Here is a 144,179-nt window from a genome sequence, read left to right as displayed (position 1 = left end):
CTTAAAGGAGAACTAAATGCTAAAAATTAATATGGCGAAAAATACCATATTTTATATACTGAACTTATCTTACCAGCCTAAAGTTTAATCTCCTCAATAGCAGCAATGACCCAGGACTTCAAACCTGACACAGGGGGTCACCATTTTGGAAAGTGCATGCGACGCTCTGAGCAGCTGTTGAGAAGCTAAGCTTAGGGGTTGCCAAAAAGTATCAAGCAGAAAATGAGGTTGGCCTACAATATAAGCTGATGCTACAGGGCTGATTATTCAATTCTGATGCTAATTGCACTGGTTTTTGTGTTCCATGTAGTAATTATCTGTATTAATTATTAATCAGCCTTATATTGTGACATTTATATTCTATGTGTACTGTATATTTTGAGTCAGTCCCTAAGCTCAGTAAGTGACAGCAGCACAGAACATGTGCAGATGGGGAGCTACTGGGGCATCTTTGGAAGCACAGATCTTCCCTGCTAAAAGACTGTGGTTGCTTTGAGCTAGCACAGAAGCCCAAACATAATCTACAACATTCCTAGCCTACTTATGTAGGTAAGCTTTAGTTCTCTTTTAATAAAGTGAATCAATTCCGGGTAATTTCAGGATGAACTGGTAGAAGTCCACTAGCATGCCTATTGGTAGACTGGCATCTCCGCCTAAAGTGGGTAGAGTCATTCCAATTCCTTGGGTGTTTGGGTCCTTGATGATCTAAGCACAAATTTAAAGGGGAACTATTGCAAAAATGAATATAAGCTTCATTATACTGAAATAGGAAGTTTTCTAAATATAATCAATTAAAAATTCTAAACCATTTCTGAAATATTCAAGTTACTCTTCACGACCTCTCTCAGCATCTGCCTCAGATGCTGACAGAGGGATAATGAAGATAAACGTGATTATTTCAGAAACAGTAAAGACTTTTTAAATGATTGTATTTAGAAAGCTTTTTATTCCAGTATGATCACGATAGTGGAACTGGTGCAAAAGTTGGGTATAAAGTCTTGAGAAGTGGTCAGGTCTCTCTCTCAATTGGCTTGGGTGAAACAACCTGATAATGGTAGCTCTCCCCAGGCTAATTCCATAGCTCTCCAGTACACTCCAGTAACAGACTGAAATAGTGTGAATAATTCATGCCTTTCCTCTGGAACCTAAACAACTGCTGCTCCTTAGGGCCACTGTTTCTCTGAGTCACAGCAAATAGCCAGCTGGGACCTGCCTGATAATTGGCTACAGTTTTAGGAAACATGCATGGAATCCCATCGTCTGCACTGGACTGAGGGGAATCAAGGACTTAAAAGGCAAGTGAGACACTGAATTGTATAATGTCAGGTACCATTGCTGTGCAACGTCCTGGCTTATTTCTCTTGAGCCATGACAAGCTGTTATGAAGGCAGAGGGAATTTTGCTGCAAGGAAATAAATATACTGCTCACTCATCAAATACTGTTTGGCCATTTAGTGCTCTGTGGCACAAGTCTGGGAATGTCTTACCTAATCTGGTGCAACGGTGGCATGCAGGCTTCTTTATTAAGTGATTGCTTAAATAGTTGCTTGAAATTTCCATATAAAAAACACAATGTGGGAGTCAACCTGAGGAAATGGGCAACAACACTTAAAAAACAATATGTAATATTACTAATATCAGTAATATTAATATTTAGACAAGTCTAAATGGACTCCATCATCATTACCACCAAAACTGTACATGCAAGTAATGCAAGCAATGTAAACTAGCAGCTCCATCATGTATGTCCAACTACAGAAAACACTTCTTGTCATATGCAAAAACATTACATGAGGGCTAATGATTCTGACTTCAAGGGGAGAGCATGCACAACTGAATATGCAGTTTAGTCTTTTAGAGGGGTGCTGTACTCCAACTAGTACAGAAATGGTCAAGGATAAAAGTTATATGGGTTAGAAGTGGCTAACATGGGAAGCCACAGAGATACTGATAGCCCTGCTAAGTGATAAGAGAGGCCATTATTAAGCGCTGTTTGTCCATAATCCTGGCATACAATGTTGCCTGCTACACTGTTTTTGTATTCTCCTATGCTGGGCAGCACCAGGCTAGAAGTGCCCCTTGGGAGGAACAGCTCTGGAATTGTTGATATTGTGATTTGTATTTTAATAGTGTAACCTGTACCCATGCCCTCCTAGAAAATCCTAAATGCATTTTTTAAGGGGTTGTTTGATATACAGTACAGAGTAGCACATTTATTTTTATTTAACAAGCTGCTGGAAATTATGTTCTAATTTTATTCTGTTCTCAAATAAAATTCCAGGTGTGAAAACACTGGCAAATATTTCCAGGAACTTTGAAACTCCAATACATGTGGAGTCTTTGTGAATGGGCCCTCACAATCTGTCATTATTTCTAACTTAGTACTACACTCTCTCCACTAAATCTGTTTGATGGACACTACTGTATCATGGAGGGGCAAAATATGGTAAACTCATACCCAAAAAACATACATACTTTAAACATAAAGGGGGTTGTGCAATAGAAGCCTTTTATTACATAACCCCCAAAGAGTGGTGCCAGCACCTGTGATGCATGATTGCAGTCAGTTGCACCTATAGAAGGAACTCCACAAACGCCCCATGAGGTTCTCCAAAGAAATCTGGGATAGGCTGCTGGCAAATTCTTTGTATATGGGTGTTTTCCATAACTGAACATGATGGGGGTCCATTATCAAAAATGTGAAACAAATTTAAACTTGGGCAGTAACCCATGGCAAGCAATCCCATTTTTGCTTTCAACTGCAAATGTTTATAAACGAGCTCATCACTGATGAGTTGTGTTAGTTTTCTGTGTTAGTGCATCTGACCATGAAAAAAAAAAAATTCTACAGTAGTATACACTTTTTTTTTTAAAATCTTGTGTGTATGTGTGTGTGTGCATCTAGGAGTGTTTTGTTCCCTCTCCTTCCTTTATTGCATTTGTGCAACAATATATGTTTGGTCCTTGCGAAGTAGATAATTAGATTACCAGAGCACAAATAATCCCCCTGTATAATGGTCTCCTGCTAACAAAACAATCAAAGCAAAGGGTGAAAGGTCGGGACTTGTAAACTGGTAATCTTATTATCTACCTTGCAAGGTCCAAACATGGAGTAGCTTTAAAGAGACATATAATGTAAACTACAAGAATTTGTCAGGGCATTCAACTCTTTTAGATATAGAAGGAATGTTCTTTAAGGAACAGTTCAGTGTAAAAATATAAACTGGGTAAATAGATAGGCTGTGCAAAAAAATAAAACAATGTTTCTAATATAGTTATCAAAAATATATAAAGGCTGGAGTAACTGGATGTCTAACATAACAGAACACTACTCCCTGCTTTTCAGCGCTTTTCTAACTCTTAAAATGGGCCACATGGGACATAACTGTTCAGTGTTGAGTGAGCAATTGATCCTTAGCATGCAGGTCACATTAGTTATGACCCATGTGCGCCCCCCTCAAGCCACCGATTGGTTGCTGCCCGGAATCCAATCAGTGGAAACCAAGAGAGCTGCAAAGCAGTAAGTAGTGTTCTGGCTATTATGTTACACATCCAGTCACTCCAGCCTTTATACATTACATTTTTGGCAACTAACTATATTAGAAACATTTTTATTTTGCACAACTTTTTCTATTTAACCAGTTTTTATTTTTTTACTGAACAAATCATTTAAAACGTGTTTCTGGTTGCTTTATTGAAAATTTCTACAAAAACCCCGCTAGCTCCACCCATCCGTTACACTTCCTGATGGCTGAATTGTCTGGCTGTACAGGGGAGCCAGCGGCACTCAGCCAACTGCACTGTAGGACAGGAATCAGCAGCTAGGCTGACCTGATACGGAACTGAAGCCTGTCTTTGTGTGACTGCATGCAGTGGCGTAACTAGATATTACCAAAATGTTTAGAGGTTGACTTGTTTCTCCAATATTTATTGAAATTGTATATGAATTAGGGCCTCATGGGGCCCCTATACCTCCTGGGCCCCTCTATAGTTACGCCCCTGACTGCATGGCTGTAATTGGCTGCCCCCCCCCCCACTGTGCTTCTGGCAGGGACCATTAGGACACGCCCACCCCTCATTTGAAACATGGACAGTGACTAGAGAACATCTATGGGGAGCCCAAATAATGGGGGCATTTACAGCCAAAAGTAAAACCAGCACCATATAATATACATTATTGTCCTATTTATCCTATATATCACTTTTAAGTTTCCCTGTTTGCCCTCTTGCGCTTATAACAAAAAAAACCCAGTTTTTTTGTGATTAAAAATCCATACATGTCCTGATTTGATTTGATTGGGTACTTTGTTTAGCACAATCCCTATTTAGTAAACTCCTGTTGAACATGGGGGTACTGCTTTGTACCGCTAACATAAAATACAAAACATCTATAAAAATGTTAAGCAAAAACAAAAAAAAAAAGCACAAGCAAACATGAGACAGAAGCTATCCCAGTGGCTGCCAATGTAAACTGAATGACAAATAATGAATAAAGCTGGACACAAATGTCCTGATTATGATTGGGTAGTATGGTTAATTTCTACCATACCATCCAAAGCATCAGGACATGTATGTCAACTTGAGGGTGAGTTTTGTGATATGTCCAAACGATAAATTTTATCTACTGATACACCTTGTTGGCAGGTGCAGGGGACACGTCAGATGAGGTGCTGAGATGCTGCACCATTTAACTGCCAGTTACATTCAGTCACTCAGGCCGTCTGCCCAAACAAAAGGAAGAGCAAAGTTTGGACTTTTGAGTTAAATATATTAAGGACTAGAGAAGAGGACAGTTGACAAGGAGCTGTATAATTGACTGTATAGATTATTATTGAATAGAAGAAATCAATCTGATGCCTCTATATAGATTTCTTATGAAATCAAGGCCTAGTTACGTGGGCGACAAATGAGTAGAAAACCATTCCATTTGTCATACAAGCAACTTATGTGCAAGTTAATATGGTGTGACAACAACAAAACATTCTATACGATCATCAGATATGAATTTGTCACAACTGTAGTCAAGTAAATCAAGCTTTGGCATGGGTAAAGACCGTCATTTGGACTTTCCTTGCGTCAGAAGGTAAAGTGCAGCATACCATACAATCAATATTAAAGAGACATGGTCATCAATTTATGCAATGTGCAACTAATGCATCTAGGGCCACACCCAGGGTCAAGCAACCAGAGATTCACTTAAAGACTGCTTCTAGAGAAGTGGGGGCCTTGCTATATAACATGTGGTGATTTTCTCCCTAGGCTGAAAATGCAGACTTATATCTGCAGGAGCTGCTGGCTCTGTTGAAGCAAATATACCCTTTAGAGGTGATGCCGAAAGGGGTTTCCCTCCCTCTTTACTGAAGGTGCTGACATCAGTGTGGGTAAAGGCCCTTAGATATAAGAAGTAATGACAAGGTGCTGTCTACCCAAGCTCTTCCCTTCGGTCCAACACTGCACAATACCTGGCAAGGAAAATAATTAAATATGTGGGTCAGCTGTAACAACCAGGCATTTAAAGGGGTTGTTCACCTTTAAATGAACTTTTAGTATGATGTAGAGAGTGATATTCTGAGACAATTCGCAATTGGTTTTCATTTTTCATAATTTGCAGTACAGCTCTCCAGTTTCAAATTATTCAAATGCTGCAATTTCAGCAATCTAGTTGCTAGGGTCCATATTATACCAATTGCAACCATGCATTTGAATAATAGACTGGAATATGAATAGGAGAGGCCTGAATAGAAAGATTAATAAAAAGTAACGATAACACTACATGGGTAGCCTTACAGAGCATTTGTTTTTAGATGGGAGTCAGAAGAAAAAGGCAGATTTTTTAAAAACTATAAAAAATAAATAATGAACATCAATTGAAAAGTTGCTTAGAATTAGCCATTCTATAACATGATAAAGATAATTTAAAGGTGAACCACCCCTTTAAATGCTTTTTCACCCTGGCAGCAGAATACAACCTCTAACATCTATCTTTAACATCTGACTGTCAAAATCTACTTCCATACTTAATAAAGAGCTTTAAATTAGATAATTTATAAAGAATTCTTTATGTATTCTCGACCTGCCCTCAACATAGCATGGTTCAGGAAAAATGTGACAAAATTTGTTCAGGCCAAACATAAATCCCAAGAGGCAGGTCTCTTAACAGATAGCAGAAACTTCTACTAAGACTTCCTAGATGTCACTGCATTACCATTTAATTGTGTAGCCAAAGCATGGGGGTGGACATCGGGTTCCCCATTCTGGTGCACAAACAAGATCCTGAGATGATGCAAGGCTTGTCTTAATAACAGTGTCCACAAAATGGCTCATGTCTGCTTGCTGTAATTATAATTTCCCAGAATGAAACAAGATTCAAATAATTCATATTGTGCAATTAAAGTTCATTTTGCATGACTGTGATAAAATAGGATTTTGAATATTTTTTTTGGGTGACGGGTCCCCTTTAAGCTATGAAAACAATAGTATTGTATTGTAAATTGTCCACTGCAATACCCTAAAGCATTTAAAAACTCCTCCTCTGCAAACTAGAGCAGAACTTATATGAGCAGAGGTTGACCAGACAAATTCAAGAGAATATTGGACCTATGGACAGCTGATCCCCAAGAAACGGATTAAAGAGTAGCAATATATCCATATCTTTTTATCAAAATTCCTTGTTCAGATGGACCATATACCCTCCCTGCCTTTACCTTTCTTTTCTGAGAACGAGAGGGAATTTAGAATATGGAGTAAAGTGAAAGAGGAATAATATTGGGGTTAAAAACTTTTACATTTACAAAAGCCTTACTCCATTGCATAAATTCAATGGTTTTATAAGCTTTGGAGTTTGACATTCATTCATTTTCTCCATACAAACAATGCCAAGCTGAAGAAATGTTTATGTTCTGTTTTTTTTTTTTGTGTTATTAATTCAATTTCTGGCATTAACAACATGAGATTTAAACTTGTGAATTTATGATACAGAAACCAGATGATTGTCTGGCATGGACAAGCATTCTGCTCCAATTTAATACCAAATTCATCTTAACACCACTTTGGTGAATCCCCTCCCCCAGTCTTATTTCTTCTACTTATTAAACCTCAACATCAAACAGAATTATACACTGTATTTTAATTAACAATTAAAATGACGACTGTATTTAGGCTAAAAAACCCCCCCCCCCACAAATGACAGCTCGGAAAAATCTTAGCTGATTCTCATCTTAGTTTGTGAAAGCTGATAAAATTACCACCAATATTTGTGAGAGATTTTTGCATCAGACTAAAGCTGGCCATAGATGTTGAGATTTTTAAAAGATTAGATCCTCATCGTGAGACCACTATTTTCTCAGAACGATCTTACGAATTGTTCCGAATCAACTAAAAAGACCAATTTGCCAGGAAAACAAAGGGTAGCTGCCTGCTTGGCCCTGCAAACATACAGATAGATTGCACTGGGACCAACAAAGATTTTTTGACCTGGCCGATCAATTTCCTGACAGATTTCGGCCGAAAAATCGTAAGATGTACGATCGTTCGAATTCCACTAACCGCACGATAATTTCGAAGGATTGGTCGGACTTCCCTAAAATCGGTCGTTCAGCAAGCGTCTATGGGGTGCTTTAGGAAAACATTCTGTAGCAGAAATAATTCTGCTTTCTACAGAATATAAGCATTAGCTACCCAGCATAGCATTCAGCATTGTATACCTTTCTACAAAATCTACGCTGTTTAATTAATTGTGGGGCAGACATTTATCTGACCAATGTTGAGCCACTGAATGATAAGCCTCCAAAAAGTAGCATCATCCCACATATTTAATAACCACAAATAAGTTTGATTTTCATTTGGCTTTATTAGTTTAGTCAGTCACAATACATGACAGCCATTGCTATTCCAGGTCTTCCCACCCCTCAATTCCCCTGGCCCCAAGTCTTGGCATGTATTGGCCTAGAGCGTGAGCAAACTACTACCACCACCACCAAGGCTCTGTAATAAAAGGCAAGAAGTTTAGCACTGCAGTACACCCACTAATGCACTTGTGAGAAACCCTTTGTGGCTGTAAACTTACAGGGCCCAAGCTAAAAACAAACTTTATATAGCCTTCTTATAGCGCCAAAACTAGAATTGTCTACAGGGACACAGGGCCTTTATCTTACTCTCGGTTCCAACGAATTTAGGCCCTCTAACTCCATGTTCTTTGGCTTTCTTTTTATATAACAGTCGTGCTGTTTATCACGGCAGGGGCACTGCATCCATTACACTGGAATACTGTTAATATCTGCATATACTTGTCATGTGTATACAAACAGCACACACGTGAAGCCAGTTTTCAAGCTGTTTCACTTTATTTTAGCCGTTTGCAATTTTTATTTCAGAAGTATTCATTAGGGTAAGTACTCCAAAAGCTGCTCTAATAATACAGTTGAATAGTATGCTCCCTAGATAAAATGGACATTATGGTGGACAAGTTACTTTCAGATCTAGTGTTGCTATACAGCTTTTGTCACTACAAGCCAAGTCTCACTGGACAGAGTGGGAAAAAGACAATGCAGCTGTACCCTATAGTAGGAATAAAAATTGTGTTCATCACAGCTTAATACAACTGGAACCAGAATGCATTAGTACAGTGTGCAAAAGCTAGTGCATATCCCTCTTACATTTGCCAATAAACCACCTACATATCTGTAACAGCACCACTGCTTATTAGCTTTATAGACTCCACTGCATAAAGCAGACAAATCATCTAGTTACACCTGCTGAAGTCCCTTCTATCAAGCAACAGTGGTACACTATTTGTACAGAGGATGTGAATGCATTGCATTAACCCCAGAGGTTACCAGCTCTTCATGGTCTAAAGTTATGAAAATCATGCACCTGGGTGTCTCTTGACCATTTCACACTACATATATTGAGCTGTGTGCACAGCAAAGCCACTGTATCAATAAACTGGGACTAATCAAAATATGGGTCAAATGAGCAGTTTTGTGGTGTAGTAAGTCAAAATTTAAGTGTATGAAGGCAAATCACCGACTAGGCTTTAACAGGTTAATACCTAGGATTCACACTTTTATTCCTCAAAACAAGTTCATTTTACAGCTAGAATATACTGTACTGGTTTGTGCATGCAAAAAAGGTTTATGTGCAGTGCCTACAACCTTAAAAAAAATATCACAGAAGTCAAAAGCATAGATTGATGCAAACATTAAGTGATATTCAGACACATCGCAAAAAAAAACCGAAGCATTCGGAAGAACTAAACATGGCTATTTACAGCATAATCTCTGCCGATGGTGTAACAGTTATCTGCACATACTGCAGCATCAGAAACCTGCCCATCAGCAAAAAATGTACACACGAGAACAGCCTTCTCTAAGATTACAACCAAGGTATCAATGCTAAATAAAGTGAAGATATAGAAGGAGGAAGACAACATTACAGATACAACTAGGTAGTATCTTCAGCTAGCGAAACCAAATAAAACTGTACATGGATGAATAAATTAGTTTTACAACAAAAAAATTACAATGGTCTTTTATTGAAAAAAAAAAAAAAACCCCTAGAATTTACAACTTGGAATGGACATTGACATTTCTTGAACAGCCATGTTGATCGTTGTGCTGAAGTCCTATATAGGTATAGGTTACTCTGCCGGCTCCAAGTCAGGTACAGAAGATTTTAAAACGAGTCCAAACAAAATGCTCTGCTTGGTGAAGGATTCTTAATTTTGTGAACGGTAACAGCCTGACACCCGTTTCACTTTAGTGCAATGCAAACAATGTTAAACCAATATTAGAACAGACATGCCATCCAGAGTTAAGATATTGGGAGCACACCAAGTACAAAAGAACCCTTCAACGATCAGGGGCTTTCCTCACAATTTGCATCCTTCAGCCATTTTGCTGCATACCATTCTGAGGTATAAACCAATTTTAAAGTAAACCAGCTATGACAATTTAAACTACAAATTGAAACACACTCCACCAAAGATAGTGGGGGTTGAGTTGTTTTTTTTTTTTGTTTTTTTTTATCTGTTTTAAATACAAAGATCTGACTGTGCTCAATTGTCAAGCTGCATGCATGTAAAACTGGCCAGCCCAAACAGTGGAGTAATCATTAGCAAATGGAACGTAAGGAGTCCACTAAGTGCTTCCTTGTTGTTTAAGGTAGTACAAGTATTTATATACTGTAAAACTGATGTTTAGACTGATTCTTTTGGGAACAGGACCACCAACCATTACATGCAGATTTTTGTGGACATAAGGTATTTCTTGACATTCAGTTTTGCTATACAGAAACAGAATGAGTAAATGAACATTTTTGCAAGAGGTAAGTAAAAGATTCAATTTGATTCTTCTAGAGGGGAAAAAGGTGAGGAGACTTCATTTTGCAGTCATCATCTGTACGAATTCTAGGGGAAAACACAAAACATTTAAGAAACAATGGAGAAAAAAAAAAAGTGTCAGAGCATCATTTAAGCACTCCAATAGATTGTGACATTTCAGTCAGGGTTACCATCATGGTGTAACTAGCGGAATTAACGGACTACATGTTACATCTTACCCGTGTTAGGTGGCTTGGTACAGCCCCATGAATTAGTGATGTGCAGGTCAGCAATTTGTACCCTAACCCATCACACACACCCAACCTGCTGCTCTGCTTCCCTTTAATATACCTATACCTGCGCCTGTCTGATGTTAGAGGGGGAGGGAGTCTATAAGTAGACGCTGCTGGAAGCAGAAGTGTCCAGCACATCACTATTGTGAGTACAATATACATGGAAAATAATTGTTACTCTTGGTAAACTGGTGTTGTTGAGGGCCTTTGTGACCCTTAAACCATTCTAATAATTTTCATGTTTAAGGCAGGATTCCACATTGTAATAAACAATTGTGTTTAAGTCTTATTCCACAGCACTGTAAAAAAACTCATCTCATGCTTCCCTGTGAGCTTATACCATGAACAAAGGCCAATAAAGAACAACAGCATGAGCAAGATGTGGGCAGAAGGGAGACAGGCCACAAAGGAAAAGGGGGGGTAAAAAAAAAAAAAGCCTGGGGAGAGCATGGATGGCGTTACATGGTCAGATTTGGTCAAGCAGTTTTGACAAACTCCTCAAGTGTCTGGGCATGTATATTCGTTTCCTTTCAGACCACCCTGCAAAAACAAATCTGCTGATACACTTGTCAGAGTGTGCCATTATTAGAAGAGAGTGAAGAGAAACTTCCGCTCTTCAGGTTTCCCTGAATAATCTATTTGTATGGCAAGTCATGTAAAGGTGTATATGGGCCCTTTCAAATAAACGCTCACTGAGGATAATCCAATAAGCGTTTGACATCCTGCAATCAAAAGCAGAAAGGGGTTATATATCAAATTTGCCAGGTCTAGTAATGGAGAGTAAGCAACCCGCAGATTTTTACCCAGATACTATTTCAAAGCCAACATTTATTGGTTGCCACACTAATGTGCAAGTGGTTTCTTCAATGCAATTTATAATCAGGATAATAATGGAGATACTATTTACGAGCAGATGCTGCAGCAGTCCAGTTCTCAAAAACAATTCAGCACATTTTTAAGACTGACCAAAACTAATTGCTGACTTGCTGCTTTTTACATGTAGGTCAGTAAATCAATACCAATGTGTTTACAAAAAGTAGCCAAGACTTTCTTGATGTACAGAGAAACAAAGGTAGGCGATATTAAAGGAAAGTTACCTTCGTAGTTGACTTGGCCATCACCATCTATATCTGCTTCCCTGATCATTTCATCTACTTCTTCATCTGTTAATTTTTCTCCTAGATTAGTCATTACATGGCGGAGCTCTGCTGCACTTATGTAACCATTGCCATCCTAAATACAAGAAATAAAACGACAATGTTAACAAAAAAAATGGCATTACATTAATCATTACACTTCACATGATCTTATGAGACTCAATTCAAAATGACCATTTATTGGTCAAAATAAAGCCAAAGAGTTAGCTTACTAAGTAGTCATTTAGGTTCTATGAAGTACATGGATCTTGTGAGTTGACTAGCTGAAGAGCTTGGCACAACTGCCATACACATCACTGCCATACAAGAGCTTATCTATAATTACATAATAGATATGCCAAGTTGAAATTTTATTAAATAGCAGAGCCTTTTTTCTGCATGCTTAAAAACTATACCTTGTCAAAGACTCTGAATGCCTCACGAATTTCCTCCTCACTATCTGTATCTTTCATTTTTCTTGCCATCATGGTAAGGAATTCTGGAAAGTCAATTGTTCCATTGCCTGAAAAAGGAAAGAGTGTCACAATGCAAACACTACCTGGTGAGTAAAGTAGGCTTTGAAGCTAGAAAGATATAAAACTTTCCTTACGGGATCATTTAGGAGATTCCCATTTAATGTAGGTTTGGTGGGGGCAAAGTGCTCAGAGTTGCTTAGGATAGTAATTGCCATTGGGACAATTAAATAAAAACTAAAGCCCAAAAGAATTAGTACTGCATCTTATCCTTATCTTTCCTGCTTCTGTAGAACTACACAGAGGCTACTGCAATCTTTAAAGGAGAAGGAAAGGCTAAAATTAAGTAAGCTTTATCAGAAAGGTCTATAATAAATACACCAGTTAACCCTCTAAGTAATGCCCTCTGTCAAAAGAAACAGCATTTCTTTCCTTCTATAGTGTATACATGGGCTTCTGTATCAGACTTCCCATTTTCAACATAAACCTCCAGTGTTAGAGCATGCTCAAGTTGCTCCTCTTCCCCTCTCTGCTGTAATCTGAGCCCAGAAATATGAGTGAGCAGCGAGAGACAAACAGAGCCGTTTACTCTGGTATGTTAAATCATTCTAAAGAATAAAGTGTTATAGCTTGCACTTTTGTGACTAATCTATTGGCAATAAACTGCTTCAGTAGCTTTCCTTCTACTATAAGCGAACGCCACATTAAAAAGATGGCCAAACAAGGCTCGAGGGTTGGGCAGCTTCTGAGGACAGATGTAATAGGGCTACTGAAACTTTTAGTTTTGTAACTCTTGTTTTAAGAGAACTAAAGTGAAGTTAGAGAGCTTCTGACAAACCAGTATATTCCATGGGAATAACTAAATGAATTGCTTATCCTGTTTCTTGTTAACTTTTAGCTCCAAGCTGGCTTAATTGTAGGTAAAAACTTTGATTTTAGTAGATGTAGTAAAGCAAACAGAGGGCTATTCATAAAGAGTGTTTCAGCCATTCAATAACTCAAGAGCACATGATGTTAATTTCTTTGAAATGGTTTATATTATCTTGAAGAATTTCCAAAGCTTACCATCAGCATCTACTTCATTGATCATATCTTGAAGCTCAGCCTCTGTTGGGTTCTGACCAAGAGATCGCATAACTGTCCCAAGTTCTTTAGTTGTGATGGTACCATCACCATCTTTGTCAAACAATGAGAAAGCCTCCTTAAATTCTGTTAGGAAGAAAAGTTATATTATGAGAATTAAGCTCAAACTAGTTTTCCAGCACAGAAACCTGCACAATAATGATATTTATCCACTCAGTTACTACTTTAGATGCATGTAGCAAAAACAGTTGCCATTTTATTTGTAAGTTATTTTATAAATTACACCCTGCAACACTATTAGGCAGCAAACAAACAAAATTAATGCCTTTTGGGGATTAACATTGTACTGTACAAACTAATATTTTGAGAGAGGACAAAAAAAATCACTGTTTTGCATACAATGGCAAATTCTGGACAGTTACTGAATGGCTCACACTGGCTAAAATTTCAAAGTGCCATATGTGTGCGAATTGTATATGGACCTTATATTGCGAGTTGCACTGGAGAAGAAAATTATGTAAATGCTGTATAGCCTTCTAAAGTGCTGCAGAATGTCAGTGCTACATACATGAAGGTTAATAAGTTAATACAGATGGCATTAGTATACATAATTGAAGCAGAAAACTGCCACACAAGTAACAAGGATGCGTGTAAACTCTTGAAAAGAAATACAGCAATTGCTACAAATACTATCATGACAATATAGTGCCATAAACCTAAATCATCTCTATAAGGCAATAAACATTCAATAAATAGTAGCCCTAAGCATTGGAGTAACTGAATAAGCATGCACAGCTAAAAATGGTTCTAGGGGCAAGTACATGTATGGGACAAGTTATTCAGAATGCTCAGGACCTGGGATTTTATGTAATAAGTGGCATTTCTGGGATTTTATGGAGAAGGGGTATTTCTGTAATTTGGATTATCATACCTAGTCTACAAAAAAAGCATTCAAGCATAAATTAACCCCAATAGGATTGCTTTGCCATCAACAACGATTCATTATAACTTAGTTAGGATCAAATACAAGGTACAGTAGTTCAAGAAGGGAAGTCATTTTAAAGCATTTCATTATTTGATTAAAATGGAGTCTACTGAAGATGGCCTTCCTGTAATTTGGAGCTTTGAGGATAATGGGTTTCCAGATAACTGATCCCATACCTGTAGTTACTAAAAACTACAAATAGTCTGGAAGAGCGCCTACTTACCAGCAATCTGTTCTTCTGTCAGTTGATCAGCCTATGAAGTCAAAACACAGCAATATTAATTTGCTAATAAGCCCAATTAGAGCAGGATGCTAGAGTATCTGCAGATAAAGTTTCATTTTAATTCATCCTACTTTACTTTTTCAGAAAAGACATGAACCCATAGCAGTTTATCTAGATGCATAGGTAAAATATATGTATGTAAAATGCAATGGTGACTTAAAATATCCTTTTTACATTATTCACTATAGAATGCATGTTATAAACAAAGTGTGGTTTACTTTTTGAACACTGCAGCTCTCGCTAGGAATGACATAGGAAACAAACAAAAAGAATCCCATTTCATCTATGAAGTATAGCAAACCTGACATACAAGGTTTAACAGGCCAAAACCACAAGCTTTAGTATATACATGCTGTTCAACAGGCTGAAGTACACTTCACCTCCTGATGTATAAACAAAATAACCTTTATTTGATATGAAGGGTTTAGAATTTGCACCTTTTTTGTGGCATAAAGAGAAGAGTCAACAGCACTGGTGCATAAGCATTCCAAATACAATATTTGCATATTAACTGAAAGCATGGGCAGAATATACAACTAGTATGCTTGGGGATAACTGCTAAACAGTTTAAAGAATGTGACATATCCACACCTAGCAGTTCCAGCTTTGTAAAATGCTGCTGCCTTAAGGCATCTCCGCCCAAAAACGAATATAATGAAAGTAAATATACTAGGTAATTTTCCAGCTTTAAAATAAATATTTGCAGTAGTATGAAATCCATTTGTAAACACTAAAAATGGAGACCAATACTGCTTATAACTGCACTTACAAATTTGTAAAGTTGTTCAGAATTACGTATTTATCATTACACAAAACACATTGGATAAAGATTGCCTTCAAAGTAGTGACCATTACACATTTGCAAAAGCTAGTGTGGCAACAATAACAACCCTCATTTGCTTAACAGCATTATTATTGCTCATTTTAGTGTCAGAGCACAATATTTTTAACTTTGGCTAATATATTGTTGACTTACTACAAGTTCCCAAGAGGATGACGCAAGAGTTACAACCCAAGCAGGTGTAGGAAGGTCTGCTCCAACTGCAGACATGGCATTCACTAGAAACCAGGCATTGATATTTACTATACTGCAATTCTACTGGAAGGCCTAAAAGACATATGGATTGCAGAAAAGCCACTCTACTTAAGCAATGTCTTAATTGTTAACAAAAGTCAATAGTAAAGCCATCTAAATCTTCTATATGGATAGAGTATATTCTGATGCCTACACAATGTGGGTTAGATATAACCACAGGGTTAAGATTTCCACATATCCCAAGGCATAATAAAGAATACTTCATTTCTCAACATTTCCATATAAAGAAAGAGCAAAAAACATCTGTGTAGCATCTCCCAATCAAATAAAAAGCACAGCAATTGATCGGCACTGCTTTAATAGCCGTTAATTGTGGCCAAATTATTGGGCAGTGGCCAAAGTTAAGCAACACTGCCACATTCTTCACCAGGCAAATGAAATAAAACCATAAACTAACACGGTTCACTTTAAGAAGGTTGAAAGGCAAAGCGGCAGCCCACTAGCCGATCTACGCAACTCACCAGTCAAATTGGGGAGCAGCCAACAAACTGGGCAAGTACAGGTGACAGGGCAGCAAGGACAGACATTTAGGGTTTCCCCTTGAGCACAAACTTTAATGAAACCCCTTTATTTGTGGCAACAAGTTAAAGAGTGGGGTGTTAAACACATGTGCAGATAGGCTGAGGCGCATCTTATTTGGATTGTACAGTCTCTAATCTGAGTGTATGCAGCAAGACCCAATTGTAAGCACTTGTAGAGTCAGGACAAGCAGAATTCCCCAAACAATTCCTTCCTGCGCCCTTGTTTTTTTTACGCAAACAAAACAGTGAGTGACACGTGATAAGACACCGGGTGACAGACTGTGTGGGGGATGAATGTGTCGGTAGAGAGACCCAAAGCAGTAGTCGTACATAGAGAAAGTCAGTTAGGGCGTTCCCTCGGGCATGAGCCATTACTGAAGCATTCAGACACGCCTTGGCGAATATACTGGCACACAAGGAAGCAGCCCACCACACAACTTTAATGGCTACAGTCCCCAGGATGACGTCTATTCTTATATGAACAAAGACTGGAAAGCGGCCCCAGCGTGCAGCTCCTACCTCACTACTACACAAACAGCCAGCCCTAAACCACACAAACGCCCTGCAGGGTGACGGCGCCCAACCCAAGGGATCTCCACCCTGCAGGGTGTCGGCCGCAAAGAAGGGAGGGGGCGCACAGCGTGAACGCGCGTCAAACAGCACGCTACTCCTGGAAGGCGCGGAGATGACAGCCGGTGACGCGCCTCTTCCCTGCCCGAGAACGGAGAGGCTTACCAGTAACAGAAGGCTCCTGCGCCCTACCGCAGCCCTTCACTGCCTGTTTTACCGCATACGAGCTCTAAATACCTAGAATATAACTGTACAGCCTGTGTCCCAAAGCAATAAGACGTTGCAGCACATACATAGTAAAGCATGACATTCTTTGCTAAAAATGAGTCGTATCCTCTTTATCCACATGCAAAGGTCGGATAAACCAGGTCACAGCAGTGTAAATACACCTCCGGTACCTACCATGGCGGTCTCGGGATGAGGTTTACTCCTGGTATTTCCACAAAGCAGCTAAAGCCAATCTGACCAACTCACGCAACTCTACAGAGTGCTAGAGGTGCGAGTGAAAGCCTCTCCCCTTTATAAGCACGTATCCCTCCGCCATCGGCCACACACTGCCCGAGATCCGGCCGGTACTGCAGCTGCTGAACACGCCCATCACCTGCATAGCCACACCCACAAGTGCAATTACAATACAGCGCGTCTGCTATGCACATGTTCGCGCCCCTTATCAACTGAGCCGCTCATATGTTACACTGCGGGCAGAGGCTGCACCCTGTTCTGGCTCCTTAGGGAGTGAGAGTGGATTGTAGGGTCCTAACACCGGGAATGATTCGAATCTCAATGGCTGCTGCTGTTGTAAAAGCGGAGCTGACCGTAGTGCCTTTATTACGTCATTAAAAAGAGCCCTAAAATGGCGAAAGCGATGCATAGTGATAATGTAGTTGCAAGTTATCCGTAAGGCTTTTTACGTCTTAACTACAAAGGAAGGAGCGAGATTTTAGCCGTGAATTACCCGAAACGTAGACCGACCTCCTCTCAGCTACACGTATATAGATTGCAAAGAAATGTGATAAAGGGACTTTTGTTGCCAGATGTGTTACTTTTACCGGCAAGCGGCCTACTTTCCGCACATGCCAGTTCTTTTCCTGTAGGCGCACAATGAGTTGACCTTATGAGGTTGGCAAATAGCAAGCGCACTCCCCATACAATTCACCAGCAGCGTCTGACTACACCCCCGGGAAATGCCTCTCTGCTGCTGCTGCTGCTGCGGGTGGATGACGTTTTCTAAGCAATTTGGTGCAGGGAGAGGCTGCAGAAAGTTTGGGAATGGGGTGGAGCAGTATAAAGGACAAGTTGCAGAACCTAAACATGTTACAGATATCTGGTTTATTTGTCCCAGGGAGGGAGCATTCTAGCTCTGTTGCGTCTCTTATTTATTACTGCTGTAATACTGATTGTTTTCACACACTTGGCAAAATTCGTGGGAAATAAATAAAGGGTCCCTTGCACTGCAACTTTTGCACTCTGCAAAGCCCTAAATAGATTTTTGCTTCCAGCCACACCATTTTACAGTCCTGTAGTTGTAAAAGGATATCCTAGCAGTCCTATTCTCTATAACGTGTGCTAATGTTTTCATTTCTCTATATTAGACACAAAAATATTTACCAGCTTACACACCCTGGCTCTCCAAAACGTGTATTGCCCGGTGCCCGGCCGTGAGGGCTTCGGAAACCCCACAAACTTCCAGCACGAATAATTCCACCGGCACACAGGTCTTTAGTTGCAAGCAGGGATAACCCTTGCTAAATTTTTATTTGCGTGATGCATCACGCAAATAAAAATTTAGCAAGGGTTATCCCTGCTTGCAACTAAAGACCTGTGTGCCGGTGGAATTATTCGTGCTGTTCATTTCTCTATATACAATTGACACCAAGGAAACCCCTGCAGGTGCAGCTCAACAGCAAAAACTAGCGAAGACTAGAGAAGACAATTAGGAGTAAAACTTCAGACACAAATGAAAAATTACAGATTTGGGCTGAATTACACAAGGATAAACGTATCATGGTTTCTTGTTTGTGTACTTCGACACCAAACAGTGTATTTCAATGAGAAAGCAAGTTCATCCAATATTTTGTCAGATTCCAAGAGTCATGTCTTGCAGAATGGTGAGATATTATAACGTTTATCAGCAACAGTTGTCATCTGCAACTATGTTTGACTGTAGGATGCTGTCTGTTAATGCTAGGATATCCAGCAAAGTCTCTGTATACTTCCATCCCTAAGACATTCCATTATTCTCCACCAAAACCTAAACATGCACACCCTTGAACAGGTATCACGTTTAGGAAAGGAGAGGATGGATGTCATTAATTGGTATCATCTAGAATTTCATCTGTGTGGGTGCTATGTTACATGTTATAACTGTCTCATTGTGTTCTTAAATGCAATTATACATTGGTGTTAAGTTATACTGGTGAAAGATGCTCTTATTAATATTAATCACACTAAAAGAGAACTCGAGTAGACCTTTGGATGGGATGGTGGTGGGGCAGCATGCATTCAAACGTCTAGATTAATAAATCAATATTTATGGATGGTTTAATTTGGCCTGTTTTGGATAAATATTATTTAAGACTTTATTTGCCCTGCCACTACTCCCTTAATAATCAGGATGTAAAGCCAAATTATTTTCTAGAAGTATTTAGCATATGCTTTGGGATGGGTCACATAAATGACAAATACGAATGGCAGTTTTTACTTTCTGAGTTATGTCTTATCGGATGAGGCATTTTCTGCAGCTATCTTTCACTTTTCCTCTAGTACTGTGAGTTAGCTTACAAATGCAGTGACATTTACAAAATATCTGGGTCAGTAAGAACCAAATACCAGTCACTTTATTTCTTGATTGCTCTTCATTTTTGCTGGTTGGGCTTGTTAAGTGCCAATAACCTATAAAACATATTCACTCTATTAGTATTGTTTAAACAAGGTAGCTTGTTTTGTAGATGCAGTTAATTTAAAGTTACCAAATATCAATGTGAACCCTTTGACATATTTAAAATACTGTACAGATTAATAAAAGGACAACACAGCAATTATCAGTACATACAGTATTAATTAGTTTAGTACTTCAACGTGCAATTATTAGGCGTATTGCCTTTGAAACAAAAGAAGGTTGTTAGTGTAATAAAACAATTTTAAAACCGATCAGTTGATGAATTCATCTGTAACCTAAGGATTCATGCTTAATATATAGCTTCTCTATATTCAGTTTTACACAGGGTATTATACCTGGAGGAAGTCCCTAATTATGGTTAATAGTCTTTGTTCTACTTTTTTCTTTAACAAAGAATTACTTAAAATTATTTCTTGTAATTTCAGCAATTGATGAATTCACAGAGACACATTTATTCAAATTATTTATAAACCACAGATTACAGTGACATAAAGCTGCGCGAGCAGCTCTCAAGTAATTTAGCCATTGGGGAGAATCTATTACATATGATATGTAGAAAAAGGATTATTTTAATGCTTTTTATTTTCAGTACAAAGGACTTATATCTAAGACTTGCAACTTTAATAAATAGGTAAATGTATTCTCACACAAAGTACAGTGCTGGGTAATCCATCCCTTGTTAATACGCACTCTTACTTAACAGAAATAACAGTCACTCTACACAAGCCAAAATCAAAATATAATCATAAGAAAATCTGTAGTTCAGCTAGAACTTTATTTAGAAAAACCACACTCAGTGGTGCTTGCTCTTGCTTTGGTTTAGAGACCTGATGAAAGGCTTGTTACAGTCCTCACTATGTTGTTTGTAATGTGTGAGATGGCTGCCCATATTAAACAATGGTGGAATGAGCTTTTATTTTTAGGTTTATCACAAGATTATTTTTAATAATTAATAGTTTTCTATGTGAAGTGACAAACAAAATGCTGTAGTACAAGATTTAACTTAATTTCATAGTTGAAAGTTTTCAAAATGCACTAGATCAGTGATCCCCAACCAGTAGCTTGTGAGCAATATGTTGCTCTCCAACCACTTGGATGTTGCTCCCAGTGGCCTCAAAGCAGGAGCTTATTTTTGAATTCCAGGCTTGGAGGCAAGTTTTGGTTTTATAAAAACTTTTACTTCTGAATGTTGCTCAAAGGTTCAAAAGGTTGGGGATCTCTGCACTAGATAATCTATTAATCAGCAAAACAATAGATCAGCAAAACATGATTCAAATGAATGGATACCTTCGCTAAAAATGAGCACTTGACAAGCAAGAATGTAAAGAACACATAAATAACATAAACATGTTATGAAATTGTTTATTTTTTGCTGTGGGTGTGATACAGCCATAAACACAAAAGCCCAGCTCCATCTTAAAAAGCCCAATACAAAAGCAAAGCTCCAGCTTAGCTGATGGCATAGCGAGCAAGCTATAATCTTCTAAATGGTTAATATTGACACAGAAAACAAACTTCACACACCTTAATGCCAAACCCTTACCCACGCTATTACTAGTTAACTCTTTAAATAGGGACAAGGCCTGGCACAACCTGCAAAGCAGCTAACCTCTAGAGTCTAGATCAACAACTAGGATATGGATGGATGCACTCTGCCTTTTCACAGGCCAAAAAAATATAGTTTTTATTCATCTACAGAACAATCCACATCTCAAAGTATCTACATATTTGTAACAATCTTTTCCCCTACTACCAATGCTAATGGCTTTAAATAAAGATGCATAAGGAAACATAATTAGAATTTTATTGGGAATGCCATTTTCAATAATTCACAATTTTGAAATATAGTAGCAGATTCTTCAGTTACATTGTTAGTATTAAAATGCTTTTGTTCAGTTGAAGTTTTACAAGTAGTTTATTTGAGATGATCCTCATGGGTACCTCAGTTTATACCAGAGGGCATATTCAAAAACAATGACAGAGGAGTTGGTGGTTATAGAGAGGTTACGAAAAGGATGTCCATGGGGAGGTTTTTAAATGTTAAATTAAGTTTGCTACAAACAGGCCTGGACTGACCATCTGCTGTAGGGGCTGGTGTAATACTCCATAGTGACTCTTTATATATTTGGCAGGTGGACAGCTATTTGGGCCTCTATATACATGAAATGTCAGGGCCATTCTAAATCTCAGTCTGGACTACAAATCTAGCCATCCAGCAGTCAACCAATCAGCAGGTATCATCTACTGGCTAGGCTACCTGTTTATTAGCAAATATTTTATTTGTCACTTCTGCGTTGTTGTCATCCCCCCTCCCACTCCCCCAGCAGGGGGGCAGTGACCCATGGTCCTAAATCCCATTTAAAAGTTGTTAAATAAATGCATGTTCCTCAATGTTTAACAGCCAGATACACAGTCATTCTAATTTTGTTTTTTTTCTTCATAAGCTGTGGGTCTCCTGCTTCCCCAAAATATCTTCCAGTTTACACAAAGATTTTTTGTGGCTTATATAGGTGTGTGTCCCAGCACGTAGCAAACATGAGACAATGTACTTCACATGTTAGACTTTAGTTGGCCAATGTGACTCCAAAACTGTCACACATTTTGGTTTATGAATGAAGTTTTTCACTGAGAATCACAGTAATCAATTTGTCATTACTGTTGATATCTGCTTTCTATTTACTTTACCTGAAATGCACAGTCTCTTGTAGAAAAATGTGCTGGTAGGCAGCTGTTTGTGTGTTCCAAGTAAAACCCACCAACTGTCAGAAGCAATTGCCATAAACATAGTGCATTTCCCATAGATGTGGCTGTCAGCGGGGACAGGAATTTTTCTTGCCATGGTTCTCTGCAAAAAGTCCAAAATGTGTGCTCGGCCAGGTTACTACTTTGCAGTTAGCTGAGTGGGAGGCCCATCTTTTACCATTGCAATCTGGTAGGCAGGCTTCTGGTACATTGCTAATGACACCCCTAGAAGAATCATAGTGACATAGCAAAGTAGCTGAGCAACTAAAATCTGCGTATGACCGCATGTGACGAAATTACACAGGCTGCATTTTACATGCAACACCAAGATCAGACCTTTAGCTTGTATGCTTCCTTGTACCTTACCCCATCAAAGACAATGTGTGATATTTACATCCTTATGTCTGTATTCAGTTACAGTGTCATTTTACCATAAAAGCTTGCAAGTTTATGATTAAGAAAAGCAGTACTACTACTTAAATGATCAGTATTACATATAATAAATGCATTGTTAATTTGATGAGTCATAATAATGTTATTTAATTTAAAATATAAGCATGTATTCATATTGTTCATCTGAATGATTTAATGATGCCTTGCAAGGAACACTCTGGATTCACACGGATGCTCTTTATTCGTTTCTAACTGTAAGGGGTTTCTTTCTATCACACACATTTAGGCAACAGCAAGCAACTCACACTTGCCCTGCAATACCCGCACCTTTCAGTACATAGACACAGCAGCTAAGTAGGACTGCTTTACATTGGGACTACATTTCAGCGCGGAAGGTTACACAACTGGAATACTCGTTACACCGCACACAAGCTCGTTGCTTAGTTGGCGCTGTGAGGTCTTCGTATAGATTATGTGTGGAGTGTGGTGATTGGTCATTGGGACCCTGCAATGCTTTCCCGGAAGAGCTGAACGCTGCTATTGGTTGCGCTGTACCTGCAATGCGTCAAGTGCTGATGGTGGCAGCAGGCTGTGTAAGGAACTGTGTGCTGGAGGCCAACGCAATTGTTGGTTGGTTTTTATTATTGAATGGGTTTATTACTTTGCCACTGAGGGCTGACGGGTGTTTTTTTTCCACTGGGTCTATAGCTGCTTTGCTGTTAAGACGGGTGACCGGATGGTCTACTGACTTTACAAGTATCGCTGACAATCTTCCATTGCAACAGAGCACAGCTCAGTTAAACTCGCACACAAATATATTCGGCATCGTGAAAACGGCGCGTGTAGTGACTCCAACAGATGTTGGGTCCGAGCATTACGATATGTCCTGTATCTTACAATAAAACAGCGGCTTAGCAATGCAGGGGCTTATTCATTCCCATTAGCGAGCTGCTCCATGGGATATAATGGGCAGAGAAATTACACACATTCATTAGGAGTAAAGACAAACAGCTCATGAGTTTATGACAGCGCTAGCTGATTAAAGCTGGACATAGATGCAAAGATCCGATCGTTCTAATCCTCGAACGATCAGACTTCCCCCATCTCCCGACCTGCCACTAACCATTCAGATCAAATAAAGTAGTAAAAGAACAGATGAGCTAATGTTCTGCCCGTGACAGCAATCCTACGATAGTTATGTCCGACAAAGCAGGTGACAGTCTCCCACTGAAAATCGTCCGATCGGCAATACATAAAGAGATGTTACCCGCAGCCGACAGAAATCTTTTAACCTGTCCGATCGACCAAACGACCGATCTCCATGGGACAAAAAATTTATACACAAATAAACAACGTCCTTGTGTATTCATTCATATAGTTTGCAGCGCTTTACATTTAGTTGAAACAGCTCATCATTGTACAATAAATGAAAAAAGAAAGGCAAAACAATTGCATTAAATATGTTCACACATGAGTTGGAAACAAGTATGTCACCACCAAAAGAAGTTAAGTTCCCTTTTACTTTGCAAAATACAATTATTAAATATTACTATTAGCCACTATATCAAAGGTTACTTGATTTGTAGATCTGAAATTAGCCATGGCAAGTTAGCAAAATGTATCCCAAGGGTCTTCCTGGATTTGACATTTTGCATTCATCTCCAGTTACATCTGGACATAACATTTGCCATTTTCTTAAATTGTAGACAGAACAAAATGGCAGTTATACTTTAGTTATTAAACACAGCTTGATATTGCATTAAGCTGTGGAAATATTTTTTTCTCCAGGAGTCGCACAAAAGAATCACCCATGTGCCGTAGAAAAAACTTTTTTTCTATAGCAATTTTGCCAACTTGTTTTAATAGCCTGTCTATAATATGGCATAATCCACGTTAAATAAGTAAATAATCCTGCATTTACAGGAAAGACCCTTCTTACAAAGCGATTCGTTAAGCAAACAGGAATTTAGAAAAAACAGTGAGCTAAGGGAATTTTCCTATTGTATGCTTGGTAATACATTTCACATGGAAAAAACATCTAGTTCACAGCCATTCTTGTTTGTATGCTGGGGGTTGGCAGGCATGCATCAGATAACAATCAAATCCCACAGAGGGATTACACACAATGTTTCCTCTATCTAAAATGTCAATAGTCCTTCTTTTTAAACTCGTTTTGTAATGTAAAGAAAGATCCATTTATTGAGAACTTTCCTTTTCACAAAATTCCACTCCAACATAAAGTTAAGAAGTGACTTGGAAACTTAAGGGCAGTGTGATAAGGTTACAGTCATTACTCACCAATCCTATTGTAGGTATAAAGCTGGCCATAGATGTTGAGATTTTTAAAAGATCCGATCATCATCGTGAGACCACGATTATCTCGGAACGATTGTTCGAATTGTCCATCAACTAAAAAGACCAATTTGCTAGGAAAACAAAGGGGAGCTGCCTGCTTGGCCCTGCAAACATAGATAGATTGCACTGGGACCGACAAAGATTTTTTAACCTGGCCGATCAATTTCCTGACAGATGTCGGCCGAAAAATCGTAAGATGTTCGATCGTTCAAATCCCACTAACCGCACGATAATTTCGAAGGATTGGTCGGACTTCACTAAAATCGGTCGTTCGGCAAGAGAAATCTTTGCATCTATGGGGATCTTAAGAGTACAGGAGTATTGTAGGTATCACATTACCTTTCACAACTTATATCCCAATGCCAAGCACAGGTATTTGCAATTCTTCCAAACTTTCATTAGAAACACATGCTGGCACATCTCATGCTGGCGTTCTGCACAATTATAAAGCAACTAATCCTCACACATTATGTGTCATGAGCAAATCATATCCATATATAGAGCAAAGCCTATAATTAAAGATTCTGTGATGTATGGTGTTGATAATTTTTAAGGGAATATGAACAGACACTGAAAAAAACATTAAACTGTCTGTAATATTATATCTAGGCTAAGCCCCAGTATGTGGAAGTATCAGAGCCTAACCTCCTCTGTAACTGACTGTCATGCTGCCAACTGTGGTTTGCTAGTTCCCATTCCCTGGTGTGGTGGTACAGGATGGCAAGAGACCCCAGTGATTACTAGAACCTTCCAATTTTAATGACCTGGGTTTGGAGGATTACAAAGATCTCACTAACAATGGGAAGGGGAGCCTTATTACTATCTTCTGCAGGGTCGGACTGGGCCGGTGGGAAACCAGGAAAATATCCAGTGGGCCCCCCCGGTCAAGACCTACTCCCCCAGCTGCCTCAGAAAAGAAAGTTAACGCCGCGGCTTCTGCGTCTTTTGAGCTCGCGTGGAAGGCGTGTTTATGGAGACTGGCAGGGGGCTGGAGTTCAGGAGGGGGCCCCGGGACTGCCGGGATAGGGCCCTGGGACTGCCGGGAGGGGGGGCCCTGTGACAGCAGCCCTGGTGGGCCACAGACCCTCCAGTCCGATCCTGATCTTCTGCCAAACTGGTGTCTAGACTCTATGAGAACTTGTTACTACGTGGGCCCAAACCATTCCGCTCAGCGTTTGACTGGTGGGTCACCAGAATCCCTGTACTGACACAAGATGAGTGGGAGGAGGCAATGGACCACACATACAATTTCCTAGTCTCAGCTAGAGACAAGTTAGTGGCATACAAAACCTACCACCATCTCTATGCCATGAGTACTGATTGAGTACTACCTGTAGGGTTGCCAACTTTTCTGGTAAAAAATACCAGCCTTCCTATATATTTATCTTTTTTCCCTATTGATAACATTGGGATCAGCTATCATTTTTACCGGCCAGGCCGGTAAAATACCGGGCAGGTGTCAACCCTGCTGATGTGATACCATGGGCATATGCACGGCTACACTATTGTATACATCTGTTCTATGCAAGAAAAATGATTGCTACAAGCTGGATGTTTGCATCCCTGTCTCCATCAAAGCCTGGTTCCAGATGGTAAATACAGTGGCCCCCTCTACAAACTTACATATGAGAGTAGAGGATCAACTGATAAATTTGACAAGGTATGGGGTAGGGATGCACCGAATCCACTATTTTGGATTCAGCCGAACCCACAAAGCCTTCACGAGAGAATCGGGCGAATACCAATACGAATCCTAATTTGCATATGCAAATTAGGGGTGGGAAGGGGGAAACTATTTTTACTTGACAAAAAGTCACCAGATTTCCATCCCGCCCCTAATTTGCATATGCAAATAAGGATTCAGATTTGGTTTGGCCAGGCAGAAGGATTCGGTCGAATCCGAATCCTGCTGAAAAAGGCTAAATCTTTGGTGTGATATACACCCAGAGGTCCTCCAACCACCGGATCCCTAAAATTGCCCTCCCTATACTACTGGCTAGCCCATAATGATTAAGGAAAAGAGTATTTCCTGATTTTTTTAATGTTGTAAGTTTAACCTGATAAACTGAATATAAACTAGAATCTCATGTTTTGACTTATTTAATGCCCGGTATAACTGCCTTTGTCAACATTGATGACCTGATAAATAGAGTTCTGTAATCTTATGTTGTTTTAAAACAAAATTAAAAATATGTAACCTAAAAAAATGATATAAATGATTTTATATAGCTGCATGATGTGACTGTCCATATCTAAACCCATTTACTAATGTTGGGAATGGGGGCAAAGTGAAAGTACAGAAAAAACTGTGAGTTCAGGTCGGGAGTACAAGGGCCTGCAGTTTCCAGATGAATACTGTGCTTCCTGTATCCAGGAGCTCTGTGTTCATGAGGGGGTGGGCTGGGGGAGGCACATAAAGTAGTTGCCCCTATCCTGCCCGCTAACTTCAAATTAAATTCAGGTCGGGTGCAGAGTGCATGCCCTTGGTGCAAGTGCTCAGTGAATGAGCACTAAGGGGTGTGATTTTGTCCCCCTCTGTCCAGGGCATTGTTAAATGATACTCCTGAGTTGACATCAGCAATTACATCTGCATTATATATAGACGAACATAAACATACACATGTATCCCTGGAGAGTGGCTTGAGTAAGCAAGGATGTACAGGATGGCCAGCAATATTAATGAGAAAGAAATACATCTGACAATGTATCAGTTTCATCAGAAAGCGAAGGAGAAAACCAGGCTTAGAAAACAGGAATGGGTATATAGCTATTTGTTTGTGAACTAGCTTCAAATTGTTTTAATGTAAATTGAAAAGGCTTCTGGAGAATGCAAGAGCAGATAAGAGGCTGAACATATGGAATTAGAGATTAAAAAAAGTATTGTAGCCTTTATTGTTGTTAATGAGTTTGGTGTAGTAATGATATTTTGCTGTAGACAAAGCAAACAAGATTTATAATGTAGCAGTGATTTACTGTGCAATTTGTTCAGTTATTTGCTGAGCACAAAAGTGAGGCTATGGATGGTGCATGCACTGGCTTTAAACCAAGGACAGCGATAAGAAGATTAGTACATTCAAACCTTAGAATCACAATAACAGAATAGGATGTAGAGGTTAGCATTCAGAGAAAAGGCGATGGCACCCTTCATGGTTAGTGTTGTGGGTGTTCACAGCAGAGTAGGAGGAATGGTTTAATGGTAGACTGTGAAGGTTCTGGTAATGACAAGGTCTAACAAGAAAACATGATAAATATGATAAGAAATGGAATATAGCCCAGTGTAGATCATTACATTATTACATCATGACAACTGAAATCATTAAAACAAATGGCAGGATCATCTATAGAAGAATACAGGAAGTCAATATTTAGTCATAATTTAGTTGAAGTGGAGGTGGAAGATGTACTAGCAAAAGGCATATGGCCACTCCTATAAATTATAGAGGGTAATTTACTTGTACATCGTATACCTCAAAAAATTAGAAAGAGAAGGTGGGATACGTTTGCCTGAGAGAAGATTGATTTGATTAATGGCAAGCTTGCTACACTGAGCCCATACATTTCAAAGTAAATAAGCTAAGGGAGAAGGATACTATGGGGTAGATTTGTAATCAGGTTTGGGGGATATGAAGGAAAAAAAACAGAATTGAGTTCACTCATGAACCCTCTCGTGTTTTAGATACCTTTTTTTTAATCAGCAAGTGGGATTTTTTTCTACCCTAAATGTGGTTTTTTAAAAAAATAAAAAAGCTTGCTACCTAAAACCTGGCAAGAAAAAACCCATAATAATCCTAGTAACCAATGCCTGATGCAAGTGTTGCACCTATTAACACCAATCATTAAATATACCTACACTCAAACATGCAATTTTTGCACTAGTTGTTCCAAGCACCATTGTGTCCATCCTGCCCTTCCTGCGGAATCATATGCAAGTGCGCCTATTGATACTGGGGAATCCTAGAGCTACCTCAAAATTGAACCTGGCAGTAATTCCTGAGTTGCCACAGCGGTTTGTATCAGTAGGTAGGGATCAAATGTTAAAGGAATTGTAATGCTGCATGCCAGAATTGAAATCAACTATAAAAATATTATCTAGAATTCATGGAAAAGTCATGCAGAATTGTGTTTGTATTTTTGTTTTGATGCATCTGGCACAGTTGTGGGAGATTCAGCTCAGACTGTGGCCTCAATGATGCTGGGATTCTGGAAAAAAACTGCAATTTACACACTGCTATGTTTTTGTGGGGTTCGCCTTTAAGTCAATGTTATAGAATGGCCAATTCTATTTTCTATATTTTTATAGGTTTTTAATTATTTGCCTTCTTCTGACACTTTCCAGCTTTCAGCTGGAAAGAGTCAGAACTGACCCAATCTGTAAAGATACACATTTATTGTTATTGCTACTTTTGATTAGTAATCTTTCTATTTATGTTTTCTTTTATTCATATTCCATTCTCTTATTCAAATCAAAGCATATGTGCTAGGGTAATTTCCAACTATAGTAACCAGATTGCTGAAATTACAAACTGCAGAGTTGCCGAAGAAAAAGCTAAATAACTCAAAACCACAAAAACACTAGCATCCACAATTGTGTCAGGGGTGGCAATTGCACTGGAATTATGTACATATCATCTTTGCAACGTTGAAACATATATACTTTTGTACCAAGGCTCTGCTTGTTTTGCTACAGTCATGTGAATTCTTTGGAGTTTTGTTTATCATTGGCTGAGCTTTCAAAGTAGCAACTTCCTTTTAATAAATAACATGCCTTATGGAAACAGTAGTATTTCAGCAGTGACAAAAAGTTTATTGGATTAACAGAAAATATGGAATATGCATCATAACAAAATTAGACAGGTGCATAAATTTGGGCACCCCAATAGAGATATTACATCAATACTTAGTTGAGCCTTGAGTGTCTGGATTCTGGATGGCGGTATTTTTGACCATTTGTCCATACAAAATCTCTTCAGTTCAGTTAAATTTGATGGATGCTGAGCATGGACAGCCTGCTTCAAATCATCCCATAGACTTTCGATGATATTCAAGTTGGGGGACAGTGACGGGCATTCCAGAATATTGTACTTGGAATATCCAACAGTTTGCGTAACTTCAACTTTGTGACTGATTCTTGAACATTATCCTGAAGAATTTGTTGATATTGGGTTGAATTCATCCAACCCTCTACTTTAACAAGGGTCCCAGTCCCTGAACTAGCCACACAGCCCCACAGCATGATGGAACCTCCACCAAATTTGACAGTAGGTAGCAGGTGTTTTTCTTGGAATGCGGTGTTCTTCTTCCACCATTCAAAGCGCTTTTTATTATGACCAAATAACTACATTTTTGTCTCATTAGTCCAAAGCACTTTGTTCCAAAATGGCTGTGGCTTGTCTAAATGAGCTTTTGCATACAACAAGCGACTCTGTTTGTGGCGTGAGTGCAGAAAGGGTTTCTTTCTCATCACCCTGCCATACAGATGTTCTTTGTGCAAATTGTGGTGAATTGTAGACCGATGTATAGATACACAATCTGCAGCAAGATGTTCTTGCAGATCTTTGGAGGTGATCTTTGGGTTGTCTGTAACCATTCTCACAATCCTCCACATATGCCGCTTCAATTTCTTGGCGTGCCAGACCTGGGTTTTACAGCAACTGTGCCTGTGGTCTTCCATTTCCAGATTACATTCCTTACAGTCGAAACTGACATTAAACCTCTGAAATAGCTTTTTGTAGCCTTCCCCTAAATCATGATACTGAGCAATCTTTGTTTTCAGATATTTTGAGAGTTGCTTTGAGGATCCCATGCTGTCACTCTTCAGAGGAGAGTCAAACAGAAGCACAACTTGCAATTGGCCACCTTAAATACCATTTCTCATGATTGGACACACCTGTCTATGAAGTTCATGGCTTATTGAGCTAATCCAACCAATTTGGTGTTGCCAGTAATCAGTATTGCGCAGTTACATGCATTCAAATTAGCAAAATTACAAGGGTACCCAAATTTCTGCACAGCCAGTTTTTACATTTGATTTAATTTCATACAAATGAATGCTGCTTCACTAAAATCTTTGTTCAGAAAACACCCCAGTGTTCCTGAGAAATGAAAGACATTCCACTGTTATGTTTTTGGTTGAGAGTGGAGTAAATTATTATGCAGGCTGAGAAGGGTTCCCAAACTTTTTCATATTCCTAATCAGTCCCTTACCTATTCATATTCCAGTCTCTCATTCAAACCACTGCCTGGTTGCTAGGGTAAATAAGAACCTAGAGACCAGATGAGCTGCTGAAAAAAAAGCTAAATAACTGTCTACATCATACTTAAAGCTAATTTAAAGAACTACCCCTTTTATAACAAACCTTACAAAATAATTGACATTTTTCCATTCAGCAAATGGAATATAGCTACTTTAGTATATTTCTTTACTTTTGTAGTTTTATGTTCTGAATATTTTTAGCACTGCACATGCCATCATGCCAGATTCTGTTAAATCCATTTCTCCAGCATCATTATATTTTTTTTAGGTTTTAATATGCATTGTATTCATTTATTTTCTCTATAATTGCACATGCTGTAATTAACTCCTTCACTGGCCCTGTAAATTTGACCTCACAACTGTGAGTTCTTAAAGGGGTTGTTCCACTTTCAGCACTGGGAATGGGATTTAAAATAGGCCCAAAATAGACACAGAGGCCCAAACAACCCCCCAACAGCCCATTTAGTAGTCACTGTCATATTAAAAGTGGTATTTGCTGCCAGTTGGGGCCTGGGTATCTCCTTCTCCCTGTCCCCGCCCAAAACAATAGTATCATGCTCCCTAGCTCAGCAGTGCTTTTCTCCATGGATTGTGTCACATATCTAACTAGGCAGAGGGGTACTGTGGATAGATCACCTGAAAGCCACGTGCTTCATGCAAGTAAGGTAAAACTTCACCCTTTGTTTAATATCCTTAAAGAGCTACACAGGAGCATAATATGTTAATGTAGGCAATAAGTAGTAAGCTTTATTGTGGCCTGCACTCCCTAACTGGATGAGGAGCAAGTTAGGGTGCTTAATGCAGATATCACATAGGTTTGTTTTGGAAAGCAGCACCCTTCTTTAGGCCAAGGCACAAGTGCACCCTGTCATGCACTTAGTAAATTGCCCCCTTTACATAATGCTATATTAATGTCAAAATGTTTCAATGGGAGTTTTTTCTTATGGCGACTTTTTGGTCCAAATGCACTAAAGTCAATGGGAGTTTTTTCTTATGGCGACTTTTTGGTCCAAATGCATTAAAGTCAATAGGCTTTTTGTCTTATGGCGACTTTTTGGTTCAAATGCATTAAAGTCAATGGGATTTTTGTCTTATGGCGACTTTTTGGTTCAAATGCATTAAAGTCTATGGGCTTTTTGTCTTATGGCGACTTTTTGGTCGAGATGCATTAAAGTCAATGGGCTTTTTGTCTTATGGTGACTTTTTGGTCCAAATGAATCAAAGTCAATGGGCTTTTTGTTTCTTATGGATGACTTCTTGTCTCAGCATAATTTTTGTCTTGGCAACTTTTTTGTTGTGGCAAATTTTTGCAGCAGTTTCGCCGAAACATTTGCAGATGGCGAAATGCAGATGAGTATCTATGGCTGGGCAAAACATTTGCTCATCTCTGATCCTGATACCAACAGGAATTTGTTTTTTTGTAATCTCTTTTATTTTTCAAAATTAGATGCATAGACAGATAATAACGCAAATATCATTTTCAGTACAGAACATTTCAACTGGTTCACATCAGTACAACTTCATGCAGTATAACATACATCAAAAGTATTGTCTCACTCAAGGTTGTAGAAACACATTCCATGGGGCCCAAATTTCTGTATGTTTCTCCACCCTGTCTGCTAATAAAGCCGTTAAATACAACAGATTCTGCGTCTGGGTAATTTTTTCAATTACGGTATGAACATCTATAGTGTGCTGTAGCCAGTGTTTCGCTAAATTGGTTCGTGCGGCAGCTAAGATTTGACCCATCAAGGTATTCTGGAGCTTCGTGAGGACTTTGGATGGGCAGGCTAAAAGAGTCGTAGTGGCCTCAGGGACTATACGCGTATGAAAGACTCGCTCAAGTAAGCTATAAACCTCAGCCCAATATTGCTTTGCCACAGATATGTAGATAATCCCCAACTGCTGTACAGCCCCTGAAGCAAGAATCGGGAGTGGAAGGATCAAAGCAGTTTCCTTGCCGGAGTGAGGTGCCAACGCATCAGTACTTTATATGTAGATTCTTTAATGGAAGTATTAGGGGATATTTTGGAAACAGTATTCCAGATTAGTGACCATTCTTGTTGAGATATAGAACGCCCCAAATCTGTCTCCCAATCTAGCATATATTTAAGGGGCTTTTCCACATCTGTGGAGACTAAATGTTTATATAGTAAAGAAATAGTACCTTGCAGTTTCCCAGCTCGTTGAGAGCAGGTTTCCAACAGAGTTGGAGGTCTAGACTTGAAGGAGGAGTCAACAGAACGAATGAAGTGCAGTAACTGTGAATATCTATAAGTTTCGCTCTCTGGCATAGATTTTACAAATTGTAAATACTGAAATGATTTAATACCCATAGTCAGTAACATATCTTGTATCCTATTGATGCCATTTGCTTTCCACCATTGAAACGCCGGAGTAGCATAGCCGGGGAGAAAAAGCAGATTATTGTGTAACGGAGTGAGGATACTATGAGATCCGGCCGACCAACAGGAATTTGAACCCAAACTAGGACGACGGGTCAAGGGGATAAATACTATTTTCCTTTTTAAGACTAGAGGAATTTATTTTTTATTTGAACATAAGCAAATCATGCAAAACATTTTAAATCCAGTTTCATTTCTGGATAATGGCATGTGTACACTGGCAGCAAGAATAAACAACACATTTAAAAGGACATATCTTTGCCGCTTGTTACTATGCCCTCTGATTTGGCCTTTGTCAGCAGCTCTCCAAGCACTATGCCAATGATGCTAGAAATAAATTTTATGATAATGTGTGTTACTTGCTGTAACCCTAGGCTGATTGCTTACATCATGTTGACATATCCAGTACACTCAAATAGCATCACTGACACCTAGTGTTAAAAAATAATTATTACCAAAATATTTACTGTGACAGCTATAGCTCTGAGGGGTATATTTATGTAGATGTGTAAAATGATTTACACACTCTGTAAAAATGTCATGTTTAAAAAGGTTCTATAAAGGCTAACTGTGCTATTTATAAAAGTATATAATATGTTTGTACCAAAGTTTACACCATCATTTTTTGTTTACATCAGAATGTTACATTACATATATGCCCAATATTTATTACTCATTATTATTATTATTATTGTATTAATCACAAAGTTCTCTTGCATAAGATATTAGTGATCGGATGATGAAAATACCATTTAAATTAAAAACATTTGCAGTTGTACAGGTATGCAAACTGTTATTCAGAACAAACTGGTATTGGAACCTGGGGTTTTCTGGATATTGTCTCTCCATACCTTAATATAAAATATTTAAATATTAAACAAACCCAATGGGATATATTTGCCTCCAAAGGATGAATTATATCACAGTTAGGAACAAGTACAAGGTACTGTTTTATTATTACAGAGAAAAATTAAATCATTTTTAAAAATGTGAATAATTTTGTTAAATGGAGTCTATGGGAAACAAGCTTCCTGTAATTCTGGATAACGAGTTTTCAGATAATGGATCCTAGACCTGTACTAAACTGATAATGCTGTCTATAGAGACTCATTCAGCTGAGGCAAACAATATGACAATTCTCACCCAGTAACGTAACTAGAGGGGGGCGGGCCCTGGTGCGGGACATGCAGCCGCACCCCCCGTCCTCCACTCCCCCTCTGTACGTGATTTTCGAATCAATGGTGCGCGAGCTGCCCGGGTGCCCTGACGGGGTGCGGGCCCTGGCCCAATTGTACCTCCTGCTCCCCTGGTAGTTCCACCACTGTTCTCACCCCTATATACAGGCAAAGAAGCAATGTTCTAGCCACATAATAAGCTTGTAAATGTCAAATGCCCCAGGTATCTACTGACTGCCTAGAGGTTACAGATTTTTAAAAAAATTATTAAAAACTATATTATATTTTGACAGATTCTAGGCACAGTGGGTGATTTACAAGTAAATTATTAACAAGTGCAAGTTTTGAACAGTCTGCTACAAATGAGAAAATTAAAGCAAAGACCTACTGTAATTGGGTGCTACTGGCCATTGCATTTGTGCAGTTTAGAACCTATGTTTGTAAATGATGGTTGTCACAAGACTTTGGATTTCTTTACGCTCTCAAGTGTAGATGAGAAGCAAAATAACATTTACATGTGGGCATTGTATTAATATGTTGGCTGTGTTGCCTAGAAAAGTAAAGAGATGTGTAGATTTCTGGTGCATCATATTGTCTGCAGAAATTTGTTTGGCAGAGAAAGGGGCGCACTCTCAGCCAAGTATTTCAGTGGAAGCTGAGAGCAGAGATTCTAATGTGATAAAAAAGGGGTGGGCTCCCACACTCTCTACTTGTGTCTAAGAAGAACAGACATTGCTCTTTCCTGACTGTGAGTAGAGAAGATGCTGCTGTTCTCTGGATGAGAGATGCTGCTTCTTGCGTGGTTGTAGTTGTGTGGGTGGATAGTGTTACCTAAAGAGTGGAGCCCTTGGACTAACTATGTCCTGATCTGAAAGTGCACTCTTAGCTGAATATGACATGAAATGGTACTGTGCTTTTTGGGATTGTTTTCTGTGCCTTTAGGTGGTATTGTACAGTGAGGGAAGGTACACCAAAAATAAGGTAGGGCTCAGACAAGCAGAATTTATTTTTTCAATATGGCTAATGTGGCCTGTCAAAGGTGTCTGACAAAAACCTGTAAGCAGAATGTGTGCTGCTCAACTTCAAATAAACAGAGTACAAAGTGCTGTTTTATGGCAATGTTGCTGTCTCCATCTATTCTATGATAAAAATCCAGCTTGCCTATCAGTACAAAAGCTTGTCTTCCAACAATATTTTTAATAAGGTCAATTTTCAGCCTGCTCAAACTTATTGAATTTTTCAATTAATTGCTTGAATGTCAGTCAACTTTTTAGTGAAATAAAAGTTAAGACCCTTCACTTCCACCACTCCATCACTCTTATCTCTGCAATGCACTGCTTTTCCCTCTGTATCATAAGAGAAATAGTGTAACCTACTAATATTAATATCTGTTGAGCACCCTGCTCCACAGCTCCCACAGAACTGGCAAGAGCTGAACAAAAATGTTCTCATATTTTACAAAAGGGTATGCATTATTCTTTATCATACACAAATATAAGTAAGTCATGTGACACATCATATCACTAAGCATCATTTATAATGATATAATTTACAGGCTATTAATGGCTTTTGTATTCTATATAAATATACAGTTAGTAAATGTGGCTATTGATTTCCTTTACAGGTACATACAATAAAGGGCAGATTTATCAAAATGTGAGTTTAGATTTTAATAACTAAAAACTCACCTACGTTCTATTTATTCATATGGGATTTTTAGAAGCATATTTATGAATGGGTGAACGTTAGAACTCACGATTTGATGAATACGCTCCCAAAAATCGCATAGGAATGAATAGAAAGTAGGTGAGTTTTATATTCTAACTATTTTTTTTAGATATTCAATTGTATGTAAAATACATTTCTTGCCTGATTCATAAAGAGCAAGTCCTGTGAACACTAACTGTTGACATTGCCACACCTAGCAAATTGTAATGGTAAAACAGCACTTTGGGAATACAGGTGTGCAACTGTGGGATGCTTTTTTTTATAATGTTAATTCATATATTATTATTTTATTCATTTATTTATATGCGTGAACGGTACTTTCTTAGAAGTTTGCTCTTCAAGACTGAATTCATTTACTTAAACTTGCATATGTACTGAGTATATATTTACGATTTACAATTGTATTCATAATAGCGTAGGAACAATTTGTGCTGAATCTTCAGGCAACTAAGTGAAAGGTTTTGTAGTATATTTCCAGAATCGAATGTTGTGTAATTCAACAATAGCTTTCCTTTTATTTACACATGCGTTTATTATGCTCTTGTACTCATTGTGTGAATAGACCTACACACCCAACACACATTTCCTAGGTTGGTTGCCAAGTGCAAGCAAAACTTACTCCAAGGTATATACCGTACTTACTGAGACACAGGAATGCAAACACAGACAAGCGATTACAACCATTTACTCAACATAATACAGAATAGCAACATACAAATATATTTTATAGTACAGGTCTTGGATTTATTATCTGGAATGCTTGGCACCTGGGGGGAGGGGGCCCAAATAAGGGAACTTTCTGTAATTTGTACCACCATAGCCTGCTAAAGTCTGCTAAAAAATAACAAAATTAAAACATTAACCCTGTAAGTGCCAGCAGAATTTAGCATTCCTTCGTACTTAGTGCCAGATATTTTTTGAACATTTTGTGCTCATTTTAGGGGCATTTCCAGGGGGGATTTTTAGTGTACCTAGGAAAACTATACAATGTTTTCTTGAGGGAAACTTAAGCTTGCTAAATCTGAGTTTTTGTGAATTTCCACTACTAGAACAAGATTTAGAGCTTTGTAAATTTAAATTTTTCAGGATATAAGGATTTATTATTTTATGCACAAAAATTCAACTGGTTTGGAAAGCCTCAAGTGTCTCGAATGTGTCAATACCAGATATGTATAGTTTTATGGAAATTTCTGACTTCTATTTCTGACTTCTATAGATCAAAAATACCCAGCAGTAAATTACCAAATTTTCAAAGCACTACAGCACAATATAGCATACTTTAGATTCTTTAGAAGTGAAAAAATCCTGGAACAGTAGGTTTACCCCAGAAAACCATATATTTTTAAAAAAGTACACATTCTGCCAAATCCAAAATGGGTAACCATGGGGTATATTTATCAAAGAGTGAAGTTAGAGATCTCCACAGTCCGCAGAGTGAAATATTGCCTCTCTCCATTCATTTCTATGGGATTTTTAAAGGCGTATTTATCAAAGGGTTATAGTGAAAGTTCACCATTTGATAAATACACCTTTCAAAATCCCATAGAAATCAATGGAGAGAGGAGGTATTTCACTCTGCGGACTGTGGAGATCTCTAACTTCACTCTTTGTTAAATCCACCCCCATGTCTTTATCCTCCTAATTACAAATCAAAACTTTTCTGAACTTTGCAGTTTCAATAAAAATGTATGAAAATTCTTAAAATCTCCCATACAGCATTAGCTAACAACAGAAAACATCCTAAATATGAGTGCCAGAGGGCACTGAACAGTTTGATACCCATTTTGCATAGGTTTACAAAGTTTCTGGCATTTAGGGACGCCAAAATTAAGCATACAAATTGTCTTGGAGGTCACTTCAGCTACTGAAAAAATCAACAAACTGAACAGTTTGATGCCCAATATGACATTTTGGCTGCAATCTAAGAACCTGGTATGTGTATTATGTGCCATAAGACCCCCTAACAGTACAGAGACCCTAGAAAACCATATCTTTTCAGAAAGTACACATTCTGATGAATACAAAATGGGCAAATATGTCTTTCTACTGCAAACTACCAAACTGCAAAACTATGCTAAATGCATAGGTTTTTATGAAATTTCTGAAACTTGTCACAAAGCTTGAATTTTGCCACATTATATACTCCACATTTTGCAATGTACCAACAAAAAAAATCCTAAATATTAATGGCAGGGGTCTACTAAACACTTTGATGCCCAACCAAATATAATAGTGCATATGAACATTTTTGCGTCGGACACTCTGGCTGCTGCAATATAAGCACCTGGTGTGTGTATTATGTGCTATAAGACGCCTAACAGTACGAATACCCTAGAAAACCATATATTTTACAAAGTAAACATTCTAACAAATACAAAATGGGTAAATACATTTTCTATGGCAAACTACTAAACTGCAAAGCTATGCTAAACTTAGTGATTTTTATGAAATTTCTGAAACTTGTCCCAAAGTTTGCATTTAACCCCATTGTTTGCCCCACATTTTGCAACATACCAACAAAAACATTCTAAAGATGAACAGTTTGATGCCCAATATGTATAGATTTACCAAACTATGCGGCGCACAGAGACACCCAAATGTACATATAGAGGTCAAAATTTCCATGGGCAGAAACAAGTAACAAAGAACAGTGTGGAATGCAATAAAATCAGTAAAATCCTTTTTCCCAGACAATTTATGACTGTGTACCAATTAGTCTCTTCCAGACAGCAGGTCTGAATGCTCTTCTTCAAAGGTTGACGTTTTTTTTCTAGGGTTAGTCAATGAAGATATAGTTATATAGTTTGTTCTGAAAACATGATTGTCTTGCCTTTAAAGCCCAAAAACTTTTTTCTATGTAACCTACAGCTTAGAGTCCAAGCATGTATGTTCCTTTACATCTGAAGCACATTGATATATGATTGATTAATGCAGTGCATATTTGTGATCCAGTCTTAATGAAAAATATTCATGAGCTGGAGTGGGTGCAGAGACTGATGATGGTTGATCCCAATGTTATTAATAGGGAAAAAAGATAAATATATAAGAAGGCTGGTATTTTTTTCCAAAAAACTTGGCAACCCTAGCAGAGACATGCAACTGGTAAATGGGGTGGATGATTTAAACTATGCAAGAAGACTGTCAAGGTTGGGATTGCTTTCTCTGAATAAAAGGCCCTTGTGTGGGGAAATGATTACAAGTACATAATATCACTTTATAGACAGATGGTGAGGGATCTTCCTTCCCCATAGAAAAGATCAACCCACGAGAGGTCACCTCTTTAGACTAGAGGAACAGGACTAGATTGGTCTGTATAAGTGTGTGCATACATGTGTACTGTGATTCATTTGCATAGCTTCAACTTGTTGCACTTAAATTGATACCGACACTAAAAATGTTCTTTTCAAAATATTAATCTACATTAAAAGTTACCTATAAGTCGTTGATTGTTTTTTTTGCTGATAGTTCTGCTTTTGTAAGTAATTGTTATTTGAAGTTCCTGAACCTGACTGATTTTCCAGCTTGACTGTCCCATCTCAGCCTGTCAGTTTCTAATGCTAACCAACTACTGCTGCACAAATATGGCAGCCCCATACAGGAACAGGGTAGTAAGAAAGGTAATGTAAAAAGCATCAGGCAAATACTTTTATGGCAAAATTATAACATAATATACAAAAAGGGGGGACCAGGGAATGTGCATTAAAACGTAGCACTTCCATTATACTTAAATATACTTTAACTTAGCCTTTTGAGTGCTCCCACAACCCCCCCCCTTTTTGTTTATAAAATTATACATACCTCCCAACTGTCCTGTTATTAGAGGGACGGTCCCTCATTCGTACTGTAAAGTCCCGTTTTTCTCTGCACTGAACAGCCAGAAAAAGAAACAAATTGGCTTTTGGCAGAGAGCCCAGAACAGCTACAGCAACAGATAAGATACTTTTGTTACAATTTCAAGATAAGCAAATGAGTAACAATAAGTAATAATTGTAACAATATAAGATAACAGGTCCCTTGGGAAAAGTTCAGCTTAAAGGAGAAGGAAACCCCCAGGGCGCTAAACCCCTCCCCCCCTCCCCTGTGCTGCCCCCCCTCCCTCCTCCCCCCTGGCCTACCTGTCCCCCTGGGCAAATGCCCCTAACTTTTTACTCACCCCTCTGCGCAGGTCCTGTCCACGGAGTACGCAGTCGCCATCTTCTCCCACGCGCGTCTTCTTCCTGCTCTGATCGGCGTTTTCTGGCGCATGCGCAGTAGGAACAGGTACCGGTACGGCTCTACTGCGCATGCGCCGATGAAATCGGAAAACTTCGTGACATTCGGCGCATGCGCAGTAGAGCCGTACCGGTACCTGTTCCTACTGCGCATGCGCCAGAAAACGCCGATCAGAGCAGGAAGAAGACGCGCGTGGGAGAAGATGGCGACTGCGTACTCCGTGGACAGGACCTGCGCAGAGGGGTGAGTAAAAAGTTAGGGGCATTTGCCCAGGGGGACAGGTAGGCCAGGGGGGAGGAGGGAGGGGGGGCAGCACAGGGGAGGGGGGGAGGGGTTTAGCGCCCTGGGGGTTTCCTTCTCCTTTAAAGAGCAATTCACCTTCATTAACAAAACTGTAATAACTGAAAAAAACACAGACATATGTTCAAACTATCCTAACCTGCCAAATTTGGTAAAATGAACATGGTAATTATGGGGTGTGGCCACAAAAATGGCCATGGTCAACAAAAATTTGCCACGCTGCGTGCGGCAACTTTTTTGTCCCTCTTTTTATTTCCAAAACGTTGGGAGGTATGTTATAAATAGCATTCAAAGACAATGTCTGATGTCAGTATCTCTTTAACTTTGTTACACTCAATACCCCATTACCAGGTAATTGGTAGGACCCACCACAGAAGGGGGCCCCAATTAATCACCTTGCAAAGTGCAAATTGGTCTTATTTGGTCAGTGGCCCTCCAAAGTCAACCATCATCAAACATATAACAAAGTAAACAATAAAGTTATCCAAAGACAGTTATATACAATAAAGGCAACCCCAACAAGTGGTAAACATTTGTGACTTATGGAGTGTGTGCCACTTACATGGCGAGCTCGTGTCTGTTACACGGAACTCACCGGCGCGACGAGAAAACTACATTTCCCAGAGCACTTTGAGCCCGGCGCACAGCCAAGATGTCGAAAGGTTTGTCGGGAAAAACGTCATTCGAGTGCGACGCATTTGTTGACAGGTTGAGAAGCAATGGCACTGTTTCCAGCCTTTGCAGACTCTAGTTCTAGTGAGAAACATCCAACACGCCAAGGTAATTGTATATTCAGTACCTACTCGAACTGTGTCCCCAGTATATATCGTAACAGCCATTTGCATTAATATCTTACTTACATATAATTTAACATGAGGGAAGTGTAGTCCGTTTAATAACCATGACAAACAAGATCAGCTTTGAATCATTATTGTATAATAAAGGAGTCGATGTATGTTTATATAATCAGTAGTGCATTATACAAGAATCTTTATAGTGTCCATACACTGAAGCTGCATATATTGTAGGTAACATTTCCATTGTTACAGTGGTAGCTGTCACACTGCTGCTTGCCTTGACTTTTTTTCTGTATTTCTCAGCTGAATATCACACATAAAATAGTACACAACATACCTGTTAGAAGTAGGTCTATGGTTCCAAGGAGGCGTTCGTAATTAGGCGGACTAACAAATCATGATTTACCTTCCAGCACTCCGCATAGTTTGCCTTGCCTCATCTAGAAGATTAGATGAAAAAATCTAAATATAATTTAAAAGGTAATTGATGTTAAATCCAGATGCAACTATACATTTAAAGTATGGCGGGGACTGGATTTACTAAATAGTTACCATTGTCCCAAATAAATGTGGACAGTCACTGGTTGCACACATACATTTTGGCTCATGTAACCTAACCTGTTTGGTTTGTTTGTAAAAGATGTAAAAGGGCAATATTAATTTATATATAAAAAATATATTTCAGTTTGATAAGATCTGTTGCTCAAATATTAATTTTGGGGGTTAAGTTATCGTTTAAAGGGGTTGTTCATCTTTGAGCTAACTTTTAGTATGATGTAGAAAGTGATATTCTGAGACAATTTGCAATTGGTCTTCATGTTTTATTATTTGTGGGTTTTGAGCTTTTTATTCAGCAGCTCTCCAGTTTGCAATTTTGGAAATTGGGTTGCTAGTGTGCAAATTACCCTAGCAAACATGCCTTGATCTGAATAAAAACTGTAATATGAATGGGAGAGGGGCTGCATAGAAAGATGACTAATACAAAATAGTAATAACAATACATTCGTAGCTTGTAGCATTTGTTTTTAGATGGGGTCAGTGACCCCCATTCAAAAGCTGGCAAGGATCAGCAGAAGGAAATAATTCAAAAACTATACAAAATAAATAATAATGTGTGAAAAATAGGTCACATTTTAGGTAATATTTATGCAGAAATATTAAAAAGGGTTCACATACTTTAAATTGTACGTGTGATCTTCTAGGTAACACCCTGTCACTGTAGTGTTTCAGTCTGGCAGCTGAAGACTATGTGACATGAGAAGGTGAAAAATTTAATGTAAAGCAGATGTGTGAAAAACAAGAATGTGCCAGTGTATTATACTCTTTTTTTTTTTCTTGTCAATAAATTTTTATTGTTTTTCAAAAAGAAAAAGAGACATCGTTTGTTACAGACCAAGGAATATCAGAGTGCATTAGAAATGTATAGTATATAGCATGGGGCAATACAGAAGATGCAGATGGAACGTGTATCACATTGAAGCATGTCGTATGTAACAATTGACCAATATGTTCAACATACAAACCAAACTAAAATCATACAAAGTAAGTAACAATATGAAAAAAAAAAAAATACAAAAAATACAAAAAAAGAGAAAAAGAGAAAATAACTGAAGTAAGAAGGTGGTTTACGTCAACATCCTATCATTTCCATTGGTATTGTAACAGAACAACTGTACATAATATCTGGACGGTCAGAGTGTCAGCAAATGAGGTGGGAGAATCCCACCATACCTGTAGTCTATCCAGGGTTGCCAGATTTTCAGAAACATGGGAACTCTGTCCAGAGCGATACCGGTTAACTTTTCGTTTACCATTATCCAGTCTAATTTGGGTTTTAGCAGGTTAAAATTTATTTGCGGAGACTTCCAAGATCTCGCCAGGACCAGCCTAGCAGCCAAGAATATGTTGTTAATAAGTTTCCTTTCCGCTGTTGTAACATTTTGTGGCGGGGATCCCATTAACGCCTCATAGGGATCTTTCAATAAATTCACATTCAGAACACCGAAAATTAGATTATACACCCTAATCCAATACCTGATCGCCCGAGGGCAATTCCACCTAATTTACTCCATTGTTTATCAGTTAGAGATCTCCCCAGTTCTTTTTCCCATGACTGAATATATCTCGTGTCAAGTAAGGAAGTAGGGTAGTTGATATACCTGTACATAGAGGAGATCGCTTTCAAGGGGGCAACTCCATCCGTACACCATTTCTCAAAAAGGTCTTACTTGGGGCCTCAGGTAGATGTTGTCTCCAATGTTCAGCAACAAAATGTAAGAGCTGGTTCGCCCGAAAATACTCTGAATCTGGGAGGGTATACCGTTCTCTTAAATAGTCAAAGGTAGCAGGGCCCCTAACGGTGAGCAGGTCTTTTACTCGTAGAAGATTATGGTCACTCCACCACTGAAATGAGCGGCTTTGGATACCCGGGGTAAATTGAGGATTACAGAAAAGTGGTCTAATGGGGGAGTGGGCTGAGGATAACGAGTAGGTAGGTGAGTTCGTATCCCAAAGTTTAAATTAATTTAACACCCAATACCGTTATGTGTTTGGCACTCCACTGAAACTCAAAGTTGAGGGTTAACAATTTGGTTAAGTCCTTAGGTAGATTTATATTCAGGGCCTCAGTTTTGGCATGATTCAAGGTAAGGCCAGAGATATTCCCAAATTTATTCAAGACATTATATAAATTGGGAAGCGATGTAAGTGGGCGGGTCAGAAACAGTGTCACATCATCTGCGAACATACTGAGTTTATGATGGTGGGTGTTATCTTTGAAACCTGTAATATCGGGGTTGTTTCTAATAGCTAAGGCTAGAGGTTCAAGCACCAAATCAAAGAGCAAAGGAGAGAGCGGACACCCCTGTCTTGTCCCCCTCTCAATATTGAATGGGGAAGAGGAATACGGTCCAATATGTACCTTTGCCATTGGATGGTATTATATTCTTTTAAATATAGAAGGAATGTGCTTAAAAAAAAGTAGTGTTTTGGGTTGATATTTTTAAAATTTTTGCAAAAACCCTACTAATCCTGCCCATCTGTTCCACTTCCTGCTGCCCTCTTTCCAAGACCGTGTGGGGGAGCCAGCGGCACTCAGCACAATGGTTCTGATGGAACTGAAGCCTGTCTTTGATTGTGTGAATGCAGGCCTGTGATTGGTTATCCCCTCCTACAGTGCCTGTAGCAGGGACCGTTAGGCCGTTTATATGAAACACATACAGGGACAGTATCAGATCTATAGAGATCTTAAATAAATGGGCAAATTTTAAAGCTAACCATGGGTATTGGGCTGGCCCCCACACCACTAGTTTTTAGTTATGCTGTGTGTCTTTAAATAAACATTTATATCAGAAAAACAGTTAAAAATAGAAATAGTTGAAAAAAATAATTATTTCCAGTGTCTGAAAACAACTGAACTGAAAAAAAATATTTGAAAGGTTAACAATCCCTTTTAAAAACAACTTTTTTTTTAAGGTCACATGAGCTTATGTTTATTGATTATTGTTTGCCTTTTTTAATCTACAGAGTTGGACTGGCTGAGCAACAAGAGCTTCTGCACAGAAGATGCCCTATCACTACATCAGCGCACTTTACAGTCTGCACTCTCTCCTCAGCCTGCATCCCACTCACCCAGGTATCTTGCACCACAGGCATGTTAATCTTTCTTACTTCCCTCTAGAGGAAGCATGCGTAATAAAGAAGGTCAGGACACAAATTAGAATATTAAAGGGGTTGTTCATCTGATTAGATAACTTTTAGTATGATGTAGAGACTGATTATGAGACAATTTGTAATTTGTTTTAATTTTTATTATTGAAGGTTTTTGAGTTATTTAGCTTTTTATTCTTCAGCTCTTTAATTTGCATCTTAAGCAATCTGGTAACTAGGGTCCAAATTACCCTAGCAACCATGCATTGATTTGAATAAGAGACTGAAAATGAATAGGAGAGGCCCTGAATAGAAGGATCAGTAATAAAAAGTAACAATACCAATACATCTGTAGCCTTACAGAGCATTTGTTTTTTTATGAGGGAGTCAGCGACGCCCATTTGAAAGCTGCAAAAGAGTCCGAAGAAAAAGGCAGATAACTATAAAACATAAATAATGAAAAACAATTGAAAAGTTGCTTTGAATTGGCCATTCTATAACATAATAAAAGTTAACTTAAAGGTGAACCACACCTTTAATATTATGCTATAAATAAAATATTACTGCTTAAATGAGACAAAAATATATCAACATGACCTATAGGTAACTTTTAATGCAGATTCATATTTTGAAAATTACATTTTAGTGTCAGTATCACTTTATAGTGTTGCTGGTGTCAGCTGGCTGTTTGTCTGTTGTCTCAAATACATAAATGTGCTGGTCTAGTTGATTTTAATATGTAATATTGTGTACTTGTGAAATTATTATTGTTCGATAGGCAGAACTATTATCTCACAGGTAATTTAATTTTACAAAGGTGAAGCAGGGGTGGTGCAATATATATCTATATATATATATATATATACAGTATATATATATATATATATATATATATATATATATATATATATATATATATATATATATATACACATACACAGTATATAGGTGTACTGTATATGTTTTACACCACCAATGGGGTACATGGTCTGGATAGATTTTTTTTTTTTTAAAAAAATGTTCTACGCTGCAAATATCTTTCATGAGTGTACCAGAAGCAGGAAATATGATGTCACCAAACGTTGGAAATGTGTTCTTATCTGTACCTCAGTACTGTTTCCTTCAATGATTAGATAAGATTTTTTTGTTGTAATGTGAACACTGACATTCTTTTGAAAGCACTTTGTGTCAGGCATTGTGTCTATGCTAGTACTCTTCCTTGTATGCAGGGAACCAGAGATCTGTATGAATTAACCAGATAATACAGAACAATTAAAAGTTATGGCCTCTTATATCAAGCTACAACTCTTGACTTTGGGACAGCCATTTTTCTTGACCATGTTTATTAGACTGAGACCTACTTTGCTTGAGAGACTTATATTCAAAACTAAGGTAATTTGAATGGATTCTTTAGGGGCAGTGGCTGACTGGAAGATTTGTCACCTGCGATAAAAATGCAGGACTGCGGGTGACAAATCTCCCTAACATGCTTCTCCATTGGAAATAACTGAAATCGCTGGCGGTAAAATGCATCGCTTTGTTCTTCCGAAGTTGCCTTAAATTGCCTCGGGAGAAAACTTTGTTTAGCCTCCAGAGATATTAGTAATTTCTAATGTAGAGGCGGTTTTGGGAGATTTGTCCCCCACAGTCATGCATAAATAATCGCAGGTGACAAATCTGTAATATATCTCCTCATACATGATAAGTAAAACCAATAATATATTGCGTTATTTAGCTTTTTTTCAGCAGCTCTCTAATTTGAAGTTTCAGCAGTTCTGATTGCTAGGGTCCAAATTACCCTAGCAAACATGCATTGATTTGAATAAGAGAGTGGCATATGAATAGGTGAGGGACTAAATAGAAAGATTAGTAATAACATGTAGCCTTACAGAGCATTTGTTTTTTAGATGGGGTCAGTGACCCCTGTTTGAAAACTGGAAAGGTTTAGAAGAAGGTGGCAAATAATGAAAAAAACTAAATAAAATATATAATGAAGACTAATTGAAAAGTTGCTTAGAAATGGCTGTTTTATAACATACTAAAAGTTACTGTAAGGTGAACCACCCCTTTAAACAATGATCATTTTAACAGCAATGTTTGCAAAAACATGTAACCCATATTGTGATTGTCAGACCTAGTTGTCAAGACCAGGGCTGAACTGGAGGCCTTTGGGATGTAGGTGTCCCTTCAAGTGATTGTTACTGCCCACAGTCTGTTCAAAGGCTGTATACACTCATTAATACTACATAATAATTTTATAATATTAAGTTTTATTATGAATAACCCAGCCCTTAACCATGTTATATAAGAAATAACTGGCCCACTATATTTAAAGAAGAAATAAACATTAAAATGATGGGGGTGGCGACATGCTGGCCACCCATTGAGTGATATAAGATATAACTGGCCCACTACATTTAAAGGAGAAGTAGATATTATAAAGCTGGGGTGGTGCCAACGTGTTGAGGACCATTGAGTCAGAACGTTATGGCTGTAACCAGTTTGCATCCTCCATAAAAACTGTACTAGTCTGGGGTACTTTCATAAAGAGCACCACTCCACCACTTGTATGCAATTGGCCAATTATCTCCTATGCCCAACTGGACAGACACATGCCCGGTACATTAAATTTAGGGAAAGTGTTCTACTGAAAATGTGCTTGCCAAGTAGGCACAGGGGATTCATGGGAAATTGGATACATCCAGGCAGTCTTTTTCAAGAAAGTACTCTGTGGTGGTGCAAAGTTTATGGAATGCAAGGTTTGCAGTTTGATTCACTGGGGAGGTAATATTTCCACTCCCTAGTGTTTAACCTTTACTAGTTCTTATAAAAATCTGAATAGCACTGGTATAGACAATATAGTATTGCAGTGTCAATTTCAGTATTCTTGCAACATGAAGAGATATCCAAGAGAAAATTGAGAGCACTTGTTTGTACTTTATAAATTTAGTTGAAGGAAAACTTTGAAACAAAAACAGATAAGCATATTACCAAAATGTTTTTCCTGCTGTTCCGGTGCTGTCCTACATTTGAACTGGAAATTATGAGAAAATATTAATTTGCTCTCTAGCAGGAGTCCGTTACAGCCAGGGTTGTCAGAGGAAAGTGGAACAGATTCTCGGTCAACAAAGAAGAAGAAAAAGAAGAAAAAAAAGAAACAGAAAAAAAAGCACAAGAAAAAGAGGGATTATGAGGAGGATGAAGAAGGGAATACAAGTGACTCTGACTCAAGTCCTGAGATAAGGGAATCTACAGCCACTGAAAGGGAAGCAAGGTATATCTCAAAATTGTTGTGTTTGGAGTATTTCAGTGCTCTGGCAGTCAGGTGGCCATGGGATGTGTTACATTTGTGGTAGAGCACTAGTGCAGAATAAACAGACTGCTTTAGATACATTTTGCTTACTTTTACATGTGGAACAGGCATGACATCCGTGCTACCCAGTGATCTACCATGAATGTAGCCTCCTCTGAAGACACAGAGGGCTAAGAATGCTGGTGCACAGGTACTGTTTACTGACTCTCAGGGCCGGATTCACATAGAGGCCACCCCTAGGCCCACTGTTGTTCATCGCCCCATTCCCTCCCCATTATTTGCTTGATTTTCATCATCTGGACCGAAGCTATAGGGATTGGAGCACAGGAGATTAAAAAACTATTGTATCTCCTACTCATTCCCAATGTTTCAGAACCAATGTGGGTGTGGTTGGGCAGCATGCCGCCCCCCTAAAATCGTGCCGCCCTAGGCCTGGGCCTTGGTGGCCTCTCCACAAATCCGGGCCTGCTGACTCAGTGGCAGAAAGCTTATAAAATTCAGTGGAGATGGATATTTACAGTAGAAATGCAAGGTGATTTCTTCTGACCAAAACCAAAATGATTTTGTTGAGATTATATTTTTGCATTTATTTGTGTATGTTATGTACATTTTTATTTGTAATGTTTAAGAAATTTAGAAAAGTTTGGTGGATTTGGGAGAAATTCTAGTAAGCTTTTCAAAAAAAAAAAAATATGCTGGCATTTCTTTGGAAGTGTCTGTGGTTAATTTGTTTTTTCCACAGTCTGCACCAGCATCAGTAAGATAAATATTCCTTATCCCTGTTTTGGGTTTCTTGACTTGTACAAATTCCTCCTCCTTCAATATCTCTCTGTTTCTTTGCCAGGCAGGACACTTGTGTTGTGCTCCCTGGCCGTGGTATATGGCTAGATGAAGCACAGTCTGTGACAGAGGAGACATTTCGAATTGATAAGAAATCTGACCCTGCCAACTGGGAATATAAGTCACTGTACCGAGGAGACATAGCACGGTGAGTTATTCTGCGCTGGGCACTGAAGCCTGAAAGTCATTCCAGGCACTCAGTAAAGAAGACTTTTCTTTTTTCAAACTTTCCAAACCCAGAAGATTATGTTCATGAGAGGAATTGTAGCCCTAGATAAATTCACCTGAATTCAACTAGGTGGTATTAGATATGTAAACCTTTTATGTTTATTTTATGCCCTTGCAGAACGACATAATGTAAACAGAAAGGGTTTTGCTGCCAAACAGCAGGTCAAAATACCTAAAAAAAAATTATATTTTGCTTTTGCCATCATTCAGGTAATGATACATGGACACTGCTTGCCACCAGCTTTGCCATTGGTGAGTGGCAGTGCTAACCTATTGGGTGGGCTCTTATGGTTGTGCTTGCTAGCCTCTAATCAGTTTATAGACAAAATACATTTTTTAATTGGCATGCCACAGTTTAAAAAGCAGACTTTATCACAAAGAAACTAACTGTGCCCTCATTGATTGAATTTTTCATGTTATAAAAAAAAAAGCTGTTAAAACACAGAAATAGTCTTTTCACAAACTGATATGAGTTACCTTATAAGATCAATATACTTATATAGTATAGTGATTGAACTTTCAAATCAATGTGTTTTCCTTTCTACCATACCTTTTCACTTTCTGACTAAGGGCATCCCTTTATATATGCCTTTAGCCAGAATTCCTGTAATATATATTTCTTCTTAAGCACTGAAAGAGCACTTGGTACACAGAATTTAGCAAATTACTCCAAACACCATTTATAGTAAATGTATAATTTCCCTTTAAATTATTACCATGTAAAATATATTCCTGCTTTGCTACTGTTTTTTCAGCTACAAACGTAAAGGAAATTCCTGTCTTGGCATTAACCCAAAGAAGCAGCAAATTATTTGGCAGGATACATTATCTAAGAAGAAACAGCCTCAGAGGAAAATTGAGCGCTATTTTACCAAGAGCACAGTGCAGCTTCTCAGAGCCAAAGCAGATTTTGTGTCTTGTAAAGAAAGTGCAAGTCGGAATGCAGGGGACTTTATTCCCGTCTTGGATCCTGATATGGATGGTGTTGTTTCCTCCAGTGGCCCCATTAGTTGGGTGAATCCTTTGGGAGTTTATGATTCTTCTACAGCTCTGTGGTTGGAAGGAAAAGGGGGCCCAGAATATGAAACCATACAGCCAGTACCCCGGGACAACAATATTTTAGCAAAGGTGGAGGATTATAATAAGCGGCTCAGAGAATGTCCGAGCGATATCCAGCTATGGATGGAGTTTGTCTCTTTCCAGGTGCTTTGATCATAGCCATTCATAATATCTTAAAATGCTAAGTATGTTTCAGCACAGGAAAACACTTCATTTCTTATTACAATAGGGGTATTGTTTGAAATCTCTGCACCCTACATTGTGAAGTACAGGATTGACATTCAGCATCTTATTGATGTTTAACTTTTCTTTATTATATCATTTTAGGCATCTGGTTAAAGTATGGCTTTATGATGATTAAATAATGACCCAGTTCTATTAATGAAGATCTGAGTGACTAATGCCACACAGTCTGCAAATCCATTTGTTACATTGCTATTAGAGTTTATTATTTAGCATGACAGCACTTAACTGTATAGTGATCTTGGCTTGTTTTTTTACATTCTCTAAAGGATGAGCTGGTGAAGCAGCCTAGCATGTATTCTACTAGCAAAGGAGAGCTTGAAAGCCATCGGACATCTGTGAAGTTGCTACTGGAAAAGAAACTAGCCATACTAGAGAGATCCATTGAGAGTAATCTGGGCAGCACTGAATTGAAGCTTGCAAAGCTAAAACTGTGTGAGGAATTCTGGGAGGCACCTGCTCTTCTGAAGGAATGGCAGAAACTGATCTTCTTGTACCCAAATGACTCGCAGCTGTGGCAGAAATACCTACTCTTCTGCCAGGGGCAGTTTAGCACTTTCTCTGTGTCCAAGATGAATGGTGTTTATGGCAAATGCCTAAGCACCCTGGCAGCAGTTCAGGATGGCAGTATGCTTTCCCACAATGCTCTGCCAGACACAGATCGCCAAATGTATGGTAAGTGTGCTATAAAAGTGTTCTCTCCACCCTACCTACTAAATTAAAAGACAGTTATTGTGTAACCTTATCAAGATCCATACGATGAGAGTATCTTTATACTTAGGTATTTTTCACCCCTTAGTGAAAAAAGTCCCTCTGTCTGTCCAGCAGATCATTTATATCGGGCAACATCAAATTCAATGGAGTAACTATGTGCATCTAGTTGCATGCTTTCATAAGGAAGTATGGGTTTGTAGTACAACAAGCATTGTAAAAAAAAAATTTTAAACTAACAATTTATATTTATATGTGGGAAGCTTTAAAATGATGTTTATGTATGGGTACTTGGCATCTGCATAATTTCACTGCAGTAAAACCAGAGATCCAAGGACATTTGTTTGCGTGTTTCAGAGGGAGTTTCTCATTGTCCAAATGTGTGCTTCCTTGTTTGCAAATCTTCAAACAAAAATTGTGCCACCTAGTGGCATGAAATCTCATAAATGAGAGAATATTGTGGAACAAATATTTTTAGCTTAAAACATTTTTCCTTACATATATTATATTTCTGGTCCTTATTGGATTTATTATATTTTTCAAGCTGTGGCCTCTTATAATTTTAGAGAAATCCCAATATATTTATGTCCAAAAGAGTATCCTAAGAAATGCACAACATAGCAATGGTTTATTATAAAAAAAAAAACAATTGGATTTTCAAATGTAATATTAGAGGTTAATGGCAGAGAATGTGTGACTTCCATTGTATTTCATAGACCTCATTTGGCTTTGAAAATGCCTATGTATTTCATAGACCTCATTTGGCTTTGAAAATGCCTATGTGAGGAATAGGGGCGCAGACACACAGGGACATTCACATAAGCAGTAGTATACATACACGTTAGGAATCCATTTTCTTCTTGCAACTTTTCTATTTAACAGCAGAACTTAAAAGTGCTAACTATAGAGTGGATGTAATAACTATAATCACCACTATACTGAGGAAATAGATTTAATGGTTCCTCATTTTCTATTAGTGGCCATGTGTAAAGACAAAGACCATTGTAGGAGAAGACATTAGCAAACATATCTAGCCTTTGAAAGAAACCGAAAAAGGTTCCTAATATTATGCATTAAAGATAAGTTCTGACTTTTAGTTCTTCTTTTGATCACATTGTGTGCACCCCTCATTTTGGGCTACACTGATATATCCTATTTTTTTCTGCTCAATAAAGATTTTATTGAACTGACATACATAATAAAGTTGTTTAATTAAGTGATAAGAACTTATATATGAGTTTTCAAAAAAATGACTGTAAATCCCCTAAGAAAATAATAAATTAACACCCAGTGTGTCTCTCAATGCATTAGATGTAAAGTGACACATGCAAACTTTGGTTTTAATTAAGTACCATGTATTTGTAAGGGTTTTACTTTGGACTGCCTGGAAAGTAAGACACATAACAGTATGGTATTTTGGCAATTCTGTTAATACTGTCACATTTTATTCAGAGAGCTTTATTGTAAATTCTGGGTCCACAGTGCAAGGCTTCAGCATATTCTCAATGATATGGATGAATTCTTATCTTCACACTGTCCCTTCTAGTGGACTTTAGGGCTTCATGCATGTTTACTATATATCGGTCTTAGAAAGGAATATTTGTTATTTTCATTTGTTATTATTAAAAGAAAACATTGTTAGTGACTTATGGAGTCCAAAAATTTTGAAGATATTTCATTATCATTGTTTTTCTTTTTGCAGCCTGTAAAAGTGTTTCTCTTTCTCTGCCCAACAGATATTTTCCTGCAACAGTGCCAGTTTTTACGCCAGGCTGGACACACCGAGAAAGCAATATCTTTGTTCCAGGCCCTGACAGACTTCACATTTTATAAACCGGACACTGTTAAGCACATGACAACCAAAGAGCAGGTTTGTGCAAAAATAGCAAATATTGAACATTTTCAATGGTAGATAACAATTGCATTGGGCCCTGCAGTCATTCCAACAATCCTTTGTCTTCCTGCTAAAAATCAAGTCTTTCACTCGTCTTCATGACAGGTTACTGAGGAGGGGAAAGTTCACCTTTGAACTGCTTGCACTGTCTTACTGGGTGTACCATATGCAGTTTTGCCCCATAAAGGAATGGAATATGTAAGATGTCTTGAAGAATGTATGATCTCTCCTAGAGTGTTGTTGGACCCATGGATGCGAGACTTGTTTCTAATACAAAACATCCATGGGTCCAAAGACGACTTACAAAACACTCCTATTGTGTTTAATTAATGTTTATATGATATTTTAGTTGACTTAAGGTATGAAGATCCCAATTCTGGAAAGACCCCTTATGCAGAAAACGCCTGTTGCTGTCCCATATCTGTAGTGCATTTGAGGCCTTATAACAAGTGATGTACAAAGTGGATATACTGTTACATTGACAGAAAATAATATGTGAAATTCTGATTGTGAGCTAATTGCACAGTTAAAAATATTAATGTGCAGATTTGCTCACATTTGCAACAAAGTGGATCTTTTTACTTTGGGAAGAGTCTTTTTAGGGCAGAACCTCTAATATGCAGTCTGCCTGATCTGATCTGCAGCTAGTAGGGATGTTGTATGTATTATTTGTCTTATAAAATGCTTAAATATGCATAAATAAAATAATTCTCATCTATTGTTTATCTATTATTTTATTGTAAACTGTGTAATACCAAACCAAAACAAAATAGTTGGACTTAACCCCTTGATAACTGTTGATCAATCAGCATATGGTATCACACTGCCGGCACAATTAAAAAACAAAAAACAAAAAAAAAACAACCCATAAAACTTAAGGCACTGCATGTTTTTTAAAGGGGCCCCTTATTAAAGATACACATTGCACAGGTACAAATTAACAGTAAAGTGTTGTATGCATTAATAAGTATATATACTGTAATACATAATTGCAATGTGGAATGAATCATCCCTTTTGTGAAATCAATATCTTTTATTTAAACACATTTTCAACATTTCGGTCCTTATTAGGACCTTTTTCAAGGATAACATCTAATGTGCAAATAAACTATAGTCTAAACAATACAAAAAGGTGCTAAAAATGACCTCATAGTGTTAGTGAATTGTGACCAATTAGATTCCATTTCATTTACATGTAATTAATTAGTGCATATATTTTAAAAAGTCTCTTTAAAACATTTTTAAAACATTCTTAAAAAGTGCAATCTACCGTGTCACCAGTGGGTGTCCCCATCAACTCATTAAAATCTGTTTGTATTTCATCCTGCAAGATACAGTATATAAAAAAAATACAATGTTACAATGCAATATATAGATACATAATATATACCGGTACTGAATGTTTCAATTTGCCAACATCCTTTTACATTTTCTATTTACATATGTTACTTTTGTTCAATGTACTACTTTAACTGGATGATAAAAGGACACATTTCTTCAATTTATAGATATTTAAATTATGAAACAATTATATGCCACTTGCCCATGTAGACCCTTGGGTGCTACACAGTCTAATTCGTGAATCCAGAAGGCATCTCTCCTTAATAGCTCATTTTCAATATCTCCACCTCTATGTTGAGGTTTAACCAAATCAATAGGCATACATCTAAATGCCGAAGCGTCACGTTTGTATGCAGCCCAGTGTTTCGCCACTGTGTTCGTAATTTCGTAAAAGTGTTTGTAATTTCAAAAAATCTAAATCTAAAAATTGTGCTATTTTATTTTTAGGTCTTTGCAGCATTTCTTCCTAATGTTCTAAAATCATTTCACATTTTGTTCTTTCTCTAGGTTGACTTTTTTGAGCCTTTTTGGGACAGTGGGGAACCTCGTTTTGGTGAGAAAGGAGCAAAGGGATGGAGCTCCTGGATGCGTCAACAGGAGAGAGGGGGCTGGGTCACCATTAACAACTTGGGTAATGAAGCCATAGGCATTTCAAAAGATAAGGGCTGTATTTATTGTCTGCTGCAGTATTTCTGTGTGATAAATCTGCAACTGCTTCTCCAATAATTTGACTTAAGTAAGTACATTATGTGAAGATATTTTTTAGACCTGTGAATGCAGGTCTTTTTGGATGGATGTAGATTACTGCTGACTCTACATCCAGGCATAGGAAATGTTTGTTATATACAGATATGGGACCTGTTATTCAGAACTCGGGACCAGGTGTTTTCTGGATAAGGGATCTTTCCATAATTTGGATCTTCATACTTTAAGTCTACTAAAAATCATGTAAACATTAAATAAACCTGATAAACTGGTTTTGCTTCCAGTAAGAAGTAATTATATCTCAGTTTGGATCAAGTATAATGTACTGTTTTATTATTACAAAGAAAAAGGAAATACATTTGAAAATTTCAAGTGTGTGTGTGTGTGTGTGTGTGTGTGTGTGTGTGTGTGTGTGTGTGTGTGTGTAAACTAATCTGTTGTAGAGGCTAACGTTTTTTATTTATCTAGTGGGGGATGATGAAGATGAAGCAGATGAAGAGTTCAACATAAAAGACAAAACCTGCCCCAGATACAAGATTTGGCTGGACATTGAATACTCACGGGAAGCCAGACACTGGTTGCCATGGCATCCAGACCCAACGAAAAAGCAGACAGAGGACGACTGTGAGGACCCAGAAAGGCAGGTAAGAAGGTGTAGAGCAGGTATGTTTGGCTATTAAGTGCCAGCTGGTTTCCTGATTTAACATAAAGAGTGAGGCTGCAGTTTGGATATTGCCAAGAAGTTAAAGGGCATGTAAAGGCAAAAATATAAAATCCCATTTTTACTTTCTTTAATGAAAAAGAAATCTATCTCCAATATACTTTAATTAAAAGATGTCTACAGTTTTTATCATAAACCTGACTGTATGCAGTGCAATTCCCCCTTCTTTTACTGCTGTTGATAGGAATTGTCAGATGGTCCCCAACTGCTGTGCAGGTAAACGATCATACTTTCAAATGGCAGGGGGAGCCCCCCCACCTTACTTCCCAGAACTCGAGCAGCATTGTTGGATTTCCTGTAGAGATTTGTATCCAGAGACGCAGCGCAGTCTCTATATTATGATTATTAATCAGTCTTGCTGTATTGGCTTCTATGGCAGATATTATTTGACTTGTGCTGTTTTGATCATTTATGATGATCCCTAAGCTTAACCTCCCAACTGAAGCCCAGACCACACTGAGCATGTGCGAGTCTTGATATTGCAGAAATGTCTAACAAAGTTACAAGATGACAGCCCCCTGCGCCAACTTTGAAAGCATTAATCATTTGTCTTATTAGGCTGCTGGTGCAGTAAGTTCAAGTTTATATTTAGTATACATAATACAGCATTTCTAACATTATTCTATTTTAGACTTTAGTTGCCCTTTAAACCACCTTTTTTCCCTGATATTTTTAATGCTTTAAAACCATTGAAGAAAGAAAAATTTGACCCTGCTTCCTATGCAAATCCATAGTGAATGTGAGTTTCATGGTTGTAGCCTGCTTCTCACATCCTCTCTTTTCTTGTGTTTTGCAGGTGCTCTTTGATGACATTGGTCCATCAATGTTCAAGATTGACAGCCCTCAACTGCAGTTCCAACTGTTACAGTCTTTCCTGCACTTTGTGGGGGTCCCCTGTGGGGCACACCTTTCCTTATACTGCTTTTATCTTTTTCTTGACGAGACCTCCATCTTTGATCATGTTTCTCCATATGAAAGGCTGCTTACTTCATTTGAAATCCCTCTGTCTGGAATCGGAACAGTTGGTCATTTAGACACAATAAGCAGAAGCAGACAGCAAATAGGACACTTTAAAGAAGGTGAAACCTTCATACAAAACATCTTCCAGTCAGCTCTGTCACTTTTACAAGGAGAAGAGAAAAGGAAGCTCTCTGTCTGGTGGCTTCGGTATGAAATTTCGAAGGTATATTCAACTTCCTACCTTCAACATAGTATCAAGCAGATAGAGTATCAATTAATATGTTTTTTTTAATTGTTTGGTATCTTGTCTGGGAAAAATAATAGAAGAACGTTTTCTAATACATAAAAACACCAATTGGAAAAGTAACTTTTACAGATAATGGATAAATACAGTCTGCATTATTAAGAGGGGACATATAATGAAATCCATAAATAGCAATAATACAAGCCATTTTGCTTAAAAAAAAAAGAACCGTTGACAAATACTTTTTTTTAAATAAATGTTTTTTTAATGATTAAAAATCAAATTGTGTCATTTCAGCAGATATACTTTTCCTCAGCATCTCATCTAAAATGAGTAATGGAGAAATCTGAAAAAGTGCTATCAGGAGTCTTAGTTTCTAATTGAAAGCCCAAGCTCTAATAACATGCTCTAAATCCCTGTAAACTATGTGAAGCAGAATGCATAACATTTGCATTCACAAATGTGGATTATTTTTGTTTATTATTGCCTTGTGGGGAAAAAAGTTACTTTTTACAATTGCTGTAAATGGCTTGTATATATATATGTTATATCATTATCACTGTGCCTTTTATAATAACTTTTTAGCATTGAAGGGATGTCTAATTTTCTGGCCTTCACTGGCTGATAAACAATGCGTGGGTGTAACAACAACCATTGGAAACTGGGTGTTTCTACATATAAAGAATTCAACAAGGTGCAGCCTTTATGACAAAAGTTCATGAGAAAAACACTTAATTTGTCATTTTGTCTCCAGGTTGTTTGGTGGCTGCAAGCAAAAAACAAGAAAAAGTTGAAATCTCAGGGCAAGAGGAGTAAGCGATTGGCAAAGGGTCTACTAAAGGAATCATCTAACAGAAACAGTCTGGCACTCTGGAAAGAATATGCCCTACTGGAATGGCTTCTGGGCAATATTGATGATGCCCGAAAGGTGTTTGATACAGCCATAAGCTTAGCAGGAAGCAAAGGGTTAAAGGACCAGGAATTATGCAGTCTGTGCCTGCTGTATTCAGAACTGGAAGGGAAGATACTGGACAATCCAGAGCAAAATGCAGGGTCCCGTGCTGTTCATATACTAACCAGCCTTACAGAAAGCTCCCCTTACATCCCCTATAGTAGCCCTGAGCATGCTGTTAGTATTCTTAAAGCACGCAAGGTATACGAACACGCTTTGCAGGACTGCCTGATGCAAGAGCCACACTGGGGGCGTGTGAGCTTATCTGGCTGCTTTGCACTTTTTCAGTATCTTACGGTGAGTGTTGATGCTGCTGTTGCAGTATTAAGACAGGCTGCTGACTCACAGTTGATTCCTGAAACACCGTACAATATTGAACGGAACTCCGACTGCCCCTTGCAAGCAATCACATTGATGCACACAAATCTGCTCAGGCACCATTATAAGGCCAGTGTCTATCCTCTGAGGCCACTTAGAGAAACACTGATGTCTGCCTTAAAGCTGTATCCCACAAATGTTTCTTTGTGGAAATCCTACATCATGACAGAAAGTAAATTACACAATGCCAGCAAAGTGAGACGGTTTATAGACAGCATCAGGAGAGTGACATCAGCTCTGGAACCATGTCTGTTTGCCATTAGGGCAGAGGAAGACAGAAGAAAACTGGTAGACTCTGTGCAACGGTAATGTATATCCTTTAACCTTATTTGTAGAATATCTTTTGCTTATAAATGGTAATATGCACGGCAATAAACAGTTAAGCCTTCCAGTAATGTCTGCCAATGTTTTTAAAAACCTTCTGTTATCTGAGGATTCTACCAAGAAGCTAAACAGACACAGCAGCATCCCAAATGAATAACTACTGACCGCTAGAAACAGCTATGGCTCCTTCATTCAGTGAATGATATGGCTTGTACATTACAATGAATTAACTTAAAAGCTGATCTAGGCAGTAAGTGAGGCTATGCGTTTATACTGAGGCTTCTTATAGCCTCAGATTCACACAAAGCAATCAGGGTTTACATATGCAGAATCAGTCATTATTAATCAGGGTAAAATATTTTATACATAAACGGTTGGTATAAGGTAGTTGGGATTATTTTCATTATAAATCTACTTTGTAGTCCATAGTCGTGAATTAAAGGCAGAATTCGACATTAGAGATGGGCGAAATTGACCCGTTTCACCAAAAATTCGCTGCCGGCGAATTGTCGCAGACGCCCATTAAAGTCTATGGGCGTCAATATTTTTTTTTTGCACCCCCCAGGAACATTTTTAATGCTTGTGTTGCTCCCCAACCCTTTTGACATCTGAATGTGGCTCAAGGGTGAAAAAAGTTGGGGACCCTCGCCATAAATAATGCTGCGTATATGATTTCAGTCCTGGTGTAACACATTGAAGTCAAAGAGACATACCCAGGCACCAAAAAATTTATGAAAAGTGCTGTACAATGCTTTATAAAAAAACAGCATCTCTTTTTATTCCAGAACATAGAATTCCCCTGTGCAATTGCATAAAATAGATATCCATGATTTAACATGTTATGTTGGCATTATCAGTTGTTTTTAAGTGGCTTTTTACACAACTTTATAAAACTGCCTATATTGTACTTGATTTGTACTTGTGTAAATTGTCCATACGGTTGTAGTAATTAGTTTATTCTTTACTCTGTTATTGTTTATTGCAGGGCAGAACTAGGGGAGGTTCACTCCATTTTCCCTGAAACTGGTTTGTCAAATCGAATCAAGGCCCTGTTTGAACATGCTCTTCAAAGTGAATATGGTTCCAGATGCCCTCTACTCTGGAGACAGTACTTGTACTTTATGGTATGTAATTATTAGCAGCTTAACTACAGTGGCATTTTAGATGGCAGCACGTGAAGCTAATGGTTTGGCTGGTTGTCTATTTTTTGAAACAATTGTGTTACAAGTGTGTAGGCTACCTCTGCAATAGATTTTTTTTAAATCAATGAAATTGATAGATGACTTTGCACGGAGAAGTATAGGGTCAGATAGATGTATAACTATAAGCACAAATCATATGTTTTGTAAAATAACTGCATAGTTAAAAGTAAGATAAATTCTTACCAAATCAGATAGAAGGTTTGGCAAATGCTTGATGTGCTTCTCCCTTGTGAGTATTAAATATATATATATATATATCATGTTTTTTAAGGTATCTATCAAGGAGAGAAGCAAAGGCCTGTTCTACAAAGCAATACAGAGCTGCCCATGGGCAAAGGTGAGAGCAGAGATATCCTTCGACATTCATTGCTATTTCCAGGTTATACCGGGTGGGACTTATATGTATGATAATATATCTTATTATATGCACAATGGCACAGATGAAGATAACAATGCACAGTAGATATGGACATATTGAACAACCGACTTTTCCATTTGTCTCTAGATTAATGGTCTGGGAGTAGCACCAGTTGCAGTTCACTTGACAATGGGTCTTGGTTCTATTAAATGTGAACAGGTGTTTTCTTGTTTCACTACAAAAGAGATGGCTTGTGTGTGTGGTGGATTTTGGGTCAATTTGCCATGCAGAAAAGAGTTACCATATTATTTATGATAATTGTAAAAGGGATGGGGGAAATAGGGGAGTTTGCGAGATATGCATAGTAGGCTACACTTGGGGTGTTGATACCACAGCTTTGCCTATAAGGGTATATGACAGAAATTGGAAATATCATGAGAGGCAAAGATAGATTTTATGTTGTCTGCATGAAAATCATTGTATCCATGAAGTAGATTTACACAGATTAGCGTTTGGTTTTTTTTTTGTATATGTTAGTTTTTGTGGTGGTTCTGTGGTTGCCTTGTCTCTGACATCCAAATTAGTAACAATATATTATAAGTTTATGAAGCACTCACAACAGCAGGATAACTGCAATTAAGCTTTTATTGTTCTTCCACATGACATGTTTCGGGCACACAGGCTTTTCAAGTGTGTACAGCCAATTGTGAAGTGAACATCTTTATAGGGCCACACACATAGTCCCACCCACCAATTACCAAGTGAAAGCAATTAACTTATCAGTCCTTGTTCATGGTTTAAAGAGTTGTAAATATAGCAGTTAATTTGCAGTGCTAGTGTTTAATGTCCAAAAGTCAATATGTTACAAGTCCATGTTGATGATGTGATTATCCATAGCCAGAAAATCATATAAATAGTGATACAAAATGAGGTTAAAAACAACTCTGTACATGAATATCCCATATATATATATATATATATATATATATATATATATATATATATATACATACACACACACACACACACACACACACAAAACATTCACTTGGTACTGCTCCAATTCTGAGCCTACCTAGAAGAAACTTGGTGATATACACTTAAACTGCCCTTGTTTACATTAGTATTATTCTTTTCTCTTACCATTCATTAGCTGGTCTCTGCGAATTCTCTGGCAATGCTCCCTCCCTGTCCTTAATTTGCATATGCAAATTAGGATTTGGTTTGGCCGGGCAGAATGGTTCGGCCGAATCCGAGTCCTGCTGAAAAAGGCCGAATCCTGGATTCGGTTCATCCCTAGTTGCCAATAGCAACTAGTCAGTTATCCAGAAAGCTACGAATTATGGGAAGGCCATCGCCCATAGACTCCATTTTATCCAAATCCACATTTTTTAAAATGATTTCCTTTTTCTCTGTAATAATAAAACAATAGCTTGTACTTGATCCCAACTAAGATATAATTGACCCTTATTGGAGGCAAAACCAGCCTATTGGGTTTATTTAATGTTTTACATGATTTTCTAGTAGACTTAAGGTATGAAGATCCAAATTACAGAAAGATCTGTTATCCTGAAAACCCATGTCCCAAGCATTCTGAATAACAGGTCTCATACCTGTAGTATAATTGTGTCCAGAAAATAGATCTAATAAATCTAAGAGCCCAAATCCCCCACTTTCAATTTGGCCCTAGAAAATTGGGGTGATTTATGTCCCCTGAAAATGAAGTATCTTCCCTGTTTGGTTGAATATTGGTGTAGTGATATAGGGGATTGGGGAGTTATGTAACATTACACATTATATATCACATTAATGGACAGCATTGCCATAAAAACATGTTTTACAGAAAAACGTGAGAAACATTCAATATGCTGAGTGAACATTTTTCATAAATGGATTTTAATTTCTTGGTGATAGACCACTGTTAAGACTAATGTTGCTTTTGGCATTGTTGTTGCTTGAAAACAACACGTGACAGGCATTTTTTGGCTTTTATAATGCGCATTTGAGCATTTTTGAGCTAAAAGCCATTATGGCTGCATGCAGGGCGACCATGAGGGGGGTACAGGCGGGAGTGTTGTCCCAGGCCCGGAGGGTTTTAGGTCATAAGGGGGGGGCACGGCTGTGCTGCACTTACTTCATTAGCCGGGCCCCCTGCTGTCACAGATCTGCCGACTTTGGAAGGGAGGGTGGGAGCACAGATGACTGCATTTTGTCCACTCTCTTCCCTGATTGGTCACAAAAGTTTAAGTCCCAGTTGAGTTGCTCAGGGATTGGATAGCTTTCCCCTTCAGCTCATCCAATCCCCATGCGGCTTGACTAGGATTTAATTCTGTGACTGTGAATAAGGGAAGAGATTGCTGTTACTAGACAGATGATGCAGCCACTTGTGCTCCCCCCGCCCTTCTGAAGTTGGCAGCACATTGACAGCAGTGGGGCACTGCTAATAAAGTAAGTGCAACATGGCAGGGCCCCCCTAAATTTAACCCAGTGGTCCCTGTTATTGTATGGGGGGAACCCTGGCCACCAATTTTTTTTAAACTTCTGGGTTTTTAAACAAACGTTTAAAATGTTTTATAACATTTGGGGGGCCCTGGCCACCAATTTATTTCTTTAACATGTGGGGGTCCGAGCCACCAATATTTTTTAATGGGGGACCCTAACCACAATTTTTTTAGATTAGCATGTGGGGGCCCGAGCCACCAATTTCTTTTTTATAGGGGGGCCCTGACCATCAATATTAATTTTATGGGGGGCCCTGACCACCAATGTTTTTATTTTTTTACTGTGGGGTGGGCGGACCAGTGGGTGGGGCTCATGTTGGGGCCAGTGCGGCCCAGGGGGCCTAGAAAATTTTGACGTATGGGGCTCCGTGATTTCTGATGGCGACCCTGGCTGCATCGGTCATTTTGGGCTTTTTGACACCACCAGAAATGGAGCTCCAGGTGTGATATTGACAGACGTCTCTGTTTCTAGAGACTGAGTGTGATACCTTGTTAAAGTAGTCACATCATTTCACAATGTATTTTGCTTCTCTACTTCTTTACTCAGGCACTGTATCTGGATGCTGTAGAATATTTCCCAGAGCAGCTACAAGAGACCATTGATCTAATGACTGAAAAGGAGTTGAGAGTACGAGTTCCCCTAGAGGAATTGGATCTTCTGCTGGAAGATTAAACAATGGAACGATTGAAATGTTTTTGTTTGGGTTACATCTATAATGCAACAAACGTGTACAATACATTTTATACAATATGTATATTTTTAAGAAAAAAAACAATAAAATGTGTCCACACCCTCCATTTTCTGTTTTGTAAATCTGCAAGGGAAGTAGGCTTTTTTGTTTTTAGGGATTTTTGTTTTAATTTGTTTTGTCCAAAATGGGCTACTTGGACCTTGCTAAGCTCAGCTTGAACAGTATTTATTACAACAACAGTATCCTATGATTCATGTACCAATCTGCCTATTACTTTCAAAAAGAAATATCAGTGGTCTGGAAATGTAATCTTCCAAACATGTATGTATAACTTTATTTGTAAAGCGCTGTTACGGAGCACAGTATATATAAAAGAATACACGGGGAAGACACTTCACATAAATATACACAGAAATCATATTATGACAAAGAACTTTAGTGATATGTGGTAAGAGACATAGGGACAAATTCACTAACCTGCGGAGTTTCGCTAGCGCAGGCTTCGCCACACTTCGCCAGGCGAAGTTTCACCAGGGCGCCGCTAATTCACTAAAATCCGAAGTTGCGCTCAAGAAGGCGAAAGGTAGTTGCGCTAGCGCTAATTCGTCAAGGAAAGCACAGTTACGCTATCGATGCCTAATTTGCATACGGCGCCAAGTTAAAGTACAATGGACATATATGTAGCGGCAAATACATTACACTAGACCAGCCTGGGAAAGCTTCATAAAATAAAATAGAGTTGTTATTTTGCCCTATACATGTGCCCACTGTATAGTTTATGTGTCATATGTTAGGAAATGTAGGGGGGAAAGAGGGTACCCCCAAAAAAATTTACAATCTTTTTCAGCCTATCACCCTTAAAAAAAGGAAAAGACGCCAGCATTTTTTGGGACTTTACTCTATTGCACTTCGACTGGTCTGAGGTGGTGAAGGCAAGTCTGACGCAAGAGGTAACATTCAGTAAAATGCGCAAGTTAGTGAATTATCGTAGTTACGTCCCATTAGCGCAACTTCGCCTGGCGTAAGGTTGCGAAGTAGCGCTAGAGTAGGTCCACTTCGCTAGCGAATTTACACCATCGCCCGTTAGTTAATCGGCAAAGTAACGAAATGACGTCACGCTGGCGAATTTGTGCTAGTGTTAGCAGCTTCGCGCTTTAGTGAATTTTCCCCATAGTGGGAAGGAGGTCCGTACCCTGTAGAGCTTACTGTCTAAGTGGATGGGATGCTAACATACAGGCACAAATTGTAGATGAAAAAGTGCACAAGGTAAGGCATAGTCAGTAGGCACAGGACTAGGGTAATGTTTTAGTGATCGAAAAGGTAGACTCCTACAAACATTAGAAGAAGGGTTTTGTATGCTATGCTTTGCTTAACAGCTAAAAATGGCTAAACATTACTGAAATCATAAGTTTTTACTGAGGTTGTAAAGTGGGACATAGATTTGCTGTACATGTACCAATAATATGTTAAAGTATGGTGACCTGTCGATCCTGTCTGAGATCCTCATACTATGGATATTGGTTGGTTTGGGCATGTTAAAAATGTATCTGCCAATGCACAGCAGTTCCTGCAGTTGAGGAGCACCGCTCCTCTTTACTTCCTGCTGTCCAGTTGTTTGGGAGCTTTGTATAAATGATTGGTGGTAAATGCTCATGTGACCAATAATCCAAGAATTGGCCATTAACACCAATGGCTAGTGATCTACAGAGAGTTATTTGCCATAGAATTAAAAGATTGTAAATTGGGGAAATAGTACATACTTTCTAAAACGCAACACTTCTGGGTATGTTCTTCTCCACTACATTAAAAGAGCTGAATTTCCAGTTAAAAAGCTTCTTACAGTGCTTCTTCCTGTGTCATGGTTCTCAACTTGCCTTACGGGTATACAATTATTGTAAACCACTGCATAGCTTTCTTGAATGCCACCTCAAGGGGGGCTGCCCAGTAGGTGGTCCAAAGTAGTGGCAACACTGTTTGACATGTGGATAGGTCCCAAAGATTCTCCACAGTGGAGTTAGAAATGTGAGCAGGTGGCTGTGGATAATGTTTGTTACATTCTAGCAGTTGCAGGATAGTATTTGCAGATACCTGTAAAATATTCTTTAAAGCGGTTAAATCCTCTCTAAAAATCCTGTCTAAAATATAATGTATTAACAGTTTGCTGATCCAGGGTTCTAATTTATTTGCTAGCCCACAATCCAGCCTTTTCCAATCCATTTAATTGCAGGTTAAGAATTCTTCCACAATGGCTAATTCATAGTAAACTATTTTAAATGATCAAACTTAGTTTTCATACCCTATATCATGCCTTCAGTACTATACATGGAAACTAACACAGATGGTTTTTCAGCAGGAGGAAATTCGCAAGAGCCTTTAGATAGAGTGTAATGGTGGTGTGCATAGATTAACTGAATCTGGAACCTACCAGCAGTTCATATACATTAGTTGTGTAACCAAGTAATACAACAGGCATATCAGTTGACACCTGGGAGCCCTGGAAACCTGCTTTTTTGTATGTGAACTAAAAACCTCTTGCGCATACAGACAGGTTCATTCTGACATTGGGATTTCTATTCTTTATACTGGGAAGGTAACCTGATAGGGTGACAAGTGAGCATGTTATGACTACTGTGTTATTGTTGACATAATTGAGCTTTAAATGAAAATGTAATATAAGATTCATCTCACGGAAATAAGTTTTAACCAATAAAAATTGTGTACCGTTTAAGAAATAATCAAGTTTGTATTCTCACTCTCCACAACCTGTCACTTTTCATGCTCTTTTCAATGCTGCGATCTGGGTCCGATTTTGATTGACAGGTAGGTCTAATATGTCTTTTAGGGGTACTTTCTTAGCAGATGCTTTTAGAGCTAACTCAAACACTGTCTCTGTCAGACAGCCTGCATGCAGAGAAACAGGATTTCCACCAGTGAGTGAGGTCCAATAAATCTTCTAGGCAAAGGGTGCAACTCCCCCCCCCCAAGCATATATTTAACTAAACTTTCAATCAAAAACTGACTACACCTACTGCATGAAGAGAGACTGGTTGTTCAAATGGTGAGTGAAGAGTCACTTGATTATTTCATAAACTCGACTTTCTTTAATTGACTGTATTTAGAAAGCTTCTTATTTCAGCGAGATGAAGCTTCTATTTAAATAAAATTTTCACAATAGATCCCCTTTAATTATGGGTACATAGTGGTTCATATTTATTCTCCAAGAGGTCTGTGCATTAAGAGGTTGATGAAAGTTGTTCTGCAAGAGTGAAGATAGCCTTAAATCTTAGCTTTAAGCCTTTGGTTGCTGGTGCAAGTTAACCTGTGTTTTGGAGGGTAAAGATAAACTGCATGGAAAATAGTTCCCTCTGTAAGTTGCTAATGAGTTTGAGAGCACAAAGGGTTCAGTGCCAGTAATGCCCCATTCGCTTAAGATATGTATCCTCACAGTGTTTGGCCTCAGGCAGTAATGGCAAAACTTGGCTTCAATCAAGCGGAAAAAAAGCTTGGAGCCTTTAGAAGCTCTCAGAATGTAAAAAGTAGAGAGAGGATCACAGTTTTTGCCTTTGTGTGCTTGTAACAAAGACTGACATTCTCATGGAATACAAACTTTTGAACAGATTCTTCTTTTTGATTCTGATCTTGAGATGCACCGCAATGGTCTCTACAGTTCCAGGTATGGAAAGGATATGCCTCAAGCCATAGTCAGAACTAAAAGGCAATGGTTACACCCAAACCATATTATAAAGATATGGTGGTATCTGTTCTTCGTGTTTATTAGAAACCTTTGTGTGATTTTGCCAATGTTCCCTCTAAGCTGTTAGCTGGTGTATTGGCTCAGACCCACCCACTATGCCGCAAGCACAGTGTGTGGAAAACATGTACACAGTAAATTATAAGAACCTGTGGCAGGTGCTTTTTGATGTCACTATATACTGACGTCCAAACACAGAAATATAAGATAAATATATTAAAAAAGAATTTGGTGGGGGAGGGTTAAATAATAATATCGCAAATAATGCTTCCTTAGCTTTGATTTGTCAACTCTAAGAGCCTTACTATTGGTTATTTTAAGGTTCTACATTTTTGTACATTTTCCCTGCCATTTGTTTCAGTTTTTTACATATATTAAGTTTTAAAATGTATCTGAAGATATGAAATGAATATCTGCAGTATGGAAGTTGTTAGTTATATGTTATTACCTTATAAATAGTGTGCTCATATCTTTATATTTCATAACAGAGGGCAAATTCTGCTCTGTACAACTTACAGTTTGTTACTAGTGATTCTGCTGCTCATGGTTGCTGGGGAGGTCTCCTTGTATGATTGCTTAGGCTTTATCAATAGGGAGAATGTTCCTAATTTGCTTCCAGCAGTACAGATATAGTACAGTATGGGACCTATTATCCAGAATGCTGGGGCTTTCCGGATAACGGGTCTTTCCTTAATTTGGATCTTCACACTTTAAGATTACTAGAAAATCATGTAAACATTAAATAACCCAATAGGCTGGTTTTGCTTCTAATAAGGATGAATTATATCTTAGTTTGGATCAAGTACAAGTACTGTTTTATTATTACAGAGAAAAAGGAAATTATTTTAAAAAATTTGGATTATTTTATTATAATGGAGTCTATGGGAGACAGCCTTTCCGTAATTGGGAACTTTCTGGATAACAGGTTTCCGGATAACGGATCCTATATATGAATTACCAAATACATCTGCTTTCTCTTCCACGGCTGCTGATATGTGGATACACTATTAGTGACATCTTAGACTGTTTAACTAAGGAAACATCATGTGCTTAGTAATCACGTGCTGTGATGTTTCAGATGATGAATGTCCAGATGCCCTTCCGGCTCATGAAAACTGTGAATATGATGAAGTTTGTGAAGATGCTTCCTGCAAGTACAATGAATATGTTACCTGTCATCTGAATCGTTGTGGGACCTGTGAAGCTGTTTATAGCGGATATGACAACATGACTGTCAACTGCAACCAGTGTGAGTACCATAGACCAGGGAAAATTAAAATTGAATATAAGCTTCATCATACTGAAATAAGAAACTTTTTAAATACAATCAATTAAATAATGTGCATCGTTTCTGAAATAATCAATTTATCTTCACTGTCCCTCTCTCAGCATCTGTTTCTCTTCATTCTGTCTTCATGCAGCAATTGGGTGTCAGATAATCATTGACAGTTATATGCAATATATCTTTTAGGGGGGTGACTACCTTTTCATATCAGATAATATATTAGAGCTCATTCACTGATTCCAGTACAAACAAAATCGAACAAAATAAATGCCTTTTGCACAAATTCTGCATGTAGGGAGATGTGATGTCTGGTGTTTTTAATAGAGTGAGCTCTAATACATCTTCTAGGCAAAAGGAGCCCCCCATAAGATATATTAAATCTAACTGTCAATTAATATCTGACACCCAACTGCTGGGAGAGGGATAGTGAAGATAAACTTGATTATTTCAGAAACAATGCAGAATATTTGATTGTATTTAGAAAACTTCTTGTTTCAGTATGCTGAAGCTTATATTAAAATTTCTATTTTGGTGATAGTTCCCCTTTAAAGTCCCCCCAAGCAACCTTATTGGTTGAAACTCTGGCAAATTGATCTGGGGTCTCTTTTCTTTTGACTGCGAGGACTTATCTCTTACTTTTCAGTGACTCCAAAATGTCGCCTAATGCACCTTGAGATGCTTCATAAGAGCAGAAATGGAAGAAGCCACCCAGGAAGGGATAGACTTGAGGTTGACAACGTATATGACCCTGAGTGTGAAGAGAATGGAGCATTCAAGGCCAAGCAATGTGATGAAGACTCAAATCAGTGCTGGTGCGTGGACAGTGCTGGTGTGAGAGTAACTGACAAGACAAGCGATGACCCCAAGTGTGAGAAGCTTGTCAGTGTTCAGTAAGTACTAATTACTGGCTTTAAATCCCTGACTATGAAACATGAGAGTATAGTTTATTGCAGAAACACAACAATTTGTCTCTGCAAGTGCAAGGCTATTATTTCATGCTGGTTTACATTTTCCAAGACAAATTATAAGGTAGCTCTCACCCATCTTTTTATTTTAATCTTTCCATTTGTAATAGTGCATCATTTTTTGAGTTATACCCTTCGACCATCAGTTATTAACCCAATCACCCCAAATGTAAGTTTAGAGTGGTACATGTTATGCAAGAGCCAAGTAATAATTAGGAAATGTTCCATGTTGGGAAGCTTCTTATAAAAGATGAATATTTGTGGCCCAACTGAATACTTGTCTAAAAGTCTCAATGGTTGTGCTGGCAATATGTTTATAGCTATATATACAGGTACAGGTTAATCAGGGCGAGAATAGGGGTAGGTAGCAGAGGCAGCAGCCTTGGGCACAAGGGGGAAGGCTGCAATTCCAAAGAGAGAAGTTAGAGAAGAGTGTTTGTGAGAGCATCTAGAGGGGGGAAGAACAAACTAATGAACAAGCAGCACTATAGCGTGGGGTGGATGGGTGACTGCTTTTGTGAGTGACCAGGACTTGAGTGAGAGCATGGGGGGAAGCAGGAGATTGGTGGGGACTGGGCCAAGTAGCATTGCCTTGGGCACACATTTATAAACAAGTGAATAGAGGAACAGCAATAGGATGGCAAAAGTATTGCAGCCTACTAGCACCCAAAAGCAAGTATATATGGAGCAAAACTTTTGAAGAAGCAAACGCTGCAACTGTTAAAGGGCTCAGTGGGACACTGATTGATAAGCAGTTTCATTATATGTTTATAAACAAACCCTCATATTTAATAAAATGCTTTTCTTAGATGGAGTAACCCATAGCAACTAATAAGATGTTGCTTTTAAACAGGTGACCAGTAAATGCTACGTCCTGGCTGGTTACTATAGGTGTCTGCACCTGTAGCAAACGTTCCACTTTTCATTGCATAAACTCCAACAAATGTTCTGCTCAAAGTAATGGTTTTGCTTTTGCTTTACACACAAGACAGTTCAGTCAGAGTTCTGTCGCAAGAAGTGCCAGATAGTATTAGCACTCAAAGTCACCCATGCTATTTAAATTGAGTGAGATTATCACAAGGCTAACGATGATTAAATGGGTCAGCTATGTAGTATAGGTTGATCATTGATGGAGGTTTTCCTTTGTCTCAGCCTGATCCAGATAGATTTCATCTTTAAAGCTGAGTTTGCACTTCTGAAGGGAAGAGAAGAGGAGCTGCACAGGTCAGTGACCATATCCTTGTCTTGCAACCTGATCTACACAGACAGGCCCATCTCAGTATACAGGCCCATGATTATAACAATCTCTTGCCAATAGGTAGAAAAGCAAGCGCAGCAATGTTCACTGACCAGTCCCTGCAACACTCCTACACTAGATCCTTTTCACTTTGCAGGGCAGAGACATTTTCTGGATTCCTCCATCTTCGCATTACAAATCTCTCCATTGGCACAGCCTAAAACTGACACAAACTCAGCACTGGTCAGAGACTGGCATAACTGTGAAAGTATATTGTACAAGCTGCCATGACTCCAACCAGTGGTGTAACTAGATATTACTGGGCCCCACAGCAAATTATTTTTCGGAAACCTGTCTCTTAAAATGTTGGTTAATATTTTAAAATTACTTATTCTTTGTTTCTTTAGGATCCTATTCAGTAAGGTGTCCCCCTACATCATGAAAATACCACAGATTTTGCAAATAAACGTGAGTTATACATGTTTATAAAATACGTATGTTTCCATTACACGTGACCTTCATAGTGACCATAGCATTTATACAAGCTTCTGTGAATAGGAGTTTAGAGTCACCGTGATTTGCTGGTACACAGACACAACACCCTCATTTACAATAATCACTAGAGTAGCCATTAATTTTAAATGTTTTATATGTATGAGGAGTTTTGTAACAGGTCTCTGAGCCTCTCCTAACCTTCTGTATAAGAATGAACCGAATGCTTCAAGAGCACTACTTTATTCAGATAAGCAGTTTTGTCCCGTTTGCTACTCTGAAAAAAGTGTATTACTTTACAGAGAATGTTGGCCGGGTCACTTTGGTTATAATGGATGTAGTATGGTATATGGATAGGAACACTTTTAATGTCATGAATGAAATGTAAACGAGTAGTCCATACCTGATTTGATCTTTGATTGTTACATCTATGTATTCAAAACTGTACACTCTACACGAAAGTATTTATCATTCTTATCTGTCTGTCCTGGCTATATTACTAATGAAGATTCACGAAATGACATATGAAATTACTATGAAGTTATTCTGTCCAAATGGAACCAAGGAACCTGTTGACATCGCCACAGTAGCATACTATATTGAACGGGATGTAAGTGTGAAACCTCTTTTCCTCTTTAAGTTTTAGGATACTTCTGCAACCTGCTGCCAATTTCCAAACCTGAATAAACTGTAGCCTAAAACACAATGGTAAAGAGTATGTAGTAGTTATCACTAGTCAAATGCTGGAACATAGAGATAGGGCAGGGCTGTCATGGCCAGAGAAGGGCTGCAAGTACACTATGTTACTAAGTTACTGTACTTAACCGCGAATTGACATATTTTCTCCCAAGCATAGTTTTCACCTAATGAGCCTAAATGTGGCTGAACCACTAAGGAAAACACATGCTTGACCAACCTTTAATCTGTGCTTTGTTCCCCTCTGCTTTCCATTATACCATAAATCACAGTGACGGACGTCTTTGCGGCTATTAATTCTTTTTACATTACTTTATCTCTGCCAACAGCTGAAACAGAATAAATTTACTTTGCCACTGGATGGTCGTAACATTGAAGTGGACAGAGATTCAATTCGGGTTCTGTTCTTTGACAATGAACCTCCCCGTATTAATATGAAGACCATATCTCCTGGATTTGCTGCAATTATCATAATCATTGCCCTGGCAATTCTTACAGGAATAGCAGTTTTTGTAAGTAATACTTGGGGAGGGTGCAGAACAGAGGCATTCAATGTGCCTTAATAAAGGGCAAGGTCAACCTCAACCCTACTGTAACCAGCAATTACTTATATTATCACATTTGCATAAAAGTCTAGGGATAACTGATGTCACTAAACTTGCACTCTACACTTATCAGTCTTCAGTTTGCACCTTAAGGCCACTATACATGCCACCATTCATTAAAATGCATGTTCAAACTCCATTTGTCTTTGCCACGCAGGTCGTTGTCCAGAGAAGGGCACAACAAGAACGTGTGCAGTTTGAAGTGATTGAGGTGAGCCATTTGATTTTAGAAAAACAATAGCAAAATGTACCACAAAGAAGTAAGAGGAATTTGGCGTTTTCTCGAAGTATGAATACATAATTTCTTTTCACTCTACCAGGACAACTTTCTACAGATTTGTCCCTTTTAACCAACTTTACAACAGTGTGTGTCTTCACCTAGTCTGTCATAAATAAGTGATTTAATACATCACACAATACAGCTCGTGATAAGTTAAAGCAAAGCTTAGATATAATGCAAAGCTAATGAATGCTGCTCTAATGGTTTTATTGGTTTTCCTCCACCCAGGGACAGGAGTTGGAAGACTATAATCTGGCCCAGCGGGAAAGTCTGCGTTACTATTATTATTAAAAAATAAAACAGGATATTTTTACATTTTCCATTCTTGTTTTTTTTTTTTGTGTCCCAGTATGAGCATGAAGCTAACAGAAAAAAAAACCCACTAAGCAGTTAAAGAAGCATTTTTATTTTGAAAATGCACATATTTAACAGCTGCCTGAAGCCACTTAGGCCAATACAGACTGAGATCTTACACAAGGCATAACGAATCTTGGCCACTGAGTATTCTAAAGGAAACATATCATCCTTCTTCTCAATGTACACAAACCCACATACTTTCCATTTTGTAACAGGGGGAGAGGGATGTAAATAAAGGAAAACCCGCTAAAGATACAGCCCCTCTGGGGTGCCCTCTTGCTTTTTATAGAGGACATTCTCTTTTGATTTCTTGAAGTCTTCATTGGTGACTTTCATTCTACGCTCTCTTAATGCCATCAGACCAGCTTCAGTGCAAATGGCCTGCAAAAAAACATGGGTTTATTGTCAATTAAAGAAAGTGGAAACCATATTTTAATTGATTCAAGAAAAAGTGAAGACACATAATATAAACCTGGTAATGTCACTGATCTACAGGTCATGTCACTGATCTACATACATAAGCTTGCAATATGCCAACAGCAGGAGCAGTAAAAGGAGAATTCGAGTTTGCTTTTTGTTCACGTTTTAAGAAAAAACACAGCGCCCCCCCCAGAACAAATTTGTGTTTGAGAATATTCTTTGGAACCACAAATAGTCTGCATTGATTAATGAAAAAAACAGCAAAAGGTTGTTAGAAATAACTTGGCAAGTAAAAGTAAGGGAGGTTCAACAGAAGTCAATGGGAATTGTCTCTAACAACTTTATTTTCCCAGTTCATTGAAACATTCAAGTTTTTAACCTCTTCAAAAATGAACTAAAAATGATTCTTGCTGGTATTTGACTTTCTGTTAGAAAACGTGCGTGGGAATATTCAGTCCTATTTTTTATTACAGAAGCTAGAAAAAGAAGGTGCGCAAATGTTGGCGATTTTATTTCTTGATCTCGAAATTTAGTAAATTGGCCTCCTAATGTTTGGGGAACTTTTACCTTTATATCTGCTCCAGAGAGGTCATCTTTTGCCAAAATCAAATCATCCAATGTGACATCAGTAGCTAATGTCATTCGGCTGGTATGAATTTGGAAAATTCTTTTCTTTGTCTTCTCATCAGGCAATGGGAACTCAATCTTCCTATCGATTCTGCCTGAATTATAAAATAAATAAAATTGTTAGCATTTTAATTTTCTTTAGTCACTTACCTTAAAATGAACAAAAGCATGCAGTTTTGAAATTTCTGAACATATTCATACAGCACCACCATATTCTGCAGTGCTGTACAATAAAAGAATAGACATCAAACACACAGATTACATACAAATAATTGACAAATGCTAGGTAAACAGGGCCTTGCTCAAAACTTACAATTGCACATATATAGCTTTTATGGTAATATATTGTATGTGGCATACACATTTACTGCTGGATGAGAATGTAAATATGGAAATTACTACATGTATTTTGTCAACTAAAAAATGCAATTCTAGGCAACTTTTCTTTATGCAAGGACTATAAATTTTCAATTATTTGCAAAAATCACTATTTGGTTATCCTTTCTTCAGTCTGGGTCCGACTCTTAAAGGACAAGGAAAGCCCAGTAAACATGTCATCTTATATGAAATTAATTACTGTAATACGCTTTGCAGCACTCTGGAATTCGGCTCAAATCATATCCGTTTCCTAGCAGTACCACAATCCATCCAAAAATAGGGCAGAGTTGTCACATCGCAACTTCCCATAAACAAGACTGCGATTCTGCGCAATGAACTCGCTCAGGAAACCGGAGCATGTGCAGAGGCTAGATCAGGCTTACCAATCCAGAATCTGGCTTTCATAGCAAGGCTCGGTTTGTCAGAAAGCAAATACAGGACTGAATGACGCTGCGGGGACAAGTCATAGTGGCACATGTGTACAAACAGCACATATACCATACTGGCGACCGTGAGGAAAGAGTGATGGCGCAGTAAATTACACTAGCAGTGAAGTTTTTTATATGGCAGTAAATGAAGGATGGGCTGCGGAAAAATAATTACGGTAAGCGACTAAGAACAACAGGGGGGGGGACTATCGGGTAGGGACACTCAGAAGTATATGGTTGCCTTGTCCTTTAAACAATGTAAAAGGAATCAAAACTGGTTATTCAATAAGCTGGTTTCCAACCTTGTTTCAGGGGTCAAAGCAATAAGTGAAGTGAATTGATATGCATAATCAATGTTCGCTAGTGGCTTCGATTTTCTTAAATTAGGCAAAATATTTTTTTGGGTGAAGAACCCCTTTAAAGATTATATGAAGAAGTGCATCATAAAATGGAATATATTCAAATATAAAATGTTACCTAATAAAAGCTAATGTAATCTTGAGCAGCTTTAAATACATTTAACATTGTACATTAAGTGCGCATTTCAATTGTTTTAATGGGATTTCCAGAGCGGATGGGCAGGTGGACACACTCATACCAAGAGGGAAGACATATTAGTAAGTCTGTTCTTTTCTACATGCCTGCAGAAATTCAGTGGAAAAGTTTAATTCTGTGGTCCCCTTCTAGAATTATTGGGTTACAGAGCAAAGTACAAAAGAAGTGGTAGATAAATATACACATACTCCTCTTTCTGAAGAGAAGCTAAGGGTGCTGTAAGAAGAAACAAAACAAAAATATTCAAGATAGCAACAATGGAGGTGGCTATAAAGCTCTATATAACTTTTACACAACATTTGTGTGCAGTGCTTAATGTGCTTTTAATCATAATATCCCCCCTCCCAAACTGGTAGTGCACACGTTTATAATAAATAGGGTATTTACATTTTTTAACAGTGTAATCTTCATTCTGTTGACAGGACAAATATCCTGGTGCTTATCATGCAGGACAACCTAATGTATGATTGGTATTTGCTTAATTGCATGCAATTGCAATCCACTAATTCTGGTAAGAAAAGTGGGCACAGTGAAAGCGTCATTAATACCTGGTCTGATCAGTGCTGGGTCCAGTGTTTCTATCCTATTTGTTGCCATAATGACTTTGACATCTCCCCGTGAATCAAACCCATCCAACTGATTGAGAAGCTCTAACATTGTTCTCTGGATTTCTCGCTCCCCACCAGAATTGGAATCATATCTGTATGAAACGGACAAAAAAAATCCATAAAGCAATGCCACTTGATTTGGAATAAATATGCTATAAAATCTTTTACATAAAAAGTTACATAATATACTTTTACGTGAATAATAAATATTTCTATGTATTTATTTTAGGCATTAAATGGACTAGAAAAGGATCACAAAATTACATAAATAAACCCTGTTATAAAGTATAAGGCCCTTGCAGTCACCCTGCTTAAAATATATATTTTTTTAAATATATCAAATCACTATGTTGCAGAGGCACAATTAAAGGTTGACATAAGTAAAAAATAAACTTTATAACTACCTCTTTGTACCAATTGCATCAATCTCATCAATAAACACAATGGAGGGCGCATGTTCCTCAGCTACTCTGAACAGCTCTCGGACAAGTTTGGGGCCATCTCCTAGGTATTTCTGAATAAGTTCTGAGCCCACAACTCTGAGAAATGTGGCAGAGGTCTGATTTGCAACTGCTTTGGCCAACAATGTTTTACCTGTAAGGTAACAGAAACGAACTTGAAATCTCTTGGACAAATGACTCTGTAATTACAAATCAGCAAAGCATTAGTCTGTACATACACACAGTATCCTATAAACACTGTACCTGTGCCAGGTGCTCCATACAGAATGACTCCTTTTGGAGGTTTTATGCCCATCTCCTCATAATATTCTGGGTGAGTTAGGGGAAGTTCCACAGATTCCTTTAAGATAAATTACAAAGTGCAGACAATGGCTTAAAAGCAACAAGTTTATTATATCCATAGAATAAGCGCACAATCACTCTCTTCCCATTGTTATTATAATAACCAAATAAAAATAACTATCCCTAAATTTAAAGGGATTGTAATCAAAGAAATGTCGCTACAGAAACCTCTATAAAATACATAAGAGGTTAAAGCTGGCCATAGACACAAAGATAAAGTTGTACGAAACGTTTTTTCAGACAGACAAATATGTTCTATTTTGAGCATAAAGTTAGCAACAATAGTACAGTAAACAAGACAAAATCCCAAATGCTTCTATTGAAAGAGTAACAATGCTGCACCTTGATTTCTTGAATTTGGTTGTCAAGCCCTCCAATATCTGCGTAGGTCTCCTGAGGAGCTTTTTCCACTTTCATCACGGTTACTAATGGATCTGTGTCATCCATGAGTACCCCAATCACGGCATGCACCTGAATAGAGACCAGAATGAATAAACTGGACTGCAACCTGTAACCATTACCAAGAATCATAAAATAATGTTTTTGGGAAATGGTTAAAATCCTTTCCAAAGTCTGTACACAATGGAGTATACAGCTTCTTTATGAATGGATAACATGAGACTGATAACCTACAGTCTTGTCAAGAATGATACAAAAGGTTAAATACAGCAGGATGAACGCCATATATACACAACATATGAAATAAAAAACTGCTTTAAGAGCAGCTATTAGGACCAGTAGCCCAGACACCTGTGCATTCAGCCAACACAAAACAAAGCCAGTTACAGTGCTAAGGTAACATTTGTAGTCTGGAGCAAACAGATACATCCAAGCCTGAATCTTACTAGGGGACCCAAGCTCAAAATAATATCTTTAGTGCGGTAGTAGGGGTATAACTTCTTGTAGTCATGAGGAAACAGAAGGCAAAGCCAATCCAATGCAGAATTATGTTTTCTTGGCATAAGATAACTAAAGGCAATCGTAGCTTAGTTTTTAAGGAAAGGCTTTTACATACAAATACTTATATACTTGCCACCTTAACATGAAATCAACTTACTTTGTGGTTTAATAAAACGGAACATCCTGGTTCAAGCAGGTCCTTATCCACAAAGGAGAGAATACTGACATAATGCTCAGATCCCACTGAAGTAGATACAATGGCATGGTTATCATCAATTATCTCCTCAAGAGTACCAACTGACATGGGAGTTCCTCTCAGATCATCTACTTTTGATCGTTCCTCCTGCAAACCATATGAGAAAAAAAGATCATTATTTAGTGAGGTACAAAACAGCCATATTATTACAGCACATTCTGCTCATCTTATATTTTAAGAAAAATCTATACACGGGTTGTCCAACAGGGGTTCTTGGGCTGGATGTTACCTTCCAAATGATCTTTATGGCCCCTGCCTACCCGAGACTTGTTGACCTTTATGGAATAGTGATCTATTTAGTAATTGTTACAGTGTATAACTGACCCATTGGAAAGGGATGCAAGAAGGTGCTAAACATTAACATTCCTTGCAATTTGCCACCTATTATACCAACATAAGAACTGATATCATGAAGCACTTACCTCCTGCTTCTCCTCAAGAGGCTTCATTTGTTCTTGGTTTCTGATGAATTCTTCTTCCATTAGAAGATAATCTTTAATCCTCTCCAACTTCAGTAACTTCAGCCTACACTGTGTATGTGGTGTTACTGTAAGAAAGCCATTACATATGAGCAAAATGTTCTGCTGAATTCACCAATTACTAAATCAACTGAAGACAAAAGTGGATTCTGATCGGCAGATTTCAAATGTTTGTTTTATTTTAACATTTACACAAATTTGTTAGCTACACTCTTAATTTGCACAGCGTGAAGTTTTTTTTTATTCCATATAACTATAAATACACATCTAGGGAAAGTGCTGGGGCAGAAACCTGCACCCACCCTCAAACATACACTCATATCAGTATTCTACAGGGTACAGAGACATGATGCCTCCTAAATTGTAAAACAGGTTTATTCCTGCAGACTCATCACAGGATTACTAATGTAACAAAGCCATTTACGGTGTAATGAAACATATTATTACTGATAATTTGCTATATCTCATCCAGTTACAAGCACTGCACATTTATTCAACTAGGAAAATATAATTTTATTATTTACAACAGTGCTTTCCAACTGGCAGCCCACGGCCCCCACATTAAAGTTTGGCTGCTGTGACTGCATACCTTGTGTCAGCTTGTATACATGTACTGAGAATAACTGGCTCCTGCCTTCCCTACTGCGCTAGTGTGTGCCATACTCTGCTTACAATATGCTCTGTGTGTGCGCCATACTCTGTTTACAATATGCTCTGTGTGTGCCATACTCTGCCTGCCCTATGTTTTGTATGTGAGCCATACTCTGCCTGCCCTATGCTCCCCGTCTGTGCCATACTCTGCCTGCCCTATGCTCGGTGTGTGCCATACTCTGCCTGCGTGTGCCATACTCTGTCTGCCCTATACTCACTGTGTGCCATACTCTGCCTGCCCTATGCTGCCTGTGTGTGCCATACTCTGCCTGCCCTATGCTGCCTGTGTGTGCCATATTCTGCCTACCCTATGTTCCCTGTGTGTGCCATACTGTACCTGCCCTATACTCTGTATGTGTGAGCCATACTCTGCCTTCCCTGTGCTCCCTGTGTGTGTGCCATATTCTGCCTGCCCTATACTCCATTCTGGACCCCAATACTACAGAAGTTGAACAGCATTGAGCTACAATATGGTGTTGGCTTATGCATGTCATTGAAAATGCACATGAGCATTTTCCGGTTAAATTCCGCCCATATGTGAGAAAACTGCATCATGTGCCATTACCCTTATAGTTTATGATTTTGTATACATATTAAAACAAAACTGAATTCTGCAGGAACTAAGCAAATTTGTACTGAATTATCGACATACTTCCACTTACCAAGAGGAAGTTTACTGGCAGCATCTGGCCCCTTTGTTTTCTTTTTCTTCTTGCCCACTCTAGTTGGTACAGGTGGTTCATATTTCTTCTTCTTATCCTTTCAGGTGCAAAATTGCAAAACAGTTTTAGCACTAGTTTTGGAGAACAAATTGGGAACATAGTAATATCATAAATTTAGCAGCATTGAGCAGTTCTGGATGGATGGATAATATAACATATCTTTTAGTCAAAATAGACTTATTGTCGAACACATAAAATAGTCTATTTAATAGACTTTACTTGTTTAAGGGCCAGCATCACCATAAAGTAAAATATCCAAAGAAAGAAATCCAGTAGCACACTGTAATTGTTGCAAAATCCGTGGTGAATTTATTTAGCCCATATATGAACAGACAAGGGCAACGTTTTGGGTCTCACTGGACCCTTTATCAAGCCTTGATAATCAGGCCTGATAAAGGGTCCAGTGAGACCCGAAACGTTGCCCTGGGCTAAATAAATTCACCATGGATTTTGCAACAATTAAAGTGTGCTACTGGATTTCTTTCTTTGGATATTGCAATTGACCCAAAAAGAAGACAAGGGTCTCCCAGTTTAGCACCTGAAACCAATATTGGTCTTAATGAAGGTAGAGCATTCCTAATTACTTCTACATAAAGTAAAATATTTGAATTACATTTAACGGTTATATTGGTTTGTCCAGCACTATCAAATATTATAATTCTTGGTGCGTATCTTAATTTAAGATTCATCCTATAAGTTTACAGAGACTCATTAAAGGGGTTGTTCACCTTTGAGATAACTTTTAGTATAACATAGAGAGTGATATTGTAAGAAAATTTGCAATTTGTTTTCATTTTTTATTATTGAAGATTTTTGAGTTATTTAGCTTTTTATTCAGCAGCTCTTCAATTTGGTAACTAGGGTCCAAATTACCCTAGCAACCATGCTTTGATTTGAATAATAGACTGGAATATGAATAGGAGAGGGTCTGAATGGAAGAATCAGTAAAAAGTAACAATAACAATACATTTGTAGCCTTACAGAGCATGTTTTTAGAAGAGAGTCAGCGACACCCATTTGAAAGCTAAAAAAAATAATGAAAACCAATTGAAAATTTGCTTAGAATTGGCCGTTCTATAACATAATAAACGTTAACTTAAAGGTGAACCTCCCCTTTAATAACATCTGACTTGACATCTGTATTTCTACTTAAAGTGGTTGTTCACTTTTCAAACAGTTCAGTTGTTTTCAAATTGTTCAGTAGAAATAAAGACTTTTTTTCAATAGCTTAAATCGAAGTTTACTGTTTCAGTTTCTTGTGTATCAATCTGGCACAATCCAGGCGCAGATTCTGAACTGTTATGATTTGCTACATTAATTGATACATTTCTCATAAGCAACTGTAGAATATTAGCAACTATTGTATCAATTATAACAGCTGCCTTTAAAGGGGTTTAATCAATCACGTTTAATCAAACTACATATATAGTTTTTTGAAAAAAAAACTGCAGGTTTTAAAAAATCCCTTACTTTGTCAAATGGGTTCTTTCACTGAGGGAGTCCATACAGTGACTATAACAGTCACTATAATAAAAATGAATACTTGCAGGAGGCCACTTACCTTGTCATCTTTTTTACCACCTCCTGGGCCATGTCCACCACTCTGACTCTGACCCTGAAAGAAAAGGAAATAACATCATACACTTACGTTAAATAAGAACCCACACTTTCATTTAAACATGGTTCCACCACATATATATATATATAAGGCTGCTTCATTTATTTTGCTTGATCCTTAATAGGTCAGATAAACGAAAAAATAAAATAATGTAAGGCTGTGGTGCATAGCCATCCCTACATAGTTTGGACTCTATGTTAGTTCATTGAAGAGTACAGTATATGTATAAAATGAACTTTACATAATACTGAACACCTCAAGAGCCACAATGATGAAGGGGTCAGAAGGAGAGGCCTGAGAAAAAGGGTTTTAGTAAATCCTAAATCAAGACTTAGTGAATGTGTTATTGCCTGTTTCAGGACCTTGATCCCAAGTTGAGGTACTTTAGGAGCACAAGATACTTAGCAAGCAACTAGGCTATAACTCTTCTGAATAGTACTGCAGCCTGCCTGAGAACATTTCCTGTAGCTCCTGAACTTAACATGTTAAAAGGGATACGGTTTGTCTGCTACAACCCAAATTATTGCAAGTAACCCACTGCTGCTGTAATTGTAATATATACTTGTGATAATTATACTCCACTATCACAACCTGTTGCCTGTTTCATACATATGTAATTATTTGTTTAGGAAATGTTGCCTTGGTTTCTGAGTAAAATGCACTGATAGAGTTCCCATATCCCCCCCAACATATTAGTGGCCCATCTCTGGGTCTCCGGGGTATGGAATTTAACCTATATTCTGCTGTAATAAGCCAATATAGTGTTACACTGGCTTAAACTGAGCAGGGCTGGTGCCTGAAAAGAACTAGACATTTGCCTGCTTAATGCTTAGTGTGAAATGCTCATTTGTTCTCATAATGCGAATATATATTTAAACTGTTTTCATTCCATACTGCAATATATTTATATATATTTATATCTGTCTTTCTATATAGGTGCAAATCTGCAAAAATGTAGTTCACTGCCCGGGTGCTGGTCAAATAAAATAAAGTACCGCACTCACTGGGACTTAATACAAAGATATTATTACAAAAAATCCAGCGTTTCGAGCACAGATGGTGCTCTTTCTCAGGGACAAACCACAGGAAGAGCATGTTTTCTTCTTCTTTGTATGAAGTCTCAATGAGTGTTTCCTTCTTTCTCTCTAAATATATTTTTCTTATATAGGCACTGGAAACATATAGACCAATAAATCCCCTTTAATTCATATACTCTGAATGCAACGTTGTGATTTGTGCTGCTTTTTAATTTTACTAAACTCACACTTATACCTGATAAAATATAATAGCTACAATGGAGACTACAGAGAATGCTAGTAAAGCAATAACACAGACTTTTCGTTAGAGGCAGCAGGGAAACTAGAGCCTCAGTGCCAGTACCACTACCATTACATAGGAAGGAATTATTAAGCTCCTAGTTGATAGGGAGGTATTGTAAAAAAAAAAAAAAATGAGCCAAGTCACTGTGCGGCTGTGGAGTCATTGTGTGTATTTAGCGCTTTGTCACGGAGGAGCGGACAGAAAGTAACCAATGCTTCTCTTATTTAGACAACAGCACTGGGTCAAACAAGCTCTTCATTCCCTGATGCCTGTTTTCAGCTCGCCAGCCCCGATAAACGAAAGATGCTCACTCACCATGTCTACTGCTTTCAGCCGGCCGCAGACTCCGGAAGTACGTCAATAAACGGCGTCACAGAAGGGATGAACTTGACAGCCTTAAAATGCGGAAATGCGTCATGTTAGGGGGACAATAGTAGGACTGTAACATGTGAGCACACGGAAATAAGTTATTATTTGAAAGTCTAGAAAGGGCATTGTAGCTACGGAAGCCTAAGAGGTTTAGCAACATGAGCGTGAGAAGGGAATATGTCCTTCTGAACCAATTCACGCTAAATGTTTTCCGATATCAGGTAATTGTTGTTGCCCCGTAGTAACAGTATCTTACAGGCAGCTTATTGCTACCCCCGTCTTCTCTCTTCTATGGACTTTATGGTGTGTTATGTAAAAATAGCTCTATGTTTTTCTTTATTAATGGATTCCAGCCCATAGATCATTATTGGTACAGCTTACATTGCAGAGAGCTGATCAATGATTTTGCAATTCCAGCAGAGCTTTTATGTGTCTTGAGCTAAAACCCACCTATGACAGATTAAAAAACTATGGCTGTTAGGGATTCCTAAGCATCTTAAAGGAACAGTTACATCAAAAAATTTAAGTGTTTAAAGTTAAATATGATGTAGTGTTGCCCAGCACTGGTAAAAGTGCTGTGTTTGTTTCAGAAACACTATTTAAATAAGCTGCTGTGTAGAAATGTGGGGGGAGGGGGGCATTCAAAGAAGAAAACTGATAAGCTGTGTAGAACATAATGGTGTTCTCTGTTATCCACTATTTAGCCTGTGCCATATAGCCTTTTTTTCAGTTTCCGTCATTGCTACTCAGCAGCTTGTTTATATGAACTATAGTAGTGTTTCTGAAGCAACAGTGCAGGGCAACAGTACATATTTTAATTACTTTCATTTTTTGGTGTTACTATTTCTTTAATGACTATATTGGTAGTCAGACTGCAGTCAGATAATTTAGTATATCCCTTACCCCTAGTGTTGATTTGACTAGTGCTTGGCAATTTGCAGCACAAGCTATATGTGTTCTCCTAAGGTAGAAATTCTCTTGTCTAGAGGCACTCATTTACATATTAACATTGATCTTCACTAAAGGCTTTACAGACAATATCATCCCACTTCTGTACAGTCTCTGGTATATCTAAATGTGGTCATGTGCTGTAAGTATTTAAGATTATGCAAAAATTACTATATAAGGCAAATACCTGCATGCATTTAAAAAAAAAACAAAAAAAACATTGTTTGCTTAAACATGTATATTTTGATGCACCCATCTTTCTTTCAATTAAAACTATGCCAACATCTACCTCTGAGGACTTTCTTGTATACTTAAAGGAAATGTAACATTACAAAAATTAAAGTGTTTTCATTAAAGTAAAAAAAATACAGAGCAGTGTTGCCCTGCACTGGTAAAACTGCTGTGTTTGCTTCAGAAACACTACTATTGTTTATATAAATAAGCTGCTGTGTAGCAATGGGGGCAGCCATTCAAAGGAGAAAAGGCTCAGGTTACACAGCAGATAGCAGATGAGATCTGTAGAACATAATGGTGTTATCTGTTATCCACTATTTAACCTGTGCCATATAGCCTTTTTTCAATTTCCGCCATTGCTCCACAGCAGCTTGTTTATAGGAACTATAATATTTTTTCTAAAGCAAACAGAATAGGGGAAGGCCAACATTACATAACATTTTCATTACTTTAAAACACTTTACTGTTCCTTTAACTACTGGGAAGTCCTTTATTAGAGAGAAGGCACTTTCCCTCCTGTATTGATATAGACAATCTTTGTCACTAATCTTAAAGTTTATTTAAAATGGAGGTGCAAAGGTGTGTAGAGGGGTTAAATGCAATTTGTATTCCATGAACACTCCATTCCACAACAATATTGGCTGCAAACGCAAAAATTAAATTTAAAAAATCTTGATATCGAAATTAATTTCTTGGAAAAGCCTGGATAAGTCCTATGAGTGTGGAATATTTTTTGCCTGTACATTTTGTGGACTGCACCCAGGCCAGAGCTATATGCATGTGCCTTAATTTACTCTGAAAGTAATTGTAAAGTACATTCCAACCAAATAATTCCCACCATCTCTATGTTTTTCTTTTATATATATATATATATATATATATATATATATATATATATATATATATATATATATAAACCTCCTATACATACTATCCGTATCACAGCTCTCTGAAAATGAATTTCCTTTCTCAATTGATTCAGCTCCAAGCCTGTTAAGCTTGACTTCAAAATTACTGCCTCTGCGCTGATACTTGGAGAGTCACATTCAGATACAGCTTCTCATCTTTTTGGGAAATTTAAGAGCAGGCATGTCTAAAGTCTAGCACCGCGGGCCAATTGCGGCCCATTTTCAAATTTACACCGCAGCCTCCGTCATGAAATTAAAAGTAATATGACCCGCCAGCACAGCTCAATGAGAAATTGCATAGCCGTAGCAGTAATATTTGGGCACATAGAAAAATGATCTGCCACTTGGTCTATACCGCTGCCTGTGTGCTGAAGGTGTTAGCAATAGACATGTACTGCCACGTACTAACGTGCCGCTCTCACATACTTCTTTAGAGCTGAAGGTGAAATAGATGTACTGATGTGCCATTACAGTGAACTAAAGAAATCTCACCAAATCTGGCCCTCGTTGCAAAAAGTTTGGACACCCCTGTTTAAGAGATACATAGAAATCCCCTTTTTTTCGTAACCGAAGAATGCCTCTGTGTATGTGAAAAATGAAAATGGTAGTGAGGACAGTTATCAAATAATAGGCAAAATGTGTATATGATTTTTTATTGTGTTATTTTATGAAACTAAATATTAGAGGCGAATAGATATAACGATGGTCAGGTTGCCAAACAAGCATAGACTAACTTAACCCAATGAGCCATCCCTATTGTGATCAAAATCAGAGTGAGTCACATATGTTCAGTTTCCAAGTCATCCATTGAATTCCATGGGGGCAGTTAAATGCCTTTGGCTGTGAACATACATTTCTCTACTAATTGGACTTTTCTCTATGTCTGATCGGTACTGGAATAGATCCAGCCAGATATTGATTGAAAAAGGTGATGGCCTAGTCACATTTATGAATTGGCAGTTAATCTGCCCATGTGTGGGCACCTTAAAGGCATAATTTAAGATGCTACAGCTTCATGAAGCGAAAAATGATCACAGTGACATAGCAATTTTCTATTCTTCTGCACAGCTTAATAAGTGTATTGTCGTATTTGCTGTAACACTGTGTAACCTATGTATGTCAGTGTTTTCTTAATTTGATAGCATGGAATTGTATTGAATGTTTTGAAACTAAAAAATGAAATAAAAAAAAAATCAATATTTTGTTTAGAAACAATGAAAAGACACACTTTGCCAGGATCCATTCAGAAGCATTTCAAACTAGAGTAAAAAACTTGGTATGTATGTGTTTCTTAATATTAATCTTTTTGTGTAATTGCTTTGTAATTATTAGAAAGTGAAAATGGTACAGTAATGGGACCTGTTTTACAGAATGTTTAGGACCTGGCATTTTCCGGATAAGGAGATCTGATATCCCTATCTTGATTAAGGCATATATAGCACTCTTCTTGGTGTCATTTATGAACTATTGCTTTAAAACATAATCTACAAAGAAATGCCACCTCAGTATTTGTATTACTTGAAATGTGCCTTCCGTATCTCTTTGAGGCATATTTACTGAAGTGACATTTAAGATTTGCAGTATTTACACCAAAAATAAAAATTTTCCACTTTACTAAAAGGTGGGTACCGCAAGATTTGGCAAATTAATGTTTTCATTGGTGAAAATTCTCTTTGCATTGACCACTTTTGCGTTTCATTATGTCACCTCTTTCATGCTAAAATATAACAATTATTGAAATTCATTATTACTTGTTTATTGTGGCTGGTTTGTTAGCTGCTTTTGGATATATGTATAATACTTTCTTGATCAGATATCTTTCTACATTTATGAGGAGAAGCTGAGCCATGAAATGCCTGAAAATTATTTTTACATTTCTGCAGATGTAACTTCCATGTTTATACATTCTTTTTACTAATTCTTCTTACTAATATCATATACGTCTATAATTCAGGTGTTATATAATATTTCTTTTTATAAAGATATCAGCTACAGATGAACCTGACACACTATACAAGAAAATAGAAGTGCTGGCAAAAAAAAAAAAAACTGTTCAGTTACAAATACTTTGCTGTCCTTGCTGCCAAAGAACTTGGGATTAATGTGGAAAAAGTGTAAGTGTAAAACTTGAGGGTGTGGCTTTCATTATTTCATTATGCAAGTGTGTACCTGTTTTTACATTTGCCACAAAGTTATGCATTTGTCAGTATAATAAATGTATTCCCTTGTTGTTGGCTGTTAAAGGAGAAGGAAAGCTAGCAAAGCAGTTTATTTTCAATAGATTAGCCACAATAGTACAAGCTATAACACTATTTATTCTGTAGAATGCTTTACCATACCTGAGTAAACAGCTCTAGAAGCTCTCTCTGTTTGTTTAGGATAGTAGCTGCCATATTTTCTTGGTGTGACATCAGTTCCTGCCTGAGTTTCCCTGCTCACTCATAGCACTCAGATTACAGCAGGGAGGGAAGGAGGGAGTGGGAGAGGAACAAACTGAGCATGCTCAAGCCCTAGCCCTGGAGGTTTAAGATGAAAACAGGAAGTCTGATACAGAAGCCCATGTGTACACAATAGAAGGAAAGAAATGCTGTGTTTCTTTTGACAGAGAACTTAGAGCAGCTTTACTTTGAGGGTTTACTGGTGTATTTATATAGACCTTTCTGATGAAACTTACTTAATTTTAGCTTTTCCTTCTCCTTTAAAAACCTAAGTTGGTGGGGCAGAGGTATTAATGTAGGTGCTAAATTGGGACCACCTCTTTACTTTTTGTAGTAGATCCATCAAATGTAACTGCTGATCGGTTGCTGTTGGTACCTGTACGTTTACAATTTACAACCTATGTTAGTAAATCAGCCACACAAAAAGAAATATTTCTCCATAAAAAAACTATTAGTATATGGAGAGAACTTATATGAAGAGCCAAAGGGGTTTTGTTTTGTGGTGTTTATTTTTATAATATATTTCTGCAACTCCCCTTACAGACCAGCAGTAATTTAAAGGGGTGGCTTTTCCACAAGATGGGGTGACATGAGGTTAAAAAATACCAGTTGTTGCCATGTTTATACATTTAAGGCATACAAAGGTAAAAATATGTTGTGTAGGTGTCTTTTCATTTACTTTTTCAGTCAGGGAAAAGGCCTTTGCTCAGTGGGATTATCCACTAGGGATGGCTCATTAATTTCATGAATATGGAAGCAGAGCTGACCGGCACTCAAAACGGATCCACAAGACCAAAGGAATTCAGTTAAAGAATAATTTTATATGTAGAAAAGTTAAAAATATATCAGCATCTCTATATACCCTACGCGTTTTTCACTTAGTAAGAGCCCATGACTAAGTGCCATTAGGGGTGCGAAACGCGTAGAGTATATGGAGATGCTGATATATTTTTAACTTTTCTACAAATAAAATTATTCTTTAACTGAATTCCTTTGGTTCTGTGGATCCGTTTTGAGTGCTGGTCAGCTCTGCTTCTATATTCGTTGCTGAACCACTCCCTAAAGCTGGGGGGCTGGTGCACCCGGACCACTTTCACTGTTCAGTAAGTCACTTTATATCTCATTCTGGAGCACTATGTTCTCTTTCAACTATTTAAATCATTAATATCATGCCCTTGGTGTTTGGTTTTTGTCCTAATATGCTCTCTCTGTAACAGACTATTACTTCTGAAGGAAGCATAATAGCTTCTTCTTGTGTTTGTACTTGTTTTTAGTCTCTTTACTTTTAAACTGGGCTAATGAAAAGTTTTGTAGTGGCCTTTTTTCCCTTGTGAAGTTCAATGATAGTCTATGACAATTACTGATTCTAAATTTTTCTCCTCCTCATGTTGGCCTGTTTACTGGTAATAAAGATATAATGCCAAAATGTAAAATTCCACCATTGCTTTTGAAATTGCATACTTTTTGGAGCTAAACTATGAAAATGAAAAGTCAGGTCACTGCGTTAACTGAAAGACCAAATACAAAGGAGAGAAAGTACCAGCAGACAGGCATCATCATTGACAGATAATGTGTTGTATAGTGTAACACAATGATAGACAGGAAAACATAATTATACATCTAATTCTATAACCTGGATATACCCATTCTCAGTATAACTATAGAAAATGTTTTAACCTATTGGTTAATTTTCCTAGGAACTGACAAATGCGTGGTTATGCAGAAAAGGTACATACGACATTCAAAAGCTCATTGTGGAAAATAGCATCCGCATATTTTCACATAGTCGTCCTGATAATATATCTCGTATCTATAATATTATTATTTTCTCTCTTCTCATCTTATTCTCTTCTCTCTATCCAAATGATTTCGGAAATGAAAATTATTTGACATTTGTACACTAGGGGTCTCCCTATAACAAATTTAACAGTGTTCAGTATTCCTTAACTACAAACCCAGCCGCTTCCAACACCTGATGAATGCTGTGAAATATTAGGTTGCAGGTAACTGAAGTCATTAAAGCAGTGGTACAGACACAGTCAGAATAGCTGGATGAATGTGTCTCTCATCTTTATATGGCAGATTAGTATTTTTGAGGTTAGGATTTCATCTTTATCAAGTAATGGAAAAGGGAAGTTCAACACAGCAGGTTGCATGTCCTTGCACTTGGCAAATCTCAATGCCTGTCAGGAAGTGTCAGAAAAAACAAAACAAGCTATTGGCATCAATGCCGATGTTACTGCTTAAGGCATGTGTGTATTTTATTAATGGACAAATGAAAGGAAGGCACTAAAATGCAACTTATAGTCACAAAAAACTCACCAATATATAGTGGTGCAGGTGCTCCAGCTCCAGCACTTAGCTTAAAGGACAAGGAAAGGCAAAAAAATAAAATCCCATTTTTACTTTCTTTAATGAAAAAGAAACCTATCTCCAATATACTTCAATTAAAAAAATGTGTACCGTTTTTATAAGAAACCTGACTGTATGCAGTGAAATTCTCCCTTCATTTACTGCTGAGGATAGGAATTGTCAGATGGTCCCTAACTGCTGAGCAGGGAAACAATCTTACTTATGAACAGCAGGGGGAGCCCCACGCCTTACCAGCCATGCAGAATTCAAGCAGCTTTGTTAATGACGATCCCTAAGCAGGAAAGACCACACTGAGCATGTGCAGGGTCAGGGTCAGGCAAAAATGTTTAACAAAGTTACAAGATGACAGCCCCCTCTGGCCAACTTTGAAAGCATAAATGATTTGTTTGATTGTGGTGCAGTAAGTTCATGCTTATGTTTAGTATACAAAATACAGCATTTCTAGCCTTATTGTATTTTAGACTTTCCTTGTCCTTTAAGGGAGTAGACAAAGCACTGTGTGCATTTTACCCACAATTGAAGATGTGCTTGCTTGCTTTTATTCAAATATTCAAATTGTTGTGGAGGCAACGCAATGCAGTACAAAACAGGAGACATACACCGCATGGAAAATCGGGTTGAAACATTTGTGGTTAAGAGCCCATTGAGTCACCATTTCAGTGACAATTAGTACAGCTATTTATACTCACAACACTTCAGTTATTAGCTCACTTTACACAGCCCGGTTACTATCTTGTCTGGTACTGCTATGCCACAAGACAACTTATAGTGAATGCCTCATATTCTCCTAGGGCGTTACCTGATCCAGTTGGCAACATAGCGTTCTCATAGGCACTGCTGTTGTGTGGGGTTTACCAAAAGCTGTCCTGCAGAGAAACAAAAATCTTGCAGGTAGGTTTTGTCCCCTGTTACTCTGTAGGCGACACTACATTAAGGCGGATATATTTTTTATAAGGATATATTGATGCCCTATACAGTATTACTAAAATGCCTAATGTCTCTTCCAGCTCGATTATGATTCTGTTTTTTGAATTCCAGGTTGTCTAAAATGTATTAGGGATTTTTGTGTCTGCTCTAAATGTAATTTTCACTATTTACTGTAAGTTAAAGAATCCTTTCCCTGTGTGATTGTTTCTTTGCCAATTAGACAAGAAATGCTTGTTAGTTCAGAACTCTTGTATCACTCTCATGCTGCCTCTAGCCTCCTCTGCATTTGCTCTGCATGGCCCCAATAAATATCACATGTAGAAGAAATGATTTGTGATAATTAGGTCTCATAACCTCTTTGCTGTTCGTATTGCAAAACAAAAAAATGACTTTAAACATTGTTTCACCAAGTGTTGATAGCACAGATTAATTTGTGTACTTGCTCTGTATTAATGACTGTGCCAGAACAAAAGTTTCCACCTTTTCACAGATCATTAATACTGAACACTCTCTCATAAAATGCAGCTGCTACAAAAAAATTTGACATTTCTGTCATTATTATGTCTTCATGTTGGGATCTGTTTTTCAGAGTTTTTCTGACATGGGGTTTTCATGTAATTTGGATCACTGTATGGTAAATAAACATTACATAAACCAAGTAGGAATGCTTTGTCACCAACATGGATTTATGCAGCTGAGTTACCATCAACTACTAAATTAAAAATAAATACAATTAGTTGCTGAAAATTAGAATTACATTTGCTGAAATGAAAATGGCCTTTGGAGTCTGGATATTCGGTTTCTACATAAGAAATCCCATACGAGTATTGAATTAATTTAATAATATCCACACAACAAACCCAGTGTTTACATGTAGCTACACTAAGGCCCCAATATTCTGACAATTTATGAAATTGCCTATTTAATCCATGCCCAGTGCTGACACAGGTGTATAAGCACACAGCCACGCAATCTCAGCAAAGTCCTCATGGCATCATCATACTATGACACCTTTCCAGCAAGTCACTGTAAATTTCTGTCCTGCTCTCTATGTCATCTGTAAGTGAAGTGATCAAGGAAACATAAACAACAACAGATATTGGTGGGATTATAAAAAAAATGGAGTAAATTAGTATTGGAGTAAGAAATGTTGAAGTTTAAAGAACATCAAATTCTCATACACTCTAATGCAGTTCATCAATACAGTAGGCTTGAGTGTATCTGCACCCCATGAGAACCCAACAGGGCCCATTTACTTAGTTCGAGTGAAGGAATAGAGGAAAAAAAGTTTGAATTTCGAATGTTCGAATATGGCTACTTCGACCATCGAATGGACTACTTCGACCATCGAATGGACTACTTCGACCATCGACTATGACCTTCGACTTCGTATCGAATGATTCGAACTAAAAATTGTTTAACTATTTGACCATTCGATAGTCGAAGTACTGTCTCTTTAAAAAATTCTTCAACCACCTAGTTCGCCACCTAAAACCTACAGAGGCCAATGTTAGCCTATGGGAAAGGTCCCCATAGGCTTCCTAACAATTTCCTGATCGAAGGAATATCCTTTGATCGATGAATTTAAATCCTTCGAATCGTTCGGTTGGAAGGATTTAATCGTTTGATCGAACGATTATTCCTTCGATCGTAGGAATATCAGTAAATCCTTCGACTTCGATATTCGAAGTCGAAGGATTTTACTTCGACGGTCGAATATCGAGGGTTAATTAACCCTCGATATTCGACCCTAGGTAAATGTGCCCCAACATGTAATACATTTTACCTTTTGTGACTGATGTATTTGCAATACTGGCACTAATGGGGCAGTGCCTAGGCATACAGATTTCTCCCTCCAGCAAATGCTCACCCCCATGTGACACATGAAGCAAAATCTGGCAGCCATGCTGAAGGTGGGTGCCTTGCATAGAATGTCTGTTACTGCCTCTGCCCATGCACGGTATAGTTTCTGATATAGTAGCAGAGAAGGGGCTTCAGGATACCAGATGTTTAGGTCAGCAGTACTCTGAAATTCACTCAAGTCTGCTCTTTGAGTTATTTTTATTTTTTAGTCCCATGAACTGGGACAAAAAGTCTTGTTTTTCAAAGATTTGCATACAATTTATATGGTTAATTGTCCAGTATCTGCAGTTCCTGGACGATGTCTGTTTCTTTTTATTCAAAATAAAAATAATTATTAAAAAAAATCACTAATTTCACTATTTGCTCTTTATACGTTTGAGAAGTTGCAGAACACAGTTAAATAAATCTATAAATGAAAGGAGTTTTTAGATCGTCTTTGAATAGCGCTGTTTACATAATACTAAATGCTAATTCTAATGTGAACATTGCCTACATATCTGTGTGATAGAAAAAAAAATGTTTTGGTATGTGAGTTACTTTGTTGAACTAGGTTTCAATGCGTATAAATCAAAACCAAAAGAAACAAAGACTATTAGGAGACCTATATGCCCTGATGAGTTCCCTGTAAATATGAATCTAAGCCACCCACCACCAAGATGCTATTCCATTGATCGGCCTGGTTCATCTTTAGATGGTCCCATGCCTTGTGTAGATTTCCTGTGAGCTTTTCAGGATTGCATTTCATTATCACTTCATTATTGTAAGGCTCCTCTAGCTGATTATATTACCTCTTTTATTTGAGGCAGTTTCCCCTACTCTCTTTGATGTTCTAATTGATTTCTTCCCATGGTTTATTTTATCTTCAGCTGCTTGTATTAGAGATTAACCATTCTGGTGAAGAAACATTCTTCTATTAAATACGTAACATGCCCATTCTCTGTTAAGAAACATTATGATTCTAGTTATGCTATGGAGGGGCAGTGAAATAGTGTGATGTATACATTTTAACAAAATTACAATAGATCAGCACACATAGGTATTAACCCTTGACTTTAAATGGGGTCATAAGCAGAATGTATCCTATTGGAACAAGTTTTTGTCAAATACTCTCACAATGAAGCTTTCTACTTCGGGTATGGGACCTGTTATCCACAATGCTCAGGACCTGGGGTTTTTCCAGATAACAGACCAGACTTTTCTGATGATTTTACTTCCAATAAGGATTAATTATATCTTAGTTCAGATCAAATACAAGGTACTGTTTTATTATTACACAAAAAAGGGAAATCATTTTTAAAAAATTGGATTATATGGATAAAACAAAGTCTATAGGAGATGGCCTTTCTGTAATTCGGAGCTTTCTGGATAATGGGTTTGCCGATCCCATACCTGTATAGACAGGGTAGGTGTGAAAAATCCTAGAGGACCGTGATACCTAATTGGCTGGCAACTAGTAGAATGAGGCCCCAGTTTACAAAAACGTTACTGGCCACCACTATGCCACTATGCCACCACTATAAAATACTACAAATCCCCTAAACTCTACCTACTCCACAAAAGCACTGCACCTTGTTTGTCCTTCATGTATAGTATTTGGGAGGGGTTGTGTCTGCAATGCACTATATACATAGCTCTTGGGGATACAAAAGATACAACGTATTACTACAGTCTTCATGTTGCTAACCATTATCTCCTAAAAGGATTGCAGTGTTCTGCCCTTTAACCCCCATTAGTCTCCACCAAATATCCTGAGTAGTAGTTTGCAGCCGCTGAATTGATACAAATTTGACATTTCCACTTTATGGGCTTATATTATGGGAACTGTTTCCTTTTGTGTTATTAAGATGCAGATATTATAACTGCAGATATGACAAATACAAAGCTTTCTTTTCCACTGCAGAGATCTCGGATTCCTTTCAATTATGGACACACTGTGAACCACATTAGAAGGATGGAACCCATTACTTTAAAACTTGTGTGCCTTTTTCCTGTCTGTGACTGCCTTTACCAGTGATAGGTACATCATTTGCTTGTATGTCGTTTGCATGTAGGGGGACTTTTTTAATTCACGCAGACTAACATACCATTGTAATCCGCTTATATTCCTTGTATTGTACAACTGTATAAGCAGAGCCAACTGAATATTTATTAGAGGTGAAGGCCACTGTGTGGGTGACATATATACTAGTCAAAAATAAGCTCCCTGCCAGTACTTATCCTGACAGACGGGTATTAATTGCTATTTGGAGAATACATAGCAGCAATTAAAGAGCAAACTGTGAAATTAATTTCTTCCCCCAGCACAGCAAATAGTCTCTTTATTCTAGGCTCTTTTCAGGAAGCTTTTATATGGAGGCCACAGGTCCTAACATTTCATATTTTCTGATCGCTTGTAATTGGGCATTTCAGGCAGAGATTGATAGAGATTAAGCTTTTTTATTTTGTCTCGCTAAGCCTTTCTTTATCTGTTGGTCTGCTTCTCGCCTAGCATCTTAATAGAAAAAGCTGTGTTTTTTTTCCAGAGAACTCTGGATTCCACATGCCCCCTTAGAATAATAGAAAGTGGTTAACATTTCTGTAGTATTCAGCTCACAGCCTGCAAACGCATAAAGGAACATTGCAGTTACAGTAGGATTCTTTTCACATTATATATATTTATACACTGTGAAAGCATTAAATATGTGAGTGAGCCAAGCACATAGACATTGTATTTTGAAGATGTACAGCATATACAGTTATATGATCCGTTATCCGGAAACCCGTTATCAAGAAAGCTATGAATTACGGAAAGACCAGCTTCCATAGACATAATTTTATCCAAATAATCCAGATTTTTTAAAATGATTTCCTTTTTTATGTAATAATAAAACAGTAGCTTGTACCAATTAATAATTAATCCTTATTGGAAGCAAAGCCTGCCTTCTATTGGGTTTATTTAATGTTTACATGATTTTCTAGTAGACTTAAGGTATGAATGTCCAAATTACTGAAAGATCCATTATCTGGAAAACCCCAGGGTCCTGGGGCATTCTGGATAAAAGGTCCCATACCTGTAAAATAATGCATATATAAAAAGAGATATTACAGAAACAGAGAAAGAAATTATTTATTTATTATTGATGCTAAAACAACAAAAATAACATTTGGCAATGCAGTTACATTTACAGCAAATTGATTGGTGACAAAGTAATTAGCAGATATATACAATTAAAAGCATGCATTTTTTTATGACATTCAGTTAGGCAGGCATAGTTTTTTAAGTCACAAATTATGACCATTCGTGTACATGATAAATAGCGAGGGCATCAAGGGCTCCTCTTCTTTTTTTTTTTTTTTTGAACATGTTCTTATTTAAGTTTATCACATAACAAATTATATTTTGATGGTAAATTTCAGTTTTGAAATTGGATCTTTAAACAATGTATATCAATATATTAAACGTTCAAGGGGGGCCTCTTCTAATGCAGAATCGGTGGGTCATTCAACAAGGACCTAGTTTCAAAATATGTGATGTACTAGAAACACTGCAAAATTGATTGCCCTTTGTTTTTGTCTAGTGTATCAACAAAAATCCTCCCTACCTCAAAAAAGAGTTCTTTGTGTCTTTCCTTTTGGAACGAAGCTTCTAAGCAAGTCTCTAATGGATTTAAACATACTCATAATAAAAAGTGCTCAGGCAAATTTTAGAAGAATACACAATAGATAGTTAATGTGCCATCAGTGATATCCAATGTTAACATAAAGGGGCCTATTTATTTAACCTCAAATTTTTTAGTCGAGTTTTAAAAGGGGAAAACTCAAATTTTTACAGGAAAAAAAACCTCGAATTTTAGAGATTTATAATACCCCAAAGCTGCTAAAAATCTGAAAATATTCCAGCTAAAATCTGTCAAGGTCATGTAGAAATCAATGGCAGATATCCCTGTTTCTTGACACCGTGATTTCGAACGGTAATCCAAAAAAGTGGTTTTTCCAGCGAAAACTCGAAAAAATCAAGTAATTCGGGTGTCAAATCTGAGAAAGTCATACGATTTGAATTTTTGTTAAATTTTATTGAATTTTTCCCACACTGACTTTTTCAAGATGATTATTTGATAAATGAGTTCAATTCGTGGATGGAAATTAGGTCGACTTTGTTTTAATAAGAAAATTAGATAAATTTGAGTTTTAATAAATACCCCCCGAAGTGTAAAAGAATACTTTTGCAAAAACATATGTGAATAGTGGTATAGGGGAATGCTGCCCCCTAAGAAAACAGTTACTTGTTATTGGTATATATATTGCATATGGGATGGCTGAATGCGCCTTGAAAATTCAGTATCTATGTCTTTGCTGTCTGTTTAATAACAAGAGTCAGACATGCTGAAATCCTCTAATAGCTGCTCTGATAAGTTTGACAGAAATGCTTTACAAAACAATTGTTCTATGATTCTTCCTTATGGGAGTACAACACGCCTATTGCAACTAATCCTGTAATTACTTCTGCCTGTCAGAATGAAGATCATTCTGCTTAAATATCTGGAAAAGTACACGTTTCAAAATCGATTATATTATTAAGCATCATTTCATATTCTTAGCTTAGCTTAATTAAAATGTTATCTTCATATAAAATTGACATCACCCTGTCATTATCAAAAATGTAGAGTACACAAAATTAAATGTGTACCACTGAGAACAGTTTCCACATCTGACATTTATTAGCTTGTTGTGAATATATTAAGTATTATGATGTAAAATCGCTGATTAATATTGTGCTGCAACTTCAAAAACTCACCCTGGGAACCAAATACTTTCTACCTGCAACAAAACTATAAGCAAGTATCAATATAACTTGTAATAAAATACACACAGTAAGCAGTGACCCATAGCAACCAATGAAGTGTTTGTTTTTAAAGATGTCATTAGTAAATGCTACCTGTTGACTGGTTGCTAAAGGCTTTACATCTGTAGCAAATTTAATTACATGACCCAATTGGTCTTTTATGGTGAAGGCAATGATGGGGTAGCCTAAATGTCATGATAATTAAATTGCTAACACTGTGATGCACCCAGCACTTCTTGTGAGCTTTCCATTGCTGTTGTTTCTGAGCCAAAATCTGAATTGGTTGTACAATTCATTGTTGCAACTTTTTGCTGCTCCATTTTGGTTACAATTTTGTAATACAAATTCTTGAGGGATATTTATCAAACTGGCAGACAAAAATATCCACAAATGAATAGCATTTTTGCCATTGTTGAGAATAGAAAGTGAAGAAATACTTGCTGTTTCCATTAATTCTCATATGCTACAGCTTTAGCTACTCCGTAGATTCCATTCCAGTTCTTTTAAATCAGGCACATTAAATCCACACTATGTATAGCTAAATGGTGGACAATGTATACATATTCTGCAGACCACAGTGGAATTTGTGGAGGGCAACAGGCACACCTGCCTATGGCACAACCATATTGAGAAAATGAAAGGTCAGAATTGATTCAAAGGGCACCAATCCTAACTAAAATCATTTACTAAGTAACAACACTATGGCTATGAAGATTTTCATTCATCCAGGTCAAGGTATATCTAATATAAGTAATTTAAAAAAATTCAAGAAATTCAATTTTTAAACAGTTAGAATTGTTTGTATAATGTAAATCATCAGCTCACTATACCTTCTGCAAGATCTCCCCTATCTCCACTGCAGTTCTAGCTGAGGCAGGCATCTTGGATTTCACTGGCTCCTCCTACCTATATCTTCCCAGCCAACTGCAGCTCTGAAATCTCGCACATGCTCAGTTGAAATTCCTTGGTTGCCTAGCAACCCTTCTAAGCTATTTTCAAATCAGCCAAACGTCTGTATAAGCTGCTGTTCAGTAGTGCTGCCACCTTCTGGAAGTTAGTGTGTGCTCTTCATTTGCATAATGACATCACCAACAGGGGATACTAAAAGTTTACTAAAGCTAGGCATTCTGGGTAGAATACTCAGGGCTGTGCTACAATCTGAGCTCAGTGAACTCATTTGCATGTTAGTGTCATAGTATGGACTCCCTCAGTGAAAGAACCCATTTAACAAAATAAAGGATTTTTTAAAAACTGCTGTTTTTTTTTTTTAAAAACAAAACAATATATATGTAGTTTGGTTAAATCTGTTTAGGTTGTTAATATGTGCTTGATTTTGGCTGTGATAGGTGCTCTTTAAACCCAATTAACTACCACACTTCCATACACACTCATAAAAAATGTCTACTGCTGCATTCATGACCTTAAATATCACTCCTCTGGTTTGCCATATGTTATGCATGTGCTATGGTTGGGTGAAGGCAGATTGCTGTACTTGCCTTGGGTGCCAAAGCTCCTTGGCCTGGCAATGCTCTGTAGGCATGTAGTATACTGTATGTCTAAACCAAAAGCATTTAAGCATAAAACATAACCGATCATTGTAGAATAACTCACCAAAGAAGACTAGTGGCCCAGGTGCTCCTGTCCTAGGCCCTCAGCTCAAGGGAGAGAACAATCCGTGTGCAGACAAACAAATGTTGGTGCAAGGCACATATACATCAGTCCAAAAATTGATAGATAAAAATAGAAAACCTTTATTTATACAAACAACTGTAGCCCAACACAATTCATGTCACTGAGACACTGAATCATAGGCTTGGATACTTACAACAAGTTTGTTTGTATAAATAAAGTTTGTTTGTATAAACAAACAGCTATAACACGCATGTGTAGTCGTAAACAGAGTAGAGTACAAAAGCACTGATTTGACAAGTGTCAACCAGGACTAGTATTGATGACCTTTTGCCCACAAGTGTAAGGGCATAAACCTATGAAGCAGTTTGGGCACACATCCGAAATAGTTTGTTTAGTTATAATCAAGTATTGCTTTATTACTTTAATTCACAGAGAATAAAAACATTATTTGCTTGCTAGGACATTATGCGAAATTGTAATGCCAATCGGCTTTCTGGGTAACAGGTCCCTGGATAATAGATACCATAACCATGTCACTAAAAGTAATCATTTGAACCTATCTTTTTCTGCTTTTATATGATATATTGTTTGTACTATTTATTTTTCCATTTGCCACCTATTGCTAAAACATGGCTTTCTTTCTTGTTTAGGAGATTATATGCTGAGTAAAATGCTCAAATGCTTTGCTTATGTATTCACAGAATGCTTTGGATAGGAAATGAGGGATAATTACCTCTTCACAGCAAGAACCTGACAGCCTCTTTTTACGTCAAATCCATGGCACTTCAGTGCCAGACCGGTACATGGCATGACTCATACACCCCTACAATAAGTGCACTGTGAAAGTTTAATGTCTGGATACCTTTTATAGAGCACTAGAAAGAGTTTGTTCACTGTTAGTGCTGTGAAATCATTAGGACTTCAAGCAATACTGCTGTGTAAAAAGGTGAAGGCTTTTGGAGAGTTATTATGGTTTCATAGAAGGTTTGCAATTTGTAAATGTTCTTACTTTGTCTTTGAAATCATTTTATGTTAAAATACTTTTTTTGCCTGAAATATTCAGAGCTGGAAATGGGCTTTTCCAGGTTTTTGAAAAAAAATGAAAAAATTGGATTGATTTCCTCAAGTGCACTAGTAATCTGATCTGGGGTATTTCATCTTTAAAAATTACTTTTAGCATGATGTAGCCAGTGATATTCTGGGACAATATGCATTTGGTCTTAAGTTTATTCTGGGCTTTGCATTATTTAGCTCTTTGTTAAGCAACACTTTATCTTGAAACTTTAACCACTATTTAATTGCTTGGGTCCAGTGTATGCTAGCATTGTAAGACTCTGCTGCGGCTTGAACCAGTACCTTCTGCTTGTTGGCTGTGCACCTTAACCACTGGGCCGGTAAAACAGCTAGCATGTGCTCATCTCCCTTACACCTATTTCCCTGGCTGTGTTGTATTACTGCAGCAGCCTTATTGGTTGGGTGGGTCAGCCAATCAGGGCTGGCTCTGCCCTATATTAGCCCAGTTTTTCCTCACAGCTAGGGTCAGAGCATTGGCCTGTGTACTTAAGCACTGCATGACCCTAACTCTTCTGTTCCTTGCTCTGGCTGATGTTCCTGCTCTAGTCCTGCATCCTGACCTGTTCTTTTTCCTACTCCTGGTTGACTCTTGTTCCTACTCTAGTTCTGTTCATGTTTCCTGCATTTAGTTCTGTTCCATTCCGGTCCTTTTCCCTTTCTCTTCACTCGCACCTTCCTTTCCTGCTAAACCTATTCCTGATTTTTTGTCTGCTCCACTCTGTTCAGTCACAGATTATTATTTACAGGAAACCAGAAGTACAATTTTAAAGATGGTGGCAACAAAGGATAAGCAGAACAACAAAGCTGACGTGTATTAAGTTAGTATTATTAAGGGGTGTTGTACTAGCATTTGAGGAGGATGAAAACCTTCCCCTCTCCTTCAAAATATGATGGTAATTTAAGGTGATAAGAGTGATCTCTATATGTGCATATAATTTACCATGCTTCTTTTGCTGTGCACTTTTACTTTTCTGTTGTAGGCATGTGGGCCAAAGCCTACAACTACTCCTTTCTAGCAGGCAAATACTTCATCAGGAGATAAAAAAAAACAAACGGCAGTTAAACGTATACGGTTTACACATTTACAAGGTTTCAGTAAAAATTCTCTAAAATTCAATAAAAATGTAATATGTAAAAAAAAAAAAACAACAAAATAGGCAGTTGATGATGCGAGTGGGTTGTATAGTTCTTTGTAATGGAAACTCCTTTTTTTAATGCAAGATTTGTTTTTTCCCAAACAACTTTGTACTAGACAACTAAGTTACTATAGAGTAACAGAGTAAAAAATCACTGGTTGCTGAAGAATGGTATTTATGCATATTAAAGTTTTAAAATATGACTATAATGTTAGGAAAGGTGGGCAAGCTTTGGGTTACAAGTGGGCAGCTATTGTACAAATTACATCAACATTCCTTTTAGCACTTCTCCTCCTCCCTTTCCCTTCTTAGCTCAATTTCTTTAGCTTCTAGCTCTCCATTATAATGCAGTGGTGAGTCTTTCATTCAAACCTATTTATAGCAAACATTCCATTGCATTAGCGATTGACAAAATGAGAAAAACAAGGGGGAGTGATTTTCAGGCATATTTTCATAAGGTGACGAGAACAAGGCTATAGCAAAGGCAGCAAAGGAGGTCATTAAAAAAAGATGTCTGTGTTACCATCTAAGTAGGAGGAAAGCCACTGGTATATTGGTGCTGTGAAACACTAGTCTGACTCTAGTTCTATGGTAAATTTCTAGAGAGCTGAGAAGGTAGTGCTCTGTGGACTGCTATAATGGAAAAAAAAATAAAAAAGGTCACATCCAATTGTTGCATATATTTTTATACAGAATCACAAACAAGTCTATGCATGTAGCTGTATAACTGAATATACATACAGGCGGTGCTCCTGTTGCTTATAGAAAGACTGCAATAGAAGAGCTCCAATAAGATATTATCCAAATAGAGCTTCTTATTAAGATCTCAGCAAATGGTATATCACCACATACAACCAATTTTAGTTTTACTGTATATTTAATGTGGAGACGTCATGTTTTGTTTATACATGCTGAATATGCATGCATAGTTTATATATATAACTTTTTTTTTTTTTTTTTTTTCAAATTACCAGTATTCACTAGTGATTTGTTTGCTTGCTGACAACTGTTTGGAGAATCTGTGCATGGTTCATTGAGTGCTGAATCTGTGCAAGAGAACATTACTCTCAGGGGCAGCAAAATTGGATTTAAGCAGACGTTTATCTTTACTCTGCAGTTTGGGAATTCCAAACAAGGAAATAAAAATCAACAATAGGAAGAACTTATGTTTCTCATTCTGTCAAACAGCATGGTCAGACTGATAGCATACAGTGTAGTACTTAGAAAACCATTTTCAGTCCTCTAACAGAGTAGTAAAATGGAGAATCGACTAATGTAAAATCGTCTGGGAAACAGGATTTGATGTTCTCTTTTGCACTGGTTACTATAATAAAATTTGTGTATGGTTCAAAAATGGTAATTTTAATCAATTTTTAAGGAAATCAAAGTTACAAAGCTGGACACAAAAAATTAACAGAACATTATTTCCCCCTGAAAATGTGATTTAAATTTGGTTTAAACGGCATAGCATCTATTATTTGCATAAATATGCAGAAGTATTTCAAAGCAGAAATTATCCATATAGTGCAATATGGGGTGCTTATTCTGCAAATGAAACAATCTATTGTAGACAACTGTGATTTGATCTTAATTATTATATAAAAGCTTTGTCATAATCAAAATTTATTTTCCATGATTGTTTTGCCTTAAGCAAGAGTACTAATTAGTTAAATTCTAAAATAGTTTGTTCAATGTAATAGGTGTGCTTAGAATGTTAGTTCTTCCTTAATTTGAAAGGCCTTTAATAACACTGTCTTGATCCACTCTATGGGGCTACACTCTAACATTTGAGGTGTGAACAGGTGAACAATGTGGACGCTCTCAGCCTGGGTCTGAAGTGTGAACAGTACAGGGCTTTAGGGTTGTGAACGATAGAGGAGTTACAGGTGAATGCAGGACTTTAAAGTCTGAAATTAAGGTGTAAACAATGCAGGGGCCAATTAATCTCTGTAGTGATATCTTTTAAAATTTACACTAGGAAAGCAGTCGCAGCAGGCAGGCTTTCATGTAGGGGGCCATTCATGGGGGGTCATAGACCGCCAGTTGGTCAGCACTGAGGATGTAGTATTACACCCCTATAAACAGATGCCTACAACCTTGGTGCCTGTGATTAAAGGGGACCTATCACCCAGACATTAAAAAACTGTATTCAAAAAGTCCTTTTTAAATTTATCATGAAACCCAAATTCTTTTTTTATTTAAAAATCCATGCCTGTTATAAATGTATTTAAAAATCTCAGCTGTCAATCATATATTGCCTTTCACACCTTTATGCCTCAGGCATAGAGGTGGGGAATGTTCCATTCTGCACTTCCTAAATGTCACTGCACTCCCCACATTCCCCCTCCCTCCTCATCATGTAATTGTGTAGCCTGTGCATGGACATGGGCATGAGGCGCCACATTCTGGTGTATAAACAAGATTTTGGTATCATGTAAAGATTGCCTCCATAACAGTGTTTACAAAATGGCTGCTCCCTGCTTGCTGTTACTGTGAATTCCAAGACTGAATTAAACTATATTTAAGATATTTTATATAGTGTAACTATTAGGTAGAGTTTATTTTGCTTGACTAACACAACATTAAAAAAAATGAATTATCTCTTAGGATGACAGGTCCCTTTTAAAGTGTGGGAGGACAAAAGACTACTACAGATTACAGGACCCAGAATCCTTAATATACAACACTTTAATATTTTTTATCTTTTTCATAGTTTCCTTAGTAAATTCTGGTACAATATGCACTTGTATCAATGGCATGGATTGACACATTGTGCAATCTTAACTTGTGTTTGTTTGTTTTCTGGCATAAAATTTATTACTAAAAGCAAAATAAAACATATTAAAAATGTACAGTGTCCGAGATGACTTTTGCTCAGGTTGGGTTTGCGAATGCCCATTTATTCGTCTAGCTACCCCATAACATTTGATTTTAAAGGCAACTGAAGATTGTAAAGATGGTCACACACAATGTAGTCATTTGTAAATGAATTTGATGATCACTGGATCATGTAAGGAACCCTTGCACAAATGTTTTGCTAGGCTGATTACTCCATGTCAGATGTATAGAGTTGTTGGCCAGGTAGGAAAAAGATGGGGCTGCACTTTAGTTGGGATCAGGTCAATCCTAATTTCAAACAAACTGGTCAGCAGGCAACTAATACTTCAAGTAGCGCAACAATTGACCTACGTGTCCTGCCTTAAGTTTCTGGTCAGCCTTTGGCCAATATCAGGTGTAAGATATTAGCAATAGCACATTTCAGAAAGGTACTCTAAAATTGATTTTCTTAAATATCTAGTTATCTAGTATAGGACAGTCAACATGCCAGTTTTATGTTCATGAAAAATAACAATGTGTACATAGACTGTTAACTTCTGACCAGATAGCAGGCTATGAGACATCATAACTTTTTTTTTCTTTTTTTTAAACAGTGGATCATACCAGACCTTTCATTGTACAGATGCTGAATCAGCCAAAATGAGACTGATGGAATTCAGTATAAAGTATAAACTCTACCAAATGGGAATTCACAGTTTGGCTAAGGTCTCTGGCATATGTCATGAAATGTCACCCTTTTCAAAACTCTTGCAACTAAACAGCTTAAGATTGTTATTGCTGTACACAGAATATACATGTAGAGGAGCTATGTATACTTGTGTCACTTCTGTGTTGTTCTGAGCAAGGAGCAGGGTTGCCAGTTCTAATTTTCAAAACCAGTCATAATCAGCTACAAAACCAGCCCAAAATTAGCCAAGAAGCATTTCAAAAGTAGCCCAAAAATAGTACATGTGCAGTGAAAATAAGAAATAAATACATTTATATGAAAATACACCATTTTCAAATTTTCACTGATTTGCAAATTTTCCATGAAGTAAAACGGGACAGATTTACCCATTACCAGGGGCGTAACTACAGAGGAGGCCCAGGAGGTATAGGGACCCCATAAGGCCCTAATACACATACAATTTCAATAAATATTGGTAAAACAGGTCAACCTCTACCCAGCAGATTTTTGCCCCAAAATTTGTCTGAAATTGAGAAAAGTCACCAGAAAACACAAGAATGCTTAGGAGGGACGGGAGACTGGGGTACAGAGCCCAAAATCTGGTAACTCCTGACTTCTACACAACTCATTCCCATTGCATGCTGGGTATTACATTAAACTTGGCAGTTGGCAAATTGTTAATCAAAAACTACATTACCCAACATGCATTGGGAGACTCAGACTTGGCACATTAGGGCAACAAAAAATTATTCTATGTATTACAAACCAGCCAAAGGCCCAAAAAATAGCAGTTTGCACTTTCATAACCCGACTGGGCTTTAAATTTGTAGCCCAATTTGTCTGGAAACCCGCCAACCTGGCAACCCTGGCAAGGAGGAGGAGGAGTTCCACCCCTGTGAGCTGACAGGAAGAATGAATACCTGCAGCAGGAAGTGCTGAGAGAGAAGCAGCAGAGTGAAAGCAAGATGCTGCAAGGTGCCAGATACAACTGTGTGTTGTGAACTCTAGTGGCAGAAAAGTGCCCTCTATTTTGGGTGTGGAAGAAAAGGAGACCCTTGTCGGAGCTCTGACAAAGGCAGGTTGTGTAATAAAACAGAGAATAAACATCATTAAACCTCCAAAATCAGTCAATGCTTTGTTAGTTTCAGAGGATTCAGTATATGGCTAAATATCTAATCATATCTGCACTAAACTGCATCATCTGTAAGCAAAGCTTTGTCAACTTTATGCTGTTCTGAATACTAAGAGTTCAGCTGAATCCTTGCAAAAAAAATGCTGGGATTTAGGTGAATCCCAAACCAAAGCCTGGATTTGGAACATTTTAACATTTCTGAAAGATATACAGAAATCTTTAAAGACAAAACAAAGAGCAAAACATAGTAAATACAATATTGAAACCATTTTTACAGTGCTCAAAAAGTTGTAGAGCATTTGATTCTCATATAAGATTCTCATTTGATTCTCATATGATATCTCAATATTTAATTTGAAATATCCCAGAGCACATCACATTGTCAGGTTTTGTATTTGCAGACAGGAAAAAACAGTGGACAGGTGTGAAATTGAGGCACGGTCATAGAAAAGACTCAATTAGAGACCCAATCCAGTTTTAATATAGTAGTATATAAAGGCTGGTTCTGAATGAACCCTGCCTTGAAAAGCATCAATAAAGATTTTAAAACCCTGGCAAGCTCATTTGCTTCTGGTGAAGGTAAATGTCCAGAGTGCCCTTGCAGCTTGTTTAACCTATCTTTATGCTCCTGTACCTAGTGCCATATTCTCCCCATAATATTGGAGACATAGTGCACCTCAGTTACAGTGCACCCAGCAATGCACCACAGCCATAAACCCCCAACTGCATATGAAACAGCCCTTGCCAATGCCAAACTTAAGTTAAAGGCAACATGAAGGGCAATAATCATATGATATCCTACTAGGAGATCAATTCAACTAGACTATGTCACTAAGCATTTTACTATACAACAACCACTCAAAATGGAAAGAAAGCTGGATGAATTAAGGGAACTATAATATGAATGTACCTAGTGATGACCTGTAGTTTTCCTTCAACCTAACTATAACATTCAATAAATGACCAATATTAACCTTAACCTGTTGACTAGATTCACATTGTTTTTAATATTGTATACATAGAACAAACAACATTAAAACATAATCATCATTTCATGCAAGTGAAGATCTGAATTTAAGAGGTATTGCTATAACTTCAGAGGGAATCCCAATGTTTTAATCCCAGCAAAGGGAGAACCAGCTGCATGTTAAAAACCTTGGTTTGGGAATGAGATGGTGGATAGGCAGGTGTCCATATACTTATGGCCATACAGTTAGAACTGGGGGAAATGATAGGAGTAGAACCAGCTGCAATTTTGTAGCAATCTTTGTTTATTGACAAGGAAATTTTTGTGTTTTGAGCTCTCAGGCTCTTCATCAAGTACCTTATACTTTTGGCCATGTAGTATAGTTGAGTCAGAACTCTTCAGGCATGTGTATGTGTATACCTGTCTTATTCTGTGATGAAACGGACACCAAGAGCCCACATAAAGAATAACTTTAAAACATTCTACATTTTGTAATACAGGGGCATTAAATGCAATACTCCTATAATGCAGCCCATAATAGCCTGGGCCAACTAGTAGATTACATGGTACCCTGACAGGTCAATCCAAATCCAATTTTTTCCTTGTAAACATTCTTGTTTGAAATTTGTCTACTTTCTAAAAGTGGAAAATAACATTAACCTTGAAAATATGATTCCTTAATACAGGGTAGTGTGAAATTAGACCAGTCACATTACTGCATAGAACCTTCTAACAAGCATAATTGAAAAAATGAGATGAAGGGAAAGCATTGCTGAGGCACATCAAATCTTTCATAGTCCAGATAACGGCAAAACTGACACAGCGTTTAATCTGCTCCCTAAATGCAAAATTCCAGCAATTTACATGTGTTAAAGTGATATGTCCACAGAATCAAGGAATTGCCTTAATCAGATGATAACAGAGCTTTAAGTAAAACAAGGAAATAAATAACGTTCCCAAATCCAGTTCTGACCTACAAAGCTATTGCATCTTAGTATAAACTTCTTTTTAAATTGAATTTTAGTTGAAAGGGTTGTAGTTGCTTTTAAATATGTTATAGTTAATAGCCTGAACAGCCCCTTGATTCAAATATATTCTGCCATTTTTTGTCATTTTAATTTATCTTTGGGAATACAAGTATACTACCCTGAGAGACATTACAGGATGAATGCATTATGTTCAATATTCACTTATAATACCAACATTCTGTTTACTGTAGAAATATCATTGATCCTAGAGGTGAATTCCATTAAAACTCTTGTAGGACTCATAATAACATACTGACGAGTGCATGAATTCCACTTATATTGCAACTATCAGGGGGAAGATTTACCCATTGCTGATTCTCTAAACAATGTCCTGCCATGAATATTACAAACAAATAGTAACCACATGCATATGATGATGTGCAGTTTTAATGCCAGAGGTCAATTAATCCGTTTTAGAATTTAGATTTAGGAAGTAAATGATCTTTGCCACTGCATTTTTTTGCAACTGAGTTGCCTCAACAGAGATCCTTTAAACAACAAATATGGCTTTCATAAGACTTTTCACTGCATTGTGGGGAAAAAAACGTGGCGATAGCGTTCAAAATTGCACTTTGCTTGTTGTACCTAGGTAAGTGCCCTTTAGTGTTCCCAAATAAAAAAACAGTTCTAATAGAATACAACTTTTTTTTTTTGTCCATTCCCTTTAAAGGGGACATATAGCATACATTTTCACAATGCCTCAAACCATGTAAAATAATGTAAAATTGAAGAAATAGTTTTTATTTGAATAGCCTTTGGGTCAAAAATGTCTGTATTAGCTTCAAAACTGTGCTCAGCCCTCCCCTGTTCAGCAATCTCCTGTATCAGGCTGTAGAGCCACCGGCACCTTCTGCCTACATTAAAGAGCAGCAGCCAATGAGGGAGGAGTGGGCGTGTTTGTGATGTCACACTCAGTCCTTCTCTGCAAACATCAGATCACCCTTTCCTTTCCCTGAAATTCTGTCCTGTTTCTTTTCCCCTCCCCTTCCTGCACTGTTCATTTAACCCCTCCCTGCACTTTTCATTTCTCTCCCTCTCTGCCCTGTTCATGTAACCCCTCCCTGCACTGTTCGCCTCTATCCCTCCCTGCCCTGTTCATTTAACCCGCTCTCTGCTGTGTTCGTTGTCTATCCTCCGCCACCCTCCCTTCATTGCTTGTTCCTCTTCCTTGCCCTGCTATGATTGGGGGGAAAAAAAAGAAAAGTAAACTGCTGTATAAATAAAACATAATCTGCAACTAAAAGTATTTTATTCTTTTCAGCTGCATTTATTCTTTTGCAACTCCCTGCACCTGATCATAAATTATTCCAGAGAGCTGCATTTTACCTTGCAACTTCCTGCACCCAATCATAAATTGTTTCAGAACATTTATTCCCTTGCAACTCCCTGCACCTGATAATAAATGGTTCCAGAACTGCTGCATTTATTCCGTTGCAACTCCCTGCACCTGATCTTATATTAATATGCAGGAAAACAAACCTACAGCTGCTGTTCTGGAATACCATAACAATAAATTCTAATGTATACTGTTTGCATAACTTTTATAATGTAATAGAGGCAATATGAACAATGTATTATAGACTATAGATTATGTCAAATTGGGCATGTACATTTGTGAATAATGCCTATTTGCTGTGGAACACAGGAGCATACTGTTGTGTAATGTAAAAGTAATATTGTATTTACATTTTGTATTATAGTGAATGATCAGGCAGCAGCATAAGACAGTTATGTGCAGGCTGGGAACACACAGGACAGAGGGTGGGAGGGGTTTCCGGAGGGGTTTCCCTGCAGACTTCAGCCTGTCAGTCAGTGCTGTGACTACTTCCTGTGAGAGAATAAACAGACACTCCCACTCCTCATTTCAGCCTAGCTTTTGTCCTGTAAAGATCTCTCTGCAGCTCTGATATAATAGCAGTTTTAGGAGGTAAAATGCTTTCAAAACATTTTTCTTTCTGCATCATTACATGTTTTGAGGCAGGATGAGTAATATATCTGAATATGAAGGTTATATAAAATGTCTCCTTTAACACTTGTGTTGTCACCTTTTATATTGAATCAGTCACTGTAGTGTACCCATTGGGAGTATTAAACATATTGGTCACACAGTGCTGATGAAGCACAAAGTAGACGTACAGATGTGGTGCATACCATGCAGGCATCATGTTGCTGCACCAGTATTGCATGATTAAGGCATTTAAACTCATTATGGTAGCCCTTCATGGACCTATGATACACTTTATATCTGAGGAATATGTATGTTTCAAAGGTTTGAAGTCATTCACAGAACTACTGTGCAAACACCCTTATCATCTTGTACTGTTGTAGACTCAGCTGTCCTTGCTTCCAGTACTTGGTTATCCCCCATAGGATAGCTGCTTAGATCTTTCTGGTAGCTGCTCATCAAATTCTGTAGCTGTAAAATAAGAGAACATTAAGAGTGGCAAATAGCAGTTTCATGCTTGGGAGCACAATTTAACTTAGCGATTCTTTCTTTGATTACCTTGTAAATGCCTTACGCCTCATCTCGTATGTTACAGTTTCTGTGGAAAAAATGGAAGTCTATGCTATTATAACAGATCCCCTTTATACATTAGTTAGATATCTTCTTGGATCTATATCTTTTTGTGTGCAAACTAATTCTTGCACCTTGCATATTTACAGCTTTACCATAGTAGGTTGAAAGAACAGCGGGGGATCCTGGGAGAGGGTACTGATATATACTATGATGGGCAGCAGTGCCTTTATGTTGTAGCAATTCACTGGAGAACCAGTACCCTACAGTAACAATGAACTATTCTCCAACCTGCAAAAAGTGTTTTGCACGCATGAAGTGTTTTCTTCTGAGTATTCTCTTTAAAAGAACAGAAACAACAAAAGGTGTTTTAACGTAATTAAAATATAATGTAGTGTTGCCTTGCACAGGTAAAACTGATCTGTTTGCTTCAGAAACACTACTATAGGTCATATAAACAAGCTGCTGTGTAGCAATGGCGGAAATTGAAAAAATGATATATGGCACAGGATAAATAGTGGATAACAGATAACACCATTATGTTCTACACAGCTTACAGTATCTTCTATATGCTGTGTAACCTGATCCTTTTCTGCTTTGAATGGCTGCCCCCATTGCTACAGATCAGTTTATTTATATAAACAATAGTAGTGTTTCTGAAGCAAACAAAGCAGTTTTACCAGTGCAGGGCAACACTGCATTATATTTTTATTCCTTTAAAACACTTTCATTGTTTAAAGTTACTGTTCCTTTAAAGAAGAAGGAATACCATATTACACTTGGGGTGCCAAAAGTAGTAGTGACTTCTTTTACTTACCTGACACCCCGGGCCGGTGCTCCTATGAGCAGAAAACCGCACCGGACCAGGGTTTTTCAAGCGAGCACCACAGATAGATCCTCTTCCTGCTTCTTCGGTTTTCAAATCTTCTGGGGCAGATGCATGTGTAGTAGAGTGAAATAGCTGGCTTTATCATTATAGTTCAGCTTTTCGCTCTACTGGGCATGCGCAGCCGCGAGAAGACCCAAAGAAGCAGGATGAGGATCGCTCCATGGTGATCGCTAGAAGAATCTTTTAGCACCCCCAAGTGTAAAATTGTATTCCTTCTCCTTTAAGGCTCATGTCACATGGGGTATTATCCACCATCTGATGAAATGCCACTAATGCTCTGTCAGGGCCGGACTGGGAGTAAAAATCAGCCCTGGCAAAAAAAATCAAAGCAGCCCACGCATAAATATGTGCTGGCCTTTTACTTATACACACACACACATATTATATATATATATATATATATATCGAATAAGATCCCCACTCTCAGGTCTTAAAAATAATAAAAATGTATTGTTCAATCACTTATTTTTATGATTTTTATTATTTTTGAGACCTGAGAGTACGGATCTTATTTGCTGGATTTAGAGTTTATTTATTGATGCTGCACCCAGGCACATTATTTTCATTATTGTGAGTGCTGGCTCTTTGGCGGACTGTATATATATATATATATATATATATATATATATATATATATATATATATATATATATATATAGATAGAGATATATATATATATATACACACACACACTTCCAGATGAGTATCCGCACTCCAAGGCAAATAATTTCAGTAAAGGGAGGGGTGCACGGTAATTATGTATAATTATTCTCAGACCAGCACTCCCTGTTATAAAAGTCAATTTTGTAATTGTTACATCGTATCAATGCCCGACGTTTCGGTCCCTGTTGGGACCTTTTTCAAGGATATTGAAAAAGGTCCCAATAGGGACCGAAACGTCGGGCATTGATACGATGTAACAATAAAACGATTGACTTTTATAACAGGGAGTGCTGGTCTGAGAATAATTGGTATATATATATATATATATATATATATATATATCACATCACAAATTAAACGCTTGCACTCCAAACCAGTCTTCCATTAGTGAGGGTGCAGGGTCAAAGCATTATGTATAGTTAAAAAGGACATGCACTCAATGGAAGATCAAGGTCCTTGATAAAGGCCCTAATGTGGCCCAAAACGTTGGATGCACAAGTTTGAGAAATAAAATATTGATGGTTCACTAACCATGGAGTGCGGGTCCTTTTGAACTATATATATATATATATATATATATATATATATATATATATATATATATATATATATATATATATATATATATGATGTGTGAATAAATCAACACTTTTTTTCACCTTAATCATACAGAGTGTGCTGACCCTCTTTTCAATATATATATATATATATATATATATATATATATATATATATACAGTATACATATATACGCATAAATATTTTACAGGCCATGGTACAGCAACTACATACATATATATATATATATATATATATATATATATATATATATATATATACACACACATACAGAAAGGCAGTGCTTGGGGAAAGTGGAAGAGTAAATTAACACTGGCAGATACAGTAGTTTGAGTAAAAATGCTATAGTTCTAACCACTATTCTCCCTGCATACAGTTTAGGTGTGGGAGGTTGAGGGCAGAGGGGGAATCTGGAAAGCAGTCAGCCACAAACTTTTTTTTTTCCAAAGTGTTTTTTTATTTTTTTCACACAAACATGTCATATACATACAATAGGTAAAACCATAAACCAGCCACTAACTTACCCAGTTTTTCCAGAGCCCAGAGTTAAATAGACAGTGGAACGGTGGGCAGGTCAGATCAATGTGAGGGTGCCTGCAGCTCTTTGGCTGTTCTGCTTTTCTGGCGCTCGTTTGCTCTCCCCTGACAAAGGAAGATCACCAGCAGGAGGCGGGCCTCAGATGGAAGACGATCGGGGCAAACTTCTGTAACAGTGTGCAGGAAGGAAAAGCTGCTCCTGGGTCCTAGTGGTGAGTGGTCTGCCGGCCCTGTGCTTCCCCCTCAGTCTGAGCAGCAGGGCAGTCCAAAAAAATAAAATGCCTGCAGCTCAGTGTTTAATGATTGCAGTGCTGCATCAGGCAGCCCATTTAAACACAGGACAGAGCGGCCCCTCGGGCATTTGCTCGAATAGGCAGGTTATCAGTCCGGGCCTGTGCTCTGTACACAAACACACAAAGTAGTGCTTCACAATCCTCGTCGCTTTTTGTAGCGTTGTTTGCCGACTGTGACTCTGTCTGCTCTGATCCCATCCATACTTCCAAACATATTTCAGCAGCACTCCGATATAGTGAAAATACAATTTATTTGTGCAACAAGTGAAGCAACGTTTTGGGCTTAACCAGCCCTTTATCAGCTCATGGGCAGGCTCATAAAAATAAAAATCTACCAAAGACTAAATGCACCCTAATGAGATAGGATCAGATTTACCTTTCTTTTCTCTGTGCATTAGCTGCTCTTCCTCTCCCCAAAGCCCCTGAAGGGAAACTCTCTTAATCCCTTTGTTATAAATAAACATAGATCTGGACCTGGTTGGAAAGCCCTGCTGTACAGCATATCAGTATGCTGATCTGATATGAACTATTATTTTGATATGGTATTTATATAGTGCAGACATATTCTCCAGCACTTTACTGGCATCATACACAGAGCTGTATAGTCAGAATTGTGGAGTTGGAGTCAGAAGCAATTCTCCTAATAAATTTAAGTTGTAATGAAAAAAAAATGTCTATGAATGTTTTTCTAGCTGCTGTTTATTTCTACTAGATATCATAATAAAGTACTTCTCTGCTATAAGAATACAGCCCATTAAGTAGTTGTTCCAAGCAAGGGGAGAACATACAAACTCAATGTAAGATGTGCCCTAGCTGGAATCAAACGCCCCAGTACTACAAGGCAGCAATGATAATCCTTATGGCACTGCGCTACTAGAGATGGAAGCAGCAATGAATTGTATTGGAAATTGTATGCAAAAGCATATACTGATTAGCACAGCAATAATCTGAAATGGTTAAAGAGCATTAGCAAAACAAGTGTTTTACTGCTTTACTTTATTATGGAGTAAAAAATAATACAGGAGCAAATGAATTCCCCAGAGCAGCAACATAATATTATCAAAGCCAAGATGAGGAGGCATTTGTCGATTTCTGTAGATGTGACTGTGGTTATCATTTCCAAGTGAACTCTTAGTTCCCTAATGACAGTGTTAGGCTACTTCAATTAGTTATTTATAACCACTTCAAGAGCTGGAAAAGCATCTACAGCTCATTAGAGAATTGACAAAAAAAGTTGTAAGGGACTTCAGAAGGTCATTTCTAACTTATGAATGTGAATTCCATGTGACATTTACAGTAATGGACCCTAATTAAACATAATCCTGGCAGAGAAAATTCTCTATACTTGCTTATCTGTTCAGAATGGACTTAACAACAGTGGATCACAATGGATTTTGGGAAGCGGTTCAACATTTACAGTAATATGTTACTGTTTGTCCGCAAAAGCTTCACTGCACAAAGTGTGTTGCTTGGCAGCCCTGACATTTTGTGTCATAATAATCCCCAAACTAGGGGGCTCATTTGCAATGCTCTACACAGTTTGCAAAGTCCAAAAAAGTTTGCAAATTACAATTTTTTTTGCACTTTGCCCACTTCATATGGCATTGTGCAAATAGCCGTGAAATGGAATACTGCCTGCGTTAGGCAGAGCTCTATTCAAGAGGGACAGATGGCAGAACATAGTCGTTTAGATGATAATTTAGATGTGCAGGGTACAGAGCAACAGAAAACATAGTCCACATCAGGGCCCTGTCCTTACCAGCTGCCCTACTGCACTTGTCATTAAAGCTGGCCATAGACACAAAGATCCGATCGTACGAATCGAGGATTAGTAAGATTTTCGGACCGTGTGGAGAGTCCCAACATTTTTTGTCCCACGGAGATCGGTCATTTGGTCGATCAGCCAGGTTAAAAGATTTCTTTCCCCTGCTGATATTTTTTTTCATGTATTGCTGATCGTACGATTTTCAGTGGGAGACTGTAACCAGCTTTGTCGGACATAACTTTCGTACGATTGCTGTCAGGGGCAGAACACCAGCTGATCTGTTCTTTTACTACTTTATTTGATCGGAATGGTTAGTGGCAGGTCGGGAGATGGGGAAGTCCAATCGTTCGAGGATTCGTACGATCGGATCTTTGCATCTATGGCAGCTTAAGTGCAGTGCAGAGCACAGAGCAGACCATGAATGAAGCCTCTTCACCTGTTCTGCACTTGTGAACATAGTAGAGCTTGTTTTACAGTAGGACAAACTTTATGCCCGTTCCCTGTAAACCAAAACTTCATACACATAGCATCACATTGTAAATATTTTTCTAGTTACTGTCAAGAACTGAGGTTCCCTAGCTGCTACTGAAGTACAGGGCCCAGCATCCTCATGAAGGGGTTTAGCTCAGCTAATTCACATCTGACTGATTTCTGTGGTGACTCACAGTAACTGCATAACCGCATACAGTATGCCCTCAGGCAACAATGTATTTGTGGAAAAAATAAATTGGTTCCACTGAGCATTATTTATTGTATAGTATGCATAGAGTGTAAGCTATAATGAGCAAGGCCCTTTTACCTGTGTCAGTATTTGTTTGTAATCTATAGGTTTGATGTATGCACCCTTCTATTGTACAGCTCTGTAGAATAACAAAGAATAGTGCTTCCCTTAAATGTTCTGCATAGACAGCAATGAAAAAGCAGCATTTATATGGCTACTAGAGGTGCTGCTCTGTTGAATTCACAATATGTCAATGTATGAGTAAGCATTAACTGAAGTCATGTTGCAAATGTGTGACCCACAGAATGAAGATTAATACTTACCTATGGATAACATGTTTGAAAATGAATACTGTGACTACATTATATTTGACCCATAAAATGGCATAAATTCTTGTTTGAAAAATGTTGATTGTTAAATTTATTTAATCGGCTACATAACATGAAACATATATTTTTCTTGTTGTCAAAATGTGCCTGTATATCCCTCTGTTTCCTAAGTGACCACCTGTACATAGCAGAAAATGCACCCGGGTATTCATTTGATGGTCCATCAGTAAATGGATGAACAAAAGGTGTCCTCCGCCCCAAAAATAATTTCTGCATAGTGCAATAAAATGCTATCCTGAGAAGTTTTCCAACATTGGATGCAATTCAAGTCAGGAAACTGACTTGAACTCATGGTTTGTCGTGTGAAAACTCAGTAGTCTGGGAAAAAACTGAATTTGGAGAAAAGTTGTTTCTTATTGAACTGAATTGCATCCATAAGTTTTCATATGGTAAACCATAGGATAACTTTCTCTCACTGAATTGACTCTGGCCCATTATTAGATGGTTTCAACTTCTGTATCTGTGACTGTTTTCTGCAGTCACATTTTGTATTGGCTTTTGGGCTGATATCCCCTTTAAAGGAAAACTATACCCCCAAAATGAATACTTAAGCAACAGATAGTTTATATCAAATTGAATGACATATTAAAGAATCTTACCAAACTGGAATATATATTTACATAAATATTGCCCTTTTACATCTCTTGCCTTGAACCACCATTTCATGACTCTATCTGTGCTGCCTCAGAGATCACCTGACCAGAAATACTACAACACTAACTGTAATAGGAAGAAGTGAGGAAGCAAAAGGCAGAACTCTGTCTGTTAATTGGCTCATGTGACCTAACATGTGGTTTGTATGTGTGCACAGTGAATCTTACGATCTCAGGGGGCGGCCCTTATTTTTTAAAATGGCAATTTTCTATTTATGATTACCCAATGGCACATACTACTAAAAAAGTATATTATTATGAAAATGGTTCATTTACATGAAGCAGGGTTTTACACATGAGCTGTTTTACTCAGTATCTTTTAATAGAGACCTACATTGTTTGGGGGGTATAGTTTTCCTTTAAGTACTTTATGGGAAATATCTAAAATCATAAACTGTGCGGTAAATGAAGCATTGCCCACCATATGAGACAACACCAAAAAGAGAAACTGAGAAACAACAATCTGTTCTTTATGTTTTCTTTATATGTTCAGGGTTTATCCTTGAAGTTACCTTATCAACGATCAGGGCCAATAACTACATGCAATGGAACACACTGCCTGGCAAATAGCTCCTCTGTCAATAAGGGTTCTGGCCACTGCACCTTGCAAATTTTATATGCTGCACTCCCAATGTTTGAGTTAATCGGACACTTTTTGACTAAAAGGTCCCCTGCCCCTAATGAACCTAATAATTCAGTAAGTTAATTATTTCTGGATTATTTAATTACCATTAAAGATGAGACAGCAATGTAGGGTTCTTATTCTATATTATAGACTATTTTACACAAAGCCTTTTAAAGCACTCACTACATGAATGAAGTTTCACTGGAAGAATTTGATGTCACTACTTTATCACACCCACACAGCTGTAATTACTGTAACTTGGTTCCAGTTCCATAATCCACGTATTGTCAGAGGAGATCAGCAATTACTTCCATATATCATATACAAGAGCTAACTGGTTACTCAATATGCAGTTTCCTTTTGGTTAAAGAAAAATAGTTGTTAGGAAAAGATTTAACATGTGGCTACATGGAAATCTGAACACTAAAATAGTTTTATTTCCCATTTACCTACGCACATTTCTTTAAAGAATATTAAACATTAAAAGCCTCCAACATTCTCCTTTAAAAAAGCACACTTTTTAAAAAGTGGTGTGTGTGATGCAGGGAAATCTCTGCTGCCTCACAGAAAGGTATTTGTTATTAGGTTAATGCCATATGGGGCATGTTGTCCACTGCTGCCATCCAGCAGAAACCAAAGTCTGCACTAAAATGCCCCATGTGTCGCTAGCTTTAGCAAATGCAAAATTCAAATTGCAATGTTGTTTACCCACAATTATGCGCTTTTCAGTATTCCAACTAAATGTGCACAAGTTATGATCACATTTTACCTTTGTATCCTTTCTGGTGACATTTTAGGTATATTCCAGTCTTGCCAGACTGACTAGTTAAAAACGATCCATAAATATACAAAATATATTGGATAATATACAGCTTCAGGTACCACAGAAGTAATAAATTCTTATCTGGTATGGCAATGAAAAAGAGTATCGTTGGTCAGCACCAGTGAGTGAGCATAAAACTATCCTACTTTTCTTTTTTTTTTTCAAATTTTGTTAATTGTTTATAGATACATTCATATTTCTTCCTCTGAATTTACCCTGTGGCTTCACATTTGCAAGTGTAGCAGTGATTCTACAGTACTAAGGGCTAGGGAGACCTATCACAGGAAAATTATACTTGATGCCGGGTGCTTCAAGATATGCAAGTGGTCCATATTTTCATTTATCTTAAGTCGGTCTAACACCCATCCATAAATTTTACTAATTTATCAATGTACCAGCCCAAATCACTCAATTTTAGTTATTTTGTTAAGTTGGGTTGAAAAAAGCTTTAAGTCCATAAAATTCAACCTCTCCAAATGAATCCCAGTGCACATACATACACAACCACTGAAATTATTTATACCAATATCTATATTAATTGTAGATTTTAGTATAGCCTTGTATATTAGGCTTGTCCAAGAAATCATCCAAGCCACCATTAAGGGTGTTAACAGTATTGTCTCATAGCGATGTTTATTTTATTGTGCTTGTAGTCAACTTGCATGTCCAGCCATTTTTTGTACCTATGTATAATCTATATGAAGCGGTCTGCTTGACTGTCTGTTCTGTGTGTCTGTTTTGTGTTCAAAACGCAATAAAACTTACCTTTTAAAAAAAAAAAGGGTGTTAACAGAATCCCTGCTAGGTGCCCAGAGGCCTCAGGGTCCTAGTACCCGCCGCCCGGGAGCACATCACCCTCGCCGCGAGTGCTTCTGACCTCCCTATCTGGCCCCCGCCATGGCAGGGGGGGTTGCGGCTTGGGAAGGGCCCCAGAGGGGGGTTTTATGGCTGCGGCAGGCCCCCGGTCTGATACTGCTTGAGATAATGCCCTTTTTTATGCAAGACTTTAATGTCAAGAAAAATCTTCAGGGACATCTGCCATTGATTTTTACATGACTTCGACAGGTTTTAGCTGAATTATTTTCGGATTCTGATTTTTAGCAGCTTTGGGGTATAATAAATCTCTAAAAATGTAGGGGTTTTTTACACAAAAAATCGGAGTTTTCCCCTTTAAAAGAGGTAAGACATTACTTTTTATTTAGTGCAGGGGTGTCCAAACTGCGGCCCGGGGGCCAGATGCGGCCCGGGATGCATATGAATGCGGCCCAGCTTGGTTCCCGAGGAAACGTCATGTCACAAAGGATATAGGAGATGGGGGGACTCTGCCCATTGCCCAGTTAGTAATAATAATATGTCTATTTAATATCCAGGTGTCCCATATTCCAGTGTATAGATCCATCTGGTTATCCAACTGGCATTGTAGTTCTTTTCTGTGCATTTCCTTTACTTTTACAAATCAAACGGGTTTGTTGTGTGGCCCCAGACAAATTTTTCTTTTTCCAATGTGGCCCTGCGAGCCAAAAGTTTGGACACCCCTGATTTAGTGCTTCTCTTATGTCACAGAGGGCAATATTAGCTGCTTTTTCTTTATTGTTTTCTAAGGGACAGTGAGCGTTTCCGCCCCTCCCCATGAAACCCCTGCATCCAAACCAAATTTTAAAGCACCAAACCTTATTTAAAAAACATTTCCGTAGATTAATAGTTTCTATTTTTCCCTTTAAAAAACCCTATGCAATATGATTTTTTTTTTTTAGCAAACAGTAAATAGGATTGACTGGCATCACAAGCATTCACATAGATACACCATGCATAATTAGCACTCCGTTCTAGGAGGGACATGTACACTCAAGGGCATTGCAGTGTCAGTTGAGATTTGCTAATTTGAATCAATATGAAAATAATAAAACAAAATTGCTATATTGCTTGATTCGCTAGTATGCAGCTTGCTGTAAAATGGGGCACTAGCTCATTCCTTTTGTGTAAGATCCTAATTCAGATATGGCAATGAGTTCACTGTATAAACCCTTTTATATAGGTTTTACTACTATTTTCAGCACTCTAAAATAATGTATCTTTGCATTTGGGTATGTATAGGGTATGTATGTATTAAGTAAATAAATGAACCAGGCAGAGTAGTAGTGTAAAAAATATAAAGAATATTTTAGGCACCCCCCACCATTTGTGTGAATGACCTGCAACCTCCCTACACGAATGCACATACTGTATATCAAACAAAGCAGGTTTACTGGGTATAGTAGTAACTACATGAAGGGGAACAAATTTCTGGTTTTGGTAGCAAAAAAAAAAGATACTGGTCAGTTAGAAAGGTCTGAAGAGGACCAGGATGCAGGTTGATTATTATCAAGGAAATGGGCATTAGAACAGAGTGCTCAATACTAATATATGCAGACAGGTCTAGGATGATTAGAAAAGAATAGTAACTTTGGTAATAAGGGAATAATTTGTAAAGCGTGTATAGCAGCTCGAAAAACAGATTGCATCGGGTTCACGGTCACCAGATCATGGTTGTGGAGATCACAATACTAGCCAGCATTTTATAGGCTGGTAGTAGAAGGAAGGTTATGTAAAAGTAGGAAAAAGGGCATAGGATTGAGGAAACATATTTTTTTTAGCAGATATGACTATTATCTGGTTCACATATTATGGAGAACCAAAACAGTCCAACCAATATAAGCTCAGCTATAAAAGATGAGTGAAATGATGAGTCCTTTCTGGACAGTGAATGTATTACCAAAATTCAATTTAAGTGAAAATGAAACTCTCTTGTTGGGTGATTAATCAGAGCCATTCATGTAGAGGACCCAGGAAGTACAGTATGTGAAAAATTGATCTTTACATCTGTAAAAATTCAAGTGAAGCTATATATGGCTGGAACAGAAGTGAGAAAATTCCTATATATAAATATTGTTAACAAACAGGGTCACATGGAATTCTTAGAACCAGCATTCAAAAGCAGGGGAATAATATAAGTGCCCGTTTACAAAACATGTAGGCTGAGAAAATAGGCTTTGCTTCACTATGTGTTGAAAGCCAATGTATTGGCAATGATTCACCAAAGGCACTTGCCTACCCTTTCTTCTTGCCAAGGCTGTGTGTTTTAGTCCAATAGCTGGAGGGCAGCAGCTTTATCCTATTAAATGCAAATTAATGCTATTTATTGTTAGTGATGCTAAGTCAAGTAAGAGGTTATATGTAAAAGAAAGTACAGTATATTTTTGTGTGCATATCATTTAACAGAAATCTGAACATAATCTTGCTACAACACAAATAATAGAACTTGCTCATCTTACTTTTATCTGTTTATCTAAAAAGTATACTGTGCTTCTGGGGTATGATTTAAGCGTCGCCTCATGGTATAGTTTGAATAACTAGGGGCCAGGGACCTACAGTATGTGCAGATACTGTTATTAAATGCATGGTTAACAATCTGTGCTGCCTAATACAGCAGAAGAGAACTCTAGGTAAAGGAAACTCAGTGTTCTGCTTTATTATTGTCACTCGGATGTTGAATTTGTCTGCATGAAAGAAAATATTCCTAAAGCAGGAGAGAACTTGGCAGATTTTGTGAATAATTAATTACATACATTAGGAATCTTAGCCTATGTCCTTAGCATTATGGGAACAGCCCACTAAAACTACTCAATAAAAGAATATGGTTGACTGAGAAAATTTGCAACTTCTGCTATGAGACAGGCAGCACTTTACCAGGGGCATACAAAAAGATGACATTGGTAAATTTAAGTGCTGAATTTACCATTCAGCCAGAATGACAGCAATGCATTTTCAGATTTACTCCAGCTGGAAGTAAGTAGGATTTACAGTATTCAAAGAATACTGCAACTTGAGCTTGACGGAGATAGGACGGCACATTATCGGGACAGGGTCGTGCAACAACATACATGCAGCCTAAAGGCACTGCACATTGCTCCTTATGCACCATCAAGTACCATCAATTACCTTTCACCAGAAAACACTATACTGTAGATGAATGTGACTAGGTACAAGCACAATATGTTTGACATCTTAATGAGCACAATTCAATTATGCACCCATATTCAGGGCAATTGCTGAGACTAGTGATCATAAAGGACTCCTTAGGTGTTTTCCTTGCAAAGGGGTAACCCTGCTATTAATTAGATACTGTACATACAAACTTTAGGATGCACAAACATCTTCCATATGCGTTTTGCCACATTTAATCAGTTTTTCCTTTTAAGCTCTACCCCATCGACCATACAGGTCCTGTTTAGAAACATTATACATATTTACCAGAGATCATATTTTGACAATGACACTCATATAGTTTAGGGAAGAATCAACGCTACACGTGAGATTATGAATGTGATATCTGCTGTTTCAACATTAATGTTATATCACATGCTATGGTAACATTTGTTATTTATGTCTATGTATTTAGTGGCATGTAATGTTTTTCCTCACATCGTTTCAAATAGTATGGCTGTTATAATTAGAATCAAATATATTTGGACTTGTGACTGACAGATATAGGCAATCTGTCATCCAAGTCTGAAACTTGGATGACAGAAGTAAACTAGAAGTATCTAGTTTTAACATTGTGTGCACAGGTGCTAGATTCAGGTTTCCCAGATGAAATTAAATTGTCAAGAACTTGTTTATGCCTCCATAAAAAAACAAATCTTTTACAAATGCTCACACTACTGAGAGATTAAACGTACAAGTTAAACTCTATCTACTATGCTGAACTACAACCAGAAGAATATGCAATCTAGGACATAGGTTAAAATGGAATAATATGGACAGATGAAAGTGCATGTACACATTTGGGCACCCCCATGCCAAATGATATATTTAATTTTGTAAGTGAAAAGTAGTAAACAACTACTGCGGTGGTCAGTGTATTAAAAATGACATATTTGCACATTTTAATGCACAGTTACATTTTATTTAATGCATTTTAAAGCAAATAAAAATAGTAACTATTTGGATGCCCTTCCTCTTGTCCAATGATAAAGATCCCTGCCCTAATTACCTAATTTTGCCTTTGTTGTTACCTGTTGAAAATTGCAGAGCTTAATAAAATCTCTGACACCCCAAACTTTGGTCACTCAACCAAGAGCTCCTCTAAGCAGTGGGGATTTGATCATGAAAATAATTGACACCACTAAGCAGTGGGGAAGCTATAAAAGTGCAAAATGCTTCCAGCTCCCTCTTTCTGTCAGTGATTTTATCAAGAAACTGTAGTTAAGGGGAAGTATGGAAGTCAAGGCAAGATCTGAAAAACCAAGAAAAGAGAGACCTCTTTTTAGAAAGGTAAACCCTAATACGACTGCAAAGGATCTGAAGAAAGGTTTGGCTGACACAGTAGTGGGGTTGCACTGTTCCAACAATGTAGTGCTGCTTGCACAAACATGATGGTAGAGTCATCAGGAGGAAGCCTTACCTGTGACCTGTATGTAAAACAGCATGTAGACTGTAAGTACTGTAGACTAATGAAGCAAACATTTGCCACAATTACTAAAGGTTTGTTTGGAGAAAGAAGGGAGCAGCATTTAATGAAAAAAACACCTTGCTAGATGTAAAATACTTTATATGTAGGTGAAAGAATGGGTTCCACTAAATGTAAGCAAATTCTGAATGCCAATGTGAAACAGACAGTTAATAGGCTAACTGGGGACTGACTTCTACAAGACAATGACCCTAAACATATCTTAAAAGCCACTGTGAGTTACTTGAAGAAATTGCCTTCACAGTCTTCTGACAGACATTATTGAAAATCTGTCGGTAGATGGCCAAAGAAGATCTCAAATTAGAAGTGATCTGTAAGGATGAGTGGGCAAAATCCCTAAAACAATTGAAAGTCTCTTAGCTGGATACAAAAGGTTTTTACAAGCTGTGATCACAACTGGATTTACCTTTCTAGTCCCCTAGAACCAGCTGCTGTGTGGCCCCATCCTGAAACATATGGAAGTGAAACCCTGTTAATCTAATCAAGATATTTAAGCAAAATAAAAGGACACATAAAAGAGTTGTCATTGCGCATTAAAGGAGAAGGAAAGCTAGAGGTAGTTTATTGCCAATAGATTAACCACAACAGTGCAAGCTAGAATGCTATAATTATTCTGTACAATGCTTTACCATACCTGAGTAAAAAGCTCTAGAATCTAACTCTGTTTGTTTAGGATAGCAGCTGCCATATGAGCTCTGGGCTCAGATTATAGCAGGTAGGGGAGAAGGGAGGGGTAGAGGAGCAAACTGAAGTCCAAGCCCTGGAGGTTTCAGCTGAAAACAGGAAGTCTGATACAGAAGTCCATGGGTACACAATAGAAGGAAAGAAATGTGGTGTGTAGGACTCAGAGCAGCATTACTTTGAGGGATTAGTAGCGTATTTATAGAGACCTTTCTGATAAAGCTTACTTACCTTTAACCTTATCTTCTCCTTTAAACTAAGCATGTGAGGAGAAGAGAATGATGGTAAATAAACTATAAGGTAGATCACTAAGTGCATTTCAAAGTTATACACGGTAGCCTATAGTTAACAGTTCTTTTCTTTAAAATAACTAACCAGCAAATGCTACCTTCTGACTAGTTCCTCTGGGTTATTACAACTAAACAACTTTGCATCAGTTTTTTACATTAAATTAACTTTTAGTATAAAGTAGATATTCATATTCTAAAATAATTTGCTATTGTTTTTGTATGTGTTTTTAAATAATTTAGCTTTTGTTCAGCAGCTCTCCAGTGTGGAATTTCAAAAGTTATCTGGTTTCTAGAGTCCAGTCACTTTTAATATTTGCTTTGTTGAAAAGGGTAAAATGTCATAATAACTCATTTTAGATCATTGTTAATGGTCTAAAAAGGTAACATGCCAAATATTTAATCTCATTCATTGTTACAATTACAAGTAAGTTGTCCCAAAGTACAAAAGCAGTTAGCTTCTATCAACTGTAATTTACAACAATGCGCATATTTCCTACGTAATGCTGAAATTTCTGCGCCCCAAATAAATTGTGCCCACAGCAGGAATTATGTCTCTGTGATTTTTCAGAATCAATGTGATTTCTGCCAAGACTATAGAAAAATACAATATTCCCTGATTAGTCAGAACAGATCATACAGGTTTTTGTTCAGTTTCAAATGTTATATAAATATAATGAAACAGTGGAGATTGATTTAGATGTAATAAGGATATTTATAGCATCAGAGCAGGGTTTTGGTCTGGACCGGATTTCTAAATTGTGCTTCCTAGTTCCCCGCAACAAATTTGCATGTGCAAGTTTTCAATTGTTGTGTTTAGAGTTCTGGGAATTTCCCACAAGAGCTTTAAAGAGCTATGACATTTCCGGGGAATCCTCTGTGCTCCAAACCAAAATTTAGATGCGGCTGGGCAACATGCCATCCCTAAAGTTCTGCAGCCCTAGGCCCAGGCCTTTGTGGCCTTGGGTTTGTTCATCAGGAGACACTGAGACACTGGGAGTTGCTTTAAGTAAAACAATACCTCCCAAGATTTAAAAATCAGAAAGAGAGATAAAAAGCTCTGTTGTGCCTAGTGTGGCAACATATTTTGATCACACCCATTTTGTGACTACACCCCTACATTTCATGTTCATGTTACAAAATTTGGCATGTTATGGAAAGTCTGAATACATTTCTGGGTTTTTAGGGTCGTGTTGTATGTGTTATTACAGTTTTGCTAATGAAGGTGAATTGCCCTTTAAAGGGGAACTAAAGTCTAAAATAGAATAATGCTAGAAATGCTGTATTTTCTATACTAAACATAAACAGAAAAATACTGCACCAGAAGCCTAATTAAACAAATGGTTTATGTTTTCAAAGTTGGCCACAGGGGGATTTCATCTTGTTATTTTGTTAAACATCTTTGCAAAACCAAGACTATGCACATGCTCAGTGTGGTCTGGGCTTCAGTTGGAAGGTTAAGCTTAGGGATCATCATAAATTATCAAAACAGCACAAGTCAAATAATATCTGACATAGAAGCCAATACAGCAAGACTGATTAATAATCAGAATATGCAGACTGCACTGGGGTCTGTGGATACAAATCTCTACACGGTCGCTGCCTGCTTTACAGCGATTACCAATTACTTTTGAGCCCCTGAAATGAAGTGATTGTATTAAAAAAAGGTTTTAGTTCCTCACATTTTTATGCAATATTTTTGTTCAACAGCTGAAATTCATTGTGGTCATGTACAGAACCAAAATAAAATAAAAAGTTGTTTCTGTCCAAATATTTATGAACCTAACTGTATATGTAATTGTTTGATCAGCTACCAACATGCTTGTAATAAGATGAAAAATGCAATCACTTACTAAGTATTAAACAAATCAGAACATTCCCGCACTTCACATAGAAACTTCTTCCAAAGGAAATTTTGTTAGCTCTAGCATAGCATTAGCATAGCTGCATAATAAAAAAAGACTAATTACAAGAGAGTATTTATGGAGAATCCCAGTTGGATTTATATTAAACAGAACTCCTAATGTAAATTCATGACCTGGGTTAATTTTTTAGCAGCATGAACATTTATTACTGTCACTTTTACTTGGATGTAGAAAGCATTTTGCATTCTCTAGGCTTTTAGATTAAACAATACAGAGATGGAGGAAAATTTACCTAGACAATTGGCTCAGATGGTTAACCATGTTAACACAGGTCATTTGTGGAGGATTTGCTACTGGGCGGAATTCAGAAAATGATGAATGAATTTGACACAGCACCATTAAACATACAGCAAAGATATGTTCACTTAACTTTCCAAATAGTAATGAAATATGTTTTTTAGGCAATTACAATAAGTTTGGCCATTCACTCATGTCTTATAATAAGGCAGAACAGTAAAGAAGTTTAAAGACGACTTCACCTTCTGGGCGGGTTACTTACAGGTGAATGTAAATGTTTAGGCACCCCATGTCAAATGACTTAGCTAGTTAATTTTGTAAGTTAAAAGTAAACAACTCAAACAAGCCCCCTAGGTTTGCTAGAGCCAAATTGCGGGCTCCCGTTACCGAAGGGGGATTGGGCCTTCCGCACTGGTATTTCTACTCCTTGGCAGCCCAAATCTACTATATACACTGGTGGCTTAATCCAGATTCATATAATCCGAATTTCCCACTGCAAGCCACTTTGGCAAACTCAATAGAATCCCTCTCATATATTCCGTTCCGCAAATCTCCTGATCTACACACAACCCACCCAGTTATCCACACCTGGCCACGGGAGCCCTGAGGAACTGACTGGAGCCGGCTTCTTCTACACCAGTGCTCTGCAGGGCTCCCTCCACTCCCAACTGGCACGGACTATAGTGCAGCAGGACTGGGACACTTCAGTCGCATCTAAAAGTGCACCTGCGCTGCTACACCGGGAAGCGGCCCTTGTCTGCAACTGGTTTTTCTGCGGGCAACAGATTCACACACTGGGACGAGCTGCAGAGGATCCTGCAAACCCACACCGGGGAGAAGCGATTCGCCTGCCCGAGTCCGCATGATGTGTAGCAAGGGAGAGGAGGGCAGCGCGTCCATTGAGTCAAAAAGCACCAGTTCTGCCAGCAAAGCTGTAAATCGGACTCCTTCACATGCTGTCACTACAAAAGCCAGGAGAAGAAATCAAGCGCCGCAGGATGGATGGTCGCCTTTTCTGAAGAGGACCGGAAGTGGAGTTTCGGTAAGTTATTTCTTAATAAAGGCTTTGCTATTTTAAAGTTTAATTTGTGTTGGTGTTTTTTTTCGATGTATACTAACGAATTTTGTAACACTCCCCTTGATACAACTCACCTATACTGCAAGAGGATGTCCTCACAAATATGACCTGGTGTGGAGAGGTTGGCTGGAAGCCACAGAGGAGCCTTAATATCAAGAAGGATAACCTAATTGTGGCATAACTACCTATATCACATATACGTAGGAGTAATAGCAACAGTATAATAACTGAATTAGAGTATATACTAATGTACAGGACTCATTTATGTGAAATGCTTACGCTGTACTAGGACAACTATGAGACAATGGAACCACAAATGATATAATGTTTGTTTGTTTATTGTTACAAAATGCAAAATAAAAAAACCTTTAAAAAAAAAAAAGTAAACAACTACAATAGGAATTGGTGTGTAAAAAACAGCATATCTGCAAATGTTAATGCACAGTTACATTTTGGTTCACAAACTTTAAAACATAGGAACAAAGAAAATAGTAATTTTGGCTTGTGCAAACGTTTGGACAACCCTTCACTTGTCCAGTGATAAAGATTGTTTTTGCAAGGTCCCTGAGCCTAATTACCTCATTAGACCTAATTACTAGGAACAGTAACACCAACAATTTAAAGTATATTGAAGGAATAATAATATAATGTATTGTTGCCCTGTACTGGTAAAACTGGTGTGGTTGGTTCACAAACACTACTATAGTTTATATAAACAAGCTGCTATGTAGATATGGGGGCAGCTGTTCAAGCACAGGATACACAACAGATAACAGATAACTTCTACAGAATCCCATTGTTTGCTACAATGTATATCTATTATCTGCTGTGTGTCCTGTGCCTTTTCTCCTTTTTCAGCTTTGAATGGCTGCCTCCATGGCTATGCAGCAACTTGTTTATATAAAATATTGTGGGTTTTTGAGCAAACACACCAGTTGTACCAGTGCAGCGCAACAGTATATTATATTATAATTACTTTAAAAGACTTTAATTTTTTGGTGTTAATGTTCCTTTAAAAGCTACTAAAAGCTGCACAAATACAATCTGCATGGAAGAGTCATCAAGAAGAAATCAGAAAAATTCCAATAAAAGTTCTGGATGTGAAACTGTCAGCACAAATCTGGATCTCAAAATGAAGTAGCACCTACAATAAGACAATGATCCTAAACATTTTTTCAAAAGCCATCTTGAGCTACTTGAAGAAAAGCAAGAGAAGGGTTTGGAATGGTCTTTATAATCCCCTGATTTAACCATCATTGAAGATCTGTGCAGCGGCATAACAATATTTCAATGGAATAGAGAGGGGGTTATAATATGAGTGGAGTCTTTACTTACCACATATAGGAAGTGGCCCAGGTGCACCGCCCTGAGCCCTCAGCTTGGGGAGCGGATAACCGTTAATAAATTTGGTGGCAGGCACTCAAATAAAGGCAATCTTAAAACAAATTGTAGAAATCAAGTAGAAAAGATTTATTGTGTCCTCCGCCTTACGTGTTTTGTGTTACAACACTTAACCATAGCAAGTAGCAATCCTAGAGGGGGGCGGGCCCTGGTGTGTGATGCGCAGCCGGGCCCCGCCCCCTCCGTACGGCCGCATTTGGCTGCATTTTCAGCGGCGAATGGACTGCCGGGGGGCCCTGAGGGGGTGCGGGCCCTGGCCCGCTCACACCCCCTGCTCCCCCGGTAGTTCCGCCACTGACCATAGCCTATGATTAAGTGTTTGTAACGCGTAAGGCGGAGGACACAATAAATCTTTTCTACTTGATTTCTACAATTTGTTGGAAGATTGCCTTTATCTGAGTGCCTGCCACCAGATTTATTCACTGTGCAGTGGCATAACCTTAGAAGAACCAAAGACCGCTGTTGCGTGGGGAGGAGAACCAGCAGGTTTGCTTTCTCTATAGAACTCCTTCCTCCAGAGCTACTGTCCTACCTGCAGTAGCGATCCTAGAGGGGGGCAGGCCCTGCTGCGTGACACGCAGCCGGGCCCCACCCCCCTCTGTACGGCCCCTGAGGGGGTGCGGGCCCTGGCCTGCTCGCACCCCCTGCTCCCCCGGTAGTTCCGCCACTGCCTACCTGACAGCAGGCGGGGAGCTCGGGACATGAGATCCCAGTGGGTGGGAGCGGCAGGAAAGCAGGTTTGTTGGCTTTTTTGCGGGGGGGGGCAATGTACAATGGCCTAAGAAGGTCTGGGACGTATAAGGAATTGGCAAGGAAGATGGGAAAGAATACAGTAAGAATTGATTCCTGAATTAGTTGTTTACTACCTTTTGCTTACATGTTCTTCCTGGTCCAGATAGATGTAAACCAGCAGCTGGACTTTCCCCAAGATCCAGACATCAATGTTAAGAATTGATATGGGCCAATCATTTATGATTACAGGAAATAAGGCTGTAACCACTGGCCTGGCACCTTTATCTTATGCTCTAAATGGAAAAGGGAATGACACCGTTGGCCAGTAAATATGTTACAGTGATAGGAACTGCCACCACTTGAACCTAAAAATGTTGACAATCACACTGCAAAAACTCTGCTTGAGTGACTGTATGAAAACATACTAGGAATATTAGGTTAGATTGGCTGGATAGGACTTGCATCTTTCACAGTAGTGCCCTGTAGGAGAGATACTGTTTGTCTGAAAAGAGGACTGCAAATGACCTTTCTAATGAAAGACAGAATTACTGTAGATTTTAAACCCATCTTTTGTAAATGTTTGACTCATCTTCCCCTCTGGGAGTAAGAGAGGCAATGTGCTTTTTTGTGGGTCTCAGTTCTGAGAAATATTCAGCAAAAGGTACTTGAGCCTAATGAGGGTTTTAAGGCTGACTCTGAAGGGCTGCAGCTGTTACTGCTGCCTGACTTAAATTGCAGGTTGCTCTGATAGCCTTCTCTGGCCAGCAAGTGCTTGATAGAGAGAAAATCATCTCTAGATTGGGGACTAAGGCGCACCTTATTTAACTGTAGGCATACAAAGGAACAATTTGGGGTGTTCATCACCCCCAAATCCTTCTATCATTGTACATGGTAGCTGATGAACTCTTGAATAGGTTGAAATCAGCATCTCTACTTGTTTGTGTTACTTTTTGTATTATGTGGAAAAATTATTTCACCAAAGCGCTCAGTCAGAGGCAGTAAAAGCTCAAAGGTATTGCCTAGGTTTATTATTGTAAATATCATTTTTAATATAGCATAAACATAATTTGAATTTGAGTAATTTTAATAAAGTTAATTGCACCCATGGTTTATATTCTACATTAACATGTGACATGTAACCCCTAACCTGGTCTTAAAGGGTTAGCTATTCTCAAAGAGTTTATAAGGTAGTCTGTGCTGTAGTGTGCTATAGGACAATTACCTAGGGGTGACACAAGTCCTATGGGTGAGAAGGTTTTTCCAGTGGTCCAAGCGTATTGTGGGTTATTCCTGTCCCCTAGTTAATAAAAAGGAGTGGGCTGTCCTGTGCTGGTCCTGAGGGAGCAGAAGTCAAAGGAGTCTGAAAGAGATCCGAGAACTAAAGGCATGTTAATGTTAAACACCCCCCACCCCAATAATTAGAATCACTTACCTGATTGCCAGGGCTGGTGCTCCTGTTATCTAAAACGGTATCAGCTGGGGGTATTTGTTTAGAAGCTCATATTCGCCATCTTTTTCAGGGTCTTCTGACTTTTCTTCAATCCAGTCTAGACAGGTACATGCAAAGAAACAAAGAAGGAAGTGGAAGAATATTGCAGGAAATGAGCTCCTACAGAAATAGCCTGGGTTGGTGCAGTTTTAAACAAATAAGGAACTGTCCCAGGGTATAAGGTAAGCGTTAATAACCCCCGGGGGGTGCTGAACATTTGACACCACCACTAATCAGTGTTTATGAACTAGGGCTGTTCCCATCTAGTAGGGTTAGTACACTCCAGGTAGTACTTGCCCAGTGTAGGGATCACAGTTAAAAGGGATGCAGGTTCACTTTCTTTTACTGGATGGCATTCACTGTGGGCATGAGGAAGCATCATCTGTGATTGAGACTTTTTCCTTTCTTGAGGGTACCCACAGAGTACATTTTTAACTGAGACATTACTTGATCAGCTGCATAAAGGTAAAATAGCATCAATATTCTAAGTCTGCATGTTTAATAAAGTATTATTATTAACATGTATTTATATAGCGCCAACATATTGCGTAGCACTGTAAAGTAAATGTGATTATACAACTACATCACATGAATTACATACATAGAACATATGGAGTAACAAACATCACAATCAATACAGGTACAAAAAGGTGAGGAAGGCCCTATGCATAGGCATACAGTCTAAAGGGAAGGGAGTAATACACAAGGTGTGGGAGTGGGCAAGATCGAATTAAGTGGGTGAGAAATGTGGTATTGTATGTGGTGTTGCGTTTGGTAGTTAAGCAGAGTGAGGGTAGGCTTCTCTAAAAAGAAGTGCATTTTCAGAGATTTCTTGAAAGCAGAAAGGTTGGGAGAAAGCCGGACAGACCGTGGGAGAGCGTTCCGGAGGAGGGGTGCAGCCCTTGCAAAGTCTTGAATGCGAGCATGTGAGGAGGTAATGAGAGAAGAGTTGAGTAGCAGGTCAGTAGAGGAGCGTAGTAAGCGATTGGGTGAGTATATAGAGATGAGTTCAGAGATGTAGGGTGGGGCAGAGTTATGAAGTGCTTTGAAAGTCAGTGTCATTAATTTGAAATTGATTCTGAAAGGTAACTGAAGCCAGTGCAGGGATTGACAGAATGGCGAGGCAGAGGAGGAGCGGTTGCTGAGGTGTATGAGCCTCGCAGCAGTGTTCATTATGGACTGGAGAGGTGACAGTCTCTGGAGGGGGAGGCCAATTAAAAGAGAGTTACAGTAGTCTAGACGCGATATGATGAGAGAGTGAATAAGAATTTTGGCAGCATCTTGGGTGATAAATGATCGTATTTTGGATATGTTCCTTAGGTGGAAGTGACATGATTTAATAAGTGACTGGATATGAGGAGGGAATGACAGGGCAGAATCTAGAATAACCCCAAGGCACCGGGCCTGGGGAGAGGGGGTAATAGTGGAATTGTTAACTATGATGGATACTTCCGGGCTGTTACTGGTGTTAGTTGGAGGAAAGAGAACCAATTCAGTTTTAGAGAGGTTTAATTTAAGGTAGCGTTGCGACATCCAGGTAGAGATAGCGGACAGGCAGGAGGAGATGCGAGTTAGGAGTTCTGGGTTGAGATCAGGAGATGAGAGATAGATCTGAGTATCGTCAGCATAGAGGTGATAGTGGAAACCATACGAATTTATTAATTTGCCGAGGGAGGAAGTATAGAGGGAGAATAGTAATGGTCCCAGGACAGAGCCTTGAGGAACTCCAACAGAAAGAGGTAGGGGAGAAGATGATACTCCATTGTAGGAGACACTGAAGGAACGATTGGTGATGTAAGAAGAGAACCAGGACAGGGCTGTCTCACAAAGGCCAAGTGACTGGAGGAGGAGAGGATGATCTACAGTGTCAAATGCGGCTGAGAGATCAAGCAGTATTAGTAGTGAGAAATGATTGTTGGCTTTAGCGGTTAAAAGGTCATTAGTTAGTCGAGTCAGGGCAGTTTCCATGGAGTGTTGTGGCTTAAAACCAGATTGTAGGGGGTCCAGCAGGTTATTGTCAGAGATGAATGAAGTTAGTCGGTTGTAGACTAGGCGCTCAAGTAGTTTAGAGATGAAAGGTAGCAGAGAGATGGGTCGGAGGTTGTCAAGATTGGAGGGATCAAGAGAGGGTTTTTTCAGAATGGGGGTGACAAGAGCATGTTTTAGTTGAGAAGGAAACAGTCCAGTTGAGAGCGAAAGATTAAATAGGTGAGTTAAGGCTTTGATTAGACAAGGATTGGTATTGCGGAGAAGTTTTGAGGGAATTGGATCAAGCGGGCAGTACTGGTTAACATTTAAGAGGGCCACTTTGAATAAAAGAATTATGTTTGCTTCATGATCTACTGGGAGTTGCTCCACAACAGGCTGTGCTAAGTGGCATATAAAGGTAAAGGTATTAAACACACATTCTTATTACCAGTTCCTTGAATACTGCTACATGTAAGTGTGTATGTATATATATGATGTGATGGCCTTGTGATGGGGCAGGACTATGATGTAAGGATTGGCAAGTCGCTGTATCAATCAAGGAGAATTCTGCCCGGTTTTTCTAATTTGTGAAACCAGGCAGGCAGTTTTGACCAAGGCAGCCCTTCCGAAAAACGGGCAGTCCGGGTCAAAATCAGACAGGTCGCAACCTTAATGAAACAATCATTTTTTTAAGCTGTATCTACCATAAAATATAGTAAGGTGGCAATACAGAGGACAATAAAAGCTCCCAACACAACCACTCCAGATCGAGTCAGCAACTTATGGGCGCATGTATGGGGCCCTGCCAACATCCGTAACAATGATCCTATTTTGTTAACATTGGGCCAAATAATCGGATTGTTCGATTTGGCCCAGAAGCTGCGGATTCTGTGTTATAAGGTGTTAAAATATCATCAAGAAAATATTGTAGGTTATAGCTACTAATGGTGAAGAAGCATTTTAATTCATAATTATAGTTGACTAAGAGAGCAGAGAAAGCAAATGAAAGAGGTTAGATAGCCTTACTACGCTTTCAATTGTTCTTTTAGAATTTACCAGTCTTCGAATTCATAGCTTCACATCATAATCTGTGTGTAACAAAATAAGTACCTGGCTAATTATCCTAGAAACAGAGGACGGTCACTACATGCCACTTAATATCAAGAACTGTGTAATAATAAGCAGTTGAGTAAAATAGTATCTGGCAGCTTGGTTGAAAGAAATGCTAGAGTATACTGACCAATCAGCTGGGGGAGGTGAGTATAACATAGGGGGAGGGTGCCTGGAAATTGACTTCCATTCACTATTCCTCCCTATACCTAATAATAAATGTGTAATAATCTCACATCTTTGTTTATCTTGGAAAGTAATAAAACATTTTCATTGTATTAAACTAACGGATTAACAATATCAATATCTAAAAAGCTTTGTTACTTACCACTAATTCTGTCCAGTAATAGCATTGATGAGCAATGTCTTATGGGAAAGAAGTCGCCCAGAAATGAGTAAATCCAAACACTTACCTTGGGACTGACCTTTTAAACTGACGCCCATGCATTTCAGTGTTAACTGTGCCCCTGCAAGACCAAGAAATAACTTGGGCGTGGGATGGGGTTAAGGCACCTTCTTTGATGCTAAACTACAAATATCAAAAGATCAATGTGGAAATAATCATTACATATCTGTTAATTTTCTAGCTAATATGTAGTTACAAGATTCCCATCCTGCCAGGTATGGTTACCCATCCTAAAGAGCTATACAATGTAGACAATGTTTGGATGTTGTTACTGGTAACTGAATTGTGAATGTATAGCTGCTTTCACAACCAAATGCGGGCGATGCTCAACTAGAACTCACTGCTTGTTGTAGCGTCGGGTGCAAGTTTCTGGTCCCCCGGTCAGGGACCCACGTATAACTCCAAGAAACACGCTGCAGCATTCTGAATCCTGTAAAGGGATTTATTGTGCCAACAAACTAGACTGTATGGCTGCTTTCAATTACTCTATTAACCATTTCTGAATATACCTCTTTACATTGTAGAACACTTTTTGACAGTCATCATGCTTGATATTTATGGCACTGATGGCTTCTACTGTAACTGTAATTGTAGGTTTTGTAACATTTTGATAAATATTCCTTTTTGTCTAACTTCTACCCTCCTTATATAATAAGAGGCAGAATGTTTGGTCAAGTTCAGTAACCAATAAGAGATTGTATTTAAAGAGGTGACCAGTACTGTATATGTTATCTGCTGCATGTTTGCATTAGAACTTTTTACAAATGTTTATTCTTACTACATCAACCTGTTATTTTCATGATCTCTCCATACCCCCATTCATACCCTAAGTCCTTCAACCCCCCTGTGTCAATTTTTGAGGAGCTTAGTTTAAAGCATCAATTAAAGCCTTTATTTTCCAACCTCATTGACAGTCTCTAGTCCCCTTGCTGACACATAGGTGGGTTTCAGTCCCCCTTGCAGTGGGTAAATTGGTCAGCTTTCCAGAAAAGCTTCAGTAGGTTGTGCAGAGTGTTATTGTGCTCTCTGCACTAACAATGCAAGTCTCCGTTGTACCCAACACAAGAGAGGTATGGGAGGGGAGTAAGGACTGCTGCCTCAGGCAGCAGCAGAACACCCCTTCTAGTGATTTTTCATATCCTATCAGCTAAACGAGAGACCCGATGCTCACACACATTTACCTTGCAGTGGGAAACGTACAATGCTTTGCTAAGTTTCTCATTGGAGAGACTCATTTGAGAGACCTCCTGCATATTCAATTAACCACTGAACCAGCAGCACAGCAGCTCTTAGACAAAGTTTGACATTAGCAGAAAAAAATGCTAATCTTTAAAATGGAGTAAGAAAGTAAAAAAAAAGACATAAAAGAATAACCCAAATATCTATGTTAGCATCTTTTCTTTCAAGAATTTAAGCTATATTATCCTCTCGGTGTCAAGCTCTCTTGGCAGCTAAAGTGTTTACTAACAGTCTAGTTCAGAGGATATTGTGCAGTTAATATAAGTTGGTACAGGATAAATAGAATGTACTAATATTGTGTTTTTCTGTGTGATTCTTTGTTTGCTTAAAAATGTCCTGTGACAAGATAGCTATTAAAGAGGTGGTAATAATAACTGGAAATATATTAACTTTACAAATCTGTATTAATTATTGTATCTCTGTATGTTCACATGAGGTCAAGCGAAAACATTTGTTGCCAAAAAAATAATTGCCCAATAATTTTATAAAATACAACATTAATTCTGAAAATAGAATTTATTTAGTGAATAAGGCATCAATGTTCCTCTATTTTCATGCAGTTGGCACAAGTTACACTTGTCATCAATGATCTTGTAGATAGCTTCTCATTCCATGACGTATTGCAATCACAGGCTAGCAGGCCAGACTATAATTTCCATTTCAATCAGCCACTTTCATCTTGAAGAAATCCACCAAGAGGCCAGATGGGTTCTCATTGCTCGTCTGCATTTTATAATTACGGAAGGTGGGGTCCTCAGTATTACTTTTCAGTGAGGCTGAGTCCTTCCACACTTGAAGCATCTTTAAGTCAGTCTAAGTGGAAGAATTAATGAGAGGCCAATCCATAAATATACATCAGCACTCCACCAACAGTAAGACAGTCAGGAAGAAACAATGATGGAAGTCAAACTAAATGATCCTTGTCATTAGTAACAAGCGGACTCCAGTTGTCACGACTTCAGTTTTATGTGATTACAGGATGAATCATAATGCAGATTGAAGTTCAGCTGAAGTTGTGAATACACAATAAACACAATTCAAAAAAGATCTACTGAAGAGCCAATCATTTTTTTAACTGAACATATAATCCTGCAAAGAAAGAGCCATGACGAGGAAAATGGATGAAACCAATTCTCAGCCTAACGTAGAAAGCAAATATGGATTTATGCAATGCATTCAAAAGAATGGGGAGATTTATTAAAAGTTGAATTGGGATTCCTAACTAAATTCCAGTTTTAAACATCATTACCAATTAAAAAAAACAACACTTTGTAAATCTACCCCTTGATGTCTTAAAGAATGGTTTATGATTCCACTATCTGCAATCTCCTCCTTCTTTATGTCAAGTCAGAATGAATAATTCATATAATATAGGAAATCTATCTGGAGGTTAATAAAGATGTATGGTTGAAACACAGTTCATTTTAATTGTGCTGGTTGGGACTTCAACATATCCTTAGAGAGTACGCTGTGATCTGTAGTTTAGCAACATCTGGAAAACAGCACATTACAGATCTCTGTAATATATTCCTGAGTACCTTAATACCTTACATTTTTAATGTTTATTGGCTCACGGTCCACAAATACGGCACTTCTTCCTGAAAAAAGAGTCTTCTTTCTGTTATCTTTGATGTTTTTATTTTGGTATTTTACCCCTGCTGGATGTCTCAAAACCAATCTCATATGCCCCCTAAAACACTGTTTTATGTTTTATCTAAACAGAATATCATTATTGTACCATTTACTCTACTTATTTATTATCTTCTGACGGTGGGAGGATGAGACCTATGGTATCCTTAGGTCAGAAGAAGGAAGAGGGCGCTACAAGGCATTTTGCCTAGCAGTTGTAGAGGTAGGATAGAAGTCTCAGCATGGAGAAGGACAGGAATTAGTGTAGAGGAGAAGAGGCCTCCTGGGAATGGTGATAAGCATCCCAATAATGCTACTATAAGGATAAAGAACTCAGGGTGGGTATCCATGATGCAGAAAAACATATAACAAATACATCCTAGATTAGGCCAAAGTTATTTCTTTAATGTTAATTCCAGTAGCTTGATCTGAACAAGCTAATAGTACACGAATCATTAATTTTTATATACTAAAACTGCCAAACAATCCTTATTTGACAACTTTCTTTTAGTATATAGAAAAATAGCATATTTTGTATACATTTATTTTCCCTTTTTGTTTTATAATTTACAAACCATTGTAATGGTGAAAATAAATGTGTCACAGGCTGCCAAATTCATTCAAATGTCAAAAACATTCAGCCAACGGATACAGGGGAAATAATACATGCTCTGCTTGCTCTGTTGGATTACATCTTATTGCTTTCAGTTGTACATTACCAATCAATTGCTGATAATTCATAAACTGCTGGATACCCAGTGAGAAAATGTCAGTGGTGTTACACATTAATTAAATGCCACTGTGGAATCCAAGGCAATGGTAGCCATAGCAATATTAGAAATTATGTCAGACACTTCTGGTACCTGCACAATGTTATGAAAGGAATTCGCTAGTTGAGATGAACTAGTGGTTCTTTTGCTCCTTTAGCTATAGAAATAGTTTTCTCTATCCTTTATTTGTGCCTATCGTGGAAGTTTGGATAAATAATGTTTCATTACCTGCTGAGACCACTAATAGATGCAAACACACAGGGAGGCAAGTTTAGCAAAATTCTAAGTTTTGATCCCAATCCCTTTATAACATTAACGGAAACTAGAACACAGTGAAATTGCACTCTACCTTTCATTTTCAACGAGTCTGATGAATTTCTAATTAATCTAAAAACTCAAATATTAAAAATACAACTCCCACTGACATCTACAGTAACTCGCTAGCTTTTAGCTAGCCTAGTCTTTTCAAGTTTTAGGGGCCGATGCATCAAGGGTCGAATATCGAGGGTTAATTAAACCTCGATATTCAACTGGGGAATGAAAATCCTTCGACTTCGAATATCGAAGTCAAAGGATTTTGCGCAAAAAGTATAATAAGGAATAATCCATCGATCGAACGATTAAATCCTTCGAATCGAACGATTCGAAGGATTTTAATCAAATGATCAAAGGATTATCCTTCGACCAAAAAAACTTAGCCAAGCCTATGGGGACCTTCCCCATAGGCTGACATTGGGTTCGGTAGCTTTTAGGTGGCGAACTAGGGGGTTGAAGTTTTTTCTTAAAGAGACAGTACTTCGACTATCGAATGGTCGAATAGTCGAACGATTTTTAGTTCGAATCCTTCGATTCAAAGTCGTAGTCGAAGTAGCCCATTCGATGGTCGAAGTAGCCCAAAAAACACTTCGAAATTCAAAGTTTTTTTACTTCGAATCCTTCACTTGAGCTTGGTGAATTGGCCCCTTAATGTGTTTTTGCACTTCATAATTCTCAATAATCAAAATTCACAAACTCAAATCCAGAAGTCTTTGTGATCATTACTTTTTTTTTAGCTGTAAAAACTTGAATTGTGAAAAGAACTCAAATTTAAATGGCAACAAATCTGCCCCTAGTATTTGGACTGAATTTTGTATATAATTTTGCATCGGTTTATCAGAGTATGTATATATTAGTGCTTTTATGAAGGTTTTCTTTTATCCATGTTATAATTATACAGTATCTAATAGAGAACAGTCTAAAGCAACTGGACTTGCTAATCAATCTCAAAAACACTTAGTTGTTTTATTGAAAATACCAGTCAGATGAATGGTGACATTTTTCAAGATTACCTAGCAAGTCCAGTTGCTTTGGACTTATCACTACTACATATTATATGTGTGTTTGTAAAAAAATAGCAAAGGAACGATTTACTTAAAACCAGCAAAATAGAAATAAAATTGTAGGCATGTATCCCTCTTCTGTAGAAAAGATAAGACAAGAAGTTTGTTGCTCATACAGACTATGCACTCTGGCAACGTCACATGTAATTTTCAGTAAGGAACCATCAGATCTTAAGTTTAAGAAGTGGCTTTAGACCTAAACATTAGGGGTAATAGTTATACAAAAAGTGATGAATATTTTTTTTTACAAAAAAGTTACAAAGATGCATTTTCACATCTCAAGATAAGCAAATGATCTTGCAAGTTACCATTTACTGCTAATGTTTTAGTAATCTGTCTTCAGCATCGGACTGGCGGGTAGGAGACCCACAGGGCTTCCACCACAAAGGCCCCCACCCACCTCCGGGCCCCCTGCCGCAACACTTCTGCAGGCCCCCCCCCACCTCAGTCACAACTACCCCTCCAAAGGGGGCAAGACTGGGTTGGCAGGTACGTGACTGGGTTGGAAGGCCCCACTGGGTTTTTATTAGGTGTCCCGCTGACCCAGTCCGACCCTGTTTGTCTTTATATGTTTTTTTACCATTATATGGTCTGAGGGCTTACAATTTGATAATGGAGGCAATATTAAAATAAAAATGTTTCATATGAGGCAGCCAAAAATCTTGCTGCAAAGTTTTTTAATTCTGGATGTAAGAAAGTGGGACAGCAAAGGGATGCAGTTGGGGAGGGGGCCAGGAGGCTGATGCACTGGGGATAAAGACAAAAAAACTTAAGGTAGATTGGAAGGTTGATTACTTGGGCTATTTGCTACTGATTGTTAGCTCTTTAGCAGTAGCAGGACACCATTAGGAAAAGTTATTATAATAATATAACAAAGTACTCGTTTTAACAAAAAGTCATGAGTGAGGTATGTAATAAATTGTGCTACAATAAAATATGTTTGCATTGCTGAAGCCTTTCCTCCCCAATTATTTATATCTAACACTGAGTTTGTCATTGCGGTGATTTTTCAGAATGAAATGTAAAAAATTTAAAAAAGACTCCACCACCACACACTTTTTTAAAATGCGTGCAATTCACAAAATGTATAGCTAGATATTTTTGATTAGGCAATCAATCCACATATATGGCTAATTGAAACAGGTGAACTTGTTATTGTGATAATGTGTCAAATGAGCAGATCTATGCAGAAAGGAAAATAAATTAAAAAATAAAATACATTTTGTCTTACAGCTCTGTCAGCAAATCATATACTGTATGTAACTAGAAGATGTATTAGCAGTAAATATTAGAGGTTATTTCCTACCTGGGCAGTGAGCAAAGTACATGGAAAACTCATAAATGATCCCTGTTATGGCTCTAGATGCATCAGATGCTATCCAGGGAAGTTTGTGCAAACCTCTACCTCACAGGGTGTCCAGAGATTCAGTGAGATCAGGCTGTAAAGTCAAAGCTGTGGCAAACAAGGGAACTTTGTGACAACTTTCTCTTGTTTGCTATAGTTTATACAGGAACTCCATGTTGTAGCTCCCATCATTCCCAACTACAATCAGGTGATTCCAGTGGTGACCAATAAAAGGGCAACCATTTAGGAGTTCCAACCTTGAAAGCAAGCACATTGAAGGTAAAACTTGTGTAAAATATATAATGAAACATTAGACTTCTTAATGAATCAGAAAAGTGAGTGTAGGGCTGGTCAGACCAGGAATGACTTTGGTGTAGTTGGTCAACTTAAATATATTTCAATATATGGACAAACAATCCCTGCTGTGTTTAAAGGGGAGGACATTTTTGTTAGCTTAATGCACGACATGTCCTTAGCATATTGATTATGGGTAAGTGCAGAGGATCTCTTTTCTTTGTCTGTAAAGTCAGAGCTGGCCTCATCATACGTGAATGCTTGGGAATCTTTATGCAGTAAATGTAATATTGTGTTTGTATAGAAATGTTTTTTTCCCTAGCTCAGTCTATTACATTTCTCAGTGTGACCTGTTAGTCTACTCAGAACAGCAACATTGTTCCTGGTTGCATATCAACATCTTATTATATATATTATATAATGAAGTCAGTGATACTTTTTCTGCTTACATATACATATATATATCCATACACTGATATTTTACAGCCAGCCACAGTTAATATGGCCAATACATACCAATTAAGATATATTATATGACTAATTGACCTTAAAGGGTACATGTTTCCAAGACACAGTCATGTATTAGTTACTGATAATCTTGGCTCTGAACATTGTTAATATGACTTTTGATTGTCTGCTATAGAAAAATTTAAAACCAAGATCTTACAAATACTGATAATTTGCTATATGGTGCATTAAAATAGTAATCACATGGTCGATAAGCAAGTATTTAATCTGAGCTCCTTTTTTTAACACCTTTCCTAGAATGATAGTCAGTAATTACATATGCCCCACATTACCACATTACCAGACATATATAATAATATTCAATAGGCTTGCCCTGTTGGTGCATTGAAAAAAGCACAATGGACAAAAGAAATGGCACAAATCTTTAGAATTAATGGGAGACGTTACCAAAGAATAATTTACGGAATGTCCAATTCATCTGTTTTTATATAGTAAAGAAAAACTCATTTGGCAGGCTTTGACTTGGATATTTGACCCTTTGTGTGGTGGGAATTATCTGCTTCCTTTTCAAGTACCTTAAAACCCAGACACAAAAATCTGTATAATAAAAGTCCTTTTCAAATTAAACATGAAATCCAATTTCTATTTTTTATTAAAGCA

The 144,179-nt window shown here is 37.9% G+C and overlaps 4 protein-coding genes and 1 long non-coding RNA gene across 8 annotated transcripts; 3 read left to right on the top strand and 2 right to left on the bottom strand.

Moving 5' to 3' along the window:
• Positions 1–9,033: 9,033 nt before the first annotated feature.
• Positions 9,034–17,316, bottom strand: LOC108698710 (calmodulin-1). Its single transcript, XM_018230415.2, has 6 exons — positions 17,161–17,316; positions 14,512–14,542; positions 13,286–13,429; positions 12,164–12,270; positions 11,709–11,844; positions 9,034–10,405 (listed from the first exon to the last, which is right to left on the bottom strand). Exons 1-6 carry the CDS (start codon positions 17,161–17,163, stop codon positions 10,377–10,379), a joined length of 450 nt encoding a protein of 149 aa, XP_018085904.1. The 5' UTR covers positions 17,164–17,316; the 3' UTR covers positions 9,034–10,376.
• A 24,545-nt stretch (positions 17,317–41,861) lies between these two features.
• Positions 41,862–64,437, top strand: nrde2.L (NRDE-2, necessary for RNA interference, domain containing L homeolog). 2 transcript variants are annotated; one of them, XM_018228841.2, is made up of 14 exons: positions 41,862–42,000; positions 45,543–45,651; positions 48,739–48,939; positions 49,823–49,966; positions 50,802–51,249; positions 51,618–52,023; positions 53,796–53,929; positions 55,802–55,925; positions 56,468–56,643; positions 57,517–57,903; positions 58,679–59,559; positions 60,564–60,702; positions 61,052–61,117; positions 64,187–64,435. In XM_018228841.2, the coding sequence occupies exons 1-14, from the start codon at positions 41,940–41,942 to the stop codon at positions 64,310–64,312; spliced, it is 3,402 nt and encodes a 1,133-aa protein (XP_018084330.1). In that variant the 5' UTR covers positions 41,862–41,939; the 3' UTR covers positions 64,313–64,435.
• A 3,423-nt stretch (positions 64,438–67,860) lies between these two features.
• LOC108698708 (epithelial cell adhesion molecule) lies at positions 67,861–73,962 on the top strand. The gene is made up of 9 exons (XM_018230413.2): positions 67,861–68,004; positions 69,161–69,331; positions 70,011–70,257; positions 71,485–71,556; positions 71,977–72,037; positions 72,570–72,671; positions 73,087–73,269; positions 73,520–73,573; positions 73,871–73,962. Exons 1-9 carry the CDS (start codon positions 67,926–67,928, stop codon positions 73,931–73,933), a joined length of 1,032 nt encoding a protein of 343 aa, XP_018085902.1. The 5' UTR covers positions 67,861–67,925; the 3' UTR covers positions 73,934–73,962.
• Positions 73,963–74,032: 70 nt separating this feature from the next.
• psmc1.L (proteasome 26S subunit, ATPase 1 L homeolog) lies at positions 74,033–84,112 on the bottom strand. The gene is given in 11 exon segments (NM_001087079.2): positions 74,033–74,380; positions 74,987–75,141; positions 76,956–77,107; positions 77,420–77,609; positions 77,720–77,816; positions 78,161–78,289; positions 78,876–79,061; positions 79,397–79,521; positions 80,767–80,863; positions 82,388–82,441; positions 84,080–84,112. Coding segments are annotated over 11 exon segments (1,323 nt in total). The 5' UTR covers positions 84,083–84,112; the 3' UTR covers positions 74,033–74,245.
• A 115-nt stretch (positions 84,113–84,227) lies between these two features.
• Positions 84,228–103,834, top strand: LOC108698709. 3 transcript variants are annotated; one of them, XR_001932700.2, is made up of 5 exons: positions 84,228–84,354; positions 87,433–87,499; positions 88,206–88,337; positions 91,826–91,925; positions 100,980–103,834. It is a non-coding gene; the product is annotated as an uncharacterized LOC108698709 (long non-coding RNA). The 3 variants fall into 3 exon arrangements; XR_001932701.2 differs by lacking the exon at positions 91,826–91,925; XR_001932699.2 differs by lacking the exon at positions 100,980–103,834 and having other exon boundaries at positions 91,826–93,321.
• The last annotated feature ends 40,345 nt before the right edge of the window (positions 103,835–144,179 follow it).

This window comes from Xenopus laevis, chromosome 8L (assembly GCF_017654675.1).
Source record: "Xenopus laevis strain J_2021 chromosome 8L, Xenopus_laevis_v10.1, whole genome shotgun sequence".
Taxonomy (NCBI): Eukaryota; Metazoa; Chordata; class Amphibia; order Anura; family Pipidae; genus Xenopus; species Xenopus laevis.
Note: the sequence above shows the minus strand (reverse complement) of the source record. Positions and strands in the feature narration are given on the sequence as shown.

Coding starts and splice junctions, on each gene's coding strand:
- LOC108698708 (XM_018230413.2), top strand. CDS start 67,926: ATGGAATACAAACTTTTGAACAGATTCTTCTTTTTGATTCTGATCTTG. Junction 69,332..70,010: donor GACTGTCAACTGCAACCAGT/GTGAGTACCATA, acceptor CTTACTTTTCAG/TGACTCCAAAATGTCGCCTA. Junction 71,557..71,976: donor AGAGAAGAGGAGCTGCACAG/GTCAGTGACCAT, acceptor TTGTTTCTTTAG/GATCCTATTCAGTAAGGTGT.
- LOC108698710 (XM_018230415.2), bottom strand. Junction 13,430..14,511: donor GACAGAAGAACAGATTGCTG/GTAAGTAGGCGC, acceptor TCTTCCTAACAG/AATTTAAGGAGGCTTTCTCA. Junction 10,406..11,708: donor TGGCCAAGTCAACTACGAAG/GTAACTTTCCTT, acceptor GTTTTCCCCTAG/AATTCGTACAGATGATGACT.
- nrde2.L (XM_018228841.2), top strand. CDS start 41,940: ATGGCACTGTTTCCAGCCTTTGCAGACTCTAGTTCTAGTGAGAAACAT. Junction 49,967..50,801: donor TACCGAGGAGACATAGCACG/GTGAGTTATTCT, acceptor CTGTTTTTTCAG/CTACAAACGTAAAGGAAATT. Junction 56,644..57,516: donor GTGAGGACCCAGAAAGGCAG/GTAAGAAGGTGT, acceptor TGTGTTTTGCAG/GTGCTCTTTGATGACATTGG.